Genomic DNA, 143375 nt, shown 5'->3' on the forward strand with positions numbered 1-143375 from the left:
TTGTCTACTTATTTCTCACTTAATAATTTGTAAATAAACTAATTTGCGCTGTTTTTAATCATACAATTTCTCATTAATACTTTTTTACTATTTTTTTACAGTTGCTGTCCTCCATACCACACCAGTAAAAACTTAATTGCAAAAATCATTACATAAACAGACACAAACTTTATAACTTTATATACATAAATATAAAAAAAACCACATTTAATTTATGGATTAATGTCTAAATTATTCTAAAATGTAATACAAAATATGGTAATTTTATCTTTTTAAAGCCTATTTCTATTGTACACTTGGTAATAAATTACTATTTCTGACACTTGTGATCCTGCATTTCATTTGTATTAATTTAAACATGTTAAATTAGGTTCCCTTCTCTATATTTCTATTCCATTATGTCTCAAATGAATTCCACTAAAACACATGAAAACACAATTTATTCATTTTATCATTTATACAGCTGGAAAACAATGTGGACTCATATAACAGACAGAAACTAATGACGCTGATCAACAGCAGGACAACACGCTGACATTTAAGCCTCTGTCTCGAACATCTTCTTCCTTCCGTCCATCCCGGCCTTGTCTTCAATGTTCTTCCTCCAGTCGCCCGTCTGCTTCTCCTGAGAGAAACAAAGGCAGCAGGGTCAGTCAGTTAAAATAAAAGCCTTTACATTAATATTACTGTGCTCTCAGCATCCTTCAGTCTCTAATGTAATATAACACCCACCTCGTCTTTCGCCTCCTTCTTGACCTGCTTCAGGTTGGCTCTCAGGTCCATGGACACTTTGTGTTTGGAGCCCAGCAGGGCGGCCAGCATGGCGTCGGCCGACATCCGCACCTTTTTCAGGGCTGGCTTCTTAAACTTCCCCTTCAGGTCCTGAACCTTCATCTTTAGGTCATCGATCTGACAGAGAAGACTGTTACTCAGATGCATGGATAGATGGAGCTGTAGTTTGTCTCTGAGCTGCTTTTGCTCTCACAATAAAAACAAAGAGAGAAGAATCGTGATAAAAGACGAACCTCCTTGTTGGACTTTGACACTTTCGCCTCCATGTCATATCGCTCCTCGTCCACCAAATCGATCTGCTTGTGAAGTTTCCGACACAGCTCCTGGTGATGAAACAGATGAGACAGAAAAGATGAGAATTCAACTTTTTACCCAAACACAACCGGTGTACCTAGCAGTGATACGTTCTCTGAATATTCTGTGGTACAAAGCCAGTTTTTCTCCAAACTGAGATCAGATCTCAAGTGATGGCTGGGGACGCATGTGGAGACACATTTTAATAGCAGGTGTGAACACAGATAATTGAAGCTGACCGTTTGAGATCAGATGTTGATGCAAGGTCTGAATGGAGCCAGTGATGAGACAAGACCAAAGCAACATAGTTAAGGTTTGTAAAAGCAAACAAGTGAGCCACAAGACACACGTAACACTTCATCTGGATTTCATTTCAACCGATACAGAGAAAAAAAAGCCTCTGCATCAACTGGATAATCCTAAAACCAATCAGAGCCATTATGTTGTGAACAAATTAAACTCCATGGTGCTCAGATGACATTGCTGTTACTCTTCTGTCCATCACCCCATTAAGCCCCGCCCAAACAATCTGATTGGCTCAGCAGATCTTTGCTGGAGCATAATCGGTTCCCAACAGAGAGAGACTCCAGACTGACTCGCCAACAAAACCTTTGTGGACAGAGAAAATATCCTAAACGCTCCATAGAGAAGTGAAGTTATCCATGATTGCATGTTTCACATTTTATTTATTTTTCTACTTTTATTCATTCGTTCATCTTCTGTAATCGCTTGTCCTGTAAAGGGTCACGGGGGGGTCATTGTGTGAGAATCACCAATGAACCTAACCAGCATGTCTTTGGATGGTGGGAGGAAGCTGGAGAACCTGGAGAGAACCCACGCAGACACAGGGAGAACATGCAACTCGAAATACACATTTAGATGTTTTAAAAACAGCCATGTGCTGTAGTTTTCATATGCAGCTGAGATAAAATGCCTTCCCTGTTGTTCAAAGTGTAATATTTGTGGTGTGAAAACATACTAATCCTTCTCAGCAGCGACAGCTGGACAGTAAGAGGACAAGAATGCAGAGTCTTATCCCAACTAAATTTAGAAGCAGAGAAAACAGTGAAAAGTGTCTCCAGTGGATTTCACTGGACTGTGGCTCCTAAAGCACAGCGGCATTTGTCGTAAACTGACCTTGCAACGAAAACAACAGCCATTTGTGTTGGTAATATTAATAATTAACGATGTGTTCGGACGTTACAGACATAAAAACCTGCTTGATGTTTGTGTAAACCGTGCAGGGAACTAATCCTCCAGGTGCAGATGGTGCAGACGGTGTAGATGGTGCCCGGTTTACCTGGAGCTCCTGCATGCAGCCCGGGATGGAGAGCGCAGGGCAGTTCTCGTTCATGAACTCCGTCTTCTCCCTCTCGGCCTCCTGCGCCTCCTCCTCCAGCATCGCCAGGCCGATCTGCAGCAGGAGGCTCTAAAGGGGGAAGATGAGGACGAGAGTCAGACCTTCACACCACCAGAAACACAGTCAGGACGATAACGTTGGATCATTTATACCGTACTCAGCTGCACCTTTAATTTCAGCAGGGTGTTAGATACCTGTTGTTTTCCCTCCTGCTTCTCTGTTTTAGGTCTGACTGGACTTAATTACCAAAGTGTGGATAAAAGAGCATGGCTGGAAATGCATGAGGAGACACCGCTCTTCAGCTGCAGAAGCTCACCAGACTTTATTTTTCACATCTCTGGGCAATGTAATTTAAAGAAATAAATAAAAGTCTTATGACGATCAATTTATTCTAGAGTCGTGATCGAGACCAGTGAATGAATTGTTGTTTTGGTGGTCTGATCTGGTTTTGTCATTTATTATTCATCAAGAACCATCTATTCATCTCATGTGAACAGATTTGACTCAAAAGTAAACACGGAGAACCAGAATCCAGTTTTTATCCGCCACACTAAACGTTTATTCACACAGCTTTGTCTTCCCTGCTGTTTATTTTTTACAGCAGATATTTTGCATGTCTTTTTTTATTTTGTGTACAAATGCCACAGGAGTTGCACACTTAATATATATTTATGAATATATACAGTGCTCATAAAACATATGCAGCCCTTTGGATGTTTTGCCTTTTTATTGCTCTTCTAAATTAAATTATGTTCAATATAATTTACTTTTTTGACAAGAATTACATAAAAAAAGTAAAAATATTTATTCAAACTATCATTATCACTATAAATACATTTCAAAAGCAAGAGCAGTTAGGTAATTCGGCTGTAGGAAAATAAGAAAATGCTCCAGTATAATAAAATATCTGCTGTGATTTGATTAGTTTTTTTAGGATGGGGGAGAGAAGATAAATAATAAGACAAAAATTATTCAAACACAATATTAAAGGCTTCAAGAAAAGAAACCAAAACAGTATGATAGATAGGCACATTTAAAGACTAAAAATTTAAAAATAAATCTAAGAATTATTAAGCTGCTTTTGCAGAAGGTGCATTTATAGTAGTTTTTAAACTAGTTTTTAAAATGACAACGCCTTACTCTACCTTGAGATGATTCCTCCGACTCAGTGACATCTTTTTTCTTTACAGGGAAACAAACAAAGAGGAAAATTTTATTATTTAAGTATTTCTTATTTTTTTGTAATTTCATTAAATTCCTGCTGAAGTCAGGACTTACTCTGCCATCCTGCCTGCCCCGCTGCCGTTAGACGAGTAGAGAGATGAATGGAAATGCCTCAGCCTCTCTGGTCTCTTTATAGATGCTGCTGCAGACACCAGTTGTCTTCAGAAGCCTTTGGTTCAAACGGAGGCGGCTGAGGTTGACGGCAGCAGCTGCAGCCGGGAGCAAACGCTTCAGGAATTTACTTCTGGAAGCATCTTTGGACAATGTGGAACCACAACGAGACCTGGGCGCCACTGTAGATCAGTTTTTAGTGTTCTAGGGTCAAAGAAAATCAGTTTCTATATTTTTATCATCGTCAACAAATCCCATGAAATAATTGGAGCCTAAAGGTTTTACACTAAAAAAACGTAGTTATTCCTCATCTTATGATTATGTAATGTTTTGTTAGTTTGTATTGATTTAATATTTGCCAGATGTAGCTCCCTTAACCTCGTTGATTCTTGTACATTGGCAACAAAGAGAGAGAAGATTATCGGGACTTCTGTTCCTTCCATCAAGGACATGAGTGTCAAACGCCGTCTGCCGCGAGCGAAAAAAACATCCTCAGTGTTGAACCTGTTTGAGCCAGCCGCTGCAACAGCTTCATACCTCAAGCCATGAGATTTCTGAACTGCAAATAGTCTGTAGTCAGGTTTGAGGATGATGCAATAAGTAAGTGCAGTATATCTATCTATCTATCTATCTATCTATCTATCTATCTATCTATCTATCTGTCCATCCGTCCGTCCGTCTATCCGTCTATCTATCTATCCATCCATCCATCCATCCATCCGTCCGTCCATCCGCCCATCCGCCTATCTATCTATCCCACTGCACTAGTTCACCAAATATGTTGTAATCCACAGATGAGAATAGTTCCCATCTCATTCAGAACAAATATCCTCCCGTCTTAGTTTCTCCAGATGTTTCACTAAATCATCAAACTACATTTTCATCATGAATCAGTGGGTTTGAAGGTGAGTGAGACATAAACAGTGTCACTTTACTGATGAACACACTTGTTTTGGTTATTTTCAAAAACTAGTTTGAATCAATTTAATAAATCCATCGGAGTGAACAATCTAGCATTTAACTAATGTGAAAAAGTCAAGTTGTTGTCCGGCCACCACAGAAGAAGGTAAGTCTACTGGCTCTGTTGTTGTTCTGTGAAGTCAATGAAAGCTGTTATCGTTTCCTCTGAGTCAGCTCAGCTGTGGAGTAACAGCTGACTGCTGCTGTCATCTGTCTGTTGTTGTGAATGGGGCCTCAGCAGAGATTAGACATATAAATATATATATATATACGTACTGTAGATTTAAATACTGTACGTAGGGCTGGATGGTGATTCAAGTAAAAGTCATAATAATGCAACAACTGTCATGCAGCTTAATAATAAATGATCACGTGTCTCAAAGCATAAAAATCACATTTAAAGAAAACAGATTCAGAGTTTGAGAGAACAGTTTGAACTTCAACTGAAGGTGTAAAAAGTTATTTTTTTTGCAAACGAAAACCGTCTAAAGATCTGCCTTTCTGATTAAATTTTTTATATTTTAATAATAATAATGATAATTTTATTTATAGGCGCCTTTCAGGACACTCAATGTCACTAAATAAAATGCAATTAAAATTACACACATACATATATATATAAAACATATATTTTGTGTCTAAAACTAAATTTCTGTCCACTTCAGAGCCACTGAATTGTTTTTTCCCTTTGGTCTTTTAATCTGAAGTGTGTCATCACTGCTGCTTCAAATTGCAGGGCTTAACGTGCTTTTGTAAAATTACATATTTTAGTAGTTACTTGCTGGTAGCTACAGTATTAGCAGTGGAAGAGGAAGCTAAGTGTTATTACAGGTATACTAAATGTTTTTTTTCTTTTTCAAGAAATTGTAGGGGACCCATAAATAATCCTAAACATGTGTGAATCTGTTTTTATTTGTATATCATGGGACACGTTGCATTTGTTGACACATCTCTCTTCCTAAGTTGGTATCAATGGCATCTTTCCAGCCATGACACAAAAGCCATGACATTTAGATCATAATCAACAGTTCATATAATCAACCTGACCATATTTAAATAATTACTTGATTACTAATGCTCACATAGCAAGCAGAATAGCAACACTAAAGACATTTCCTGTTTATTTTTATGTCATTTTTGCTAATGTTTTTAAGTAAACAATGTTTTTTCAATTAGTTTTTACCAATTTGATTACTTACTTTATAGTAATAGCATATTATCCATTAACTTGGAAAGCTTTGTTTTATTATAAATATGCTAAATGTTCGTTTTTAAAGGCTAAACTAAATCAAGTATGCCCTGACAGATAAAAGGAGCAAATTGAAAACATTTACTCAGAGTTACAAGATGGATTCATGTAATTCTGGAGATGTTGGAACTCATTAACATATTTTGGAACTCTCCGCTGTGATGTCACTGACATGGAGCTCTGAGAACATTGCATGTTCCACATCTTCACATCCACACACTGAGATGCTCACACTTGATTTACAGCCACACACATCAACGATTCACTTTAATACGCCGTGAACAAACTGCAAACGAGAGAATATGACTCGGAACTCTCCCGCCATGAGAAGAGATCGAGGTAAGTGAGAAATCCCGCCACAAATCCTCCAACTCTTGCCAACAATCTAAATATTACAATCTTAGTTTGCACCTTGAGACCCTTTTTCCCATCACTGTCTTGTTCTCATTTGTAGATGCCAGCACAGAGCAACAAAGTGCTGCCTCCTCAGATGATCTCGAGAGTGATAAAAGGAAGGCCACCAGAAAGAAAAGGACCAGGGTCGCCGAGCTGGCCGAACCCCGAACCAGCTCAGAGGACGGCAGCAGCCTGACAGGACAGAAAAGGAAAATCCAAGAGGACGGGGAGGGTCCTTCAAAAAAGACGAGAAAGACGAAACATCTCCTCCTCGAGGAGTCAACATCTTCTTCAGCAGACACTGGTGCAGGTAGGATGACTGGGTTAGATGAAGCAACGTTGGCAAAGCAACATCTATTTCTAAAACCAGCCTCCAGGTTTATCTGAACAGTCTGTCCAACAAAATCCAGACACTTTAATGTGGGAGTACTTCTTTGATAGAAGCTAGTTCCAACAAAAAACGACAGCGAGGCCGATGGATTACCCAACAGGGACAAAGTCAGATCAATTCACCTCCATAGTAATTTGTGTAGACACTAAAGTCTCAGAGAGAGACATCTGAAATGTTGATTAAACTAAGAAGTAGTCAGAAGAACCCCAAACGTACAAAAAAGCTAAGTTTGGTTCCTCTATTGGCCTCCTATATGAGATTACAGTGAGCCTTGTCGATATCGGTGTAAAGGGTGAAGTATGATTTGATTGTAAATAAAAGACATCTCTGTGACTGACCCCTGATCAAAATGTATAAGAATATAACAACAAACCAGGCTTGCTTCAGTGAATTGTGAATATGCAGCATCAACAATGTGTGGCACAGCAGACAAACCCAAGAGGGTTGAGCTAGCTTGCAAAAAAAACATTGGCTACTGCATTTATTTTTCTAATATATGATTTTCACTTTGTAACTTTTGTGTTGAAACATGCTATTCATACTCCAACATTTACTTAATTGCTAATGCTAGCATTGTTCGCTAGCATCACCAATGTCAGAATTTGACCAAACTGACAAAGACTAAAGACAAATGTTTTATTTAGTTTTTTTTTAATTATTTTGGTTAGTTTTGTAAGTAAACAATATTTAGTTTTCAATTTTTCTTTTGATGACATATTTGCTAGCTGCTAGCGTACTAGCAGCCAAAGAGGAAGCCATGTTTTACTTGAAGTATACTAAATGTTCATTATTAATGGCCAAACTAAATCAGCTATCCACCGACAGTTAAAAGGACCAAACTGTGAGAGCCCAAAATTACACCACATGAGCTCTTGTCTGGTTAATTAATTAGCTAAATTGCTAGCTAGCTGATTAGCTGGTTAGTGGTAAGTTAAAGTCTGGAAGTGGCACTGAATGGCAGGAGAAGAGAATAAGTTTTTCTTGCAATAGTCTTCCTTTCAATCAAATTTAACCAAAACCCAAAACTTGGTGCCCAACTAAATATATTGGGTCAAAATTACTAGACCCACCCTCTTGTCTGGTTAACTGGTTAGTGAATGTTAGGGAGTGGATATCACATTTAGAGTAAAAGGAAGACGAAGAGGACGGCACAAATGTCGATATAGGTCAGAAGGAAGTCTTTAATCTTTGGGTTTTGTGTTAAGGTGAAGTGTAAACTGAGGATTTATATCACATCGTGTCTCTCACAGTTGCAGCAAAACCAAGTATTTGTGTCATTTCAGCTGAATTTGAGGCCAAATACGAGCAGCAGGACCAGCTTGGCAAAGGAGGGTGTGGATCTGTGTTTGCCGGCTATCGCAGGGCAGACAATCTTCCTGTAAGTGTCGCATATCCCGCAAAGAAATACTTGATAAGCACTGTTTGTTTAGATGCTAGAATACACATGTGGCTTATTTTATGTTTAGAGGAAATCACTGCCAGTGTATTTCCTGCGTTTCAAGACTTTTGAAAATACACTAACTTAATTAGATGCAGATACCCGATAAGGTGCACTGTGTGATGTCGGCTAACCAAATCTCCGATTGTGTCTTCCAGGTTGCTATCAAACACATTGCAAAGGATAAAGTGTACTGCAAGCAAGTGGTGAGAATCAACAACCGCTGGTATCTGCTGTGTCGCATGTTTACCGGTGGAGCCTCCGTCTCACTTCCTCCCATTTGTTTCAGGACGGGAATGGGAGGCAGCTCTCCACTGAAGTGGCCATCATGTTGAAGCTTGCATCTGGAAGAAGAGGCTCCGTGGGGACGTCGGCTGCTGTGTCCATGCTGGACTGGTACGACCTGGACAATGAGTTGATCCTGGTGCTGGAGAGGCCGATTCCCTCCCATGACCTGTTCAGACACATCGAGGTCAACGGAGGCTCTCTGCAGGAGAAGGAGGCCAAGGTAGGACCTTCGTTTCTGATTTAGAGGCTTTGGGGAGGAAGTGGTGCTACAATAAATCCACATTAGCACTGAAGGGCTGGCCTTTCGAACTGACCTGCAGAGGTTAATGCACGTAATCATTGAAGTAAATGATTTTTGGGGGGAAATTTAGGTCATAGTTTAGGTCAACAAATACAGGCCTGTGTATTAACCAACAGGGACAAATGCAATTCAATTCACCTCCATCGTCTTGGCGTGGAGATTAAGCTGAGAGGGATTCATTTGAAAAGACTGGAGAAACTGTGTCAAAGAGGCAAAGCCATTTGTGTTCATTTCAGTCGCTTCCTGTATTACTTCATGATATGAGACCTTCAGGTTAGCTATTGCATGTAATTAAGGAAGAAACTCCTTGTTAGGAATCATGCTTTGTATTTGTTTTGGTCTTCTGGTGGACTTTATGTAGATCCAAAACGTTCTGGTTTTATGAAACACAATGGAAACCCAAGGCAGAGTGAATAACTGAAGCCTTTGAGGTTTTAAAAGATCAGGTTTTATAGGAATGGCAAGAGCTTTGTTAAATTGAGCTCGGCACAAAGTTTCTGTGGGCAATTTACGTTTTAGTTTCTTCGAAATACCACATTTGCCAATTTGTTCCAGTGAAAAACAACAGCAAAGCCCATGGGTTATCTAACAGAGATAAAGTCAGTTTAATTCACCTCCATTGTTTTGGTGTGGAGATCAAAGTCTCAGAGAAAGTTATTTAAAAGCCTGAATAAATAAAACCCGAACTGTCTGAAATGGTAGACTACAAGGCTGCCCCATAAGAGTCGGAAGAACCCCAGACGGACGAAGAAACAAAGTCTGTCTTTAGATTGACCCATTTTTTTTCCCATTTCAGTAACTTCCTATGTTCCTAAGTTTATGGTAAGAAATGTCAAACTTCCGCCTGTCTCATCGCCGCCTCTCTCCACCAACATCTCTCCCAGATCATACTCAGACAGTTGGCGATGGCTGCCAAAGAGCTTCAGGCTAAACACATCTTTCACCGGGACATCAAGGTCGAGAATATCCTGATCGAGACCGGCTCGGATGTCCCACGGGTTCGCATCATCGACTTTGGACTGAGCTGCTTCACGAAAGAGAGGTCGTTTTATCGCACGTTCTACGGTAAGACGTCTGGCTTCTGCTCCAATGAATGCATGAATACTTCAAAAAATACATCAAATCTGATATCAGTGGGATAAAGGAGGAGCTTCCCAGTTCTGGTACATCCCTCCATTAAATGTGATGAGTCTTTCCATTGAAGAAACAAGAAGCTGCCATCAGGGCCTGGTCTGGTGTTTTAGTCTATTTCTACCTCTGTCATCTGTACCTCTGTAAAGTAATGTGATTTTACGTTGTTGAACTTCAACCATTTGTTAATTATATCTTTAAATGTCTGATTTACCATCTGGGACACCAGCTGGACATGAGTGGTTTGACTAAACGTTGATTAATCTGAGAAATAAAATGTTTTTTTTATCTCAAATCTGCCAAAACGCTAACTGTTAACGTACTTTTAGAAGTAAATATGGTTACTGGTCTCATCAGTTCATTCTAACGGACTACGAACACATGCCCTTATTATTATATCTGTCTTTTCCAGGTACATCTGTTCACACCCCTCCGGAGTGGTTCAGTCACAGCAGCTACACCGCCGGGCCCACCACCGTCTGGCAGCTGGGTGTGGTGCTGTTTGAAATGCTTCACAGAAAGCAACCATTTGAGACCAGGCCGTTCCTGAAAAATAAAATAAGAATCAGGAAGACACTCTCCGAAGGTAAGAAAGACTCACCGGTTTGTCGATTGATTGGGATGGATGGCTTCATCATCCTTCATCCTTCTTCTTTCTCTCTCCAGATTGTCAGGACGTCCTGAGGATGTGTTTGAGCAAAGACCCCGACCATCGGCCGACTCTGGACCAGCTCCTGCGTCACCCGTGGCTGAGATAAACCAGCTCAGCACTCACTTCCTGCAACGCTGCACAATCCAAACCTGCTGCCGTACAACAACTAGCGCCTCTCTCTTGCTATGACAGGGACATTTATTTCTGAATAAAACAATAATATAAAAAAGAAACTACAGCACGTAGGTTAAATGTATTGACTTGTCTTGATTTGAACATGAGGTGGGGATACTGAGACAAGCTGAAGTGCAGGTGACTGGTGTTTTTTTGAGTGATGCACCAATCTGATAAGAGCAAGTTTCAGCACATTTCACCTCCGTCAATACCAACTAAAGCTCTGACTGTGTGTTTTAGGGTTACTAACTTGTTTGTTGATCAGATGTATGGGTGGATGGATCACCTTCACCATCCTTCATCCTTCTACTTTCTCTCTCCAGATTGTCAGGACATCCTGAGGATGTGTTTAAGCAAAGACCCCGGCGATCACCGGACTCTGGACTCACCCATGGCCGAGATAAACCAGCTCTACATACAACCCAAACCTGCCAACGTACGACAACTAACTCGTCTCTCTCTTTGACAGGAACAACTAAAGGACTTCACACTCCAGCTCCTGAAACCCACCTCCCCAGCCATCAGTGGAGAGGGGATCTCTTGCCTCTCCTGAGGTTTCCGGAGCTGGTGGAACACCCAATAAGGTATCAGTAAATCAATTAATCATGTCCCAGTCAGGTTAATCAGCTGATCCATCAACCAATTACCAATTAACCAACCATTTAACTAACCAAATGAACAAATTCACCAGTTGACCAATTAACCAAATTACGAAATTAACCAAATTTACCAATCAACCAATTAATCAATTAACAAATTCACCAAATTCACCTATTTAACGAGTTAACCATTTAATCAAATTAACCAATTCACCAAATATACTAATGAATCTATAACTTCATCAATAAATCAACCAATCTTAAAATAAAATAAATCCTAAATAATCTTCTCTGAGTCTTTTTTCCACCCTGTTTGTACTTGGAGTCCTGTAATTATGCAGTTAAATGTCACATCAAGTTGCAGCCTCCTTTAAATGGCAAGAAACTCAAGAATCAGAATCAATAGACGCGATAACGAAAGAAACTGATTGGTTGTCAAGAGGCACGAAGACCGGAGAAGGTATGGAGAAGTGAAACACAGTCCAGACTCAAAACGTTGATTTGATCGATTCCTTTAAAAGAAACTTTGCACATTCAGATTAATTCAGATCTATTATCAATAGCTTTTTTTTTTTTTAAATCTCTGCTGTAAAGATTCACAGCAGCATGTAAAGTACCTATAGATTAAAAATAGCTCCATCCTCGCACCAAGTGTTCTGAATTTATTGTATTTACGGACACATGAATGCATCATGATCCAGCTTTAAAAAGCACCATATTATTCTTTTATTCATATTTTCATGATATTACTTTTGTACCTAAACAGCATAAGACGAATAGAAACATGGCTTCTCAGTTAACGTATGAGTTTGTTTTGCTCAAAAGGTCAAACATGGCATTTGAAATTATGTCCTGATTACTCTTCTCAAACACATACTGTACTATAAAAAAAACAGTTCTGACAGATATCTCAGAGCAGGGTAGAGCTCTTTTCACATTTAGTAGATGTTGATCTGAGAGATTTTAGATCATTATAAAGTCACAACAAATTAAAATACACTTAGAACTATTTAAAGCTTTTATATAGATTTACTACTTGCAGCCTGTGTAGAAGGACCAACATCTACTGTTGAGAATTTCTGTCAAAAATGCAAATGCAGCTTAAAAATATTTGTTTTTTTAAACGACAATAGCTTCTAAATAAAAGTTGTAAGTGACACCGAGATCAGGATGAGTGTATGTGCGGCTGGTGGCGAACCATAAAAAGCCTCTCAGCAGCTGTCAGCTCTAAACTGGGAGGATTTATTGCTCTCTCTAGTCCCCGTCGTATTCAGCTGCTCAGACTCCCCTGGAGGGAAGAGGAAATATGCGCGCACACATACAGCGCTGTGGTTTCTCCTGTGGTTTCTCCTTATAGTCAAATATGTGTTTGAATATACCTGGACAGCAAGTCTGCTTTCCAGGTATATGCAAACAAATATCTGGACTTTTGATTATACTTACCAGGAACAAGCAAGATGGATGTTATTACATTTAGATAAAGTAGGGAAAATAGAAATTTGTAAGCTTTATACCCTTTTCCCTCTCTGTTGCATTCTCTAATTCATTTATTTTAATTGAAATAGCTGACCAAACATTTGTGTTTAGATTTGTCTTCATTGATGTAAGTTATATTAGAACATTTACTTGACAACACTAATGTTTTCAGTGAAACTAATGCTGAATAATACAATAATCTGTCAAGTGAGAGTATATTTATTGAATAAAACTCATTTGCAAATTGCAAATTCAACACATGGTGAGGCAGTTCAGTTTTTATTAGACCATTTCTACACCTGGCAGCTTGCTCCATCTACTGGAGGGGGAAAAAATGTAAGAAACCCCAAAAAGGCTGTAATATAAAAGATAATGTAGTCCACAATGTATATAAAGTATACATTATTCACTTAAGCCACACACCTTTGCTCAAAACAAATTGCAAGCGGGTAAGTTGGTCTAGAGTCTTTCTGTTGGGAACTGATTATGTTCTAGCAAACATCTGTTGGGCCAGTCAGATTGTTTAGATGGGGCTTTATGTGGTACATTTTATTTATTTTTTTTTTAAATATATATTTTCCTCCCACTGAGGTAATTTATGATTTGTGCTGTTCTCATTGGGATTATAGACTGTAAAATAAAGTGGACTCCACAAAAGCTTCTCTAAAAGTGAAGCCAAAGCGTGTCGAGCTCCCCCTGGTGGCTGGCTGCAGTGTAGGTCATAAGCTCCACCCCTTCCATAAGAGATAGGACTTAAACATTAAAGAACATGTCAAATACACTTTGTTTGTCAAAGATGACTTAAGCTAATATAATGCTGATGTATGTTCAAGTGTCCATTATTCTCAGAAGTTTAGTTTTAGTTATTTGACGGTGTAATAACAGGATGTGACATCATGATGATTGACAGTTGCCATTGGCAGCTGCTCAGTGAAGTGGTCCAGTAGGAAACTGAATCATTAAGTTCAGTATATAATCTAACATTTCTTTGTAACCGGTGGAAGTAGAGCAGAGCGCAGTATTAACCAAAAGCAAACGCCAGTGAGTCTAGAGGAAGTGTTTGCTTCAGTTTTCAGACAGCACTGATCAGACTCTAGCTCTAAACTCGCAAGATGGCGCCGCCTGTATCGCCGATGTTCTAGCATCAGTTTGACCAATGGGAGGAAGTGGAGACTCATTTTTTTCTAGTCTATTGTCGTGATGTTTTGTTCTATTTTTGTTATAATATAATAAATGCAGTTCAGAATGCCTTATACATGTATAATAAAATGGGAAGCTGTGCCCTAGTAAGGCTTTTATTTGTTGCTGTTGTTGTTTTTTTAAAAGAAAGTGACCGGAAGTTGTGACGGTTAAACTCTTATTGTGAACCTGCTGACCGGAAGTGATGCAGTCTCATTAGCTTGACAGTGGTGTGAAGATGGCGGCGTACAGTCGCTCTCGGCTGCTGCCGCTGCTGCTCTTATCCTCCGCGTATCTCTGCGGCTTCGGCTCCGTCCTCGGCTTGAAGGCGGCCAGCGGCCCGGTCGACCCGCCGAACCCGCCCGTCCACCGAGCCGCAGACACCTCGGCCAAGGATGCACCTGCTGCTCCCGCCGCCGTCGCCGCCGCTGGGGCCTCTCAGCCTCGAAGGGCGACGGGTTGGAAGCTGTCGGAGGAGGAGGCCTGCCGGGAGGACCTGACTCGCCTCTGTCCCAAACACACCTGGACCAACAACCTGGCCGTGCTGGAGTGCCTGCAGGACCGCAGAGAGGTGAGCGACCCCCGGCTGAGCGTGCAGGGATGCACTGAGGGGATGGGTATCCGCTGGGTGTGTCGCCCCGGTGGGCTACACCTCCATCAGCAGCAGCAGCCACTTAAAGACATTTAATTCAATGCAACAAAAAACTAAAAATTCCTTCTAATTTCACCTAATAACACTACAAAAAATGCACCAATTATCACAGCAAAACAGATTATTATTATTATTAAATGAGTCAATATTTCTGTGACTTCATTAATGCATGTTTTTAGGTCTTTAAAAGAATATTTTTCTGTATTAATGAGTTAAAATGTCTTTTAAATCTAAATCAGTGTCTTTCTTTGGACAGTAACATCCTCACTTTTGAATTTTTACCTGTTTTAATATGCAGAACTCACTTCTTCTACTTAACTGGTTATAAACACCGGCAAATTAAGAGAAAATGCCCCTCTCTGACTCTTTTTTTAATAATCCATTCATTGCTTTGGGTCGTACAAATTCACCAGTTAGTAATTTTTGACAAAAATATAAACTAAATGTCAGTAAAATCACGCTGGTATTCAAGAGTGTCAGGATTTATTCTTTGTTTAAAGAGTTGCTATTTAAAAAATAAAGGTATAGGTTATCTATTAGCTAGATAATTGTACTAAACTACTTGTCATATTTAAATTTTAGTCATTTAGAGCTGAAATTGAAGTTATCAATAGGCTTTATGATTAATTATTTACTCCAGTCTTTGTTTTAGACTGCTGGTAAAGCAACATGACCAAAAAAAAAACAATTTTTTGACATTATATGAACTAAATTATTAATTAGTTACTAAATTATTATTTGTTTTTCACACATCTGCTCCTGCTGATGCAACGGTTGCAATATTATTTCATTCAAAGGGATTTTTTGGTTGGTTTTGAGCTCAGTGAATTAATTATTAACCTGGTTAGAGGTGAATTAGATCCGTGTGGGTGTGAAATCATCCAGCTGTCAGGTGACTCGCAGGTTATAAAGATAAACCACAGACTCTGATTAACAGACTTATTTAGGACAGTTTATGTTATTTCAACAGCTCAGATTATCACATGGCTGCGACGTGTTGTCCATAAACAGTATACGTCTTTGGCCTTGTTTACGGGAGCAAAGAAGGAAGTCAGATAATGATGAAGAGGAGGAGGAGGATGAGGTGGATGGATGGGTCAACGTCTCCCGATTCCCCGCTTTGTTTCCTGTTTCTGACAAATCACCTCTAATCTCAAACAAATGCTTTATGACTTGCTTTTTTGTGGTATTTATATTTCTACATTTCATATCATTACATCACAAAAACAAAAATCTGTTCATATTCTAAATAAGGCTAGAATTAAAACAGGTAGTTAAAATGGAAAGAAGGTGGACATCAGCTGATGTCACAACATTGGCACAGGGAGGAGGATGGGGTGGATAGATGGGTCAATGAAACATTGGACGTTTCCTGTTTCTGACCTTTTATTTTTATTTTTTTCCATGATGACAAATGCTTTATTGTTATTTTGCATTTTTACACTATAAAGAAACAATAATGTATTAATAACCCACAGGGAAAGTTAGAATTCCTTACCAAAAGAGTACATGATAAATACTTAAAATCACATTATAGTTGCATACAGCTGTAGTATGTACTTAAATAATTGTCTTAAAACAAAGCTTTGCACGTGTAAACTAAAGAAAAGAGTCATATGTCAGAGAAAACCATTCTGTCCGTGAGAGTTTACGCTCAAGTGACAGCGCACTCTAGTGGTGAGGAAGTCAGATGACGCCGTGACGCTGGCACGGGGAGGAGGACGGGGCGGCTGGATGGGTCAAAAGAAAAGAAAAATGTATTAACAATCCAGGAGAGGTTAAGACAAGAGGAAGAAGTGGAGGAGAAGAGTGCATGATAAATACTTTATCATGCACTTACAAAAAGAGTGCATGATAAATACTTAAAATTATTTTATAGGTCTGTGCTGCTACAGTAGAACATGTTCAAATTGTTTACGTCTCCATATGCTTCTTATAAAAACTAAATAATTGCCTTAAAGCATTGTGAGTGTATACAAAATAAAAACAACTGTTGTTTGATTAGATGTCAGTGTTTGTGCTGTAGTGGCCACTGTAATTATGACGGGAGCGAAGGAGGAAGTCAGATGCTGTCATGATGTTGGCACAGGGAGGAGGATGGGGTGGATGGATGGGTCAAAAGTAAAAAAAAGAATCTAGGAAAAGCAAAAAGAGTACACAATGAATGCTTAAAATGTCTACAGCTACACTACGGTGTGTTCTTATTATTTACGTCTTTGTATACTGTTGATAAAAGAGTCGTCGTCAAAAAAAAAAAAAAGAGGAAGTTAGATGATGTTGACACGGAGGAGGATGGGGCGGATGGAGGGGTCAAAAGAATAAAAGTGAGAATTGCTCACATAAAAATGTGACTACAGCTACACTACAGCGTGTTTGTATTATTTACGTATCTGTACGCCGCTTCTCAAAGCTAAATGCTTGTCTAAATAACAGTAAAGCGTTGTCAGTGTAATCAAATGAAAGGAGTCCAACGTCAGTGTTTTCCCTGGTGTTGTTGTTTTGCCATGCTGACTTCGTCCCTCCTCCTCCACCGTGCTGACGTCAAACACAAACACATCAGCCATGAGTGATGCCCCCCCTCCCACGCCCATTACCCCCTCCCACCCCCATTACCCCCTTGCAGAGTTAATTACATCGCTTCGACTCTACAACAGCTGTGGCCTCCCGACGAGGTAAAGGCTCTTATAAATCTGCCTCTGCTCCAGAAAAGGACTCACAAACAGCCGAGCAGTGGCAGCTGAACAGCGTGGGGGTTTCTGCGCTTGAATTATTTGAGGATTCATTTGCGGCGGTCTGAATCCCTCAAATCCGACAGCCCAGAGACGTCTGAGGAGCAGCACCCCCGTTATAAAGGGACTGGTAGACGTTTCCAGCTGTGGCCATGGAGTCAGTTTGACACTCGGAGGCTGTGAGGACGATGTGTAGCCCGGAGAAGCGGCATGTTCTCTGTGATCGTCTGCAGCGGTGCTGATTGTTTATCCAGATTCAGCTACTTCTGACGAGAGAGTCACGTTGTCGTCTGGAGTTTTGTCTCAGCAACAGTTAGTCAAAGGCAGACTAGATGATTTCCAGGTTCACAACTGTCCTGATTCAATTTATTTAGAGATATTTCTGTTTGAAAACAAAGTGAGATTTGTGGCTTATCCTCCCTCTAGTTTCTCATCTTCCATGAGTCTTGTGCAGCTCTTCTGTGTCGTTGTACTTTTTAAATCCAATCAGCTTTCAGGCCTGATGCTGCTCTCAGAGTTGGAGCTCCTGTCATGTTTCCTCCACGTCTCCCTTCTTCTCCTCCTCTTCTTCCTCATCCTTCTCTTTGTCTGCCTCCAAACTTATTTTGTTTTATTCCATCTTCTTCAATCCATCTCCTTCTTCTTCTACTCTTTCTTTTTCTTTCTCCTTCACCTCATCCTCCTCCTCCTCTGTCTTCTTTTCTTCTCTGCCTCTTCCTCCTTCTTTTCATCCTCTTCTTTCTTCTTCTTCTCTTCCTCTTTCTCCTCCACTTTCTTCCTGTCTTTTTCTCCTTTTTCTTCTCTTCCTCTTTCTCCTTCACCTCATCCTCCATCAGCTCCTTCTTCTTCTGTACTCCATCTTGTTCTTCTTTTTCTTCTCTTCGCTCTCCTTCTTCTCCTCCTCCTTCTCTTCATCCAAACGTATTCTGTCTTTTCTGTCTTCTTCTTCAACTCTGTCTCCTTCTCCTTTTTTTTCTTCTTCTCATCAGCATCTTTCTTTCCTCCTTCTTCTCTTCCTCATCCTCCATCAGCTCATTCTCCTTCTTCTTCTTCTTGTACTCCGTCTTGTTGTTCTTTTTCTTCTATTTCTTCTCTTCCACGCTCTCCTCCTCCTTCTTCTTCCCTTCCTGTCATCCCATCATCATCTTCTCCTGCTCATCTTTCTTTCTTTCTTTCTTTCTTCTTCCACCTCCTCCTCCTCCAATCAGCTTTTAGTCCTGATGGTGCTCTCAGAGTTGGAGTCCGCTCCTTTTTCTTCTTCTCTCCCCATCTTCTCATCTTCTCCTTCCTCTTCTCCTTCCTCTCCTTCTTTTCTTCTCCTTCCTCCTCATCTTTCTTTTTGTCTTCTTCTTCTCTACTTTCTCCATGTTATGGATCTCCCTCACGTGTGGTCTCAGATTTCTAATGAGAGGTTGCAGGAAATGGATGGTATTTCAAAAAGGATTTTATGAATCGCTGTCAGATCATTCAAATGAAGATCGCTTTGAATCGGAAAGTCTTTAGTAACTACGCAGTCTAGTGGGTCAAGGGAGGAGGATTGGGTGGATGGATAGGTCAACAAAACAATGGAACATTTCCTGTTTCTAACCAGTGTTTTTGTTATTGTCACATCATAATAAAAGGTTTAACAGTTTATCTGTGGCATAGCAAAGCAAGTCATGTCACCAGACAGAGTTTGAGGCTACATTAGTTGCTCACGGCGCAGGTTTTTAAAGCTCAACGGGTTGTTTCTGGTTGCCTCCATCTTGGAAGTCTCTGACTGGCATCTAACTCCCATTAAAACAGGTTGCTACAGCGGCTATAAAAAGTATTAACACCATGGATGTTTACTCCTTTTACTGCTTTTACAGTTGGAGGCAGGCAAATATAAGTTATCTTTTTTTATACAAAAATTGATTTCTACTATATAATGTCAGTTAATTGGAAATATGTAATGTAAAATAATCTGTGTGTAATACAACATTATATTTAGCTATTTGAATGGCTTTTATTCCCAGATTAAAGGGAGTAAATGTACATTTGGTCTTGAGTGCAACGTATTGTCACTCCATCCCTTTAAACCAGACACAATTATCCTCTTTTACCACTTCGGTTTGATCGGTCTTGTTGATTAACTGAGTCTCGTTCCAGAAGCCTTTGATGTGAACAGAACAGCTTAATTAACAACTCATAGTTTTCCTAATTGGTCATTTTCATCTTGGATCCCACTGAGTGTCTGAATCCTAATTACACTCCTTCCTCTGTCTCTGAAACGTTTGGTGGAAATGAAAGTTTAAAGTCAGAAGAAGACTTTTTTGTTTTTGTTCTGTTCCCGTGGGCAGAGCAGAGATATCACAAAGAGCTTTCATGTTTTCATGCTGCTGAGTGATGCTGCTCTGTTTCCTCTGATAGTCGAGGATGTGGTGGGGGAGTCTGTGAGGAGCTTCTTGTTCAAATTAAACTGCTGCTGTTTGGAGAGAAACTCCACTTTGGTCAGTGCTTTGGTGTGGTGTTGGTGCAGTTTTCTTCATGCACTGGTGGATCACAGCTGATAGATATTATTCTTTTGTTGCGAACTAAAATGGCACTCTAGAAAAGTCCTTTCTTTCACAGCTGCACAAAAATATTGATATCCTTTTAACTTTCATGGAAGGACATTGGTTTGGCTTAAATATTAAAAAGGGACCAATCACTGTGATGTTAACCATAGGTTTCCTGAAAAGTGGTTTTGAAGCTCAGTGTGTTGTCTCCGGCCGTCGCCATCTTGGCTTATCCTGACATCCTGTCAGTCTGCTGTCCTTTAGATTTCCCTATGAGGCGTATTTCAACTGATACGGAGGAAAAATACCTCTGCACGGAGTTGGATAGTCCTCCAACCAATCAGAAGCAGTTTGTTGTAAACAAATTCAACTCCACAGTGTTAAGAAGACGCCTGACATCATTCTGTCCATCACTGCATAAAGCCTAAGCGATTTGAATGGCCTGGCAGATCTTTGACAGAGTATAATCAGTTCCCAATGGAGAGACTCCAGATCAACTTAATATTTGTTCCAGTCTAGTGTGCACTATGTTGTTGCCACTGAAATCCACCTAAAAACACATATTTGTTTGTACTTCTGGTTGGAGGAAATTAACTGTTTGAAATTAACCCGAGAATTCTCCTGTTTTGTCTTTTTTTTGTGCAGGAGACCGATATTGCCCCTGACTGCAACCACGTGAGTATTTCCTCCAAAACACCCATGCTGTGAGAGCTTCCTGAAACTCGTCTCAATTACTTCTGGGCGATAAACCTTAAGCGTTAAGAGTTCAGGGCTGCCAGCAGCTGACATCTTTACAAGACGCCAAGAGGCAAATCGACCGATTGGACTATCTTTATTACAGCGCTGGAAAACACCGGCTGCAATTAGCACGTCCCACACACACGAAAACACACAGACTCTTGCTGTTTGGTTTTTTTCCTGGGCGGCCTGACTGTCAGTAGCTGTTATCTGAGGCTGCTGCAGCTGGAGCTTCTCTGACAGGAAAACAATAGATGCAAGTAATGTTCTCCTGCTGCTTAACATTCGTCCATGAAAGTGGGGGTCTCATCTGAGAAACCGATTTTAACCACTTTCTTTCTGCGTTTTACATGAGAAACAAGCTGCTTAGAAACCAAATCGAAAGTCTATATTGCACATTTGACATCTCGTAAGTTATCTTTAAAACATGCATTTTGAAATTATGAGCTACAAGTGTGTTTAATTAGAAAATTAAAAGTGCTACGGTTGTTATTTCAAAGTATCTTGTAACCCATCTAATAACCAATGTATTTTACAGTACAAGTGTCACTTTAAGCCGTTACTCATGGTTGACCTTAGAAGTAAATATAATAGAGGCGGAAAATGGTTTATAAATGAAAATTAAAGCAGCAGATGTCAAGATGTTCTGACCGAGAGTTCCCAGTATGGATCAAACTCTAAAAAATGTGAAATCTGTGGCCCACGTTCAGACCTTACATTAACATCCATCCTTTTAATGCAAGTGTCCAGGTGTGAACATACCCAGATCTCAGTCCACACCTGGAGGTGGTATGGGCCACATTTGACATCATTCCTTTGGTAGTGTGAACACACAATGAGTCCTGGGTCACATTAAAGACAACCTACTCAACAGGGCTGACCGGTGGGAGAGGAGCTTAACTCATTCATTCAATCACTATTAGAAATGATCACATGAGAAAAGGAAAAAGCACCGTAAGTGATGTCTGTTCAATGAGAGCAATGAGAGCCTTTTAAAATATTCTGTCCTTGGAGCTGTTAACTGAGAAATAAATATGTTACTGATTAAATTATGTAGTGAGTTCACTGTGGTTAATTATTGATGGGGCGACGTTGATGCGTAAGGAGCCACAGGGAGTTAAGTTACGTGTTTCCTTACCTTTATTACCGGAGATTTGTGCTTGTTTCCTGTTATAACTAACGTCAGGATGGAGATCAATTCGTAATAATTTAACTTGTATACTCACAGTGAGAGAGGAAGACTTTATAGTCCACACTCAGAAAAAAAAAAAACAAGCTGTAGAGATCCATTAGAGACAGCTACTGTTAAAATTGTGCACTGTGCCATAAATGATGCTGGTGTTAGTTTGCATACAGAGCATGAACCTGAGATCGGATCTGGCTGGGCACCCATTTTAATGCCTGGTGTGATCAAACCTGTGATCAAATTGCCCATGTTGGATGTTGGGATGATGTGGGAACTACTGTTTTTTACAACCTGGACCTTATTTCTGGCATAAAATACGATCGTTTACTCACCAATATAACTTCTGTGTAATTTGTATTCCTTCGGGAGATAATTAGATCTGCGTATATCCATATAGTGGGAGTGACTGGGGCACCGAAACGCAGCCTCTAAATAACGCATTATCTGCCACGAAGCTCGTTCATTTCACCAGTATTTTGTTATTGTACGCTAGTACTATTCCCCATTGAGTCCGGAGTTACCTGTTATCATGTCTTCTGACCTGGATGATGTCATCTCTGAGCGCTGTGCGCCCTGCCAACGGTCGGCTTGTTTACCTGTAATTTGCTACTGCTAGTTTTTTGCAACATGGCTGAATATTTTTCCGATTCTGAGGTTGTGGACGAACCATAGCAGTAGCAAATTACAGGTAAACAAGCCGACCGTCGCAGGTGTGCTCAGAGCGTACGATAACAAAATATTGGTGAAATGAATGAGTTTCTTGGCAGAAAATGTGTTATTTGGAGGCTGCATTTCGGTGCCCCATTCACTCCTGATATATCGATATACGCTGATCTAATTATTTCCCGAACGACTACAAATGACACAAAAGTTATATGGGCGAGTAAACGATTGTATTTTATGCCAGAAATAAGGTCCAAGTTGTAAAAAACAGTAGTTCCCCTTTAATGCTTGGTCTGAACAGGGCCTGTAATTTCCATTCAGAATTTTTTTTTATTAAGGCCTGCCACCTTTATATCAGTCCTCAGCTTGTCTCCCAGATTTTCTTTTAAGTGTTTAACTTCCTTTTACTGGGATTTGATTATGTTTCAGGACAGATATTTACAGAGGACTCACTTTTTCGTCAAGTTTTAAATGGAAAAATATTAGTTTGGTGACTCTAAATTCTGCCTCATTGAAATTTAGAATATTGTTAAGCATCGGTCCTCATTATGGGAGTGTAAAGGTGTGATATATATCTATATTTAATCCTGAGTTAATTTAATTTATAATTAATACATCAACTGGAAGTATGCATGTGTGAATTCTTAGCGTTTCCCTTTCTCCCATCAGCTCCTGTGGAACTACAAACTCAACCTGACCACAGATCCAAAGTTCGAGTCTGTGGCCATGGAGGTCTGCAAGAGCACCATCGCTGAGGTCAGTGTGCCCGCCCTTCGTCTTTCCTGCAGAGCAGCAGTCGTACGCTTTTTGTGTTCTCCTTGGACTCGTCACTCGTTCCCTACCTGCAGATAAAGGAGTGTAATGAGGAGGAGCGGGGGCGGGGCTACCTGGTGTCCTGTCTGGTGGATCACCGCGGCAACGTCAGCGAGTACCAGTGCAACCAGTACATCACCAAGATGACCAGCATCGTCTTCAGCGACTACCGGCTGATCTGCGGCTTCATGGACAAATGTAAGGAGGACATCAACAACCTGCACTGCGGCAGCATCAATGTAGGACACAAGGTGAGACGTGTCTGTGTTGGTCTGACTTATGCTACCTTTAGGGGACGCATACTAGACTCGGGACCTGTTAAGTCGGGACGGCTGGTACAAAAGAGGACTTATATTTATAAGAGTTGTGAGTACCTGATTCTTAGCTGTCATAAATGTCTTCACAGGATGTCCACTCTCAGGGTGAAGTGATCGCCTGTCTGGAGAAGGCCCTGGTGAGCGAGGCGGAGCACCAGGATCGAGCTCGTCCAATCAAAGAGGAGTGTCAGAAAGCCATCCTGCGGGTGGCGGAGCTGTCGTCGGACGACTTTCATCTCGACCGCCACCTTTACTTCTCCTGCCGGGACGACCGGGAGAGATTCTGCCAGAATGTACGGGAGGCTCTACCACCATCTGCAGGATTTTACACATTCAGCAAATGCTTAATACATTCAGATCATTTTGAAATTATAAATTATTTAGTGGCATATCAGTTTCCATTTTTGTTTGTGAGAAGATTAGGTTTTATCAGATCATGCAAACTGAGTGGAAATTTACTTTTCTTAACCAAATCTTACTAAACTCTGTGTTTCACGATTAATTTTTCAGAGGCTGCATGCTATACAGTGCTATTTATTATTAATTATCAGAAAATAGCAACATATTAAATTAATTTGCTCATTTGTCGATGGGCAAACATTCACCAACATTTCAAAAGCTAACTATTGCTAATTATTTAGCAGGTGCCCTTTGCTCGTTTTCAAATGGTGTCGCCAACACACAACGGTGTCACAGTAGCCTTCGTGCAACAACAAGTCAAATAAGCAATAAGCACAATTTCTGACCAACCAGCTGAAAAGATCTTAACAATAACTTTTGCAAATGAAGCTAACGTGTTAGCAGTGTGTTAAATGGAGAGCTAAAAGTGAGGAATAGTGCGTCAAACTTATGTGAGGACAAATAGTAATAGTACAAAATGACTGAACCTGCAGAAAAAAATTAATACAGACAGTTCCACGAGTCACTATGTTCTAGATGATTTTCTTTCAAAGCAAAAAATCAAAGCAAACTACTTCTTGTCATTGCATGCATTGGAAAACCTCTTTCTCTTTCATTCTTCTTCTCCACAGACTCAGGCAGGAGAAGGGAAAGTCTACAAGTGTCTGTTCAATCACAAGTTTGAAGAGACCATGTCAGAAAAGGTACAAACGGCCGAACATCTCACCACTCCAGCATTGGAAGTTTAGGCTTCTTACCGACTCCTGAAACCTGACGTGTTCTGCTTCTCCATTTTTTTTCCCTTCCAATCCAAAGTGTCGTGACGCTCTCACCACCCGTCAGAAGCTGATCTCTCAGGACTACAGAGTCAGTTACTCTCTGGCTAAAGCCTGCAAGCTGGACCTGAGGAAGCAGCGCTGCAGCCTGGACACCAACCTGCCGCGGGCCCGCGAGGCCCGACTGTCGTACCTGCTGCTGTGTCTGGAGGCTGCAGTGCACCGGGGTGAGTATTTCTGTGAAACGTGCTAATTATTACGTCAGGGTTGCTAATCGTTGAATGCAACACAGTCAGTGGATTTTCAAAACGTGCGAGTGGGCCCTTGAAACTGTTGGAGTACCATTAATTTGGGAAGGAAAACAGAATCAAAACAGATTCCTGCAATCACAGATAAATATCTGGTCATTAAGAGACTGAAATTATGTGAGTTTCAGGTGGACAACACCCAGATATGTTCATATATAAACCCCAACCTTCCACCAGTCTCTTAAAACTGAAGACTTGGATGGAACGTCTTCAAAAAATCTAGTGAAGTTCAGTTGCCTTTGTTTCAGCGTTGTTTATTGGGATACACCAAAAACTCCCATCTCCCATATGATGCTGTGATCTTCTGACTCGAATAGATCTTGATTTTATAAAGATCCAATATTAGTTCATGAAATCCTTGCATCAACTGGGTCTCACGTGACTTTGCTTCTTCATGTATTATCATCACCAACCGTCAGCCAGAGTGGCATCAACCTGTGGCAAGAATGGATCCAATGCTCTTAAAAACATTGCTCCATAGCACTACTAGTGGCCATAAACTACAAAACGCACCTTTAATTGAAAAGTATAAGGCACTAGGGTTGGATTTAAGAATCTATTTTAATTTATTAACGGTTGTTACTATGGGAGACTTGCAAAGTAAAGCTTTCATTGCATGGTCTAAACTGCTGGTTTACTGTGCATAGGACAGTAAAACATATTGAATCTTGAAATCGTGCAACGAGATTAGTCCACGTGTGTGAGGGAGATCCAAAACATGAAAGAAGCTCCAACTCCGAAAGATGATTAGATTTATAAAACATGACGACAGAGAAGACCTGCACAAAAGTAAAGAAAGAAAGAAAGAAAGTGAAATATTGTGGAAATATCCCAAATCTCTGGAACCAACAGAGCTAAAGGTAGAGAGCATATTGAACTATAGGCTTCACTGTGTCTGTAATGGTTACCTTGTTCCGTGCAGGTCGTCCCGTCAGTGGCGAGTGTCAGGGGGAGATGCTGGACTACAGGCGGATGCTGATGGAGGATTTCTCTCTGAGTCCGGAGATCGTGCTTCACTGCCGGACGGAGATCGAGACCCACTGCTCCGGTCTCCACCGCAAAGGCCGCACGCTGCACTGCCTGATGAGGATCGGCCGCGGCGACCGCAGCGCCGCCGTCGACAGCGTCTGCCAGAGCGCCGTGAGTTAAAGCTTTAGGATCTTTTCCTATTTTCTGCAGTTTCTTCATTGTTGAACAGATTTTTCATCCTGTCGACACTAAAAAGAAAACTGGACCTGCTCCTTTTCAGCCAAATGTTTTATTTGATTTGTAGACTAATGCTGAACACCAGAGCCTTCATGAAGAGAAGATTTAGTGCTGGACCGTGTAAATAAAGTGTAAATATAAATAAATATAAATATAGTTATTGCAACCTAACGTTTTTTTCTAAATGTTGTGCAGCTACAAACTCTGATTCAGTCTGCCGACCCGGGAGCCGACTACCGGATCGATCGGGCGCTCAACGAGGCCTGCGAGTCCGTCATCCAGACCGCCTGCAAACACATCCGCAACGGAGACCCAATGTGAGCTGCTTACACAAACCTCTGCTTCTATCTATTATATTATTCCAATTTAAGCATTTTTTTCTATCCAGAATAGAATATAACTAGTGATGCACGATATATCGGCCGCCGATATAATATCGGCCGATATGGTCATTTTTTTACACATCGGTATCGGTCAGGTGTAAAAATAGAGCCGATGTGAACAGGCCGATAATTATTCCTGTGTATTTGATGTGTGTGCAGAGCTAGTGAGCGGAGCTGAGCGGTGCGAATGTCCTGCTCCTCGCTCAGGTGGCTGTTCAGTCGGCCGCTCCTCCGCTCAAATTCACGTCAGGCCGCTCCGCTCAATTTCGCTCCCCGCTCCACCTAAAAGTCCTCCCCCGCTGCAGTGAAATCGCTCCACGCTCGCTCCAATTTAAAAGAGGGAGAAATAACCCTATCAGTTTCCTTTCTAAAATATTTCACGAACTCCATCTTGCCATGGCAATTTTTTTGAAAATGAACGGTTTTGGTTTTATTAGGAAGAAATGAATTCTGGGTGGATTTGGGCACGCGTCAGGCTGGTGGTGTGAGCGGTATCGGAGCGGAACAGAGCGCCCGCTCCGGCCTCTAAATTAACAAGCGCTCCGCGCTCCACCAAAATTCCATCCGCTCCGCCCCTCGCTCGCTCGCGCTCCGCTCACTAGCTCTGATAGCAGTAGCTTTCTTCCGCTGCTTAGCATTAGCTAGTTTTTCATATTCTTTGTAGGCTTCGGGATGCTTGTTTTTTAAGTGGGTGATCAAATTGGTTGTGTTGAACGATTTGACACGAGCTCCCCCTCGCATCACCCGGCCTTCACAGTCATTACATACAGCATAGCGAGGAGTCATTACATACAGCATAGGATCCTCTTCAAAGACTTTGAAAAATGACCAAACAGACGACATCTCTGCTCAACTAAAGATTTTTCAGTGTTTACAGAAAACAGTATCAGTCATTTTATTTTGCTAAGTGGCTTTGGCCCTTTTTTAGGCCTACTACTGTACCTTAAATATTTTTCAATGTTATCAGAATACAGTATCAGTCATTTCTGAAAATAAAATGCAAAAGTAAAAGAAAAAAATGATTTATTGATGATTAATGATTTTGATTATCATAAAAATGTGTTTCATATATATATATCGACATCGGTAAATATCGGTTTCGGCCATAACAGCAATATTAAAATCGGTTATCGGTATCGGCCAGAATTTTTACATCGGTGCATCACTAAATATAACCATACATACATACAAGACCCTTAAAGGCCGAGCTCTGTCTTATCTCAAAGACCTCACATCTCCCCAACAGATCACTTTGATCTCAAGGCTCAGGATTACTTGTGGTTTCTAGAGTTTCATAAAGTAGAATGGGCTACCAGGCTCCTCTCCTGTGGAACCAGCTCCCAGTTCGGGTTCAGGTGACAGACACCCTCTCTACTTAGAACCATTTAAATAAATAAATAACATTGACCATCTATTGACCTGGCCTCCAAATTCACTAGATCCCAAACTGATCAAGTATCTGTGGGATGATCCACAGAGGCCCCCTCCCCTCAAAGCCCCCCCCCCCCCCACTAACAACATTCTGTTGCCAGACACCACTGGACACCCTCAAAAGGCACCTTGTCCATTCTCTGATGAGACACAACTGTTTTGGAGGCACAAGGGAGACCTGGACAATATTTGGAAGGTGGTCATAATGTTATGCCTGGTTATGTTATGATCGGTGTATATATATATGTGTGTTTGTGTGTAGGATCCTGTCATGTCTGATGGAGCACCTGTACACAGAGAAGATGGTGGAGGACTGTGAACATCGGCTGTTGGAGCTGCAGTATTTCATATCCAGAGACTGGAAGTGAGTCTTTTCTCTGCAGCTGACAGGAAGACAAGTTTTTTTTGTTTTGTTTTTTTGGCCCCAGTCTGATCCTGATCATTTAATAGTGTCGGTCAAACTGGATCCAGATTCCATCTTAAATTATTTTGGTTTATGGTAAACTTAAAAATGCCTGGATCAGCCCTGACAACGATCGGGACATCCCTAGTTCTGCTTTAGAGTATTCACTTGAAAACTTCTAATCACTATGGCAAATTTTCCAAACTTTCATTCATTAATCTCAGTCTTTTTAGGATTTATGATTTAGGAAGTGTAAGAGAAGGTTAAAAAGACGAAGAAGCTGCTTGTTAAACAGAAAGTCTGTTTAGTGGCTGTGGTATAAAAGTCCTTCTGCTCCTCACCCCAATCCAGACTGGACCCCGTCCTGTATAAGAAGTGTCAGGGCGACGCCGCCCGGCTCTGCCACACCCACGGCTGGAACGAAACGAGCGAGCTGATGCCGCCGGGCGCCGTCTTCTCCTGCCTCTATCGCCACGCCTACCGCACCGAGGAGCAGGGACGGCGGGTATGACAACACGTCATGTAGATGTAACACCAGGGGCTTAGAGGGTCTCTTTGTGGTGTTGGGGTTATACTTGTTGATGTGTTCTCGCTCTCTCAGGTGTAACGTTGATGTTTTTAAATTTAACAGGTGAACAAAGGCGAGAAGGTAAGAGGTTGTTCGCCTAAATCAATCCGTACTGATGTTGGTTAAACTGATGATACTGATGATGGTAATAATTCTGGGAGAAATCTAATTTTAATCTAAACTGATTTACACAACGAAGTAAAAAATACAAAATTACATTTTTAATTTTGTTGGAAATATGACATACAATAAAAAATATTCTTCAGGTTAAAGCCAGTGAACCCTCAGACATGCTAATAGCTTTAACCTACATGCTAACATCAGCATGCTAACATACCAATGTTAAATCACCATAATTGCTCTGTTATGACTGATGTAAGTTACGTGACATAAGAAGTCGCGTACACAAAATGTTTGACCGTTCAAGTGCTAACATTAGCTATAAGTCATGAGAACACTGCGACCAGTGAGGCCAGTTTGCCTTGGGAGACCCTACCATTGGCTTTGGCCTCAGACAACACAGCTCCCAGGTTAATAGGAACGTTTGAACCCCTCCATCACGTTAAGGTGGTGATTCTTGAGGAAGAACTGTGATGTGTTGCTGCAGAGAGGAGACGTCTAGAAGTCCCTAATTTCAGAAAAGTGTAGAAAAATGTATGTAAGAACGAACTTTATCTCAAAAAGCCAAAATATGTGTATTTCAGTTAAAATGTTTGAGTTATACAGAAGTACTTGACAGTAGCCAGAAAGTGGCCGTGCATGCTGTACTTTTGACTATACCACATGAATTGATGGTTCAAATCACTATGAACTGATGAAATGAAACGCATTAATTTAAAACCTGTGATTCCCATTCACCGTGGCTTGTGATCTTTTACAAACCTGTTAATTAAATTGTTAGAAGTTCCAACAAAGAGACTTTTTTTTCCATCTTAACTCCTAAAAGGTTTCATTAAATTACCAAACATCCACATCTGTAGGCAGGTATAGTAACGTATGTTGTTAATAATCTGATTGCATGTCATTTAAATATACCAATAATCACTAACAGCTATAATAATACAATGAGAGCAGCCACATACAGAAAAGAACCACTGATTGTGTCATCAATGCTAATAATGAGTCAGAAATCGCTTGTCCTACAGATCAGGACACAACTGATGGCCATGTGATGTGTCTGAGATGTTTTTAATGTCCGTGTGATTGTAGTTATCTCGGGACTGTAAAATGGAGGTTCAGAGGATTCTCCACCAGAGGGCGCTGGACGTGAAGTTGGACCCGGAGCTGCAGAAACGCTGCATGACCGACCTCGGCAAGTGGTGCAGCGAGAAGACGGACACCGGACAGGTGAGGCGGTCCAGGAACCAATTAGATTATACACTTTTAATTTCATACACATGTATTTTTCAAGTGTACTTTAGTGTTTTAGTTTGGCTCAAGTCCCGCCTACTAACATGGAGGGGGTGGAGCTTATGACCTATACTGCAGCCAGCCACCAGGAGGAGCTCTACTTGCTGTGGCTTCATTTTAAGAGAAGCTGTCATGACATCCACTTTTTATACAGTCTATGGCGTGAAAGAATCCTTAAATGCTAGCTGTTGTTGACTCGTACTTTCTTGTGTCCAGGAGCTGGAGTGTCTCCAGGATCACCTGGAGGACTTGGTGCCCAGCTGCAGGGAGGTCGTCGGCAACCTGACAGAGCTGGAGTCAGAGGTCGGATTCGCTATCTCGCTGTTAATATTCAGTGAAAACATCAGAACAAATAATCTCGTCTGAGATTGTAGATTGTCACCATAATCTGAATTTGGTGCTTCTGTCTCGTTGTTTAGGACATCCAGATAGACGCTCTGCTCATCAGAGCCTGTGATCCCGTCATCCAGGCCCACTGTCACGTAAGCACATACTCTTTTTTCTATGTTTGAAGGGACGTGGCCAAAATATCAGGAACATACCAGAAACAAGTGATGGTGCTAATGGGCCGTCATGCACTCAAAATACTTGACGTTCAACAACGGCCATAACCCAACCATGGCTAACAGTTTAGCAAGCTAACGAGCGCTAAATGCTAACTAGCCTAGTTTAGCAGATTGACGTTAGCTGTTACTGCTGACTGTACTGAACCTCTTATGATTTTGATTGATAAAAATACCTTTAAATATTAATTATTTAATTTAAATCAAAGCTTAAAAAATATTTTGAAACATATTTTTAACTCAAATTATTTAACGTTTCCAAAAAAAACAGCAAAAAACATGATTCAGAAAATGAGATAAAGTACAATTTAACACCTTCAAAAGTACTTAATTGGAAATAAATGGTAAAACTGGATCATCTCATTATCCACTGACTGGATTATTGGTTATATTTGTGTGAAAGTGGCACAATTTTATTTTATTGACGGTATATTTTCCCCCTAGTTTCACCTACAGGAGAAAACAAATCCTTTTTTTTCCTCCAAACATTGATATTGTGATATTGCATGTCATGTAAATAGGGATGTAATGAATCATTATTATGAATTTGTGTTGTGTGTTTGTGTGCAGGATGTAGCCGACAACCAGATCGATACGGGTGATCTGATGGAGTGCTTGGTTCAGAACAAACACCAGAAGGAGATGAACGACAAGTGTGCAGTCGGAGTTACGCACTTCCAGCTGGTCAGTTAGCTAATTATAACATTAACGTATTTATTTTTGTTTTAATTCATGAATTTACTAAAACAAAATAAGAACCACGTGTATATTTAAATGTATTTTAATTATTTAGAAGTTCTGCAGTCCTTGAGTCTGTGGCCAATAAATGGCCGTTAGATTGCCATTCATTACAGGTAAATAGCTGGTGGTTACAATGTTATGGCTGATCGGTGTAGATTAACTAAATGAGCGCCATGTATCACAAGTAAACAAAGTCTGATTGCTGCAGAGAATGACTGATATCAATAACTGATCCCTGTCACCTCACCTTCCAGGTCCAGATGAAGGATTTCCGGTTCTCCTATAAGTTCAAGATGGCCTGTAAGGAGGACGTCCTGCACTTGTGTCCAAACATCAAGAAAAAGTGAGTTTAGAGTCTGTGAAAGATAAATAATAATAATATTAATAACGATAATAAAAATGGAAACTGAATCGTTTGTCAGATTGATCTGATGGACATTGTTGACAACTCTCCGTCTCCGTCGCTCTGCAGGGTGGACGTGGTGATTTGCCTCAGCACCACGGTGAGGAACGACACGCTGCAGGAGGCCAGGGAGCAGCGGGTTTCTCTGAAGTGTCGCAAACAGCTGCGGGTGGAGGAGCTGGAGATGGTAAAACACAAACACACACCACCCTCCCACACACAAAGCCGTAGCATCACTTATCTAAACTCCCAGTAAAACTGTTTTCACCCAGCGTATGGATGTTTAAAGTCGAGGTACTAAGGATGGGTCAGTTGTGTGTGACATGTTACCATGGTGACACCATGTTTTTTACCAAACGCACACAAATCAATGAAAGCCAGACTCGCCTGAAACTGAAGATATCACCGTGTCTGCAAATATACTTAGAAATCACAGTGACAAATCCAGAACTTCAGTGAGAAATAACGTATTTTAAGTTTTCTCATTGTGTAAAAGCTTTCCAGTGATGGTTGTCTATACGTCCATGGCTGTACAGCAATCATAAACTGCTATTAGACAATTCGGCTCTACTCTCACACAATTTTTTGGTCTTTTTAGGCGAGGCTAAACTATTAATTGGCGTGCAAACACACTGAACTAAGGTGAAAACCTGCTAAACGTAAGCATGTGCTAACGTTAGCATGCTCAGCTTCATAGCTTGGCTAGAAGTCTTTTAGTCGTGTTATGATATTAGGGAATATTCTGGTTGTCTCAGACTCAAACATTTATAGCCTCAACAAATTTGCAGCATTGGTCCCTAAATGAGGTTTTAAGATAAATTTAACTTAACAGCAAATAACTACAGTGAAGTCCTGCAGAATTTTCTACATTTCTGCATAAAAATGACTCAAAACATCAGCAGATCTTCACACAAGTCCTGAAAGTAGACAAAGATAGAGCCCAATAAAACAAATTAAACTGACATATTATACTTTATACAGGAAAGTGAGCCAATATTACATATCTGTGAGTTGTACAAGTTAATTTCAAGACCAAATTGAAGGTTAATCGGTTCAGAAGTGTTTCCAGATCCACAGTCGGATTAATCAAGAACAAGTGGAGGAGATTTAAGACGACTGTAATTTACTCTCTTCGTTCTCTATTCTCAGTCTGAGGATATTCGGTTGGAACCAGAGTTGTATGATCCCTGTAAGTCCGACATCAGTCGTCTGTGTCCCAACGTGGCCTTTGGTAACGCTCAGGTAAGGTACAAGTCCAACTATGTAAGAAAATTGGGTTAATTAGTCTTAAATGAGTTAATTCCTCTTGTTGTCAGATGATCGAGTGTCTGAAGGAGCAGAAGAAGCAGCTGAGTCAGCGCTGCCACCAGCGCATCTTCAGGCTGCAGGAGGTGGAGATGAGTGACCCCGAGCTGGACTACCAGCTGATGAGGGTTTGCAAGCAGATGATCAAGGTGAACCAGAGAACGTTTTCTCCCCCTCGTTCTCGGCAGCCGGTGATAAACAGAAACAGTTTACTTTTTAAGTGATTTTGGTTGTTGACGGAAACACAAACTCTGTCCTGCAGCGGTTCTGTACTGAAGCGGACGCCAGGAACGTCCTCCAGTGTCTGAAGCAGAACAAGAACAGCGAGCTGATGGATCCCAAGTGTAAACAGATGATCACCAAGAGGCAGATCACACAGAACACAGGTACGGAAACCAAACACACACACACACACACACACACACACACACACACACACACACACACACAGGTGTGAAATTTCAGACCTCCCAGTTTTCTCGAACGCAGCATTAAAGCTGGACAGTGGCGATCGATTACAGGATGATTAACATGCATGTAGATACCTTTTTTTTTTATTCATGCAATAATTGAATTTGATCATTCTTGTTTAGTCGTATTCATTATTTAGTTAGTTGACAGCTACAAGGATGGAATATTTTAAAAACGTCTCTCAGTACTAATGAACAATTATTTAATGATTGTGTAAGAGGATGTTAGTTGTGTAGGCGGTCCTTGACGCCACCTCCCAATGTGGACCCGACTTCTAATGGGTCCTCACCGTGTTTACTCCTGTACTTTAAGCGGGTCACCTGTAATCGGACCACTCACCTCTTCTCCTCCCTCCTCCTCCAGACTACAGACTGAACCCGGTGTTGAGGAAGGCTTGTCGAGCCGACATCCCGAAGTTCTGCCAGTCCATCCTGAACAAGCCGAACGAGGACAGCGAGCTGGAGGGTCAAGTCATCGCCTGCCTCAAACTCAAATACACCGACCAGGTTAGACCACAACTAACTGCCCCGTAAGGCTGTGTTGGCCGTAAAAGTACAGATAACAGCGTCTCTACTTAAAGACATAGGTTCTGAAAATCCTTGTGTTAAATTGTACGTTTTCTGGCTGGGGTTTGGTTCAGAGGCTGTCTCCAGACTGTGAAGACCAGATCAGAGTGATTCTCCAGGAGTCGGCGCTGGACTACAGACTGGACCCACAGCTGCAGATACACTGCTCAGGCGAGGTACACTTTGAAATTACTTCAATAAACCCTCACGACTTCTCACGGAAATCTCTGTTTCAAGTTTCTTTTGCTTTCATATTTGCATATTTTACATCTTCCTCCTCCTCCTCGTCTTCTCCTGCAGATCTCCAGATTGTGTGCGGAGGAGGCGGCAGCTCAGGAGCAGACGGGTCAGGTGGAAGAGTGTCTGAAAGTCAACTTGTTGAAAATCAAACAGGACGCCTGTAAAAAGGTACATGTCTGATTAGGATCATGTAATCAGCCAAATCCAGTCAGACAGACTGAGAACTAACGGAGGAGATTAAAGGCGACTGTTACCGTTTACTTAATCTAAACGTTGGTCTCATCATCTTTGCAGGAAGTCCTGAACATGCTGAAGGAGAGCAAGGCGGACATCTTTGTGGACCCCGTCCTCCACACGGCCTGCGCTCTCGACCTTAAGCACCACTGCGCCGCCATCACCCCCGGCAGAGGACGACGTGGGTGCTTTCACACAATACACTTAGAACCATGCAGAGCTCCTCCAGCCTCATGTAGACGGGTCTATTTTTAGGACAGATAAGAGGCAACTCACCAGCCTGTGAATGTTGTAACCGCTTATATTCTGTGTCGTCCTGCAGAGATGTCGTGTCTGATGGAGGCGTTGCAGGACAAGAGAGTTCGTCTGCAGCCTGAGTGTAAGAAAAGACTTCAAGACCGCATCGACATGTGGAGCTACGCTGCTAAGGTAAACGTTAAGAGGAGGAGAATACAATCTGTAATCCAGACTAGGGAATTATGGTCCCAATCATCCAATCCAATCTTAAATAAACTAAAGCTCCTCCCTGTAGATTCCTAAAGTCTTTCCTTGTCTTCTCCTAGAGTGGACTGGATTCAGTCCAATAAATCTTTCTGTCAAAGTTAATGTAGTGTGGAGAGGGTAGCTGGTACCTTGTGTTCTCTACTCCAGAAATGTTCTGGTCATCCAACGCTGCCATAAACTCCCTAATCCTCTCTGGAAGATTTTTCTCCTTGACGCTGTCTCCAGGAAACTTTTCTTTTAAACGCAGCGTTCAGTGTTTTTTTTTTTTTTTGCAGGTGGTGAATCAAGTTGGTAGTATTGAATGATGATCTACTGCTACTACTTCATCTTGGTCTTCTTCTGCTTCTTCTTGGTCTTCTGCTTCTTCTAGGTCTTCTTGGTCTTCTTCTTCTTCATGATCCATTCTACTTCTTCATGGCATTCTTCTTTGTCTTCTTCTTCTTCTTGGTCTTTTTCTTCTTCTTCTTGGCCTGCTTCTTCTGCTTCTCACTGGTCTTCTACTTGGTCTTCTTCTGCTTCTCATTGGTGTTCTTCTGCTTCTCGTTGGTCTTCTTCTGCTTCTCGTTGGTCTTCTACTTGGTCTTCTTCTGCTTCTTCTTCTGCTTTTGGTCTTCTGCTTCTCATTGGTCTTCTTCTGCGTCTTCTTGGTCCTCTGCTTCTTCTTTTTCCTTTTCTTGTACTTCTACCTCTTCTTCTTTCGGCAGCCATGATCCATTAAAACAGGTTTTGAGGCTACAGGGACGTGGTTTTGGTTTATGTCAGACCTAAAAACAATGACAGAACAGAGTGGATGTTCACGGCTCATATTTCTTTGAGCGGTGGATGATATTTCTTTCATGTAAATGTTGTGGGAACTCTGCGTTTGCGTCATATGTCAATCAGCTGTACCTCTCTCTGTCCTGTAGGTGGCGCCGGCAGAGGGCTTCTCAGACCTGGCTGTCCAGGTGATGACGTCCCCCTCCAAGAACTACATCCTGCTGATGATTGCGCTGAGCGTGTGCGTCCTCTTCCTGGTGGGGCTGCTGTGCGGTCGCATCACCAAGCGAGTGACCAGAGAGCTGAAGGACCGGTAGAGGACGAGCACCCCGCACCCTGCCCCCCCATCCCGGCCCCAACGCTTCAGAAAGGACTGACTCCTTGCTCCTCCCTCTACCTTCCTCCTCCTCTTCCTCCTCCTGGATCTGTAACCAGCCGACCTGCACAGTGCCAACGCCACATCTGGATCTCCTCCTCTATTTAAATCCTGCGTCTCCAGACTGGGGGGGCACTGATTGGAGGGTTTTTCCTCGCTCGTACTTTCCCCGCCCCGCTACCCCCACAACCCCACAAAGGAATCTGCTTCTGCTGACGATGTTGTTTGGGGTCGGATGCGAGGTCGTCCAGCATCTTTTAAGTTTCTAAATAAGCGCTGTTCATGATGTGACTGAGGGCTGCTGCTTCTGAGGGTAGGATTGCTTTCAGCTCTGATGCTTTTCTTTTTCTTTTCTGGTGATATTTAACAGAGACTGAAGCACGAAGAGCAACAGGAAGCCGTTTTCTTTTTAATTTTTATTTATTTTTTTAACGTGACTGCAGCGGCCTGAAATGCACACGTGGAATCTATGAGGCGAAACTTTTTTGCCGTTGAATTATGAGCGTTCGTGTTTTAAAGCATCTAGTCCCGTCCTCTCCACAGATACGGGACCAGCTCCGGCCCACTTCGCTTTGCTACAGACTGAGAACGAAGGTCAAGCTGGTCTCACCGTGGTCATCATCAGGAATGTCGTGTGCACTTTCATAATTTAAATGCTAATTTCTTTGCACTTATTATTTTTTTTTTTTTTACGTTTATGCCTTATTTATTGTTGATTAATAACGGATTCTGATCTCTGATGAGGTTCTCAATTGTTTTAAGCATATTTGGACACTGTTTGAAGTCGACAGTGAGCAGTGCAGCTGGTGGACAAAGAGTAGGCCAGTATCATTCACATCCTTGCTTCATTTTCCACATAGCTGAAGAATTTCATGTAAAAACATCTGGTTTTAGATTCACAGGAAGTTCCTTTTTAAGCTAAACTATGCTAAGCTAAGCTAAGTCACAGAAAGTAACATGGTGTAGCTCAGTGAGCACGGCCTGATGCAACAAATACCGTGAATGCATTTTGAAAATCCAGAACCGATTGTCGCCGTCTCAGTGGCTAACGGACGTTTATGCGACTTTAACTAAGGAGGTACAAGCGTTATTTAACATTTTTTAATTTTGCACTTTAATTAATCATATCTGCAGAGCCTCATGTAATTATTTGTTGTGAATTAATTTCTGTGAATGATTAAGAACCATAAAAGTGAATTAAAGCTCATCCGCTAATTAACTGGTTGCTAAAGGTTTTGGTACGGATTAAAAAAACAACATTTAGTGGGATTTTACCTGGTTGATACCTGTTTCTGTGCTAAGCTAAGTTAAGATAAGCTAAGCTAAGCGCCGTCCGGTTCCACCTGCCCAGAACCAAACAGACAAATAAGTGGCCGTACAAAATCACAGAAAGTAGCCTTTAGATGCAACAAATACCATGAATGCATTTTGAAAATCCAGAACCGATTATGGTTAACGGACGTTTATGCGACTTTAACTGCGGCTAAGGAGGTACAAGCATTACTTAACATTTTTAATTTTGCACTTTGATTGATCACATCTGCAGAGCCTCGTTTATTTGTAAATTTTACATCTTGTTTTTTTTGTTGTGAATTAACTTCTGTGAATGATTAAGAGGACGCAGTATATTGTGCTCATCTAATAAACGTGAATTAAAGCTCATCCTCTAATTAACCGGTGATGTAAACCAGCTACTGCTTTACAACAACATGCAACACGTCAAATAGTGAGATTTTATCCTGTTGTTACCTGTTTTTGTGCTATGCTAAGCTAAGCTAAGCTAAACAGCATCTGGTTCCACCTCCCCAGAAACAAGTGGCTCAACAAAATCCCTGAAAGCAGCTTTAAGTAGCTCAGTGGAGTCCAGGGAAGCTCTTGTTTTTATCGCAGCAGACTGGAAATATTCTGATCCGGATGTTTTAATGTTAAAAACTCAACAACTGATGAACATTGTGCAGGAGTTTTAGTTTATGGTTTTGCAGGGAAATGACATGCAACTTGATCTGTAGCTAAAGAGGTACAAACATTATTTAACATTTTTAATTTTGCACTTTAATTTAATTCACATCTGCGAAGCCTCGGCAGCTTTTTGTTGTAGGTTATTTCTGCTCCTCCTCTAACCGAGAACCCAGTGTTCAGAAATACTCCCAACAGTCCGCTGCTGCGTTTTTTCTGAACCACCGTTTATTTTCTGAATGAGACGAATAAAGACGGCTATCAGTTTTGTATGCAAGTCTGTGCGTGTACAAACTTTATCGATGTGCAGTTTGGTTCTTTTTAGAATATGCCCATGTAATATGAAGATGTAACAGATTTATCATCGTGACATTTGATTTTGCTGTACAGATGAAATTTGTCAATTTAATAAAAAAAATGTCTGCAGTTTTTCCTATTTTCGCTTCGACCTCAGTCTCCTTTTAATAATAAAGAACTGAGCCTAGAAAGCCAGAGCCACATTGACCTGGTTGGTTTTTGGAGATCTACAGTTTCACGTTTATACTTCTACTTTAAAGTGATGAGTCTTATTTCTCTTTCAGGACTTTTAGAGGGGTGAAAGTACTTAAAGCAGCGCTGGTCATACCCGTTTAGTCTACATGGTTTAACTTTAACAACAGTTCAAAGCTAGTTTTAATGTTTTTTAAGTTGGGAGTGTCCTATATATCAGATGCTACGAGGGAAATCTCGATAAAACAAATCAGTTTTTAATATTTTATGATTGAATTTCTCCCAAAATTTAGCAGCTAATAAACAAAATGCATCGACTCCATAAAACTACAGAATCACCTTCTCTCCACCAGAGGGCAGAGAATCCCTGTGGATAAATACTCGTCGAATGCCACCTCATCATAACAGATCATCACCTGACCAAAGTCAAAAATAATCACAAATCATCATCATCATCAGAAATTTTATTTAATAGGATAAACCCCTTGAGAGGAATCCTCTCGTTTTCGAGGGGGTCCTAAAATACATTACAACCAAAAAATAAAGAGACAAAACACAATCAACAATCTACAGACATATAACGACAAAGACAACGGACATCAACACAAACATAAAAAAATAAGTAAAAGAATAAGAATAAGCACAACCTCTCGATGGCCACAAATGGCCATAGCAGTAGCCTAGTAAAATAAAAAGTATAATAATAACATAATGTTGCGAATTAAAGTTACAGTGTGTTACAAATAATATTGATATAACATCATCGGAAACATGTGCAATTTAACTCAAAATAAGAAGACAAGGAAAATTTGAACCTATGAAAAGAAGTCAATGAGCGTATGTTTAACGGAAGATTATTCCAGTCTGATGGCGCTTTAAACATAAATGCTCTTTTACCAATTGTTTTGTTCACTGTAGGAATAAGGAAAAAGTACTGGGATGAGTGCCGTAATTGATATGTTGTGGAATATGGAATCAAAAATTGTTTTAAATAAGCAGGATAATTGCAATGTATACATTTAAAAATAAAGTGTAACCAGTGATTATGTCTTCTTATACTGAGTGAGGGCCATTTGAGTGTATTATACATGGTACAGTGATGAGTGTAAAAAGAACAACCAAGAGCAAATCTACAAAGACTGTTATATGCTGTGTTGAGGGGTAGAAGATTGGTTTTGGATGCATTTAGATATATTACGTCAGCATAATCAAAAAAAGGTAAAATAAGTTGTGAGGCAAGTTTCTTTCGAACATTAAGCGTAAAACAGTTCTTGGATCGAAATAAAACACTGATACCAAAGTTGATTTTACGAAGAATATAGTCTATATGAGGTTTGAAAGTAAGTTCTGAGTCAAGCCATAATCCTAGATATTTGAATTGTTCAACTCTATGCAGATTCATACCATCATTACATGTTATGATTAAGTTATTAGGTTTCATTTTTAGGTTATGTTTTGTACCAAAGACCATGGAGTAAGTTTTAGTTTTATTAAGCAGCAATCTGTTAGATGACAGCCAGTTTTGCACAGCATCAAAGTCTGATTGAAGGGCATTCTGTATCTGTAAAATATTAGATTTAGAGATATAGATGACAGTATCATCTGCATATAGCTGAGCTGAAGTATTAGAACAAATTAAAGGAAGATCATTGATGAAAACAGAGAAAAGAAGAGGACCAAGTGTCGAACCTTGGGGTACACCTCTCTGTTGAACAAATAAATCAGACTTAGATCCTTGAAGAACAACACATTGCTTTCTATTATGCAAATAGGAATTAAACCAAAGAAGTACACTTTGTGAAAAACCAATTGCATGAAGCTTGTCTAAGAGTAAATAATGGTCAACCAAATCGAAGGCCTTCTTCAAGTCAATAAAAATAGCTCCTGTGAGATTACCAAAGTCAGATGCTGAAAATATATCATTAGTCAATTTTACCAGTGCAGTGGTTGTTGAGTGGTTAGGTCTGAACCCAGACTGAAAAGGTGACAGGATATTATTTGTTTTGAGATAGTGGGATATTTGATTAAAAATTAATTTTTCAAATACTTTTGCGACAGTACAAATTATTGATATTGGTCTATAATTGTTTGGATCAAGGATATCACCACCTTTATGTATTGGCGTGATTCGTGAATGTTTCCACATAGTTGGTATCTCACAGGTAGCAAAAGACAGATTGAACAAATCGGCAAGAGGAAACATAAGGATATGGGAAGCCAATTTAATATACCTTGATTCCATCCCATCAAGGCCAGCACCACTACTCAGACTAAGTTGTTTAATAGCATTCTGAACTTCTTGAGGTGTGATTTTAGTAAATGAGAAGGTGCTATGACAGACAGAGATATTATTAGAACAATAATTGTAAGAAAAATCAGATATTAAGTCAGAACAGACTGTGGAAAAATGCTGACTGAACACTTTAGCAATTAAAAAGGGATCATGAATTATCGTATTACCATCACGTATTTTATTAATAGGGCTTTTATCAGAAGTATTTATTATGGTTTTTATACTGTTCCAAAATTGCTTGGGATTTTTAAAATTATTGGAAAGACATTCCTTATAATAATCAGATTTTGCGTTGCGGGTCATTGTCTTGGAGATATTTCTTAGTTTCCTGTATGTTTCCCAGTCAGCATTTTCCCTTGTCCGCCGGAATTTAGCCCAAGCCTTGTCCCTCTGTCTGAAAATACACAGTCTCCAGTCCAGTAGGTCTGTGACACCTAATGTTTTCTAGCCACGTTACGCGCTCGCCGTTAGGATTAAAACTATAAAACAAAGCACATAATCGGTCAAACTTTCCACAAACCACGGCCCGTTCATATCCTCGTCTCATCCTTTAAGGATCAATGAACACCTGAGTTCACTGAAGGCCTGTTCAAAGTCCCAAAGACTAAAAATGGTTCAAGACAAACATCACTTTGACCCTCTGCTCTGACCAATCTGCCATTATTTAAACTTTACTTTCAGTTTTTACTGCAACGACGACTCAGGTTTAGTCTCGTTTATTTTATATCTTTAACAGAAAGGTGTTTCTAAACAATTAAAAACTTTTGTAAAATTATGCTTTTTATAAATTTCTTGGAGTTACAAAACTTATCTTGCACCTCTTGATAAATGAACAAGTCAGTTATCAATATTAACCATAGACTGTATAAAGACAGGCGGCGGAACAGCTCCTCTAAAGTGAAGCCAAATCAAGTAGAGCTCCCCCTGGTGGCTGGCTGTAGTATAGCTCATAAGCTCCGCCCCCTCAATGTTAGTGGATGGGACTTGGGCCAAACTAAAACACTAAAATACACATCAAATAATTTTTTTAAAGGATGGTTTCTGTCATTTTAGGTAGTTAATATAATGCTGACGCATGTTTAAGTGTAAATTTTTTCGGATAAATTACGTTTTATTTGGCGCTATAGAAACAGGATGTGACATAATGGCGACTACCAGTTGCCACACCAACCGCTCCGTAAAGCGATCCTGTGGGACCATGAGAACTGTAAAAAAAACAAGTACAGTGTATAATCCATCATTTCTTTGTAACTGGTGGAGGTAAAGCAGAGTGTAGTATTAATTAAATGAAAACAAGAGTGAGTCTGGAGGAAGTGTGGGCGTGGCTTCACTCTCAGACCGTACTGATCAGGCTCTGGCTCCAAACTCGCAAGATGGCGCCGCCCGTATCCCCGGGAAAATAGCATCAGTTTGGCCAATGTAAGGAAGTGGAGACGTGTTGTCCATATTTATATACAGTCTATGATATTAACAGGTTGTTAAAATGTTGCTCATATCAACTTACGTACTGACATACTGACTCAACAGTTGCAATAGTTGCTGATACTCTTCTGTCCATTCTAACGTAAAGCCCCGCCCCCAAATGATTTGATTGGCCCAGCAGATCTTAGCTGGAGCGTAATCAGTTACCAACGGAGAGACTCCAGACCAACTTCATGTGGTCCAACAATATTTTTCTGTTAAAACTGAGACTACAGACATTTAAGGCTTTATGTTTACATGAGACGCTTATAGTTTCGCATTCAACTGTAGCTAAAGAGGTCCAAACATTAACTACAACCAATCATTTAGTCATTTTGTTGTAACAAATTCAACTCCACAGCGCTATGAAGACGTTACGACTACGTTGCTGTTACTCACCATCTGAAGCCCCGCCCCCAAAACGATTTGATTTGATTGGCAGATCTTTGCGGGAGCACAATCAGTTCCCAACGGAGAGACTCTGGCTTCCAGGCTATCACATAACATCAAAATAAACAACAAATACTGTATATCTAACGGCATTATCATCAAGACTAACTAGAAAATATCAATTAACTCACCTGAGTGATCAATATCAGCTTCCAGGTCCCTCACCTGCAAATGTTTTTTGAGGCTCAAAGTTGGTCTGAAGTCCTGCAAAGATCTGTTCTGGCCGGATTCCAGACTCTGAAGCTCGAGTTCGGATTGTTTTACCAGATGAGGAACATTATAGGTTCACATCAGGCTTAAACATGAATTTCCACAAAAAGGAGCAACTGAAAACCTTTAACGAGAATATTAAGTTGCGTTCATCAAGACTGAAAACCAATATTCAATTCTATTACTTTTATTTTTATCTGCCACCATATTTCAGCTCTTCAGTGAAGTTATTTGTTAACCCCCGTTTCTTGCATTTCTCACTTCTCAGAAATATGCACATAATGTTATTCTCTAAATAATTTTACAGCAATAAGAAACCAACAACACGAGGACAAAAGGAAAAGTCTGTAAAACATCCAGCTGCAGAAAGCTTTTTCTTTTTTATTGTCGCCGCCCACTTTCCTGTACATGATACAGATTTGGAAAGAAAAAGCAAAGAATCATTGCAGGAGCGTTAATTTCTCTAATATAAATCTCTTATAATTTTGAAAGTCTATCTGGGTTAGCTGCAGCGACAGCGACAGAGGAGGATCCCTCACTAACAAACCACAAACTTAAACATGAAAAACCCCAAAACCCGACATCTTCAGACAAAACATTGAGACTTACTTAACGAGACTGAGGCGCCGTGATCCCAGCACATCGAAATAAACTAGAAACAAGCCACCTTCCGCGGGTTAAATGAGCTGAAGCTAACTTTACTTCCCCTTGCTTTAGTCCGTCTAGATCAAAATGAATGGTTACTAAATTAAAAGAGGAAAATAAATTAGAAAGGAATTAAATTGACACTGTAAAAATGCTATCATTAAAAAAAAAGAAACAGGTAGCAACTGTTTACACGGTGTCCATATTCAGAATCAGTTGACCTAATAGAAACAAACAGCTATCGCATTAAAAAATAAAATTAAGATAAAAAAAAAGGGGAAGATAATGGATACAGTGTCACGTCTAAAAAAAATAAAAAATCTAAAGAAAAGCAATAACACAAGATGTTGAGGAGGAGACAAGGAAGAAAATCAAGCACCGCCCTGGCCATCAGATTAATTTTAAAGTCCAGGTGATGATCAGCTGGTTGTAGTTCCTCAGTCAGACAGCAGGGCGGCGCTGCACACTTCCTGCCTCACAGACTAAGGCACTGATAGTTTACATTGGATTTATTCATTTATTTTTTTATTTAAGTTCACGCAGCAGCCACCACAGCAGAAAGTTGCAGTTCTTCCGGCAACCACTAGGGGCTCCAAGATCCAAGAAAACTGCACTGAAAAACTTTTTTTAGTAAAATTCAAATCTATCACTTTGAGTGATAAATTATGATGGTGCTAAGAAATGTGTTCAACATTTTGGGGACTGTGGAATCTCATACAAGACTCCTGCCAGTGGCTGTTAGCTTAGCTTAGCTTAGCATAAAGTCTGGAATAAGAATAAAAAAGCTTGCTTATCTCTAACTGAAATTGCAGAAACTAACTGAAACTCCAGATGTGTTAATCAATGATCTTTGAAGATTTTTGACAATAACAAGCTAGCTGTTTTCAGTCTTTATGCTAAGCTAATCAGCTGGTGGCATCAGTTTTATACGAGATCAAATGTGGTGAGATATTACCCAACATGTCCAACTACCTCTTAAAAAAAAACAGGTTTTATCGTGATATTTGACAGATGTTTCCGCTGTGGTGGTTGCTGCTCATCGATGTCCGTCCAGCTCCGCCCAATCTTTGTCTCTACTTATTAAATGTTGATTTTTTCGAAAACGATGGTTAAAAAAAAACTAAATCCAGGGTTTGATGAAGCGTCCCGTCACTAATCAACAGGTGACGTGACAGAATATACGTCCTTGATTTTCTACAGTCCGTTGTCCGTCTGTGTTGGCGGTTAAAGTCCGTCTGTCTTTGCCTGTTAAAGCTCCTTTCAGTCAGGTCAACAGTGTTGCTGACGTCAAACTGAGTAAACAAGCTGGTTTCCAAAGATGCAGCTCAAGCTACAGACAAAAAAAAAAAACAAACAAACCCAAAACTCCACGGGGAGCTTTACAGTCAGTTACCAAAAACCGTCTGGTTTCACAGGTCAGCACTAAGAGCGTTCTTTCGATTGGTCCTGGCGTCTTAAGTGAAGTTTTACCATTGGCTGGTTGAGCAGAGAGGGGGCGGGCGCCATCAGGAATCGAGGACCTGGACGTAGTTGGCGGGGTAGAGGCCGACCTGGCCGCTGGTCAGCTGACCTTTACACCAGCCCTGCTCGTCTTCCTCTCCGAGCTTCAGCAGCTCCTCCCCTGGAAGAAAGACGATGGGAAATGAGTCGCAGGTAAAATAAACTAAACGCTAAATACTGACAGGATGTGACTGGACTTCCTCCACGTAAACGCATGTTAAACAACTTTAAGTGCATTTGTCTGTTTTAGAGTCGCGACACACCAAGTTGATGGTCGGCCATTGACTTTTCAACAAAATCAGCAGTGAGAAAGATCGCTCTGATTGGCTGATCAGCTCAAAGAACCAGGAAGTAAAACACAAGTAACAAGAGGAGACAAAAAGAAGACTCTTTTGATTATTCTTCCAAGGAAACGAGGAAGGAAGGGAGCGAGGCAGGGAGGAGGGTAGGAAGAAAGGAAGGGATGAAGGAAGGAAGGAAGGATGGAATAAAAGAAGGGAAGAAGGAAGGGAAGAAGGAAGGGAGGAAGGAACGGAGCGAGGCAGGAAGGAGGGTGGGAAGAAAGGAAGGGATAACGGAAGGAAGGGAGGAACAAGGAAGGAAAGAAGAAAGGAAGGAAGGAAGGCAGGGAGTGAGGCAAGGAGGAAAGTGGAAAGAACGAAAGAACGAAGGAAGAAAGGAAGGACGGAAGGAAGGAAGAAGAAAAGAAGGAGAAAAGAAGGAAGGAAAATAGGAAGGAATTAAGGCAGAAAGGAAGGAGGGTATGGATGGAAGGCAGGCAGGCAGGAAGGTAGGAAGAAAGAAGGAAGGAAGGAAGGAAGAGAGGAAGGAATGAAGGAGAAAGACAGGACAGAAGGAATAAAGGAATAGAGGAAGGAAGGATGGAAGTGAGGAAGAAATGAAGGCAGGAAGATGGACGGATGGAAGGAATAAAGGAAGGAATAAAGGAAGGAAGGAAGGAAGAGAGGAAGAGAGGAAGGAATGAAGGAGGAAGAGAGGAAGGAAGGAGGATGGAAGGATGGAAGGCTGGAAGGATGGATGACAAACAGACAGAAAAGAGAAAGGAAATAATAAACGAAGGATGGTATGAAGGAAAGGAGGATCAGGAAGGAGGAAGGGAGGAAGGAAGGAAGGAAGGAAAGAAGGAAGGAAGGAAGGTCATTTCCTCTAGGGGTGCCGACCATATGTACCACCTGGTCAGTGGCTGTAGTCTTTGTGGTGTGTTCAAGTGCAACTATTTGGTCCAGACACAGTAGATCATCACCAGAGTAGGTCTTCATTCTTCTTCTTCTCTTATTCATTGCTGGTAGTTCTCTGAGGTCTGACTTGACTCTGTCTTGGAGTTTAAGACTCAGATGAACTCATTAACCCTTTCATTTCCAGCAGGGTGTAGTACTTTAAAAGGACGACAAACGGGGAAGAATTCACCACAATTCACCACATGAGGCCAGCTGTCTCGGTTCATCAAGGATCTGGTCCTGGTTCAGTCTAAGCCGAGCTGAGCCGAGCTAAGCTTTTCCAAACTAAGGTCTCCCCCCTCTGTGGTTCCATCAGCTCCCATTAACTCACAGTTTAACAAATGAGCGGTGGCAGAGGACGAACCAAAGCACTGAATCACATCAGAGTGTTACAACCACAACACAGACGACCAGGATCACCGTCCTGAGCACAGAGTACAGACTGAGACCAGTGTTTGGTGGTTTTATGGTGTATTTTTACATAATTTATAATATTTGGATTTCATTATACAGCTTTTTTTCTACCAATACAGAGATAAAAAAAAGCAACTCTGCATGTAACTGGGTAGTCCTCCAACCAATCAGAGCCATTTTGTTGTAAACAAACTCAACTCCATGGCGCTCAGATGACTTGTATGACTACTGTTACTCTTCTGTCCATCACCACATAACGCCACACCCCCAAATGATTTGATTGGCCTGGCAGATCTTTGTAGGAGCTTATTCAGTCCCCAACGTAGAGAATCCAGACCAATCCTCAACTAAACAACAAATACTGAATATATCTAACTGCATTAATTCACCAAAGGTAGTTTTCACGTCACAGTTAATCCCATATTTTTATTTTAATCATCATTGTTACATCCGTTTCTGCCTTACCATGCAAAGATTTTAATGTTGGGTCATGCTAACTTATGCTATCTTAAAAGTGACTGTGCGTTCAGCTAACTTTCATCCCGTCTCCTTATATTTGTCTTGTTCAAAGGACCAGAAAGTGGGAAACTGAATCACATGGAGGTTTATTTCTAATCAGTATCAGATTATTCTGTTATAATCATCCAAAATTAGTCTGCTTCCTCACCTACATTTGTTTCGTGGTAGAAAGCTGCTCTGAAATCTCTCCGTTGGGAATCGATTATGCTCCTGCAAATATCTGACGAGCCAATCAAATTGTGTGAGCGGGGCTTGGAGTGTGAGCGCCGTGGAGTTGAATTTGTTTACAACAAAATGTCTCTGATTGGTTGTGGGATTATCCAATTTAATCCACAGGTATTTCTTTTTCTTCGTATCAGTTGACCACAAAATGAAATCCACATGTGGAGTTACCAGACTCATATTCTGTTAATATTTGAGTCTATTAACGCTGGGCTAACGAAGCTTTTAGACGTCAAAACTCAAGAGATAAATAAAACCACTCAGGATGGGTTTTATTTACAGGTTAGGTATTTAAGAGAGAACTGGAAACTGTTCCATCAAATTAAAAACCTCAGGTGCATCTGATTTAAAAGAAAACATCAGACCTGTTATTATCCAAACAGCAGCCAGAGACGATGTGAAGCTTCTGTCGCTTCACATCTACATCGTGTTACAAGCAATTATGAAACTTTTCTGACGATGACCCGAGGGAAGTCACAGAAGCTTAAGAGTTTCAAACATTAAAAAAACATGAGTAATCTCATAACATGCGTCATTTCATCATCAGTACTCATGTTTGAAAGTTGTCTGACATGAGTGTGAACGCGTTAAGACGAGGCATCACAGGCGAAAAATTTATTTTAAACATTTTAAGGTCATGATATACAAACTGTTTTTCTACGTTACACTTTTAGTCTGCGAGTTTTATATTCAAAAGAAATTTAGAAATCAGCTGCAAAGTTGACATAAAGGATTATATTAAATGTTGCTCATCTTTTTAATTATAACTTTTTAGTTTTTTTTTTAATATGATAGATGTAGTTTTTACGTGACATGATTAATTCTAGCAAAACAATTGGTTTTTGACAGTTGTTCATAAAGACGTTTGTCGAAAGCAGAAGCTCAGACTGAATTTTCATCTCGTCATCATCACATAACGTGTTTCTAAATGATGAAATTATTAAATTTTTGTACTTAAAACACTTATTTACCTCATTATCTCACATCTTAAAGTGTTATTGGATGACTCTGATTTGATCATCTTGAGATAAATGCCGTTTTTAATTCTTTTTAATGGTAAAGTAAAGATTGCTAGACATCAGATTGTTAACATGAGATTTCTTCATCGTGATTATGAGAAAATAACTAAGCCTGGTCTGCTATGTTTTCATGAAAAAAAAAGAGACTCGAAGCTAGAAATCTATCTGTAAATGTGTATAAATTAATTTATTTTTTTTTATGCTCCATGTTCGATATTGTTTATCTACATGTTTACCACGTTGAATGCAGCCGATATAGTTGTTTTTATTAATATTTACTTTACAGTTTCTGAAGTTTGTTAAAGGTCAAAAACAGGTAATTAGATTACACACGTATGCAGACGATGCAGTATTATTTGTGTCTGCAAAAACACCAACAAAGGTTGACACTTCCTAACTCTCATGTGTATCATTAAAAACTAACATCTGTATGTGCATGTTGAGTAGACAAGCTACCAATTTTTAATACTTTTGAAGAATGAACTAGATACATGACAGAGGTATGAATATCTTGGAAGTGTTGTCAAACTTTTAGGTAAATCAGATATTGTTATGAAAGCTGCAAATTTCTCTTCTTGGTCTCAAACATTAGACTTAAAGCCCTTTATAATCAAGCCATGTGAAATTTAAAAATAATATTTTAATTTACTCTGTTGACCCTTGTGATGCCCCGCCGGCACTAAAAGCGTTAGTAAGGGTTAATACCTGCTTTAAAGCTGAGCTCGTCGGCCTCCTGGCCCGTGTAATCATAGAGCGCTCGGACTCGCACCGCCTCTACCTGCTCCTCCTCGTCCTCCGCCTCCCCCACGCCGTTCTGGGCCAGCACCTTCTTAGGACTCTCCTCGTCTGACCAGTCTGAGGAGTAATCTTTCACCCTGAGAGAGGGGAGAGAGGGGAGAGAGGGGGGAGGTGAACGTCCGACAAAAACAGAGTCTGAGAGTTTTCTTACAACAGTGGAAAATCTACTTCTCAAAACCTCAGAGGTCACTGCTTCCTTAAGGTTGTGAAACTTCAAGTGTTTGGTGTCGGGTCGTCGGTGAGAGAATGTGGAGAGAAGTTTTTGCAGTGTTTGCAGAACAAGTCTGTTGTCACAACAACAACATGAAGGACAGGAGGAAGGAAGGAGGAAGGGAGCAAGGGAAGGAGGAGGAAGAAGGAAGGAAGGAAGGAAGGAAGGACGGAAGGAAGGAAGGAAGGAAGGATGGAAGAAAGCAGGGAGGGAGGAAGAACGTAGGGAGAAAGGGAAGAAGGAAGGGAGGAGGGAAGGGAGGAATGAAGGAAGGAAAGCCACCTGCTGGTATTTATTTCCTTCAACTCAAGACACATGTACCAGCTGGCTGTGGCTGTGATCTTTGCTGTGTCTGGACCAAAAAGTTGCACTTGAACGCACCACAGTCGCCTTTCGTTGATGGTAACTCTTTAATGTTTGTTTGTTCCTGTGTACCGTCAGTTTTAGTTTTTCCCATCTCTCCTCGTTACTGTTCAGCACTGTGCCCTGACCTAAAATGTTGTAAATAAAGTAAAGGAGACAGCTACGACCTACAAACCTCCTGGAAACCACAAGAGAGCCAGGGAGGGTAAATGTCAGAGTGGTGGAGGAGCTCATGAACCAGCATGGAGCTAAAAATAACTCTGGGTTTATACGGATCACAGACTAAAGCACTGGAAGTCACTGGAATCATGAGCCACATCTAGTCTGTGAAACAATCTCATGCAGCACATCAACAATTTTAGAAGTTATTGTCACATCTGATCTGTGATTTTTAAAATTTTCTTCAATGTTTAGCATAATGAGAATTAGATTTTCTTGCACTGCTGCAAAGCTGGAGCATACAAACCTGAGTGTTATTTCACATTTGATATTATCTGGAGGTAGGAAGCAGCAGCCTTCCAGGAATATAATCATGTATGCAGCATTACATAATATGCAAAGCGGCCTCATTTACATTGCTTTTGAGAAAACGAACGCCGAGCCTACTAGAATATGAGTCTGGTCTATTTGGATTTCATTATGGGCCGTGTTTCAACTGTTACCGAGTACAAACAATCAGACTGTTGCAGGAGCATGATCACTTCCAAACGGAGAGACTCCAGACCAACTTTCCACTGCAAAAAGTGTGTGGGTGGAGGAAGCTGGTGTAGTTTCTAGGCTCAGGACCTTACACTAACTTACATACATTTCCTGGAGAATGACTTCAACCTTAAACACAGACTTCCACATTAAATTTGGTGTTTTACATGATGAGGTTTTTTTCTTTTTGTCCCCAGAGAGAGACAACATGAGTAAATACATATATACACACACACACTGCTTTCTAGGTACTAATTAGAGTGTGTTGTGTTCAGGACGTTAACTCCTGAGGGTGACTGCTAGGTTACAACATCTGTTAACGACATGCTGTCTCCAAAAAGTGTTTAACTGGACTTGTAGAGTTTTCTTGAGAAGACGTTTAATCCGAGTAGCTTCTTCAGTTCTAAGGGACTGGTGGGAAGTTTGAGGATTATATAGGAAACTCTGTGGGTAACGCATGTACCAACACAGGAGAGCCAGCTCATCAGGAAGTGATTCAGCGGTCCGCCTACAACCGAAGGACAAAGGACACTCCTTTGAAGATAACAACATCCAAATCTTAGCCAGAGAAGAGCAATGGTTTGAAAGAAGAGTAAAGGAAGACATCCATGTCAGATTGGGAAATACCTTCTCTAAACAGAGGAGATGGACTGAGATTTAATCTGCCATCACTTTGCAATACAGTTTTAACTTCTGTCTCCAAGAAGTTTCAACCACATTCACACCTTGAGACTGGAGACTCTGACTTATAATGGGTCGTTAAAGCACCATCCATAGGGTGAGAGGACTGGGACAAACAGTCCCCCCTCAACGAGGGGTGAGTATCTAGCCGTTAATAAAAATTAGCTGCACCAGTTTCTGGTTGTTAAAAGAAACAAGCAAGTTTTCTGATTGGTCACGAACAGAGTTTCCTAATCCTCAAACTTCCCACCAGTCCGTTGGAACTGAAGAAGCTACTTGGATGAGTGGTGAAACGTCTTCTCAAAAAAACTCTACAAGTCCAATAGCCTTTTTTATAAATGCTTTTTATATATAAGTATCTTATGGTTAATGGAAATTAGCTGCACTAGTTTCTGGTCGTTAACGTAAACAAGTCAGGCAAGTTTTCTGATGGGTTATACCCACAGAGTTTCCTATTTAAACCTCAAACTTCCCACCAGTCCCTTAGAACTGAAGAAGCTACTTGGCGTGGTTAAACATCTACAAGTCCAGTTGCCTTTTTTAAACACTTTTTAAGGTTCCTATAGAACCTTCACAGACACATGCTATCTCTATTTCTGTCTGACACACACAAACAGGAGGCTCAGAGAAACATAATTGTACTTTTGTGTTTAGTCTGGACAACAGGTGCTCCTCCCACTCTTTTAAAGTAAACAGCATGTGTGTTTGTCTGTTGTGTATACGGTGTGTCTAGATAAAGTCTAGTCCTGGAAGCAAGACAAACTTCCCCCACCCACATATATTTTTTTCCAGTGGAAAGTTGGTCTGGAGTCTTTCCATTGGGAAGTAATTCTGCTCCTGCAAAGATCTGCCCAGTCAATCAAATCGTTTGGGCGTCATGTGGTGATTGACAGAAGAGTAAGGTTTGTTACATAGTCTGTGAGAAGAGAGGTTTTTGTTCTTGCTCCTAGGGCTGTGAGAACAAGAAAAAAGTTCGTTTTGGCCAAGTAACTATACTACTATACTTCACAAACAAACTATAGTGCTGGACTCCAGGGAAGTCCTCATAGGGCCCTCCCACTGTAGCATGTGTCACACGCGCCAAGCATTGTGGGAGATGAAACGGACGTTGGACATGTCCTCCTACCTGCCGGTGTCCACCGTGATGGGACTCGGCGGGACATCGCCTCCACCGGAGGAGATGATGTTGGTGAGGGTGACCACGTTCTCCTCAGAGTGTTGACTTCGATCCTTCCGGCTGATGGAGCGACTCGTCTCCGGAGACCACTCCTGCACAGAGATAGAGGGAGAGACGTGTGTCCATCAACTCAGAGGACAAAGACTCAGAAGAGCCAGGACAACAGATTACAAACCGACGTCAAAGAACTCCTGGCAAGGACAAAAGTCAACAACAAACTAGTTCATATCTTCTGCTTCTGTGTGACAGGAAATAACACTTCATACCAGGAAACAGGAAGAGCTACTATTAGCTGCGAGGAGGAGGAGGAGGAGGAAGGCAAGAATGAGGAGGAGATGGACAAGAAGAAGGAGGAAAAGGGCAAGAAGGACAATAAGAAGAAGGAGGAGGAGGAGGAGGAGGACAAGATCCTTCTTATTCTTGGAGGAGAAGGAGGAGGAAAGAAGGAGGAAGAGAAGAAATAGAAGAAAAAGAAGAAGAAGAATGAGGAAAGGAGGGCGAGAAAGAGGACAAGAAGAAGGAAGAGGAGGCAAGGAGAAGGAGAATAAGAAGGAAGAGGGGAATGAAGGAAGAGGAGGAGGAGGAGAAGAATGAGAAGGAGGGCGAGAAGGAGAAGAAGAAGAAGAAGAAGAAGGAGGAGGAGAAGGAAGAGGAGACCAAGAACAAGACAAAGACACCAAAAAGAAGAAAAAGGAAAGCAAGAAGAACTAACGAGTAGAAGTAGTAGAAGAAATTAGTCTTTTTAACGACAAGTTCATCTTCAGACTGGTTCAGACGTTTCTCTTGACCAGACCAAAGTGAGCTGAGATGTTAAACTTACAAACTTTAAAAATATCCCATACATTTAAAAGCAGATATTACAATCACAATTAAATATTTTTTTATGATAATGCTAAAAACAAACGTTTGCTCACACCCAGAAAATAACACTCCATCTAACAGGAGCTCCCTGCTGTGGATACAGCCGTTGGTATTTAGAGTCTCAGAGGAACAACCTGTGCTACAGGTGGCGTGTCGGGAACTAAATGTCCTCAAAAGTGTAGAAGTAACTTCACGTTTAAAGAGACAGATTTCCTCCAAAGTGAGGACATTCAGCTGCTCCTCTCTCTAGAAAGTCCTCAATTTCTACTCAGCAGGCGAGTTATGAATGAATGTAATGGACATAAAGTGTGTGTTAGTGTGTAGAAGAGGAGTGTGCGCTGGGACAATGGCTCTCTGTTTGCGTGCCGGCAGCACTGTGGGAATGCCAGGAGATTCCTCGGAGGACAGAAGAGACGCTTTCCTCTCTGCCAACCACTTTCTGTCTCTCTCTGTGCAATTTAGGAAAAACCGGGAGAAACTCAATAAGTGTTTGTCTTCACAGCAGGAATCCCGAAAAAATATTTGCACACTTCCTCGTGCAACAATCTGCTTAAATGTGAAGTGATTCATTCCGTCTTCCCGGTAGTTGACAAAGGAATTAGCGCCTAAACTTCGGACCACGCCTGCTATTTTAACATAATGAAATCCAAATTGGGGATTATATCCTGATAAGAATCTGCCTCTTTATGCACTTTAAAAACGGTGTATTTGAGTCTTTTCATGCAGATGATTCACCTCAAAGATCAACATCATACATCTGAAGGAGCATAAAACACATTCTTTCTCCAAATCAGATTAAAGATAAAAATAAAAATATTCCCAAAACCCAAATTGAATAAACTGAACACTCTATCCTCCAACGTTAGCAATATCATATATAAGAATAGAGACGTTTCTACAGAATCAGTAAACGCTGTGAACGCACATTTAGCCTCAGATGAGATTTCAAAAACAGAAAAATCTTCAGTCAAAGTTTCTGTGGTGCAAACCCCTCTGAAGTATTACCTATCAGCTCTTTTGTGTGATCTGAAACTCAATGATCACTCACACACAGCCAAAAATAAAAGCGGAAGGTGGAGGCAGGAATGCCGATGATTGTATCTCTATTGTAGTGCAACAATTGGGCCTGCAGATCTTTTCACAGACAGAAAACGGGACAATACGGCGTTCACAATGACTCCATCTGTGTGCAGCGGGTGTGGAAAAACTCAGTATCATTGGGATAAGAGGAAGTAACGATGACACAAACAAAAAATTAGATAGAATGGAAACTCAAAGGTTGGCTGTTTTTCTGTTTTTTTGGCATCTCAGTGTGAAAATCAGACACCTTAAAAAGGTATGGACACTAATGTAACGTCAAAGAAACAGCGGAAACGAAGGCCGACTGTGTCTGGACCAAAAAAAATGCACCTGAACGCGTCACAAAAACTACATCCAGCAGGGGACGATAGTTTAGCATTCAAAACAGGAGGGGACACTGTTAGCTGGGAGGCTAGGAGGCTAAAAAGAGCTACTATTAGCTGGGAGGCTAGGACGGTAGGAGGAGTTACTATTAGCTGGGAGGCTAGGACGGTAGGAGGAGTAACTATTAGCTGGGAGGCCAGGGAGAACTACTATTGGCTGTGAGGCTGGGATGCTAGGAGGAGTAACTATTAGCTGGGAAGCTAGGGAGAACCACCATTAGCTGGGAGGGTAGGAAGAAATACCGTTAGATGGGAGGCTAGGAAGCTAGGGGGAGTTACTATTAGCTGGGAGGCTAGGAAGCTAGGGAGAACTACTATTAGCTGAGAGGCTGGGATGCTAGGAGGAGTTACTATTAACTAGGAGGCTAGGGAGAGCTACCATTAGCTGGGAAGCTAGGAGGAGCCATCATTAGCTGGGAGGCTGGGATGGTAGGAGGAGTTACTATTACCTGAGAGGCTAGGGAGAGCTACTATTGGCTGGGAAGCTAGGACGCTAGGAGGAGGTACTATTAGCTGGGAGGCTAGGGAGAACTACTATTGGCTGGGAGGCTGGGATGCTAGGAGGAGTAACTATTAGCTGGGAGGGTAGGGAGAGCTACCATTAGCTGGGAAGCTAGGAAGAGTCACCATTAGCTGGGAGACTAGGACGCTAGGAGGACTTACAATTAGCTGGGAAGCTAGGAAGCTAGGAGGAGTTACTATTAGCTGGGAGGGCAGGGAGAGCTACTATTAGCTGGGAGGGTAGGGAGAGCTACCATTAGCTGGGAAGCTAGGAAGAGTCACCATTAGCTGGGAGACTAGGACGCTAGGAGGACTTACAATTAGCTGGGAAGCTAGGAAGCTAGGAAGAGTCACCATTAGCTGGGAGACTAGGACGCTAGAAAGAGCTACTATTAGCTTAGAGGCTGGGATGCTAGGGGGAGTAACTATTAGCTGGGAGGCTAGGACGCAAGAAGGAGTTACTATTAGCTGGGAGGCTAGGACGCTAGAAAGAGGTACTATTAGCTGAGAGGCTGGGATGCTAGGAGGAGTAACTATTAGCTGGGAGGCTAGGCAGAGCTTCCATTAGCTGGGTTTTGTCCACTAATCCACTGCAAAAAGACCAGCTGTCGTTATGGTCGGATAATTAACACCTTTAATTAAAAAACAAAAAGAAAAGAATCACATAATAAATATTGATAGAAAGTCTTGACCATGACGAAGCAACAGACACACTCCTCTGTACCATCCGGTTTGGTACTAGTTTGTGTTGCGACATCTTTGCAAATATTTGTATGTCCTCAGTGACTCAGTCTGCAGAGCTGATGGGACGTCTGTAGATTTCCATTTTGTGTGGGGGGCCAGTTTTTCATGGAATAACATCGTAGGGCCATTTTGTTGTTTTGTGCCAACAACTTTTTGAGGATTACAACTTGGCTTTATGGTACAGTTATATTATAATTAGAGTTAATTAGGTGGGATGGTCGGAGTTGAGGGGCTAGGGAATGCATAATGTCAATGAAATGTCCTCACAAAGATAACAACACAAGCTTGTGTGTGTTGGACATTCCTGACCCCACTCAGTGCTCTCGGTCAACAACAAGTCTTTCACTGGAAAACTGTTTAATATTCATTCGCTCTTAAACACACACACAGAGAGTCATGTTTCACTTCAGAGGACATTTCACCAACTCACATTTATTTCCTGGAGACTCATCTAAACATGACGAACTAATTTCTCTGATTTTAAACCGAGTTTCATGCAACCTTTGAGGCAACGACCAATGTGAGCAATTATACTGTTGTTGACATATGATACAAATATAGAGTCCCGTCAAACATTAGCCCCAAGGAAACGCCATCCACCAGTTTGGTTCCTACCACTAAATGCAGTGGTGACGTCTTTTCAAACAGAAGAAGAGCTAGCAATATTTTTATGTTCTGCTTATTTTCACTCTGAAAAATCTGGGGGGTAACCACGGCAACCAGAGCCTGTAATATTTACTAGCAAACATCTGTCAGCTACAAGGAGACGGACAACCAGAGAATCACTGTATATGTGGACGAGGCTTTATGAAATAATTATATGAAGAGACATATAAAGAGTGAGGATGAGAAGTAAAAGGAGACAAGAAGACTTTACGATGACAATAAGAAGATGTTAGAAGATGAGAAGACGACATAAGACAGACGTTAAGGAGGAAAAAAAGATGATGTTAGGAGGACAAGAAGAAGATAAAGAGAAGGTGGTAAGAATACATCAAGAAGAGGAAGGGGTTAAGGAGACAAGAAGACATTAGGATGACAATAAAAAGACGTTAGAAGACGATGTAAGAAAGACATTAAGGAGGCAAAAAGAAGACATGAGATAGACAAGAAGAAGACGTGAGGAAATTAAGAAGACAAGAATAAGACAAGAAGAAAACTTAAAGAATTGGGGAAGTGAAGAAGACAAGAAGAAGACGTGAGGAAGACGTGAGAAAGTGAAGAAGACGAGAGGAAGACAAGAGGAAAACAAGAATAAGTGAAGATGTGAAGAAGACGTGACTAGTTCCTCTTCAGAGTTTCTTTAAAGTTTATTTTGTTCAACATTTGGAAAACAGCGTCTTGTTTAATAAAACCAGAGGTCGTTAGTTAATGGACAACAGGACTAGTTTATTATTATTTTAAGTGAGTACAAGAACAGTGGCCAGGACGGATGTGTTTGTGTGGTGTATGTATGTTATGTATGTGTGAGGTTTCCACACCTCAAACTGAGGCCAGTTCATGCTCATTCCCGGTCCGTGGGTGTTCCTCCACCATCGGAGATCTTCGGCGTCGTTGGCCGCTCGGATCGTCTGACCCAGGTCCCGGTACAGGTCTTTGAAGCTGGAGAATAAATCGGAACACAAAGAAAATTATTACCATTGTATCTGAAAAATACAAGAGCGTTACCTAGGCAACGGAACATGAAGGAACCACTTATGTGTTAATGAAGCTTTATGAAATATTATGAGTCAATAAAGTCCTAGATGACAAGATAATCTGAGGAAGACGTGAGGTAGACAAAATAAGTGAGGATGTGAAGACATGAAGACATAAAGAAGATATGAGGAAGACGTGCAGAAGACGTAAAGAAGACATGCGGAAGATGTGAAGAAAACATGAAGACGCGAAGAAGACGTGAAGAATAGCTGAATCTTTATTTAAAATAAAACGTCGTCATGGTGCTCTGAACACAGCAGTTCTTTACTTGCAGCAGCTTCCTGGTTTCATTTGTTTATTCTGGGAGCTGAGCCTTAAAAACCCGGAGGCTTCGGTTTAAAACTTCAAGATAAGACTTTTGTATTTCCTACTCGACTTTATCGGTTTGTTTACACTCAGGAATGTCTTAAAGCACCTTTATTTAACTATGGTGATACTGAACAAACAGTGTGTAAAAGTTAAACAGTTAAATATGAAGCTCACGTCTAAAAACCTGGAACCTGTATATGAGATTAACATCAGCTCATTGGATGAGATAAGGAGATGATCTCTTCACACCATAATTTTATCAGCACTATAATCATCATCAACCTCATCATGATACGGGCTCATGAATAAGCCTACAGTGTATACACAGCTTTTTACAAGAATAAGTGAAGATGTGAAGTGAAGACGACGTGAAGGAGAAATGACGTAAAGAAAAGAAGAAAACGTGATGAAGACGTAAAGAAGAGAAGACGTAAAGAGAACGCGTGAAGAAGAGAAGACGACGTGAAGAAGAGATGAGGCGTTGAAGAAGAGAAGTCAACGTGAAGAAGACGTAAAGAGAAGACGTAAAGAATAGAAGAAGGCGTGAAGAAGAGAAGACAAAGAAAAGAAGAAAAGACGTAAAGAGAGGAGAAGACAACGTTAAGAGTAGACGACGTGGAGAAAAGAAGAAGATGTAAAGAAGACAAGAGAAGAAGGCATGGAGAAGAGAAGACAAAGAAATCATGAGAAGACAAAGAAGAAAAAGAAAAAACATGAAGAAGAAGAAGGTGTGAAGAGAAGACATGAAGATGTAAAGAAGACATAAAGAAAACATGAAGAGAAGAAGACGTGAAAAAGGGAAGACGTAAACAAGAGAAGAAGGTGTGAAGAAGAGAAGAAGATGTAAGGAAGATGTGAGGAGAATACCTGAAGATGTAAAGAAGATGCGAGGAAGTGAAGAAGACAAGAAGAAGATGTGAAGATGAAAAGAAAATGAGGAAGAGAAGAAGTCAAGAAGACGTACGACATAAATAAAGAAGTGAAGATGAGAAAAAGAAGACGTGAAGATGATGAGAATAAGTGAAGACCAGAAGAAGTAGTGAAGAGTTTCTCTTCAGATTCCCTTGAAGGTTTTGTTTTGTTCAACATTTGGGCTTAGGTCTGTCCGTCACCACGGTAACAGCTGCTTGTTTAAATAAAACCAGAGGTCATTAGTTAATGGACAACAAAACAGGAGTTCACTATTATTTGAGCTGCCTCTAGGACATTAGTCAGAAGAAGATTACTAGGACAAAAACGGATCTACTTAAATTGAATATTTGTACATTTGTGTCTTCTTCCAGTGAGACGTTGGTTAGTTTGAACTCCTGGACAGCCTCTCTCTCTCTCTCTCTCTCTCTCTCTCTCTCTCTCTCTCTCTCTCTCTCTCTTTCTGTGGTAATTAACTTGAGGTAAATGACAGACGACTTAAGGCTGAGATTGTTCAGTCTGAGAGTCTGGACCAGGCAGACGGTCTGTCATTAGACGGGCTGGATGAGGAACCACCGACTTTAAAGAGGAGACGAGGGAGGAAAGAAGATGCACAGACAACAGGAAGAAGAGGACAAGATGAAGTGAAAAAGACAGGAAGAAGACAGGAATATGGGAGGACAAGAAAATAAAGTGAAGAGGACAAGAAGAAGGTGGAAAAAAAATGTCAAGTACAAATAAAGAAGAGTTGAAGACAAAAATAAATGAAGGTGTGAAGGAGACAAAGAAGTGGTGAAGAAGACGAGTAGAGGAAGACACGAAGAGCAGATCAGAAGAAGACAAGAAAAGGTGAAGATGTGAAAAAGAAGTAATGGTAGAGAAGACGAACTGAAGGTGTGAAGATGACGAAGAGAAGAAGAAGACATGAAGAAGAAACGAGGACGAGAAGGAAAACAAGAAGATGTGAAGAAGAAAACGTGGAGAATTTTATGGAACATTTGGACATATATATGGGTCCCCGTTACCATGGCAACAGCGGCTCGTTTAAATAGAAGCAGAGGTCATTAGTTAATGGACAACAGGACGAGTTTACTATTAACCCCTGAGTACACACACACACATGGTCCCACATCTGAGCCGGGACAGCTCTGCATGCCTCCGCTCTGAGTCATGAATCCTCTAATCACAGTGTATGAGAGTGTGTGTGTGTGTGCGTGTGTGTGCGTGTGTCGTACCTCTCCTTGGAGGACAGGTCCAGGTGTGTGTGGATCTCCAGCAGGACGTCTTTGAAGAAGCGCAGCCTCTTGCGCTCGGCCTCCTGGGTGAGGTCGAACACCTGCTCCATGTCCTCCATGTAGCGAGGGTTACAGCGGTTCAGCTCCTCCAGGGCCTTCGTGTAGCGCTCCTTCACCTGACGCACACAAAACAACACACACACAAAACACACAAAGGAATGATGAAGAGGAGCAAACGTACGTCTGTCTGCTGCGTTTACATGGACACTATGTAAATCATGTAGACTCTTGATGTCCTGGTTTCTCTCTGGTTACATCAGGTGAGGGACAGAAACATGGAGGTAGCAAAATAAGATGAACCAAGATGGAATCTATGTGGACAGAGATGATGGAGACGTGGAGACATCTTGGTTCGTCTTCTTCTTCTACTGAATCTATTCAGGAAGTTAAGGGAAAAAAACCTTCTCTACTCCTTCTCCTTTTACTCCATCATTGTCTTTTCCTCCTCCTTCTACTCCGTCTTCATCTCCTTCGTCTCCCAGCTCCTTTGTCGGCATCTTCTTCTCCTCCTTCTTCTACTCCATCATTGTTTCCTCATCCTTCTTCTTCTACTCTGTTGTCTCCATCTCCTGCACCTCCTTCTTGTCATCATCTCCTCCTGCACCTTCAATGCCGTCTCCTCTTCCTTCAACTCCATCATCATCTTTTCCTCCTCCTACTTCTTCTTCAACTCTGTCTTCGTCATCTTCATCTCCTCCTTCTTCTACACCATCATCGTTTCCTCCTCCTTCTTCTTCCACTCCCGTCTTCATCTCCTCCACCTCCTTCTTTGTCATGTTCTCCTCCTCGTCCTTCAACATTGTCTCCTCATTCTTCTTCTACACAATCATTACCTCCTCATCCTTCTTCTTCTCCTTCTCCTCCTTCGACTGTCTTCGTCTCCTCCTTCTTCTCCTCCTCCTCCGTCATTGTCTTCCCCTCCTCTTCTACACTGTCGTCGTCGTCTTCTTCTCCTCCCCCTCCTACTCCGTCATAGTCTTCTCTTTCTTCTACACGTTGTCTTCTTCTTCTCCTCCATCTTTGTCTCCTCCTTCTTCTTCTACTCCATAATAGTCTTGTTCTCCTAATCCTTCTATTTTGTCATCTTCTTCTTCTATTCCGTCATTGTCTTCTCCTTCTACTTTGTCGTCTCCTCCTCCTCCTCCATCTTCTTCTATTGAATCATTTCTGCATTGTCAATAAAGTTGGGAACAAAACTTCTTCTTCTTCTGTTTTATTTGCAGCAGATTCTACTCTCCACAGCAGCAGAGCCGCTTTGACAATAACGTTTTATACTGCGTCTTCCAGTTTTATCTCTGATCAGAGCGATTTAAGAAATATTGGTCATGTAAACGCAGCAACAGAGAGAAGCAAACGTCATGTAAGCCAGAAAGCAGGGAGCGAGAAAAAAAAATCCAGGTTTACCAGATACTACATATACTTTTCGCTAAATGGATCGAAACGTGAAAATCAAATATCAAACAGCGACATAAAGACGGTTCCTATGAATCACATTAAAGGTTTTAAATGATGCCAAACCGCCCACAGACTGATCTCTGACGTGAGCAGGTTTAACCTTTATGTACCTTATTGGAAGGTGTGGTGGTTTCTACCAACTCAACTTTTCATATCAGAACCTGCTACAGTATACACCAATCAGCCACAACATTATGACCACTGACAGGAGAAGTGAATAACATTTAAACCATCTTGTAACAGTTCAATGTTCTGCTGGAAAACTTCTGGACCTGGCATTCATTCACGTGGATGTTACTTAGACATGTAGCACCCACCTAGACCAGACCAGGCACCCCCACCCCATAGCAATGACACTCCTTGATGGCAGCAGCCATCCCCAGCAGGATGCAGCCTGACACAGACACACACACAAAAACACTTTAGGAACAACTAAAAAAAAACATGAAGAACAGCACAAGGTGTTGACCTGGCCTCCAAATTCACTAGATCCCAAACTGATCAAGTATCTGTGGGACGATCCACAGAGGCCCCTCCCCTCAAAGGCCCCCACTAACAACATTCTGTTACCAGACACCACAGGACACCCTCAGGAGGCCCATGTTCATTCGATGGTGAGTCACAACAGTTTTGGAGGCACAAGGGAGACCTACACAATATTAGAAAGGTAATAATAATGTTATGCCTGATCGGTATAGCTGCTCGATCAAACGGATGCTCCACTTTTGATTTGACTATTTCCTTAAATCCAGTTTTCCTCGCTAAAATTATGAGCAATCACAAAAGTGTTTGCAGTAACGTAGCGTTGAGGACAAGTCTGAACTTTTCTCTGTGAACATGAACCAAACCAAGGTTAAATATGACGTTATAACAATATTTCATGAATTAGTCAGTGAATCCCAGATAAATATAGGTGTGCAACAGCTCCTAAAACAGCTGCAGGGTGTTCAGGCTGGTTGAGACAGGAGAGCGAAGTGTTTTCTTCTCCACACTGTGACAGTGAGTCATGATACCGGATTTCATTTCCTCGTTTAAGTCAACCGCCTGGCATCGCTCTACGTTGAAGACTGATCCTGAATCGCTGTCAGGATTTTTCAGCTCAAGCTTCTCCTCCAAACTCTGCTGTTGGGTTTGTGCAGAGTAGAAGGAGGAGGAGGAGGAGGAGGAGGAGGAGGAGACAAGCCCGGTCATGTTTCCAAGGTAAGAACACACACAGGTATGTTTTTCTGGACTCACCGACACACCCAGGTCTTGGTACAAGTGCAGTTACACATGGGACTCTGTGAGAGAGAGAGTGTGTTTGTCAATGTGTGTGTGTTCAAGCTTCGTACTTTCTCTGACTCCTGGTTGCAGCGCTCCACCCGGGTCGTGTATTTGCGGACTTCCTCCTGCGACTTGGTCGGGTCGGCCTTGGCATGCGTCTCCCTGTTGGCTGCCGTCCACTCCTCCTTCCTGGCCTGGTGGTAGCTCTTCTTACTAATCTCCACCTTGGCACAAAATTCACAATTATATACAGAAACAATACAGCATGAATTCCCCCCCACACACACATTTAAAATGTGTTTCATCACAGCGATCAAGAAAATGGCGCTCAAACTAACTATGCTATTAAAAATGTCCCAGAAACAGTTCATCAACTAGTAAATCAGCAACAGAAGCACTGTTTCTGGAAACCGGTTATTAATTCAGTTCAAATTTCAAGCATACACTAAATATTTGCAGACTGCAGTGAGAAGAACGAACATTTTTTAGCCTGTTTTGACGTTTTATAGACTAACCAATTGATCGAGAGATTCAGTGGTTTAGTACTATAAATCCTAAAAGTGCAGCTCTTATTTCATTTACTTCCTGGTTATGAAACAAAAAAAGTCTCCACCCGGATTTAACTGAGCAAATAGGTAGGAGCCTCCTATTGGATAATTACTGCATGGGTGATTATCTTTCAGCTGGCAGCAAGTTATTTAACCCCAACTGATGCAATGAGTAGCTTCTCATTTCTTAAACAACCATGTCTAAAGACACATCCTGTGGTCGTGGAAAAGATGTTAGTCTGTTTGAGTAGGGTCAAATCATTGTCATGCATCAAGCAGAGAAAACATCTAAGGAGATTGTAGAAACTACTAAAACTGGGTTAAGAACTGTCCAACGCATTATTAAAAAAACTGGAAGGATAGTGGAGAACCATCGTGAAAGTGAAAGTAAGAGCATTTCCACACGTACAATGTGAAGGGAACTCAAGGGATTGGGACTGAACAGCTTTGTAGCCTTAAGAAAACCACTAATCAGTGAGGCTAACTGGAAAAAAAGGCTTCAATTTGCTAGGGAGCATAAAGATTGGACTCTGGAGCAATAGAAGAAGGTCATGTGGTCTGATGAGTCCAGATTTACCCTGTTCCACAGTGATGGGGGCATCAGGGTAAGAAGAGAGGCAGATGAAGTGATGCACCCATCATGCCTAGTGTCTACTGTACAAGCCTGTGGGGGCAGTGCTATGATCTGGGGTTGCTGCAGTTGCTCAGGTCTAGGTTCAGCAACATTATGTGTCCAAAGAATGAGGTCAGCTGACTACCTGAATATACTGAATGACCAGGTTATTCCATCAATGGATCATATTCCAAGTTGACAATGTCAGGATTCATGGGGCTCAGATTGTGAAAGAGTGGTTCAGGGAGCATGAGACATCATGTTCACACATGGATTGGCCACCACAGAGTCCAGACCTTAACCCCATTGAGAATCTTTGGGATGTGCTGGAGAAGGCTTTGTGCAGTGGTCAGACTCTCCCATCATCAATACAAGATCTTGGTGAAACATGAATGCAACACTGGATGGAAATAAATCTGGTCACATTGCGGCCACTTCAGTGCATGGCGCTCTGACGCCTATTCATTCCTGCCTTAGGAGGTTTTTAGTTTGGCCTAAACACAGAAACAAACAGCGACATATTGACCTCATTACTCCTCTCACCACATTTTTTTTGTTCTCTTTTATTTTTCAGGAAACTAAACAACCCTGTGGTGAAGTGAAGCCGCTGAGTTTAATTCCCATCTCTCTTTAAAGCTCCGATTCCCTCACACGTCGTCTGTGATTTTTGTTTTCTGTAATTATCAGCAGCTCGTTGTGGCAAGGTCTTAAAAGAAGAACAAGGAGAATTAAAAAGACCTCTTCAGTGCTTGTTCAGTGCAGAGGCGCTCACCTCCTTCAGTTTGCGGACCCAGGGTTTCTGGGCTTTGCGGAAGCCGTCGTCGGCGTCCTTGGTCTCCTTGAAGCCTCCCATCATCTGCTTGTGGAAGGCGTCTTTCTGCCAGCCGCGCACCTTCTCGCTGTCCTCGGCCGCCAGACGCTCCCGGAGCTCCAGGTGCAGCTCGCTGAGGCGGTCGGCCGCCTGCATGAAGGCGTGCCACGCCTTCTCCAGAGTACCGTACTGAGGCCCTGAGGCGCGAGCATGGGACAGAAGGCATATTAGGTAAAGGTATGTAAACACCTGTTCAAACTTGCAACCAAAAATAGATTTTATTTCCATAAATGCAAAATAAAAAGCTTAAATGAAATGAACTTGTCTGCAGATCAACGTGTGTAGAGCTGCAATGATTAATCGATTAAATCCATGCACAGGAAACGAAGCTGCAGCCGTTTGCTTTAATCAGTTTTCACTAAATAAATCTGAAATATTTGATGCTTTGCTTGAAAAAAATAAAGTAAACATAACATAGACAAAACAAGTCATGTAAAGGAGTCATCAAAGACTAATGAGATAAGATAATCCTTTAATTTATCCATCAGTCCGTAATATCTTGAAACGGGACAAGATCTGAGCCGACCTTTCTCCACGACGCCCCTCCACCTCTTGGACCAGTCGCTCAGCTGAAGCGCGTAGCTCTTCTCGATCCTGGCCCTCTCCTGGAAGCAGGTGACGAGCTCGTTGCAGAGCCGGTGGCCGTCATCGATCCGCTTCACCGTCCTCTTGTAGTTCCCCGGCTGCAGAGAAACGGAGTTAGCAACTCGTTTGGTGGACGCAGAGAAGAAGAAGAAGGGAATCAGATGACTGACTGAGCAGAGCTGCAGCTAAAGTTGACAGTCGGTGGAGCCGGCAGTCAGTCATCAGGGACTCATTACTGTCTCCGTCTCTATCTAAACAGACCGACACGCTGCCTCAACAAGAGGAGCCAGGATCCAGGCTGATAACTATGCTCAGGGTTTGGATTTAATAGTTCAGGGATAAAACCTCCCTGCATGTAAGTTATGATGGTAAAACTGTTTAGAGAGGTGTTGGATCTTTCTGGATCTGATCAGCTGTGTGACAATAGACTGACAGTTATTTATCATTTACAATGATGCTCGTCTAAATCACAGAAACACCTCCCTGAACAAATTAAAACAACCAAACGACGCTACGTACTGCAAAATAAAATCTATGTATCTATCTATATATAAATCTATGAAAGGAGCATTTCTTGCAGGATGGTTGGTACAGACAAACCACAGCGATATCAGAAAACCATTGTTTCTCTTTTTTGTACACTAGTTCGCAGCCAATCAGAGAGATTTCTCTCAGCGACTTGTCCGGCAGCAGATTCAACATGATGAATCCGCAAAACAACACAGTCACTGAGATTGCATTAAAGGGGAACTACTGCTTTTTTTACAACCTGGACCTTATTTCTGACATAAAATATGATCGTTTACTCACCCATATAACTTTTGTGTCATTTGTATTCCTTTGGGAGATATTTAGATCCGCGTATATCCATATAGTGGGAGTGACTGGGGCACCGAAACGCAGCCTCTAAATAACGCATTATCTGCCGTGAAACTCGTTCATTTCACCAATATTTTGTTATCATATGCTAATGCTATTCCCCGCTGAGTCTGGAGTTACCTGTTATCATCATCTTTTGACCTGGATGATGTCATCCCTGAGCACCACGCGCACCCGTGATGGTCGGCTTGTTTACCTGTAATTTGCTACTGCTATGGTTCGTCCACAACCTCAGAGTCGGAAAAATATTCAGCCATGTTGCAAAAAACTAGCAGTAGCAAATAACAAAATATTGGTGAAATGAATCAGTTTCGCGGCAGATAATGTGTTATTTAGAGGCTGCGTTTCGGTGCCCCAGTCACTCCCACTATATAGATATACGCAGATCGAAATATCTCCCGAAGGACTACAAATGACACCAATGTTATATGGGTGAGTAAACGATCGTATTTTATGCCAGAAATAAGGTCCAGGTTGTAAAAAAACAGTAGTTCCCCTTTAAATTTAGCTGGGTCTACCTATAAATTGTCAAATGGGGGATGAATAGGATTAAACAGATCCATACCAGATACGGGAGTACATATTTACAGGTATGACTTCATGTGTGCAGCAATCATTGGCCCTGGTCAGACCGTGCATTAACATCCATCCTGGTAAATTCAACCACATATGGTCAGGTTTAAGTACCTGTGTTCACACCTGGCATTAAAATGTGTCTCCAACTATCACTTCAGATTAGGGGTTGTTGACTTTACTGCTGTAACGTGACGCTGTATGCAGGAAGTCGACCAGTCGCCTACGACACGGATGCTTCCAAGAAGACATGTGAGCCCGTCATCACAGCAAACTAGCAGTGGTATAATATAACAAATTTGGACATTTTAACATGAAGGTCGGGGCGGTACAGTGGTCTGGTGGTTAGCACTGATGCCTCACAGCAAGAAGGTTCTGGGTTCTAATCCATCATGGCCGACTGGTTCCTTTCTGTGTGTAGTTTGCATGTTCTCCCTGTGTCTGTGTGGGTTCTCTCCAGGTTCTCCAGCTTCCTCCCACCGTCCAAAGACATGCTGGTTAGGTTCATTGGTAATTCTAAATTGGCCGTAGGTGTGAGTGTGAATGGTTGTCTGTCTCTCTGTATTAGCCCTGAGATAGACTGGAGACCTGTCCAGGGTGTACCCCGCCTCTCGCCCTAATGACAGCTGGGATAGGCTCCAGCAGACCCCCACCCTGACCCTCCAGAGGACAAGCGGTTTCAGAAGATGAATGAATAAATGAATGAATACGGAGGTCTGTGGGGATTGACTTGATTTTTGGAGCCATTAGAGGAATTGCATATTTTGGTATTTCTAGTTCCTGAACATGTTTAAAGTACTTCCTCAAGTTCAAAGACTCATGAGACCCCAGACTATGAGTAAAAAGTATTGCCGCTGTGTTTTGTGGAGAGCGGTGATGATAGTACGTTACCTCCCAGAAGCTGTTCGAGCTCCCCAGGTCGCTGAGGTCTCCATTGGAAGACATGTTGGGGTCAGCCTTGCAGCACGGAATGATGGCGGCTGCAGAAAAGACTGTGAGAGAGAGAAAGAGAGAGGAAACGATTTATTAATTAACTGTCAGTCACTAGATCACCAGATCAGCAGAAACATTTTCAGAGAATCAGCTCCGATAAATACCTCAGAGACTGAAGGAGGGAGAGGACACAACCAGAGAAGGAGCTCAGCACGTTTCAAAGTAATTCACTCAGACACTTCAGGATGATTTTGAATTACTCAAATACTTTATTTGAGTATATGCATTATGCATATTTTACTGCTTTTATTTGACATTACTCAGTGTCCAGTTACCCTTTAGAGTAAGTTAGAAACACAAACTGGAAGGTGTTTAAAAATCAGTGCGCACAAGACACTAAAAAAAAAATATTTAGATTTTAATATCAAACTAAAAGCAGGACAAACTACATCATGCAGCATCATGAGTGACTGCTCCTCAAAATGTTCCAGATATTTTCTTTTAAATAACTTTTGAGCGCGATACCATCTCCAACAACATCCTCCTTGCCTCACATTTGTATCTCCGGCACCTGTTATGTCAGGAATGTACGTTAGGCCTCTTTCATCCCTTAAACGCCTGTGCATGAAAGCCTTCATGCAAAAGTGAAGAAAAAAATTTAAAAACATGGAGCCAGAGCTGCACAGCGGTCACAAACCCCGCATAGGAAGCATGAAGTCCAGCTGAAATCCTTCTCAAAAGAGAAAATGTTGTTTCCAGAGCAGCAGAATAAACACATAATTTAAACTCGGCTCACTCTAACTTGACTTTTTTTTTAAGCTGGGATGAACTCTGCCAACAGTTCACTGTGCCCTGACTTCTCCCTTACTTCCTCTGTGCCGTCGTCCCATTGGACAAAAACGCTGCATCAAGGCCAAACAACTTCCTGTGGCAGACACAACGACGTGGGAGAAAAAAAAAAGAACTGCCACGACGGCTGCACAACCTTATCAAAGTTAAAACTTCATGTGTTTCTCAGTTAGGACTGTGTCTTTAACAAAAAAACAAACAAAAAGGAAACTATAATAAAACATTTCCTGCAGATAATCTGTCACATTAGGTGCTTTTATTGTGAAACACATGGATGAATGTTGGGTTTTAGGTTAATAATTAAGACATGAAGTGGCATCAGATACAAAAAAAGAAGTAAGTTTTCTTTTTTTTATATAAAGATATGATAAAATACACTGAAATTAAACCATTAGAAATCTTCTTATAACTTCCTATTTCAAAATAAAAGAATAGTTATTCAGGTGAAGTAAATAAAAACTTAAATACTATATCTGATATATGTGCAAATAATGTAATGTTTTTTAAAAAATAATGTTTATTTTATAGGTTTTTATGTAAAAATCCATCCAAAAGTGAATAAAAGCGCTGAATATAGGATTACACCCATCAGGCATAACATTATGACCACCTCATAATATTGTGTAGGTCTCCCTTGTGCCTCCAAAACAGTTGCGACTCATCGGAGAATGAACATGGGCCTTCTGAGGGTGTTGTTAGTGGGGGGGGCTTTTGAGGGGAGGGGCCTCTGTGGATCATCCCACAGATACTTGATCAGTTTGGGATCTAGTGAATTTGGAGGCCAGGCGATATATATCGTCTGCGATAATATCGTGATTGTTGTGTTAACGATGTGCAAATTCACATTATCGAAAAAAATATGTCCGAAAAAAACACTCCAAAACACGCATTAAAACTCCACACATTCAGAGGTGCGTGCAGCAGAAGCCCTTGGCTGCAGCAGGGCGTCACGTGATTGCTGTAGTGGGCCTACACGTCATCATCTCTCTCACAGGCATGGTTACCGCATGGCCGCAAGTTCAACACCGGTTAACGAATGTGGTTAGGCTAAACATCTGACAGAAGGAGACAACATGCAGACACCCACAGCCTCGCAATCGAGCGACAGGACAGTGTTGAAATAAAAACCCCTCGTACCACCTCCCATTACAGACATGTTTACCCCTACATGAAAACCAGCGCAGTCAATTCAGCGACCAGAGGAGGAAACAGACGAGCAGCAACAGCTAGCGATGGGAACCGCAGTACGGCAGCTCGGCAGGGACAATCAAAACGACTGATGGGCACGTAAACCGCACATCATTATCTACTGTGTAAAGACTAACGCTTGTCTTCAGTGCTATATGTATTAAAGTGACAAAAAAAATAATATAATCAAGTATCATATTTGAACACTTTCCAAGTTTAAGTTACTTTAGCATCACCGTATGCGTTTTTGTTGCGCAGGATTTTAGCCGTTGAACAGCACGCACAACGTCACCAAACGTGACCGGAAGTGTCCAGAGACAGTCAGCTGATAAAGCAATAGCAGCGTCTTCGGTTGCGGCGGTCAAAGGTTTGTCAATTAAGTTGCCCGTTCCTTCATTTTTACGATTTCATTTTAGGCACACATCTTTTATATTCTGCCCATTATTATTATCAGTGATTAAGTAACTCAGACTTTTAAAAACACATTTTTAATGGATATCGTCTAATTATCGTTATCGTTAAAATCGCCAAAAATATCGAGATATTATTTTTTGTCCATATCGCCCACCCCTAGTCAACACCTTGTGCTGTTCTTCATGTTTTTGTTTTTAGTTGTTCCTAAAGTGTTTTTGTGTGTGTGTCTGTGTCAGGCTGCATCCTGCTGGGGATGGCTGCTGCCATCAAGGAGTGTCATTGCTATGGGGTGGGGGTGCCTGGTCTGGTCTAGGTGGGTGCTACATGTCTAAGTAACATCCACACCAATGAATGCCATGTCCAGAAGTTTCCCAGCAGAACACTGAATTGTCACAAGATGGTTTAAATGTTATTTACTACTCGTGTAGTAAAATGTTGTGGCTGATCGGTGTATATATCAATTTTAACACAAAATAATTAATTAATCTTTCATTTGAAATCTCTGTAAACATCTAAACGTTGTGCTGTGTGACTACAACCTGGCTTCTTCCAGAGGTTTTATGTTCAACTTGACGACACTGTGAGAAGTTCCTGGTTATTGTTCCTCCTCTCTGACTGTGAATTACTCAGCGCTGGGAGCAGACTGGTGCTAAATCAGCTGCAGAGCAGGACAGTAGCCTTGGTGAAGATCTGCAGGGAACAACGCGGGAGTGGAAATAAACTCAACACAGCAGCGGCGGCGGCGGAGGAGGAGGAGGATTAGCTGTAGGTGTGTCTGGGTGTGTTGTTGTGTCTGAGGAGATGAGTGACGATCGAGATTAGACGAATGCCAACGTTCAGCGCCCCGGCAACATCGCACTTCTCTAAAAAAAACTAATCCACGTCAGACAGCTGAGCTCTAATTTCTGTGCAGCACAGGTGGAGGAACAGGAGGGCGGTCGAGCATGTGTGTGTGTGTCACAGGTGAGTGGTAAGTATGCTAACGGCAGCAGAGGCATCTGGCACCGGCATGCTGGAACACGAGAGAGTATGAGAAAAAAAACTGACTTAGACTCGTGGTTAAACGTCTGCTAAAAGCCTGAAGCAGAAATATTTGTCGATCTGTGCCGCAGGCAACACTGATTAAAAAAGCGCTAAGAGAATTATAGTTTGCATTAAAACAAAAACTTCCGTAGATCACAATTTGAATACAAAAGCACAGGAAAATCCAGTAAATCAATCTTAAGCATCTTAAAGATAGCTATTTTTCCAAAGTTTATCTCAGCCTGGACAGAACCTCAACCAATAAATTGCATCTCATGGATTTGCTTCTCAGTTTATGGGGATATAATGTGTTCACACGCCCCCAAAACCTCAATCCCTGTAGACATGTTTGGAGAAAGTAGTTCTGTTGCAACTAATCTGCAGGAAATATAACAGAAGAAGAAGAAGCTTCTCCAAAAGGCCCAGATCCACTTAAGACCGCTGTCAAAACACGATCAAACTTCTTCCAGTTACATATGGTTGGTTCCTCTGGGCTCTAAAATGAAGGCGGGTAACTTGATCTTGTTTTAAATCCTCTAAAGTCTGAATGGATTTAACCTGAGAGATTATAATCCGTATATCCGACTGAAAACTTTCTGCTGACGTTGAGTTACAGCATCAAAGATAAATCTAGCGTGGTGCTCGTCGCTGCTGAGACAAACCCTCTTCTCTAGCCACGTACTTCAAGAAACACTCTTATCACCAGAGGTAGAAAGTTTGTTTTGATTTTGTTCAGTAAGTATTCTTCAGTAAACAAGGAAGTAGATGTATCTTTCGTCTTCTATATATATGGAAGACAGAGGTTATGCGTGTGAGTATCTGGGTGTGGCTCCTGCTGAAGGTGTGCAGGAGACGATTATGAAAGTCAACAGAGACGCTGGTGTAACACGTTTCCTCTTTACAAACGACAAGAAAAACACTGTTCATCTGTTGATATGACTGAGTAGAAGAAGATAGAAGAAGAAGAAGACTGAGTAGAAGAAGTACAAGAAGAAGATTGAGTAAAAGAAGAAGAAGAAGGGGTAGAAGAAGTCAGAGAAGAAGAAGATGATGAAGAAGACTGAGTAGAAGAAGAAAAAGAGGAAGAAGACGACGAAGGAGAAGAAGACGAGGTAAAAGAACACAGAGTGGAAGAAGACAGAGAAGAAGATGAAGACTGAGTAGAAGAAGCTGAAGAAGAAAACAGAGTAGAAGAAAAAAGAAGACTGAGTGGAAGAAGTAGAAGAAGAAGATGGAGTAGAAGAACAACAACAACAAGACATTTCCTTTCTACAAATGTCTGAGAATCACAAACAACAAGAGGCAGAAGATAGAAGTAGATAGAAGAAGACTGAGTACAAGTAAAAGAAGAAGAAGAAGGGATAAAGGAAGGCCGAGAAGAAGATGATGATGAAGACTGAGTAGAAGAAGAAAAACATGGTAGAAGAAGAGGGAGTAGAAGAAGAAGCAGAAGACCGAGTAGAAGAAGCGGAAGAAGGCAAAGTAGAAGAAGATTATGAAGATGGAGTAGAAGAATAAGGAGAATAAGAAAATGGAGGAGAAAAAGAAGAAGACAGGGTAAAAGAAGACAGAGTGGAAGAAGACATAGAAGAAGAAGAAGACCGAGTATAAGAAGAAGAAATGGAAGAAGAAAAAGAAGTAGATGAGGAAGAAGACTGAGCAGAAAAATTGGAAAAGGACAGGTTTTCCGTCTTAATTCTGACTGGGAAAGGTCAAAACCACCATAAATCCAAGAAGAGGCAACAACCTCCATTATTCTTCTGTAAACCAGGATGTAGACATATCTTATGGAAGACAGAGGTTATGTGTGGAGTGTGTGTGAGTATCTGGGTGTGGCTGAAAACAATGATGTCTTTAGCTTTTACCGTTACTCCTGCTGAAGGTGTGCAGGAGGCGATTATGAAAGTCAACAGAGACGCTGGTGTAACACGTTTCCTCTTTACAAACGACAAGAAAAACACTGTTGACCCTCCCCGGTCTTGAGCTTGGGTTCAGTCTCAGTTTAATCACATACTCCATTCAAGGACAGAGACGTCTTTCCAGGTAGAGACAGAGGCTCAATGAGACAATCTAAAGGCTGTGACACAACAAACCCACATCAAAACACCACTTATCAACCAAGGCCGACTCTGACGTCTCCTGTGTCTGGACCAAAGATCTGCACTCTAACACACATCTAGTCTCTTCTTCTTCTAACATTAGTTCATTTGTGTTTTTTTATTTTGGATTGACTACAGGAGATGTAACAGGCAAACTTTAAACATGCTGCACGCAGATATAATTATTTTAAAACAGATCCTGGCTGCTTCCAGTTCTTACGCTAAGCTAAGCTAACCGGCTGCTGGTGGTGACAAGGGAGGTGGAGGAAGACAAGCGAAAGGAGGAAGAGGAGAAGAAAGAGGAAAAGAAGAAAAAGGAGAAGGAGAAGAAAGAGGAAGGGATGGGTGGATGATGAGGAAGAGAAGTGACAGTTCGAAGAGGAGGAGAAATTGAAGAAGAGGAAGAAGACAGAGTAAAAGAGGGAGAAGAAGTAGTAGAAGAAGACGGAGTAAAAAAGAAGTAGAAGAAGATGGAGGAGAAGAAGCGGACAGGGGGAAAAGAAAACAGAGTGCAAGAAGAGTAGAAGAAGAAGGGGAAGATGGACTAAAAGGAGAAGACGGCGTAAAAGAAGACAGATTTGTAGAAGAAGAAGAAGATGGAGAAGAGGAAGAAGGTGGAGGAGAAGCAGAATAGAAGAAGAAGATGAAGACAGAGTAGGAGAAGAAAAAGAAGAAGACGTAGAAGAAGCAGACCGAGTAAAAGAGGAAGAAGTAGAAGATGATGGAGTAGAAGAAGAGAAAGGGGTAAAAGAAGACAAAGTGGAAGAAGACTGAGCAGAAGAATAAGAAAAGGATGGAGTAGAATATGAAGATGGGGGAGAAGAAGAAGAAGCCGCATCTAATAACAGGCCTGCTGAAGAGAGGGATGATGGGAGGAGAGCGACATGGAGGGACAGAAGGAGATTCTGGTTTACAGAGAAGTGGGTCAGGCCAGTGAGGAGGAGGAGGAGGAGGAGGAGGAGGAGGAGGGAGAGAGCAGCTGAGGGAGGGATGAGAGGCAGGTCCAGACCTCGTAAGCTCCACTGGAAAACTCACGGTCATTAATCTGATTAATGTAAACCAACAGTTTCCCTGCAGCCAGGCACGGCTACATGCTTCAACACATGAGGGAGGCCCACATGAGTCCATAAGCTGGCCTGCATTCCAGCAAAGCTTCAGTTTGAGAAGTTACGGCGCACACGGAGGTTTTCTAAAAACAGCGGCCCGGTGGTTCGACCGTGCTGCAGCAGCCGCCGCCGCCGCCGCCGCCAACAGCTGGATGGGTATCAGAGCCTGAGAAGCAGCTGTGTCGCTACCAAATGAGAGAGTCGCTGTTTAAAGAAAGAAGACGACAAGTATGCTCACAATGATTACAAAAATAAACTGCAGCACGGGATCATGTAGGAGCTTTGGAAACATCAGGAAGATATAAAATAAAAAACTAGTTTGTAAATTAAATTAAATTGTTCTTTGAGGACGGAAAAAAATAAATATTCCAAGACGAAAGAGACGCCATCATCACGCCGACTAAAATTAATCTCTGAAGAACAAGCAAACAACGAAAGATGCAAAACTGATGCATCGTTCCGACCACATAAAAAGCCGGAGGTTTGACATAAAAATTCATCTGCCAACATCTCACTGCCTGCTCACAAACTTTGAGTCAATAAAAAATATCCTTCTGCAGAGTCTGAGTGAATGTTTAAAGGAATGGTTTGACATTTCGTGAAACAGACTTGTCTATTTTCACGCAGAGTCATATGAGAATATTGTATGATGCTATGCTAACAGTTAGCTTAGCAAAAAGCTAACTGCATTCCTTGAAAATTACTCCTCTGTGCCCAACTTAAAAAGTTTGAAGAATGTATTTCATTGTACGTGTTGCTTTGTACGTCTATACCAATCAGCCACAACATTATGACCACTGACAGGGGAAGTAAATAACATTTAAACCATCTTGTGACAGTTCAGTGTTCTGCTGGGAAACTTTTGGACCTGGCATTCATTGGTGTGGATGTTACTTAGACATGTAGCACCCACCTAGAACAGACCAGGCACCCCCACCCCATAGCAATGACACTCCTTGATGGCAGCAGCCATCCCCACAAAAACACTTTAGGAACAACTCAAAAAAACATGAAGAACAGCACAAGGTGTTGACCTGGCCTCCAAATTCACTAGATCCCAAACTGATCAAGTATCTGTGGGATGATCCACAGAGGCCCCTCTCCCTCAAAGGCCCCCCAACCAACTACATTTTGTTGCCAGACACCACAGGACACCCTCAGAAGGCCCATGTCCATTCTCTGATGAGTCACCACAAGGGAGACGTACACAATATTAGGAAGGTGGTCGTAATGTTATGCCTGATGGGTATATGTGTTTACATGGTGCAAAAAAAACGATCACTAGAGGACTTCTTTGACTTTACATGAGACATTCTTATATTCTGATTATTTCTAACCTGGAAGCCAGATAAAACTTTCCCAACTACAAGTTTTTTGTGGTGAAACGTTGGTCTGGAGTCGCTCCATTAGGAACCGATTATGCCGACCCTATCAAATTGTTTTGGTGGGGGGGGGGGGGGCACGCCCCATTAACAAAATCCAAACGTTCATACTCATCCTCATAAGTGAGTCCCCTAACTTTTAGAAGAACACTAGTGCCCATGTAAACTTAGCCAGTGTTTTGGAGCTGTGATTATTTCAGTAAAGTGAGACATCGTCAGCATCGGCCATCAGAAAAGAACAGATTGACTTTGCTCACTGTGACGCTGAAGAGGCTGGACTTTATTCACTCAGATAATATCCTCCAGCAGAATCGGTTTAAACGTGAGGCAAGGCGTACTTGAAGGAGGATTATTTTACTCTGATGCTTTCAGACTTAGGAGATATCATGAGGCTTTTGGCATCAACAAACAGAGCAAATCGAGATCCTGAGAGGATTATATGTAGCAGCTAAACTGGGAGTCACTGCAAACCGCAGAAAAACACAGAAAGCAACTCCAAGAATCACAAACACCGAGCACAGGGCTGAAACTGTAGCAGAGCGTCAGCAGGACTTACCTTAACAGAGACGAAAACAGACACGGACAGATGTCCCAACAGAAGACAGCCTTTGTCTCCACCGGCCTGAGAGACGAGGAGACAGAGGGAGGGTAGGACGCAGAGGCAGAGAGAAAACACAGAGAGCTTTGTTAGACAGCGGAGCGGCAAGCGGTTAGATCAGATCCCCCTGCAGAGCTGGACGGGCCGTTATAAGGCCGGCGGACGGAGGGTGGCACATTCTGGGAGTCCCGGTGAAATGCCTCAGGTCGAGAACGGCAGGGGAAGGTTAATTAAAAGGACCAGCCGAACTCTATTAGAGGAGGAGGAGGTCAGAGCTGTTAGTTAACCCTCTGAAATAAACTGACTGAGCTCTGAGCTACAAGAGGAAGAAGTGTCAGCGTTTTAAAACATGAATTTACTTCCAATTTAAAAAGTCTAAAGGTTTTCAGTCACTCAGGTCCTGGTTTATCCAAAAAAAAAAATAAAAAACCTGAAATAGCCCTGTTTTCAAATGTTCAATAACTTGTTCCTGCTGGTTTTTGTTTTCACTAAACCTTCAATAAAACCTTTAAAATATAAGATGAAAGGTAAAATACTATGAAATACATTTAATTTCTTTTCTCTCTTCTGAATAACTGACACAATGACGAGAGTTTGACGAGCCAGAGTGACGCGCCCTCTTTACTCAAAAGACAAACAATGAAGTGGTTAGTGATGAACACATGTGAGCTGCTTCGTGACATGAGGGTTGGATGTTAGTGAGAAGACAGATGAAGCGAAACCAAAAGAAGGAGTGTTGAATGAACACGGCCCTAGCAGACACGTTAGAAGACATACGAGCCGTTCCCGAACTTCAAAGGATCATTTTATTTCAGCCTTTAATTCGTCTAATGTGGCTCTAGATGTCACATAACATTCCTGAAGAGGAGTTTTGGGTCTCAGTGTGGTGTCTAAGGTCATTGCCATCTTGGCAGTGTTATAATCTTTCTGTCCATCACCACATAAAGTCACCAAAAATGATTTGAGAGGTCTAGCAGATTAGACTTTTTTTTTTTTTTTTTTTTAAATCAGTTCCCAAGAGAGACTAAAGACTCCAATTTTCCATTTAAGGTATGGTGGGACATAGATGCCGTAACTTACGTACGTACGTAAGTTACGGCATCTATGTCCCACTGTAGATAATAGAAGCTGTAACTTACGTACCCAACTTACGTACCTAACTTGTACGCACGTAAGTTATGGCATCTATGTCCTGCAGTAGATGATAGCTGCTGTACGTAACTTAATTACGAACGTAACTTATGTACTTAACTTAGATACTTACGTAAGTTACGGCATCTATGTCCCACTGTAGATAATAGATGCCATAATGTACGTACCTAACTTGTACATATGTAAGTTGCGGCATCAATGTCCCACACTAGATGGTAGCTGCTGTACGTAACTTACGTACCTAACTTACATAAGTTACAGCATCTATGTCCCGCTGTCGATAATAGATGCTGTAACTTACGTACCTAGCTTACGTACCTAACTTACGTATCTAAGTTACGTATGTAAGTTACGGCATCTATGTCCCGCTGTAGATAATAGATGCTGTAACTTACGTACCTACCTTACGTACCTAACTTACGTACGGAAATTATGGCATCTATGTCCTGCAGTAGATGGTAGCTACTGTACGTAACTTACTTACGAACGTAACTTATGTACTTAACGTAGATACTTACGTAAGTTATGGCATCTATGTCCCGCTGTAGATAACAGGTGCTGTAACTTACGTACCTAGCTTACGTACTTAGGTAAGTTAGGTACATATCCTACACTGGGGCACTCATCAGTCTGGCTCGCTCTGTAAAAATGGCACCCAAACACCAGTCAGCGCTGTGTCTTTTTTGACAGTCGAGTTAATCAGAAATAAATATGTTTCTACTTCTTGCTTCACTTTCAACAACTGAAGACAAGTCATACAAATGTTTGTATCTCCAAACCTCCTCAGTTAACCTTTCCTCGATGTGTTTCATCTTTATTGATCCAAAACAATCAATTTGAAAATTGAGGAGGTGGAGAAGCAGCCGGAAATCATCAAGCGAACCAATCACAGCTCTTGTGCTCTGCATCGCGCTACAGCGTTAGGATGTAGGCTGTTGCTGTAGCTAAGGCGTCAAATTGACGCAGAAACCCCCCCTTAAACCGCCAATAAAACTTCAGCTCGCTGTTGGCAAAAGAGCGGTAAGAACGTCAGCATCCTTCAAACATCAACTCTTGACCCTAACGTGCTAATTACCAGTTGTGGCATGTATCAAAATTCACCCCTGTATAGTTGTACTAGGTTGTAAACTTGTTTGTTTCTACATTTTAACATGGAGATCTTCGTGAGTCACTTCCCTTCGAGGTTGCAGCGTTAGCTCCATGCAGGGATACTTGTTGTTTGACCTTCTATCATTAGGAGCTGTTGGCATAGTCATCTGATGTAAAAATGAAATGTCAAAGCTATAAAGCTACTGTTGATGATAGTTGTGGATTCACTTATCTCCACAAGATCAGCAGCTATTCTTCATCCAGAGTTTCTCATCAACCACTAAACACACATATAACTGCTTCTACGGTATCGTATTATTAGAAACAGCCGCAGATCTCAGTCCTGTAGCGTCTGACAGCCGCCTGCAGCCCGAGGCCGTGTGTCTAACTGATAAAACAAAACAACATGTGACGCCTCTGTGACTGAGCCGAGGACAGAAAACTAAACCGGAGCCTCACAGAAGCCAGAGAGTCGGTCAAAGTAGAGAAGAAAAAAAAAAGGGGCAAGTCAGCCTTGTTCCCACAATCACAGCTGTTCCCTCTGCTCATTTCTAACCAGGACCACATCACTGAAGGAGCCATGTTGGGTCGGCACCGCCTCCGACCTCCAGCTGGAGCTCAACACTGGAGCTCGACTGAACCTGAAACATTTGTCTTTAACAAAACTCAAACTTGGCGCTATGTTTTCTGACCAAACACAGCTTCTGACTAAAGGTTTTCTTAAAAATGGAACAGATATCATTAATTAAATGAACTGTTCCCTTAAATGACTAATGGTTTAAGTAATTTTCTTTCATATTATAGTCTCTAAATTTCATATTTTGACATTTTATTGATCAATTGATAAATTAAGAAAACAATCGGCTGTTTTTTTCAACTTTCTTTACTCGATTTTGAGACTTTTAATAACATTTATTACATTTTCTTCTTTTTGATTTAGTTAATGTGTTCAAAAAATTAATTTGCAGGGTTTTTTTTCGAGTAGTAATTTAGGAAAATGTGTCATGTTTCACGTTATTTTAGGTCAGTGTTTGCAGGAAACGTCACCAAATCTGCCTTTCTTTCATATTACAGTTTCTAGATTTTCTCTTAACACGTCTGAAGTAAATCCTCTAACATTTTATTGACCATTTGATTAATCAAGAAAACAATCAGCTGTTCGTTTTCCAGTTTCTTTACTCGATTTTAAAACTTTTAATACGGCCCATTACCTTTATACATTTTAACTTGGTTAATGAATTCAAATAAGGTACTTCTTTAGAGTGGTATTTTAAGAGTATTTTGTACTTTACAGATTTATTAGGTCAACGTTCATCAGAAAACGTCAGTAAAGCCGACTGAACTACTTTTACTTTCCTGCTGCTCTTGATTTTAAACTGAACTGGGTGTGGTGATCCTCAGTTACTTTCTTAAGTTTAACGTTTAAAAAGCATGCAAAGATAAGCATCCAATCAGAGGAGAGCTGACAGGCGTGCGTGGGAGTTATGTGTTGGCATATTTAATGTTTCCATGACATTCCTCCTGCTTGGCAGCGGTTGGAGCCTAAAGCAGGGAGAGGTTTGTGCCTTTTGTATTCTAATGAAAACAAGCAAACTAATCTCACTCCCTTTCAAGTAATTAAAGATCAATCATTTCTTATCACCTTTATGAAGAAAAGTGACAAATTGCATGTCAATATTGCAGAAGCGATTCACTTCAAACCATAATTCAACAACAGGTGACTTTATGCTGCAACTCTGAGGAGCTTTTTAGCCTCTTTTAGCTCATGGTTTCTACTCCATATATTAAAAACTGTGCACCAGATGAATTATCTTCATTTGCCGAGACCCAAATTTCCAGCGGTTCAACGTAAAGTGAAACAACGATAGTGTTTCTTAGAGTTGTGACAATAATAAGAAACCGGTTTGACAGTAGCTCTTTCAGTTTCCTTCCGTGTTTGTTCTGACGAGTCGACTGCTGATGTTCCTGTTAAAATTTGCTCCACATCTGGATGAAAGGCCTCTGCAGGTTTATGTTTCTTCAGCCTGATCAATCGTTCTAATCAGAGATAAATTGATGCTGAATAAAATGATCTGGTCAGATATATATATATGTGTTTACATCACTATCTATCACTTTAGAACTTTATTGACAAAGTGGTTCTGCTGCTGTGGAGCATTGAATATGCTGGAAATAAAACAGTAGAAGAAGATGAAGAAGTTCTATTTTCCTCCCAACTTTCTCTCCAAGCCTGAATTGATTCAGTCGAAGAAGATGGAGGAGAAAGATGCAGAAGAAGAAGATGATGGAGTAGAAGGAGGAGGAGAAGATGGTGGAAGTGAAGAAGATAGAGGAAGTGGTGGAGGTGAAGAAGGCGAGCATAAGAATGTCTCTTGAACAACTTTCTCTCCAATGCCGCTGAATTAAATCAATAGAAGAAGATGACAGAAAAGAATGACGATGTGGAGGAGGAGATGAAGATTGAGGAGGAGAAAATGAAGTAGAAGAGAAGAAGTAATTCCCCCCAACATTATTTTTAGTCCTGAACGTCTAGAGTAGAAGAAGATGAACCAAGATGTCTCTACGTCTCCAACGTCTCTGTCCACATGGATTCCATCTTGGTTCATCTTGTTTTTCTACCTCCATGTTTCTGTCCCTCCTGGAAACTCCTCACCTGATATTTACCCCACGTGGAGCAGGCACTCTCAGAGAGAATGGATTTATTCCAGTAACCAGAGAGAAACCAGCAACATCAAGAGTCTACATGTGAAGGTTTACACCACCAGCTCTACATCTGATTGACGGAAAACTGATTATTAACGAACTTAACTCAGACTTGTAAACATCTAACTGATCAATAATGTCCTAGTCTGGTGAATAAGTGAAGGAAGGAGTTAATTCAATTGGTCAAAGTCGGTTTGGGAGTTTTTCTGCCCCCTGTTGGTCAAAAATCACTTGTCACAGCTTTAAAGTGTTTTAGTCTTATAATAATATCCAGTTTTGGAGTAGTTTAATAATAGTACAAGCCCTTAAGATTACATTTATATACTCTATAGAAAAAATATTGTTCACTAACTAACAGAAGAATTACGTGACATTTTAGCAGTCCTCGGGGTGTCAACATGTGCGGCCAGGTGAGCTCTCTTACCTGTTCGGCTCCGACCAGGAGGAACAAACCGAACTGCTCCGGCAGCAGCTGCACCAGAAAATAAAACCAAACTCCAATATCTACGCCTCCACAAACTGCGACATGTCGCTTAGTTGTCCCGTCGTCGGCACCCCTCGGCCATTTATACGATGAGAAAGATCCAGACGCTCCAAATAAATGTCGCTTCAGGTTTTTTTTTTAGTTCAGCAGTGTCTTGTTTCTTCTGCTGCCTCCGTTAAAAGTGAAGTTTTACTTCCTGGATGGGAGGAAGAAATAAAGAGCGAAGTGTTTGTTCTTCCTCGGAGGGGAATGAGAAGCTGTTTCTGCTGGTTGGTACCGAGTGTCCTCCCCCTCCGATGCCTCCTGGCGTCTCCGTGTAATCAGATGCTGCTCAACCACAATATCCATTCATCCTATTACAGAGTTTAACCCTTCACTGTCTGCAGCACGGCTTTATGCTGCCTTCACAGGCTGTCGGAGAAACCAATGCTACACCACAGAAGCAACAGATCATCTGAGTTGATAATTTTATTATTTCATGAACGCAAAACTGCCCTGTTAATCCTAATTACAAGGTCTGTGAGATAATTTAACTTCTTGTAAAAATTAAAGTAAATTAAATTACATTTTTCAAATTTAATATTGTTGATATTATGATTAAAATATTTTTAAAACGTGATTTCTTTTTACAATATTCCGAGTTAATACATTTAAATTAATAAATATGTGTATTTTTTAAGTGAAACTATTTATAGTCATTTATATTTCATATAATTTATGTTTAATTTAACGTAATACAATTACAATACAATGTATTGTACACTTGCAGAAAAAAAAATGGTTTGTAAATTAGAAAACAATCTAACAAAAATGATTAATAATCTTCCCCCTTCTATAAAATTATCAAGAAAATGTTAAAAACATTCAAAACTCACCTCGTACCTGTAATATAAATTGAAACTGTAAACTAAATATTAAACTATTTAATTATATCTTTAAACCAAATGAGGTTAGAAAAAAACATGTGTATTAATAATTCATATTTATTGATTATTATTATTATTATTATTATTATTATTAAAAAGGTGGATATTTAAGTGCAAGTTTATTAATTTCAAAGGATCAATAGTGTAAAAAATAAAATAAAATGACATAATCAGCCTTTTCTTCCAAACCATACATATAATAAAAATAAATTCATTTTACAAGCAGATGTGATCAGTGCTGACAGATTACTAAAATATTACCTCCAGCACACAGACAGGTTACTTTATAATTGTAGGTTAAAATAAATTCTAAAATAAAGAAGCTATGGAGGGAAGAAGTTTGAATTCTCGAGGTGTACCTGAAGGCATCATTAAACCAGAACATGGAAAGAAAAAAACATAATCAGTATGAAACATAACATAAAAACTTATTTTAATTTATTTTTTAACGCAGTGCCCTTACAGTCAAGTTTTTCCTCAAGATAAAAGAAATGTTTTCTTTACAAACAGCGCCATCTTCAGGTGTTATCACAAAAACACATGATTGAAGGGCATCATCTGAAGTGATTCCATTTATAGAAAGAATTATGCTTGAATTAATGCTTCTGGAGCTGATTACACTTTTACACTCTGTTACAGTTACAGCTTCAGTCAAGACACTACAAGACAGCAAGAGGTAATCTGAAATACTAGATTTTATTTTGCAGTCCAGGAGACATTTCAGCAAGAAAGACAGTTAAACAGATGACCGTCAATGCCTCAGGGTCACAAACATCCAGGTTTGAATTCAGACCTCATAAGAAGATGGTTGAAAGGTTCTGGACATCCTCACTGCTCTTCCATTAGCAATGATATGAAGTTCTTTAGCTCTCTGACGCTGGTAGAAATCATGCGGGGCATCACAGAAACATAAGTCTGGCTCCAGTACGCTCTAATTAAAGTCTGTTTATTTATGAACATTTGCAGTTTTCATGTAATTCCTGCGTCATTTAAGTTGTCTTCAGTCCAGTTTTAAAGATAAAAGTTAATAATTAATATAAATGAGTGTGTTTCAGCCCCTGGTATTTCTTGAGCTTCTAATGCTCCTTCTTCCCGATGTTGCTTTCACTTGGGATTGCTGCCACTATACACACACCAATCAGGCATAACATTATAACCACCCCCCTAATATTGTGTAGGTCTCCCTTGTGCCTCCAAAACAGTAGTGACTCATCAGAGAATGGATATGGGCCTTCTGAGGGTGTCCTGTGGTGTCTGGCTACAGGATGTTGTTAGTGCGGGGCCTTTGAGGGGAGGGGGCCTCTGTGGATCATCCCACAGATACTTGATCAGTTTGGGATCTAGTGAATTTGGAGGCCAGGTCAACACCTTGTGCTGTTCTTCATGTTTTTTTTTTTTTAGTTGTTCCTAAAGTGTTTTTGTGTGTGTGTCTGTGTCAGGTTGCATCCTGCTGGGGATGGCTGCTTAATTTATCATCTGCGCATCTCCTTTATTGTAAATTATACTATGTTATAGTTCCTGTTTATAGTCTACTCACATTTAAGAAATAAAAAATCCATCTGTATAATATGTTCATAGTACCTCATTCAGTCAGTATGTATATCCTGCTCATTTACCTGTATATATGGCCTCACCTGTACATAGGTTTTGATCTGTAAATATTGTCCATATGCTGTAAAAAATCTAATCTAATCTAATCTAATCAAGGAGTGTCATTGCTATGGGGTGGGGGTGCCTGGTCTGGTCTAGGTGGGTGCTACATGTCTGAGTAACATCCACACCAATGAATGCCAGGTCCAGAAGTTTCCCAGCAGAACACTGAACTGTCACAAGATGGTCGAATTTATTTACTTCTACTGTCAGTGGTCTTAATGTTGTGGCTGATCTGTGTATGTGTGTATTTATTTATTTATTTAATTTAAATACAACATGAAAAATAAAACATGAGTTTGGTGTAGTTGTTCAGTATCCCACATAAGGCTGAGTCATGCACATAAAAAAGAACTTTGTCCCCGTCCTTCTTGCCAGGGAGTCTCTCAGCTGGACGGACTGACAGCCATTACGTCATCACAGCGTCACACGTCGTCACTGTGCGCCACACCGCGAACCGGAAGTAGCCCCAGAGAGAGGAGCCTCTTCTGTGGTCTAGTCTCTCCTCCAGCGCCACTAGGAGGATCCTTCCCCTTACTGAGCCTCGATTTGGCACAAACCACCCTCCATAGTTTCCACAGCGTTTGTTTGGATCTGGCTCGCTGCTTCACGAGAAGCTCCACGAGAAGAAACGACACCTCTCTCTCTCTCTCTCTCTGTAACTGACAGCAGCTAATGTTTTATTTATTTATCGGACGGTTGCTAAGCTAGTCGGTTAGCGGAGACGTTAGAGCTAACAATAACGTCAGTGCAGAATAAGAGATCATCGGTGGATTTTTTTTTTATTTTATATTATTTTTTTATTTTTATTTTTTTATTTTTGTGATTAAAGGAGCTCCAATTAACAAAAACATCGGCGCGTACACACACGGGATCAATTATCCAGAGAGCTAAAATTAGCCGTATGCTAACAGAATGTAGCTAGCTGTGTGGTTGTTGTTGCCTAGCGCTCCTCGCTGCCACGGCGCCGTGTCCACGTCTCGGTCTCGTCTGCCGTGTGTGTGTATGTGAGTGTGTGTGTGTGTGTGTGTGTAACGTCGCCAGCTGAGCTAGGCCACGTCCCTGCGGGCGTAATTTCACCCACGAACATTGGACGAATTGCAGAGAGGATGCCTGGTGTGCGGAAGGAGGAAGGAGAGGGAAGCTCGGCGGAGATGTGAGAGCAGCTTTACGCGTTCATGACCGTCTGTGGAGAATTTGATTTTTTATATTTTATTTTTTTATTTCTCCAACGGTTGCCGCATTCACACGGCATGTCACGTAGACGGATGCGTTTCTCACCGGGAGGACAGTCACACTGAGCTCACCAGGTTGCGGTAACAACCAGAAGTAAACGCTACACTTTTTTTATTATTATTATTTTATTTTATTTTTATTTTTTTTGTTGTTGTTGTGCGGAAATGGTCGGGTTTGGTGCAAACAGACGCGGGGGCCGCCTCCCGTCCTTCATCCTCATCTTCCTGATGGTGGTCATCGCCGTGCTGTCGTTCAACTACTGGACGGTGTCCAACAAGCACGGCCGCCTGCTCGACGAGCTGGCCGAGGTGCAGACGCAGGTGAAGCGCACGGACGCGGCGCGGAGCCGGCTCGAGAAGCGGAACTCGGAGCTGATGGTGCAGGTGGACACGCACAGGAAGCAGATCGACCAGAAGGACGGGGACTACAGCGTCCTGGAGGGCAAGCTCCAGGCCAAAGAGGCGCTCATCAAGAAGTGCTCCGATGAAAAGGTATGGTCCGCCTTGAACCCGGGTCCTGATGGGGCTTTTTTTTGGGGTCGTTTCACTGGAGCAGAGGCGGTTCTAGCCCGCTTAGCGCCCTGGGCGAACTGTGGTCGTGCCCCACACCCTGACCAGTGCTAATAATGTTGTAATAAACGAAAATAGAAGTATAAATATAATATACAAGTCTCTTTGCTCAATTAAATACACATGTCATTGTGCACAGTTTACCAAACTTTCTGAAACAATCAGATCTATTTCCTGTTATCTATCTTGGCATGACGTGGAGTTTTGTCCCGGTTTGTCTGGATCCAGATCCAGTATATAACAGGGGTGTAACGATACACCAACCCCAACGGATCCGGTCGGTTCGACTCCCTTTAGGGATGGGGGATCGTGTCACTGGAGCAGAGGCGGTTCTAGCATGTTTGCCGCCCCGGGGCGAACTTCCATAGCGCCCCTCATCCTGAGCAGAGAGGGGTGCTCCAAAAGCCTTTTCAGAAGTGCCCTTAATGTTGTATTAAAAAGAAAATACAACTATAAACATAATATACAAGTCTTTTCACATAATTAAATACACGCCAGTCATTGTGCATTGTTTATCAAACCTGCTGAAACAGAATCAGATCTATTTCGACATACACGCAAGAGTTTGTGTTGGCATAAGGTGTAGTTTTATAGTCAAATACAGTACATCATAGGGGTGTAACGATACACCAACCTCACCAATCGTTTCGGTTCGGTTCCCTATGGGGATGTGGGATCATGGCAAAACAAAAAAAAAAAACAAAAATTAGCCTGTTACAAACCTCCTATTGGAGAATTATTATTATTATAAGATAAGGTAATCCTTTAATTTATCCCACAGTGGGATCTTTCTTTAGTGTTTTTGGATAAACCACGACCTGGATGACTGAGAACCTTCACACACTTTAGCCACAGGACCACGTTTAGTTTTGTCACGATATGTTGGTGTAATCTCCCCAGTCTAAACCAAAATGGACCATTAATATGATCTTTTGGGGGGGGGCACCTAACCCCCAAAATTGCTCCCCGAGTGCTACACAAGTGCCAGCCCACTGCTCCAAGCATAGACACCACTGTGTGAACGAATGGATGGGTCAAATGCGCAGAAAGAATTTGCCCATGTGGGATCAAGAAGGGAATTCTTCTTCTTCTTCTGCTTTTTCTTTTTCTTCTTTAAAGATGGCAATGGTTTGTCAAGAGTAGCCTAGTCCTACACTGGGAATTCATTCATCTAAACACTTTCATATCCAAAAACAGAAGGAAACTGGACTTGTAGAGTTTCTTGAAGACGTCTCATCCAAGTTGTAAAGCATTGGTGAGGTTGTGGTTTAAATAGGAGCGTCTATAGGTGTTATCCATCAGAAACTACCATGACTAGTGTCTGTTAACGACTAGATACTTACCTTTCATTGGTGGAGACTGTTTGACCCTGTCCTCTTTCTCCAATGAATGGTACTATAGTCCTTTAGAACTGAAGAAGCTACTTGGATGAAACGTCTTTAAGAAACTCTACAAATCTAGTTGCCGTTCTTCTCTAAAACCACATCTGATAGCTTGTTGAAGTGCTTTAATATGCGTTATTAGAAGGACGTGGTGTACTAGTGTTATCTCTGCCTATAAGCCATTTCAAATATATTTAGGTGTGGTGACATAATCTGGGGGTTGCATTAATCATTGCTGGAGTTGGAGCATAAATTGGTACGTTGGAAATAAACACGCCATGGGTTAATCCTCTTTTCATAATTAAAAAATGAGCTCCGGTAAGCTGTGTTCATTCCACACAGAGCAAATTATTGGTTCATCTAATAATGCAAAGAAATTACATGTGTCGAAACGCCCCCTCAAGAAAAATCAAACACTAGTTAGTCCTAATTTAATTGCTGAAAATCCACTTTCTCTACATTACGCCCAACTACGTCTCAGTATGCGTCTGGTTAAGTATCTGCCCGGACCATTTTAACTCCAGTTCACTTCCAGCTGCACCACGAGAAGTTCAAACAACAGACACGGGTGAGATTTCCATACCGTTTGCATCCAGCCTGACTTATTTATTTCTGATGGAAAGTTATACATTTGCCTAACTTGTTTTGATCGACTCGTGGTTTAGTATCCTGGTCAAAAAAAAAAAAAAAGCTGCTGGCATGCTCTGTTGATATAAACCCAGACACATCGTCTTAAGTGTGTGCAGAACATTTATCCTTGACAGCTTAATTGTTGGAGGAGGTTAGATTCTGAATTGGCAAACATATCGCATGTCCCCGTTGATAATGAATGGCTCTGTACGCTAATAAAACAACAAAGTATGTACAATATCTGGCTACCAGGGAAAAAAATGTCCAATTTTTTAAATTCCCCAGTCTTTGTAAGGTACTTATCACATTCACATTTGGTATCGTGGGTTGAAAAACCCAAGATGTCCTCTGTAGATAGCCAAAGGAGTTCATTCAGTAGTTTGCAGTGGGTGGGAAACAAATTTGAACTACTGGTCGTCAGGAGGATATATAGAAATGTCCCGATCAAGTTTTTTTTGCCCCCCGATCGGCCGATCCAAGTCCCAATCTGATCTTTCTGAGCTTTTCTAATCTTGTACAGGGCTGTCAAAGTTCTTGTGCTTTAGCTCTGGGAAGCCTGTGTTCTCCACTCCAGAAACGTTCTGGTCTAACTCTCTTAATATTTTTCTCTTTGATGCCGTCTCAAAGAAACCTTTCTCATTTTTTAAACATAGCGTTCAATGGTTGCCGTTGGTAGGACTGAATAACAAGCATCTACTACTACATCCATATTGCATAGTTTTCAAATTCAATTCAGTGCATTACTTCCACAAATTGGACATGTTTAGTCATGGGAGTCTTCTTCTTCTTCTTCTTCCTGGCAGCTTTGATGCTAGGTCACCAAGAGGAATAAGACGTTTTCACGCTACCCGCTTTGCTTTATGGCAAACCTAAAATAAATACCTACAAAAGATCCTCATATAGATCTGATCATCTTAAAAGCTTCAGTCTCCTTCCTCCCTAATAGACAGAAGAATAACAAGGATGCTGGATACACATGTGCAGCAAACTAAGAAATTAAAAGCAGCAAGGTTTGATTTAAGGAAACCTTGCATAGATTATTTTTTTAACAAGTGAGAATGTCTCTTCTTCTGACTGCCAGCTACTGTCAGCTTGTCGATTTCCTTTTCTTTCCAACTAGCTGATAATAGCAGAACAAGTTTGACCCCTGGTAAATTCATTTCCTCTCAGGCATGCCGTGTTTCATCTTCTACAAGCGAAACCAGTTTAGGTTTTAATTACACATTCATTTTTGACAGTGGAATACCTCTTGGCAGCTAAAGGGACACCGTCAGTAAATCAACTTTTAAAAGAAAGCTACTAGAGCTTAGATGATTTTTATTTCCGCCAGGCTGGTTAGGTGAGTACAGGCGATCATTTGTGGAATAAGGATGAGGCTCACGGCCGTATCCGGCTCTGTTCCGTGATCGAGCCACTGTTCCACTCCCTTCTTTTGTCAACAGCCCAGCCCTGTTTCAACAAGGATGCATGCCATTTACACCTAGAGAGAGGCCCACGCCGCAGAGAATAGTCTTGTTCCTGTACACGTATGGTTAAGTCCTTACAGGCTTATCATGTTTCGTATGGTACGTAATCAGTCCGGCCACGTTTGTCTTCTGAGGAGACAATTTGAGTGCTGCTCTTGACACTGTGGCTGCACTTCCTGGTTGTTCTTACCATAAATCCTCCACCTTCAGTCACTTACAACCGTTTTACTGCCCTACATTGGTGTGCACTGATTAACCACAGCTGCTGCTTTTTGCGTGGGATGAAACGACAACTTTTTAACCGATTTAAATTTAGATTTATTTTTTTTAGGTGTGACATTATAATCCAAAAGTTCCCATCTCCTCCCTCCCTCCTTCCCTCTTTCCAGGGTGTAGGCATGGTTTAAAGATAATTAAAAGCCCTACCCGCGTGGGACTAGTTTTACCTGGGATCCTCTGGTAATTTGTAATAATTGCTGAGGTCGTGTGTGTGATTTTAATCCCGTGTGAATCGGCCATGTCTGTAATTTGTAAAATAAAAATCGCACAGGAAAAGTACTCACCCGGTTTCTTCTATCACATAGGTCCTGTGATAAAACTAATCCAGCGCTTTGTGATTTGGGAGTTTTGTTTGATTCGTGGCTTTGTTGCTTTTTAAAAATATTCATTCATCTTCTGTAACCGCTTATTCCTGTTAAGGGTCGCGGGGTCTGCTGGAGCCTATCCCAGCTGTCATTGGGCGAGAGGCGGGGGTACACCCTGGACAGGTCGCCAGTCTATCTCAGGGCTAACACAGAGAGACAGAAATTGCCAATTAATTAAAGCTGTCAAAACATTTAGAGGTATAAAATGAAGCGGAAAGTAGCAGAGATGTCATAACCATGGATAGTATATTTGGATAAAACACATAGGTAAAACTAATCCTGTGCGAAACGGGCTTATAGGCGGTTTAGACTTCTGCGTCAAATTGACACCATAGCCACGGCGATAGCCCAGACCCTACGTAGATACCCTAACGCCGTAGCCTGACGTGCACCTCCCCAAAAATGTAACTACGCACCGCAGCGACGCAGACCACAAGAGCTGTGATCGGTCCACTTGGTAGTAGCGTGTTTCCGCTTTAGTATTTCCGGCTGTTTCTCCATCTCAGCAGTTTTCAAAGTGATTGCTTTGGATCAATAAAGTTGGAACACATCGAGCAAAGGTTAACTGAGGAGGATCGGAGATACAAACATTTGTACGACTCGTCTTGGGCAAAGGATCCGGTCGCCACTGTTGAAAGTGACAACCAGTGTTTGGGCGGCGTTGTTACAGGGCGAGCCAGACTGAGGAGCGCACAAGTATAAATGACGTAGGCGCCTATGTCCTGCAATACTCTAAAAGAGCCTTTATAGGAACAGGGAAAGTTTATCGCCAGCACTATTTATTACGTGTTGGGGTTTGGTATTCCTGCATGAGACATCATTGACCAGCTTAGAATGAGTCCTCACAGTCTGTGCTGGTGTCCTCTGAATGTCACAAAGGGCACCTCTGTTGCAGTGAAACTATAATTTTAATTCACGGATATTTCTCAACTTCACAAACCGAGCATTGGTTTCACCCAAATGATTATGACGACGTAAAATGTTGCACTGAATGAAACACTGAGTGTATTCTTTTGAGCACTGAACAAACTTGTTTCCCCTGCGTTTCCTGTTCTTATACGGGAATTTATTCAGGCAAAAAAAAATAATTTGGTTGCGACATCCCTAGTTAAGAGTGACGGAACAAGAGAACGAGCTGTCTCTGAATCATCCCAGCAGAAAACCTGAACAGATGACGCGCTAATTCACGACACTGTTAAAGCAGTAAGCCCAGAAAAGCAATAAGCTCATGCACTATTTGAAGTCCGTCTGCAAGGGATTCACGCCGCCACTCGTCTGAAACATGAAATATGCGCTGGCGTCCGTTTTAACAGCGCGACATTGGTCCTACATCGCTGGAGAAAGTTCCCATTTACACTGGCATTGTCGTTTACTAGTCAGAGAGCTTGTCACGCAGTTTTCCTTCACTCATTTTCTGAGTTTGTGTTTGTCTCTTCACAGATAAAGCTGCAGGATGACGTGTCCGCCCAAATGACAGAAATACAGAGGCTGCAAGGTAAGACTTCACCCTGGCTCGGCCAACAGAGGGCCCGCCGGCGCACACTGCATCCTTCAATAGATAGAACGACATTCAGCGCTAAGAATTCTCCTGAGAAAGTGTGGAAGTTAACCTCTTGGGTGCACGTTGGTGTCGTTGCAAACAGAGCAACTAAAGGAGCTGAAGCAAGAGTTAATGAAGCAGGAGGAGCAGCTCAGAGAAGTGAAGAAGAACAGCACTACCTTGGAAAGAAAACTGGAGTATGAAAGGTATGTAAACTCATTTTCTGTCAGTCTTGATGAGCCGTGACATGATGACTAAACGCTTCTGGATTGCTTTTGAGATTATAATTACACTTGGTTGTTTTTCCAGTTGCATGTCCCGTTACATTAGGTCATCTTCATCTCCTAGTTTGTTGTCTGTGCTGTAATATTTCGCTGATATTGTGCGTATGAACATTTGTTCACAAGTTTACAGTGTGGACGTCAAATTGCACAACTGAAAGAGGAGTATGAAGAAACAAGGAAGAACCTGGAGGTAGAAGCATCGAAGCTAAGACAGGTCAGTAAATCGTGTCCTGATCCAGGCATTTCTAAAATGATGGCATCAGGCTTTAGACAAGTCCGATCTTTTGTAGTTATTTATTTTACGTCTGCCATAAACCAAAAACCACGTCCCTGTAGCTTCAAATTTTCTTCTTCTGTTTTAATAGAGGCTGGCTGACGTCAAAGTTGCCAAAAAAATAAATAAAACAAAGAAGAATACAGCTTCTTCTTCTTCTTCTTGTAGTTTAAAACACATGTCTTATCATACCTGCTGCGTGGAAGAACTTTACCCTGGACATTAAAGTCAGTCAGACTTAAATTTGTAAATCATGCCAGGTGGTAAAGGTTGTAGTAGGAGGCTGTCATCTAGTACAACCAACTCGATTCAACACCTACAAATAATAATAAAAAAATGGAATACATTGACTTTAACAGTCCTGTTTATTGGACTTAATCCAGTTGTAATAATCACGTGTGATCTAGGAGAATACAAGGAAGATTAGAAAAACATTTACGAATCTCTAAGGCAGGACATGTTGTTTAATTAATACTCAGATCGGGACTCTGATTGGTCGGCACTGAATTTGCCGGGTGCAAAAAAATAACAAAAACTTTGTATTGGGACATCCCTAGAAACGGGATAGTGATTCTTCTGGTGACAGTTTGGTAAAAATGGTGAAACGTTGTATCTGCCCTCTGGTATACATCACATTTTTAGTCACTGTTGCATTATTCTTCAATTGTTAAAGAAAAAAAAAAAAGATTTAAAGTTTATTTAATGGAAGCAGCCAAGCTCTGTTGTCTTCTTCATTTTACAGTCTCTCTTCTTCTTCTTTTTCCCCAGAATGTAAATGACGGCCCGAGGGGCGTCGCGTCCGTCAGACGTGCAGAAGGAGCGGCCGGTGTGGAGATGGCTGGAGAGCGCCATACAGTGGCCACACACGGGCATGACGGACAGCCAGATCTAAAAGGTACAGCTGCAAGTTTTACATGGAAGATGTTTCTTCAACCCCAATTAAATAGTTCTGATCAGAGGTTCCAACCGTTAACTGTTTACACTGACATTAAATAAAATGATCCAAAAACATCGGCCTTCTCTGGAGCGTAACATCTTACACTATAACACAACTATATAACGGAGGTAGAAGAAGAAGTTCTCCTTTTATTGACAATACAGAATTTATTTAGTAGAAGAAGATAACTAAGACATTGGCATGGTAACGCGCTTTTTGTGGGGCAAACATCAATTTATTTATTCCATCCAGAGAGAAATGATCGGTTTAAGTGTTTACATCACCCCCCTCTCTCAGTCTGCATGAAAGTCAGACCAGTCTGTTCTGACTGAAGTTGTTAAATGGAGCCTTATTATTCAGATTATTGGTGGAATTCTAGTGTCCGTGTAAACCAGCGATGTGCGGTGAGGTTTGTGGGTGGGTAGCTTCAATTCCACATTCGATTGTCTGCTTCCTAAAACCTATAACGGTTCAGAGAGAGAGAAAACGCAAAACAGACAGAGAGCATGAGCCGTTGGAATTCCACAATTCATTCAACACAAATGGGAGTAGCCAGTGTGTAAAATAATAAAATGTATTTTACTTTGGATGTAAAAGGAATGAGACTACACAAGAACAGATATTTAAGTTTAAAACCAAATCTGGACCTTAATTCAAATCTTGAGCTGTTAAAGCTTTAAACTCTGATGATTTGATCCATTTTTAATACAGACTGTTCAACAAAAGCTTTGCCATTATTTGCCACTTCCTGTTTTGACTGAAAATCTAGTTTTAAATCCCAGCTTAGATGTACAATCTTTGCATTTGTGGCATTCAGTCACAGGATAAGTAAACGTGCAGTTGACTCAGCGCAGAAGAAGAGTGGGAGGCATGAGGCAGAAGTAGTGGCTGCCTCATCTGCTGCTTTTTCAGTGCAGTTTAATGTCAGATCAGCAAGACTAAATATATCACACACACATGAAATACATTACCGTACATTACCTAGTCTCTGGAGAGTCAGGACATATCATAAAAGTGTGTACAAACGTTATATTTGTGAGAGTTTGTGAGAGATTAAAGCTCAGAGGACTTGTCAGCTCGTCGCTGCCTCTGCTCTCGTCTCTCCGACGATAAAAATGATCAAAATGACTGGAATTTTACAGAAATTACATTTATAACACAAACCAATGGACAAAGATTCAAGGTTCAAGATCTAAGATTCTTTATTGTCAAATACTCAGTAACAATCCAGCATCATTACCAGTACTGAAATTCTTGGAGCATGGGGCTCGACTTTGCAGAAGCAAAATACAGTAAATAAAATAAGATAAAGCAGAATAAAAAATGATGATAAAGATAAAAGAGATGTGCTGCAACGTTAGATAAATATATAGAAACGGAATAAAGTGTCAGCTGTTCAGTAGCCTGATGGCTTGTGGGTAAAAACTGTCCCTGAACCTGCTGGTTCGTGTGCGGCTGCTCCGAAACCACCTGCCAGACGGTAGGAGTGTAAATAGTCTATAGCTGGGGTGGCTGGGGTCAGAGGGCATCCGTTGTACCTTCCTCCTGCAGTGCTGGATGTAAATGTCCTGGACAGCTGGCAGCTTATATTTATTAATTTCACCCGGACCACACACGTCCCTGATGTAAACACAGCAACCCACACATGCATCGCCTTGACTTTTCTATGTTTAGATGCTGAATATTGCAGACATTTAATTAAAATCACAGTTCTGTACATGAGCAGGTGTGTCAGTGGTGTCGTCAGACGGCTTCAATGACTGAATCCCGTTCTTGTGCTCTGTTACAGACGAGATGGGGAAACCCGGCAGTGACGCTGGCATGCCTGGTATTGAAGACAGCGAGGTGGGAAAGGTCGATGAAGTGCAGTTCGGTGAGCAACGGACCTCGTCTCTCAAGAGCAATATTTTAGTTGAATTATTAAGAGAAAGTCAAGCGGTGGTAAAGATGATTCTTTTGCTGGCGCGTAGACCACTTTGGGTCCGATACCGATCTTTTAATACTGAGTATCGACCAGTCTGAGTCTCGATTCTCTCCAAGGGATTCATACATTTTCATAGATTTTCTTCATCTCTGTCTCCTTGACTCTGTCTCCAGGAAACTTTTTTTGTGGTGAATCAAGTTGGTAGTATTGAGGAAAAAGATGTTTTGATGCTACAGGGACATGGTTCTGGTTTATGGCAGACCTAGAATAAATACAAAAGATCCGACCACTTAAAAAAAGTGCTTGGATTGACCTCGATACCGATCAAGACAACCCTAGTTTTAAATGTGATCTCAAACACCAAAGTTATCCAAAACTGTCCGAGCTTAATCACTTTTTAACATTTCACCTGCAGCCTTGAAGAAACCAGCCATCACTCAGAAGCACGACGAAGCCCCCGACACGGTCGTTGGAGCCGGTGCCGGACCTGGACACGGGACGGCCGATGCCGCTGGGGGTCAGGACCTGTTGCTGGACCAGCCCGGACTCCAGCAGGACCGAGTGGAAGGCCGAGCAGCAGCAGCAGCAGTGATCGCGGCCCCGGGCTCCATGAAACAGGCCGACAAACCGATAGTGTTTGAGGAAGACAACAAGGCCGGCATCAAGGCGGACGAGATGGGAGAACATCAGAGACAGCTCCGAGGTACAGTACGTGCTAGGGGTCGTACGGACTAGTTGACTAGTTACTGATCACATGACGATAACAACATGGGCACCTAATAGAAGGCAGGTGAGGAGCACAGTGAGTCGTTGCAGAAAACTAGCAGCGGTTCGTCAAGTGTGTGGAAAAGATGAAGCCCATACTACCGTGACATGTCAGTCCTGAAATACAACTAAAGTACTACTGCTATACATCTGAAAAGGCTAATGCTAACGCTAGCAGAGGAACGGTCCAAATCCTCTGGACAGCAGTCAGTTAACAACTTCACCAAACGTCCTGTGGTAACAGAGAGAAGGAGGTACTGTGGAGTACTATTAAATGCTACTGATGGTGCTGATGTGCTGCCTGTTTTTATACAGCCTATACATATCTGCAGCTCACAGTGTGTAGCACATGAGCTGTCTGTTCTCAGCATATGTATTCAGGTCAAGAATATAGATTTCATTATTTTCTACTGGGTTTTAATTAGTGACGTCATCAGAGACGAGTCCATGTCGACTTTCATCACGTAACAGTCGACTTTAAAAAAATAAATAAATAAAAAATCGGAACTTGTGCAACCCCTAGTGACTAGCAGATCCATATTACTGGTATTAGTTATAATAGTCGTCTCTTTTTTAGCCTTTAGCTATGTGATAATTAATTGTCAGGATTCACTGGTTTAATGCTTCAAGTTATGTTTTTTTTCCTCCACTGAATCTGAATTTAAGTGTAGGCGAGAGCCGCCAACAGGATCAGTCTGCACCGTCTTTATTTTTAATGAGATTTCGTAACATCTTTCAAATCTTAAGGCCCTGCAGTGAAGAAGTAACATTTTTCTTTTGCTTAAGAACCACGGGACATAATTAAAGTTTAAAAAGCCGTCGTTTGCCCTTAATCACAAACTAACAGAGTCTCTTTCTTGTTCCAGATAGCGTCAAGGGTGACGGCGAACACTTGAAGAGGATTCCTTTGCCCCCGAACCCTGCCCAGGTCCCCAACCCCATCGAGCCTCTCCGCGCCAAAGACCAAGCAGAGCCGGTACACCACCGCCAAAGTAAGTTTGCCTGAAGTTCGCTTGAACCCGGTGAATGAACGCGGAGGCCGTGGTTGGGGTCTGCTCTGTGTTTACTGAGAGAAATAACGTCACACGTGAAAAAGGACACTTGTCTTCCCTTGTGTTTCTGCTTACCTGCTGCCTCACAGCTCTGTAACGCAGAGAGTAGGATGCAGTTGGCTGTGGAGCCATCGCCTCGACATAACACCTCTTCCTTTTAAGTTAGTTCTAGGTATATGAGTGCAAGGGCCCTGTTCAGACCTCGCTTTAAGACCCGATCGTAAGTGTTTTCAGACCTGGCATTAACACGCATCTCCAGATCTAATCTTCTCTTCATGCAAATAAACACCAACATCTGCCCGTAGTGGATTTCTACCGCTGCTCCAGAACCGAGAACAGAGGTGTTTATGACTTTGGCGTCAAGTTAGAGCTGCACAAAACTTAGATTATACCTCCAGCCCTGGAAGTTTCCATACGCACCGTGATCTCCGGTGATAAATTTAAATAAATACACCGGTGATTATTGAGAAAATGAACCCCACACGGCTCCTTGTGCATCAACATGACTGCATCAGTAATTGACCTCATGCTGCTACGTTATTTAATCACCGAATCACACTGGTTTGTCAGTTCTTAATTATATTTATTCATTATTTAGTTAGTTAACAGCTACAAGGACAGAATATTTTAAAAGGCTCTCATTTCTAATAGCGGTTGTGCGTTGTTTTTTTTAATGAATGAGGTAAAACTGTTGAGTAGGTGGTCTTCAGTGTGACTCAGGAAACGCTTCCACAGGAATGAGGACAAACGAGACCAAGACCACCTCCAAATGTGGTCTGAGGTCAGATCTCTCAATGCGTCCTGGGGTTGTTCACACTTGTCTTTTCCGCTGCCCAGATCGGATCTCAATGCAAGGTCTGATCAGGCCCTAAGTCATGTCTGAATATGGGTGCGTAAGAGAACTATCAGGAGGTAGAAGGAGGACTCAACGAATGACACACGCCTGGCTCCCAGATGATCCTCTCCTGCCGCCTGGCTTCTGCTCTGCTGCCTCTTCTCCCTCTTTCTCCTCTGTTTTTTTTTTATTTGTTCTGTCCTTTCATCGGCCCTCACGCATCCACCTCACCGTCTGCAGCCCTCACTCTACTCGATTCTTTGTCTTTCCTTCTCATCGCTCCCGCCTCTCATCTCTCAAATTAACACCCACCAGACGTCTCATCTTTCGCCGGCGTCAGGTGCTTCAGTACAGACTCTTATCAGTCCAACGACACCGCCTGGTTCAGTGCGTCTCAGATCCGGTCCCCACACAGTCAGCGGCGCCGCGCGTGGCTCTGTAGAGAGGAACATAAACAACCAGAGACACACAAAGAGATTGTGGCAATAAAAACAGATTTTTACTTAGAAACACACACTGAAAGCATTGATTTATAGCACGGAGATAAGATTTAAGATTGTGATTCCAAACAGGCATCTTGTTATCTGAAAGAACAGAGGATCGGGTGTTTGTAGTGGGGATGTCCTGATCAAGTTCTTAAATAAGAAAAAGTGCTACCCTGTGGGTTCCTGAAGTCTTTTCTAGTCTTCCTCGTCTTCTCCTAGATGTCAGTGGATTCAGTCCAATAAATCTTTCTGTCAGAGTTAATGTAGTGTGGAGAGGGTAACTCTTACCTTGTGTTTTCTACTCCAGAAATGTTCTGGTCTAACCCTATAACCCTCTGAGTAATCTTTTTCGCTTGACGCTGTCTTGAGGAAGTGTTCTGACTTCGTAGTATTGAATAACAGTCTCCTACTACCACCTCATCACACATCAACATTACATAATTTACAAATTTCTCTCTGACTGACTTCATTTTCCAGAGTAAAGTATTTCCACACAGCAGACATTTTGGTTCCTCTTCTTCTTCTTCTTCTTCCTCTTCTTGTTCTATTTTTGTCAGATCTGACACTAGCCCTCCACCACTGAACGAGAAGAAGAAGATGTCATGACGCTGCAGGGAAGTGGTTTTGGTTTATGCCAGACCTAAAATGCTAAAAAACTAAAAAAAAAAAAAAAAGATCAGGCTTGGTTGAATCCTGATAAGCGATCGGGGCGTCCCCAGTTTATAATAGTCTGTCCTCCTGAAATATGTTAATGGAGGCAGCGAGCTGTAAACGCTGATGATGCAACTACATGAAATATCACCATCTATATTAGATGCATGTGTGGCCTTTTAATACTCACAGCACCTACAGATAAATGAACATAAGATAAGTTGTTTTTTTATTATTCGGTTGTTTGAACTTTAAGAGATGATGATGAAGCAGTAACTCCGTTAGCTCTCAGTGCTTATTACAAGGGAACCCAATTTATTTGCTTCCAACAATGGACTTGAAAGCAGAGCGCAAATAAATCAGGTTCCCTTGTAATGTCTTCACATTCATTGGCCTCATCCTCCTCACCTTTCGCCATCCTCTTCATGCAAAACACTTTACTCCCTCCACGCATTCAGTGTGCAGTTTTTCCCACCCTTGTTTCCCCCCCACCCCCTACGACTGTCTCCGCTTCCCTCCCTTCCTGATGAGGCCCTTCTCTGCCTCCTGCAGGCCGGTTCTTTGATGAGAACGAATCCCCAGTAGATCCGCAGCACGGCTCTAAGCTGGCGGACTACAATGGGGACGACGGCAACGTGGGTGAGTATGAGGCCGACAAGCAGGCCGAGCTGGCCTACAATGAGGAGGAGGATGGTGATGGTGGGGAGGAAGACGTTCAAGGTGAGCCAGGCTGGGGGAAAACTGGGCCGCCTGTCCGGATGTGTATCCACCATTCCTCCCTTGCTCCCTCCCTCCCTCCACCCCTCTCCTGCCGTTGCCCCGCTGCATTTGTCCCGAGTCGCTCACAGCACCCTGAGTTTGGTCCTTGAAGGCTTTGTAAAATATTTCAAGAATTTGTGAAAAAAATAAAATAAATAAACACGCCTTCAGGGTCAAAGCAGGACTGCAATGTATGCAGTCTACGATAAATCACTATTACTGTTAAACATTTTCCTGCAAGGCACCCGTTTCTAAAACCTGACCCAGGAACTTACGGTTCTGTGAGAGTAATTCAGTCGCCATCTAGTGTTTTCTGTCCTGCCTGTGCTTCTGTTTTAGCCAAACCACCTGTCTGTGCCCACCAAACATCTGACCCACATCTAGACCAGTAGATAAATATAGCTCACTGTGTTCCCTGAATGTGTCTGTGTTCTCCTTGAAACACCAAAGTGCATGCCCATGTCTGTTTTATTTTGTTTTAATTTTCATTTTTGCTGTCGTTTGTGGTTGTTCTCTGCCATCGAACTTTAATACTTGGGCAACAAAACTGTTATTTGGCGAAAACTGATTTGAGCGTGGCTGTTATTGTCAGATGTTACATCCATCGTGTAAACGCTGTATGTGATAGCAGTTTGTCTTTTTAGATTATGTTATTTACAGTGACTTGATAGATAAAACTTCTAGATTTTAATGCATTATAGCTGAATACAGTTTAAAGTCAACACTTTATTCTGGTCTGCTGTAAACCTCAGCACTTTATGTGACCAGTTGCATATGTGCACTAGGGGTTGTCGACTAGTCAGTTTGTCGCTTTAATCATCACGTCAACTAGTCACTGATCATGTGACAATAACAACATGGCCGCCTCCTAGTAGACAGGTGAGGAGTCCAGTGGGTTGTTGAAGCAAACTAGCAGCGGTGCATCAAGTGTGTGTGACACTTCATGTCAGTCCTAAAATACGACAAAAGTACTACTGCAGTGCATCTGAAAAGGCTAATGCTAACGCTAGCAGAAGAACGGTCCAAATCCTCTGGACAGCAGTCGGTTAACAACTTCATACTTCAGACCTTTAGTTGCAGTACACGGAGAAGGATTCAGAGACACTATCCCATCTAACAACATGCTGTGGAGTACTATTAAATGCTACTGATGGTGCTGAGGTGCTGCCTGTTCTTTTACAGTCTATAAATATCTTCAGCTCACAGTATCTAGCACATGGGCTGTCTGTTCTCAGCATATGTATTCAGGTCTATAATATAGATTTCATTACTTTCTACTGTGGTTTTTATCAGAGACTAGTCGGCGTCGACTCGACTTTCATCACGTAACAGTCGACTTTAAATAATCTGAAGTCGTGCAACCCCTACTGTACACTGTAGTAGATTGTAGTATGGTTACAACTCTTCATTAAGTATTTTATTCAGTCTCTAACGTCTTCGTTGCTTTGTTTTTGTTTCCTCCCCACCTCCCAGATGATGAAGACCGGGACATGCAGGGAGATCGCGCTGTGGATTATGGGAAAAGACATCAAGCCAATGACATTCTCTGAGTGCAATCTCATACATCAAAAAAAAACACAAAACAACAATAACGTTCAGACCGGCCTCTACAATCCAGGTCTCTTTTGACAGCAAACTTTGAACAGCATTAGCGTTTAGGAGTTTATGGGATGCATCTCCAATGTCAAGGACTGTTTTTAAAGACAGACATTGCAACTAATGAAGTCTGAATAATGTAACATAATACAAAGGGGGAAAAAAAAAATCATGGCATTATCCTGAGCTGCAGTTGATTTGCTAATGGTTGTTAAGTTATGACGGTAGGGGGGTGATGTACTGTACATTGACTGTTGAGTTTTTGTTATATGATAACTGCCTCGGTCACGACGGAGCGGTCTAAGAGATCCCTCGCCTCTAAACTTCAAGGTCGAACCCCGTTTTGCTACTCTCGTCTTTGCTGTTGTTTGGTACGAACTGTCTCTTCACCTGAGATGTTCATGAAGGGAAATAATTCGGCATTCTGCCTTTCTGACGTAGTTTTGGGACTTTTACGCGGAAGACATTTTTTTTGTTTTCGTCTTTTTGTTTACAGGAGTGGGAATACGCTACGAATGCCAAGGACTTTGCTTATGGCCTAAAAAAAATCCGTCTCTCTTTATTTTGTGACAAGACACTTAAAAAGAAGTGCTCCTCATTCAGTTTTTTGTTTTTTTTCTTTTTAATGATGCCAGTGCATGCATTTGAAACTTTTTATGAATAATCAAATTGAGCAAACTACTTAAGCTTAAGCAATACTTAGAGCAACGTTAGTGTCCTCCACAGTGTGCAGAGATTAACCCAAGCACATCTGGAACTGACATACTGTACACATGCTTCCATTAAATGAGGTTTCTTGTACATAACGTAGTCGAGCTGTTAACATTTGTACCGAGGACGCCTAATCCTTCACCCTTTAGGGAAATCTGTGAACATGAATTCAGTTCTGTTTGTGCAAACCGGGAAAGTTTTGATTTCTCATGGAAAGGCACATTGAATGTAATTTTAATTTTATTAAAGGTGATGCTTCATGTCATTCGTCAGTTGTTAACGGTGATTTAGAGTCGATGTGGCTGTGTAGTTTTCAATGGAGTTAACCCCTCTCCAAATGATTGCAGTACACATTTAGGTCATAATTGTAATGTTTGTTTGTGATGTTCAAAAAGATCTATTGAGTGTCTACAGCAGGGGTGTCAAACATGTGTCCCACAGGGTCTAATCTGGGCAAAGCATGAATTTGCAATGTGTGAAAATTACAAAGACATTACGTGCAATTTTTCCCCATAAGAGTGACAACTATTCCTAATTTGTCCACTGTTTTACTAAAAGTAGCAGACAAAACACATCACCTGAAGTTATTCATAAAACGTTTTGTGAAATGACAGAAAATAAGTCTGTTTTTATTCTGCTTTTATGAGATAAAGTCCTGTTGTTTATTTTGATTTCGGCCGAAGACACACAGATTCAGTCTTTAGGTTAAATACTTGGTATTTACGCAACTTTACGCTGACACCGAAGACTTATGGGATCAATAATTCGCAAAAAAAAAAAAAAAACTACGTTACTGCAGCATCCTTATGCCGTGCAGGGGAGGGTACAGGGTGGAGGTATTGCTAGATTATCAGAAAAACAACTTTATCCAATAAAAATAGGGTCCTTTTTCCTTTTAAGAACAGGAATTTTTAGTTCTTATAAAATTTGAACTTAATCTTGAAAAAAAATATAATTTTTTTTTATAAATAAGAACTTTATCTCACAAAGTAAATTTATTCATTCTCAGAAAAAAAATAATATATATAAAGGGTATTTATTTATTTCTGAGAAAAATTACATTATCTCAGAAAATTGGATTTTTTTTCAAAACCGAATTTTATTTCAGAGAAAATACTTTTTTTCTTAATAAATTAAAAAAAAATAATAATTCACAGAAAACAGAACTTTATCTCATAATACATCTTTTTTTTTTTGTTCTGAGAAAAAGACATCTCAGAAAAATAGGATTTTTTTTTCTTATAAAAACAAAACCGAATTTATATCTCAGAAAAAAATGTTTTTTTCTTATTAAATAAAAACAAAAAAAATCAGAGAAAACACAAGTTTATCTCATAATACATTTTTCTTTGTTGAGAAACAAAAACAGGTTTTCATTTATTTATTTTTCTCAAGTGAATGCAATACACTTCCGTAATAAAATGATAAATATTTTCAATATGCACTTATTTTTTTTATTTATTATTTATATATATTTTTTTTTTGCACTAAAACGGAGGGAAATATTCTGAGTTGTTATGTTACTGGTCTGGTTAAAATTAAATTGGGGTGCATGTGGCCCCCCTGAATTAATATGTGTTTGACGCCCCTGGTTTACAGCCTGTACCGCTGACCCTTTGTGTTTTTATCCAGTTGTTTTTACCAGTTGCTTATAAAAGAGGAAGCCCCCTTCACCTTCATCAACGCTGGCAGCGGAGGAAGAGTCAGCGGCAGAGCTCGCTGCAGACTGGCTGGTGTTTGTGAGAGGTAGAGGGGGGTGTGTCTGTGTCCCATACGGGTTATCTGCCTCGGAGAGACCGAGCAGAGGCGGGAAATGGCGCCTGGTAACACAACGGTGTGTCATTTCGAAGACGGCCCTTGAGTAGATCCACGGAGAAAAAAAAAAACGGGGGAAAAAGTGTCGGAGCGGATCACGAAAACAACCGGCGCCGCCGCCGCCGCTGTGATGGTAAATCGGCCCTGAGTCATTATCTCCAGATACTGCGGATCACCGTAAAGTAAGTAATGAAAACCAACCCCCCCTCCTCCTCCCCCCTGTACGTGCCGCCTGTCTTTGGCTTGCGTTTATGTAATGTTGGCTAACGACGGGGTAAATATTTCCCCTTCCCCGCCTTTGCACATCTGTTAGCCCGAAGCAGTTTTTCAAGAATGCTAGGTAGGGTTAGCCTTAAGCTAGCTGTGCTAATATAGCATACGTAGCTAAGGGCAGCTAAAACACGGCCTACTCGGGGACATGGCTAATTCCTGGTAGGTCCGACAGTTGATTTAACATTTGCCGCCTTCTACTCTTAATATTAGTCAGCATAATGTGTTCTTGACGGGGTGTTAATCGTGTAAATTATAACCGTTTCACCTTGTTTAAACAATTAACGGCTAAACGAGAACCACCGCAGGGTTAGGTCTGCTAGTTAGCATCGAAGCTAACGTCGTCCAAATCGGCATTCCACAACTGAACTTTGCTAGCTTTTACATTAGCTCGCTAGCGCCGTGTTTTTTTTTTTTTTTTCTTTCCCCATTTAATGTCACTGTAAAGGGGTTATTTTAGCCTGACATTTTCTATATGTTTAAATGACACCCGTCAGAGTGCATTGTTTAGGTAAAGATAACGTTGACGGGATTAGCAGATGATTGGGACAGGCGCTACTGTGTTCGGTGTTTTGATTAACGATGCCTTGACGAGTTTCACTGTCAATTAGCAGAGAGTGATGTTCACGATTAGGACAGTCGAGTCAGCCCTCTCAAAAAACTTCACACCAGTCAATTAACTTATATTCATTATTTGTTCTCTTTGTTTAATCATTTTTTTGCGTGTTTTTAATTTTTTTTCGCCGCACTTAACGATGCCGCACTAGGCTTGCTAATGGCATGTTAGCATATTTGGGTTTGGCTTGTTGAAAATGCTAACGCTACCTTTTTTTTTTTTTTTTTTTTTAGCAAACTCTTAACTGTGAATGTCAAATTGTGTTAGCAGTGCAACGTTAACGCTCCTAGACACTTATACAATTAGACAGGAATAAAAAAATAAATAATAATAAACTGCACCCGAGCGAAATTAGCTCGCATTCCTTCACAACGACCTCTCTTTTGCTCGGGTTAGCTAGCTAGCTAGCTAGCTACCCGCACATTTAGCTGCAAAGCTCGGTAACCCTGTTTATTTGGTGCAACTTTTACGAACGTGTATTTTGCACACGGGGTCAGGCAACAGGAGCGTGTTACTCATATATTATTTTTTTTGCAGACTATAAGCTGCGCTTTATCCCCTTATTAAGGGACTTAGCTAGCCTTAGCCTCGGGGTAAATGCTGCAGAGTGGACGGGCTGTGGGGAAGGGCCTCGCTTGTTTCTCCACCGTTTGCTAGCTCTGCCCCCATACAGTCTCGGTTGCATGCATGTTCTTATTTCCCGCTCACTTGCCTCGTACCTTGCTGTGTGCACGGTCCTTGGTTAGTTAGCTCACCGCACGGAAATAAGGATGTTTAGCGGCACTCGTGTTGCTGTCATTGCCACATTTAGCAGCGTTTGGTAGTGCAGTATAAACACTTATTTCATTTTAAGTTTAATTTAGCAGAAAATGGAAAGATCGGATGTGTTGAGCATACTAATATGTGAAGAAGAGCAAAAAGGCAGGGGAGGAAAGACATAATTGAAAGAGTAGTATAATTACTTGGCATATCATAAGAGCATCTCCAGGAAAATGCAAAATGTGCACTTTTTGGTTTATTAGATTACTTGAAAAAATCATGTTCAGACATGTCATGTAAAATGGCACTTCCTTATATTAGTAGAGTGGAGCAGCAGTGCTGATTTAGGGCAGCCCTTAATATTGTTAAACCAGGAATAGCACCTTTAATTAATCATTACTGTAAGCGCTTGCACCTATTTTTACTTTTTTTTTTTTAATTCCGGATTAGCCAAATAAACATCTGTCACAAATATAAGCGCTATCATCCTGTATTGTGTAATCACGATGGAAACGAGAGTCACTGGGTTGTGGAGAAAGTAGGTTTTGAATCAGTTCAGGTTTGGACAAGAGAGTCAAACCAGTCCCGTGTTATTTTTACATTAAGTGATAACAATCACACAAGACTTAGTTTATACAAACATAAATTGCAGAGCTAATTTACGAAAGAGTGCTTCAGTATTGTGTTATTGCTTTTGATTTGTGTTAAGGGAAAAGTCGTTTCCAAAGTCGGTCATTGAGAGATCTGGTTTTAAAGATCAGAATACACTATATTATCAATAACAAGTTGTTTTGAAGGGTATTTAAGAACATTAAAAAATAAAAAACGTGCCAATTAATTCATTAAATATACACTTACTCACCAAAACATTAGGAATTAGTGAATGAAAGCATTCCAGTACCACAGCAAACCACAGCACTAATGCAGAAAACCTTCTTGAAGCTTTTTGTTTTCACTAGTGTACCTAATGAACTGGCAACAAGTGAGATAAAGGTTATCATTTTGAACCGTGTGGATTTGTAGGGTCACTTTTCAACTTGTGTTATAAAATCTCTTCTCCTCGATGTTCTGTACACTGATTTAAATTCACTCTCTATACATCTGCTTAAGTTATTTGATTCTCGTTCCAGTTTTCCCTCTTTTTGCCTCTAACCTTAAGGTTGCCGTGTTCCCCGATGCCGTTTTCTGTGCGTGGGGATTGGGCAACGGAGCACATTGCACTTCTGGTGTGTGTGTGTTCGCTCGCTCGCTCCTGTGTTTTAATATAAAGCAGATGTAGTGAAGGACATGTTACAGTAGATATGTACAGTATGTAGTTGAGAAAAGGCGCTGTTGTGCTCCCGACAGGTCGTGGATATGTCCGGACATATTTTTTTCCGTTATGTAAACGCGGGAGAGAAAGCCAGGCATGCTTGACAGACGACTTGCACTCACTGGTGATTGTCTTCAGTTTCCGCTGTGTGTTCTAGACAACAATGTTAACCGGTTAAATTGCTCAGCTTTAGAGAATGAATGCGTTTCCTACAGAAAAGTTTAGGTTCGGTGCCTCCAGTTATTTATTCGATGTAAACTTTGGTCGTACATGCACGTATCTAGTAAGATCAGGGGCTGATGCTTTTTTTTTTTACTGTACAAAATGGAAGTAAAGCCAGCTGTGGCTGCTGTGATCCACTGATGTAAGTGAAATGGGATCTTGAATGCATCCAGATGTTGGCAGAAAGTGCACCAGTGTTACTCCTCTGCTCATAGATGCACCCCACAGACTTGTTCATTTTAAAAGTGAAAGGAGTCGAGGCCGTTTTTTAAAATGACTGGTTCGTCAACCTTTAACGGTTTCGCTTAAATTTATTTCTGTGATGGTTTAGTCATAATGATTTCCTGTATCTGCCGCCGTCTTTTACATTATGTCTTGTCTGTCTTGTCTTTTTTTAAAACAGCCTTACATGTGACTGCTAAAACAATGAGGCTGAGAATGCGTAAGGCGTCTCAGCAACCGATCCCCACTCTGGCAAGCCGCCCGTCCCGAACCAAGCGGAGGCATTCAGAAGTAGAAGAGGACACTCCTTCTAGCGGAGGGAGAGGGTTGTTCTCGACCATCAAGAAGTTCATCAGAGGAAATGCTGTGAAGGTAAACTACCTGCCCCCTTTTTTTTATTATGTAAGTTCAAACACGACTGCAGTGCATGTTCTAGGAAAGTTAAAAGAAGCTGTCTGCCTCCTGTAAAACCAAAGCTTTTTATTTATTTGTTTATTTTTTTTGCCACTTCTGTTTTAAAGCTGTATTTAACAATGTGCTGTTCAGGTCTCGGGAGTTAAATACCCGTGTTTTCTTGCTGCGGAGTGTCATGTTTCCCAAGAAATGTCTGGTGGAATGCAGCAGCTTGTCTGAGAACTCGGACTCTGGTCTAAATTTAGCTCCTGGCTCACAGAGTCGGTGTGCAGGGACAGGAGGTAGTAACAAGTGGAAAAGTCAACTCGGGCTGAGAGAAGTTTGTCCCGAGGAAGAACACGGAACACGGGGGGGTGGGGGGGATGTTTTTACACAATATTGTTAATTTTCTCATTAAACCCCAATATTCTCAGCCTTTTTATATATTTATATGGGTTTGATTTTATAATGGAGTGCTGCAACTGATGGCAAACTACACAGCATCAACTGTGAGTCTGGGGGCAGATTGTGGATTATCATACTGTCTCATTAACGGGAAAACAAAGCAGCAGCAGGTTTTTGAAGACGCAGAAAAAGCTAAAATCAAGTCGACTTACTTTTATGGCTTGTTCCTATTATCTGCTATATAGGCATGTGTTCTATTAGCTTGTTTTTGGGCCCTTTTAGCATTTCGTGGATGTGTCTCACAGTGTGATCTATTATTGCCACGACTTCACAACGTTTCTTTTTGTTCGAGAGAGTCAAAATGTAGGCAGCAATTTAGCCGTTTTAGTCATTAATTAATAGGGATATCCCCGTTGCGTCAGAACATCTTCTTCCTCTTCTGCTTTAACGTTGGGTGGCTAGCGTCAAAGAAAACTGTCTATGTTGTCTTGTCAGGTGCAGCCGGAAAGCCCCGCCAAGAAGACGCGGCTCCACTGTGACGTGGACAACAACCTGATCACCTCGACGACCCCAAACACCAACACCCCCCGGAGGACTATAAGCAGAGTTGGCAGGAGAGGCTCCGTCAATGGACGTGAGTAGACGCTCAAATAAAAACATATATTAATCTTTATTCCCCCCCCCCCCCCCCCCCCCCGCCTCCGTTAATGCTTTTAAACTTGACAATGTTTCCTCTACAGAGGCAACCAATCATGACAGGAGTAAGGAAAAGCCCAACGGGAGCCTGGAGGAGACGACGACGGCGGTTGAGGTGCCCACCAGTCCGCCCAGAACGACCCTTCTTGGGACCATCTTCTCGCCCGTTTTCAATTTCTTCTCACCAGCTAAAAATGGTAAGCAGACATGCTTTCTATAATGCCTATAAGCTCAAGTACGGCATGTATTAGTGAAAGTAGGGCTGTCCCGATCAACTTATTTTGCCCCCGTGATCCGAGACCGATCTTTTAAATATTTAGTATTGGCTGATCCGATCTTACATAAACAAAACGTCCTCCCCTAGAGATTCATAAAAGCTTTTCTTCTCTTCCTTGTCTTCTCCTAGAGTCGACTGGATTCAGTCCAATAAATATTTCTGGCAAAGTTAACGTAGTGTGGAGAGGGTAGCTCGTACCTTGGCTCCAAAATGTTTTGGTCATCCAGCGCCTTAAGCTCCCCGACCCTCTCTGGGAAACTCTTTTAAATGCAGCGTTCAGTGTTTGTTGTTGTTTCAGTGCCGTGCTCCTACAACCAACTATAAAACATCCTCATTGCTCAGGTTTTGGCAGCTTTGACGCTAACCAACAGCAGAAGAAGAAGATGTTTTTGACGATACAGGGACTTTGTTTTGGTTAATGGCTAGAGCTAAAATAAATATCTACAAAAGATCAGACTTGGCTCATTCAAGTCTGGTCTGGTTTACCACCAAATAAAGTAAATTTATCATACAACAATAATGTGGTGAGAAGCAAACAATGTTATTTCTTCTTCCTAATAATACATGGACATTACTCCAACAAACTCCCGTCTTAAAAGCCTCTTCACTGTGTTGATTCTTCAGCCTCTTCTGGCTCAGACTCTCCAGACCAGGCGCTGGAGGCCGAGGAAATCGTCAAGCAGCTGGACATCGAGCAAGCCGTGGAGACGCCCACCAGCACAGCCACGTCCACGCAGGAAATGTGTGCCCCCGCTAACTTCTACGCCAGCGTGACACAGCTGCCGCCTCTGCGACCTCCCCACATCCTCGAGGCGTGTCCCACGACGGAGGAGGGCGAGCTCGATGCCGCTGCTGACCTTCCCCCTCTCACAGGTGAGCTGCTAGGAAAGCGTTAGCCTGGATAATGAATTTGGTGAAAGCTGCTAGTATTTTGCCCGGTTCTTAAAATGTTCTCGTTGCGTTTAAAGCTCCAGGCTCCAGTCCGGACATGACGTATGTGGACGCTCCTCCCACCGCAGTACCACCGGACGCATCCTATGAGGAAGACTGGGAAGTCTTTGACCCGTGAGTAAATCAGTGACGTTGAAATGCTCAAGTCTTTTTCCTTGTCTTCTCCTAGAGTTGGTCTCCTGTAGCTTCCTAAAGTCTGTCCTTGTCTTCCTTGTCTTCTCCTAGAGTTGGTCTCCTGTAGCTTCCTAAAGTCTGTCCTTGTCTTCCTTGTCTTCTCCTAGAGTTGGTCTCCTGTGTCTTCCTAAAGTCTGTCCTTGTCTTCCTTGTCTTCTCCTAGAGTTGGTCTCCTGTGTCTTCCTAAAGTCTGTCCTTGTCTTCCTTGTCTTCTCCTAGAGTTGGTCTCCTGTAGCTTCCTAAAGTCTTTCCTTGTCTTCCTTGTCTTCTCCTGGAGTTGGTCTCCTGTAGCTTCCTAAAGTCTTTCCTTGTCTTCCTTGTCTTCTCCTGGAGTTGGTCTCCTGTAGCTTCCTTAAGTCTGTCCTTGTCTTCCTTGTCTTCTCCTAGAGTTGGTCTCCTGTAGCTTCCTAAAGTCTGTCCTTGTCTTCCTTGTCTTCTCATAGAGTTGGTCTCCTGTGTCTTCCTAAAGTCTGCCCTTGTCTTCCTTGTCTTCTCCTAGAGTTGGTCTCCTGTAGCTTCCTAAAGTCTGTCCTTGTCTTCCTTGTCTTCTCCTAGAGTTGGTCTCCTGTAGCTTCCTAAAGTCTTTCCTTGTCTTCCTTGTCTTCTCCTAGAGTTGGTCTCCTGTAGCTTCCTAAAGTCTGTCCTTGTCTTCCTTGTCTTCTCATAGAGTTGGTCTCCTGTGTCTTCCTAAAGTCTGCCCTTGTCTTCCTTGTCTTCTCCTAGAGTTGGTCTCCTGTAGCTTCCTAAAGTCTGTCCTTGTCTTCCTTGTCTTCTCCTAGAGTTGGTCTCCTGTAGCTTCCTAAAGTCTGTCCTTGTCTTCCTTGTCTTCTCCTAGAGTTGGTCTCCTGTAGCTTCCTAAAGTCTGTCCTTGTCTTCCTTGTCTTCCTTGTCTTCTCCTAGAGTTGGTCTCCTGTAGCTTCCTAAAGTCTGTCCTTGTCTTCCGTGTCTTCTCCTAGAGTTGGTCTCCTGTAGCTTCCTAAAGTCTGTCCTTGTCTTCCTTGTCTTCTCCTAGAGTTGGTCTCCTGTGTCTTCCTAAAGTCTGTCCTTGTCTTCCTTGTCTTCTCCTAGAGTTGGTCTCCTGTAGCTTCCTAAAGTCCGTCCTTGTCTTCCTTGTCTTCTCCTAGAGTTGGTCTCCTGTGTCTTCCTAAAGTCTGTCCCTGTCTTCCTTGTCTTCTCCTAGAGTTGGTCTCCTGTAGCTTCCTAAAGTCTGTCCTTGTCTTCCTTGTCTTCTCCTAGAGTTGGTCTCCTGTAGCTTCCTAAAGTCTTTCCTTGTCTTCCTTGTCTTCTCCTAGAGTTGGTCTCCTGTAGCTTCCTAAAGTCTGTCCTTGTCTTCCTTGTCTTCTCCTAGAGTTGGTCTCCTGTAGCTTCCTAAAGTCTGTCCTTGTCTTCTCCTAGAGTTGGTCTCCTGTAGCTTCCTAAAGTCTGTCCTTGTCTTCCTTGTCTTCTCCTAGAGTTGGTCTCCTGTAGCTTTCTAAAGTCTGTCCTTGTCTTCCTTGTCTTCTCCTAGAGTTGGTCTCCTGTAGCTTCCTAAAGTCTGTCCTTGTCTTCCTTGTCTTCTCCTAGAGTTGGTCTCCTGTAGCTTCCTAAAGTCTTTCCTTGTCTTCCTTGTCTTCTCCTAGAGTTGGTCTCCTGTAGCTTCCTAAAGTCTGTCCTTGTCTTCCTTGTCTTCTCCTAGAGTTGGTCTCCTGTAGCTTCCTAAAGTCTGTCCTTGTCTTCCTTGTCTTCTCCTAGAGTTGGTCTCCTGTAGCTTCCTAAAGTCTGTCCTTGTCTTCCTTGTCTTCTCCTAGAGTTGGTCTCCTGTAGCTTCCTAAAGTCTGTCCTTGTCTTCCTTGTCTTCTCCTAGAGTTGGTCTCCTGTAGCTTCCTAAAGTCTGTCCTTGTCTTCCTTGTCTTCTCCTAGAGTTGGTCTCCTGTAGCTTCCTAAAGTCTGTCCTTGTCTTCCTTGTCTTCTCCTAGAGTTGGTCTCCTGTAGCTTCCTAAAGTCTGCCCTTGTCTTCCTTGTCTTCTCCTAGAGTTGGTCTCCTGTAGCTTCCTAAAGTCTGTCCTTGTCTTCCTTGTCTTCTCCTAGAGTTGGTCTCCTGTAGCTTCCTAAAGTCTGCCCTTGTCTTCCTTGTCTTCTCCTAGAGTTGGTCTCCTGTAGCTTTCTAAAGTCTGTCCTTGTCTTCCTTGTCTTCTCCTAGAGTTGGTCTCCTGTAGCTTCCTAAAGTCTGTCCTTGTCTTCCTTGTCTTCTCCTAGAGTTGGTCTCCTGTAGCTTCCTAAAGTCTGTCCTTGTCTTCCTTGTCTTCTCCTAGAGTTGGTCTCCTGTAGCTTCCTAAAGTCTTTCCTTGTCTTCCTTGTCTTCTCCTAGAGTTGGTCTCCTGTAGCTTCCTAAAGTCTGTCCTTGTCTTCCTTGTCTTCTCCTAGAGTTGGTCTCCTGTAGCTTCCTAAAGTCTGTCCTTGTCTTCCTTGTCTTCTCCTAGAGTTGGTCTCCTGTAGCTTCCTAAAGTCTGTCCTTGTCTTCCTTGTCTTCTCCTAGAGTTGGTCTCCTGTGTCTTCCTAAAGTCTGTCCTTGTCTTCCTTGTCTTCTCCTAGAGTTGGTCTCCTGTAGCTTCCTAAAGTCTGTCCTTGTCTTCCTTGTCTTCTCCTAGAGTTGGTCTCCTGTAGCGTCCTAAAGTCTGCCCTTGTCTTCCTTGTCTTCTCCTAGAGTTGGTCTCCTGTGTCTTCCTAAAGTCTGTCCTTGTCTTCCTTGTCTTCTCCTAGAGTTGGTCTCCTGTAGCTTCCTAAAGTCTGTCCTTGTCTTCCTTGTCTTCTCCTAGAGTTGGTCTCCTGTAGCTTCCTAAAGTCTGTCCTTGTCTTCCTTGTCTTCTCCTAGAGTTGGTCTCCTGTGTCTTCCTAAAGTCCGTCCTTGTCTTCCTTGTCTTCCCCTAGAGTTGGTCTCCTGTAGCTTCCTAAAGTCTGCCCTTGTCTTCCTTGTCTTCTCCTAGAGTTGGTCTCCTGTGTCTTCCTAAAGTCTGCCCTTGTCTTCCTTGTCTTCTCCTAGAGTTGGTCTCCTGTGTCTTCCTAAAGTCCGTCCTTGTCTTCCTTGTCTTCCCCTAGAGTTGGTCTCCTGTAGCTTCCTAAAGTCTGTCCTTGTCTTCCTTGTCTTCTCCTAGAGTTGGTCTCCTGTGTCTTCCTAAAGTCTGTCCTTGTCTTCCTTGTCTTCTCCTAGAGTTGGTCTCCTGTGTCTTCCTAAAGTCTGTCCTTGTCTTCCTTGTCTTCTCCTAGAGTTGGTCTCCTGTAGCTTCCTAAAGTCCGTCCTTGTCTTCCTTGTCTTCTCCTAGAGTTGGTCTCCTGTAGCTTCCTAAAGTCCGTCCTTGTCTTCCTTGTCTTCTCCTAGAGTTGGTCTCCTGTGTCTTCCTAAAGTCTGTCCTTGTCTTCCTTGTCTTCTCCTAGAGTTGGTCTCCTGTAGCTTCCTAAAGTCTGTCCTTGTCTTCCTTGTCTTCTCCTAGAGTTGGTCTCCTGTAGCTTCCTAAAGTCTGTCCTTGTCTTCCTTGTCTTCTCCTAGAGTTGGTCTCCTGTAGCTTCCTAAAGTCTGTCCTTGTCTTCCTTGTCTTCTCCTAGAGTTGGTCTCCTGTGTCTTCCTAAAGTCTGTCCTTGTCTTCCTTGTCTTCTCCTAGAGTTGGTCTCCTGTAGCTTCCTAAAGTCTGTCCTTGTCTTCCTTGTCTTCTCCTAGAGTTGGTCTCCTGTAGCGTCCTAAAGTCTGCCCTTGTCTTCCTTGTCTTCTCCTAGAGTTGGTCTCCTGTGTCTTCCTAAAGTCTGTCCTTGTCTTCCTTGTCTTCTCCTAGAGTTGGTCTCCTGTAGCTTCCTAAAGTCTGTCCTTGTCTTCCTTGTCTTCTCCTAGAGTTGGTCTCCTGTAGCTTCCTAAAGTCTGTCCTTGTCTTCCTTGTCTTCTCCTAGAGTTGGTCTCCTGTGTCTTCCTAAAGTCCGTCCTTGTCTTCCTTGTCTTCCCCTAGAGTTGGTCTCCTGTAGCTTCCTAAAGTCTGCCCTTGTCTTCCTTGTCTTCTCCTAGAGTTGGTCTCCTGTGTCTTCCTAAAGTCTGCCCTTGTCTTCCTTGTCTTCTCCTAGAGTTGGTCTCCTGTGTCTTCCTAAAGTCCGTCCTTGTCTTCCTTGTCTTCCCCTAGAGTTGGTCTCCTGTGTCTTCCTAAAGTCTGTCCTTGTCTTCCTTGTCTTCTCCTAGAGTTGGTCTCCTGTGTCTTCCTAAAGTCTGCCCTTGTCTTCCTTGTCTTCTCCTAGAGTTGGTCTCCTGTGTCTTCCTAAAGTCCGTCCTTGTCTTCCTTGTCTTCCCCTAGAGTTGGTCTCCTGTGTCTTCCTAAAGTCTGTCCTTGTCTTCCTTGTCTTCCCCTAGAGTTGGTCTCCTGTGTCTTCCTAAAGTCTGTCCTTGTCTTCCTTGTCTTCTCCTAGAGTTGGTCTCCTGTAGCTTCCTAAAGTCTGTCCTTGTCTTCCTTGTCTTCTCCTAGAGTTGGTCTCCTGTGTCTTCCTAAAGTCTGTCCTTGTCTTCCTTGTCTTCTCCTAGAGTTGGTCTCCTGTGTCTTCCTAAAGTCTGTCCTTGTCTTCCTTGTCTTCTCCTAGAGTTGGTCTCCTGTGTCTTCCTAAAGTCCGTCCTTGTCTTCCTTGTCTTCTCCTAGAGTTGGTCTCCTGTAGCTTCCTAAAGTCCGTCCTTGTCTTCCTTGTCTTCTCCTAGAGTTGGTCTCCTGTGTCTTCCTAAAGTCTGTCCTTGTCTTCCTTGTCTTCTCCTAGAGTTGGTCTCCTGTAGCTTCCTAAAGTCTGTCCTTGTCTTCCTTGTCTTCTCCTAGAGTTGGTCTCCTGTAGCTTCCTAAAGTCTTTCCTTGTCTTCCTTGTCTTCTCCTAGAGTTGGTCTCCTGTAGCTTCCTAAAGTCTGTCCTTGTCTTCCTTGTCTTCTCCTAGAGTTGGTCTCCTGTAGCTTTCTAAAGTCTGTCCTTGTCTTCCTTGTCTTCTCCTAGAGTTGGTCTCCTGTAGCTTCCTAAAGTCTGTCCTTGTCTTCCTTGTCTTCTCCTAGAGTTGGTCTCCTGTAGCTTCCTAAAGTCTTTCCTTGTCTTCCTTGTCTTCTCCTAGAGTTGGTCTCCTGTAGCTTTCTAAAGTCTGTCCTTGTCTTCCTTGTCTTCTCCTAGAGTTGGTCTCCTGTAGCTTCCTAAAGTCTGTCCTTGTCTTCCTTGTCTTCTCCTAGCGTCGACTGGATTCAGTCCAATAAATCTTTCTGTCAAAGTTAACGTAGTGAGGAGAGGGTAGCTGGTACCTTGTGTTCTCTACTCCAGAAATGTTCTGGATAAACTCCCTAACCCTCTCTGGAAGAATTTTCTCGCAGCGTTCAGTGTTTATTGTTGTTTCGATGCAGCCTTCATCAGAGTGTTGCTGATTAATTAAGTTAGTATTGAATGACCATCTCCTACTACCACCTCACTAAACGTCCACGTTGTAAAATTTTAAAATTTCTGTCTGGCTGACTTCATTTTCCAGAGTAGAGTTCTTCCACACAGCAGACATGTTTAGAAGTCGTCATCATCTTTGTTTTTTAGGCAATGAAGAAGAAGATATTTAGATACTGCTGGGATATAGTATAACCACAAAAGATTAGGCTTTGTTGAAGTCCGATACTGAGTCAATCCAATAATTAAATAAAAAATAAATGCCTGGGACATCCCCAATGCCGATCGGGACATCCCCATTGATAACCTACAACACAATAGGCTGTTTGTCTCGCCTGCTAATGTTTCCAGCTGTACAAATTATAGATAGATAGTGTTTTCAACGTGTTGACTCAGCAGTGTGTGTGTTGTTTCTATTTGAAGGTATTTCTTCATCAAACACGTCCCTCCACTGACCGAGGAGCAGCTCACTCGTAAGCCAGCCTTACCGTTGAAGACACGCAGCACGCCTGAATTCTCTCTGGTCCTAGACCTGGTCAGTCGTAGCTTTATTATTATTTATGTCATTTTTTTTTTCTCATTGTTGAAACTTTTATATTTTAAGATTCAGAAGCATGTCTTGTCTTTGTTCAGGATGAAACGTTGGTCCACTGCAGTTTAAACGAGCTGGAGGACGCAGCACTTACCTTCCCTGTCCTCTTTCAGGATGTCATCTACCAGGTGAGCGCTGTCGCACACAAACACTTCCCTCTCTTTTTCCCCTACGATGCCACTAGAGGGTGGCAAAGTCAAATGTGGTAAAGCCGGCATGTTAGACTTGGAGTTGTACACCAGCAGCTATACACAGATTGGAAAAAAACAAATAAAAACTAAGAATAAAAAACAATAAATAAATTAAAATCAAAAGAAAAAAGCAGTACTGACTCCATCATTCGTCATATGTGATTTATTAATGTTTGCTTACCGCTGGTCTGTTGTCATGTTCAGGTGTACGTGCGCCTGAGGCCGTTCTTTAGAGAGTTTCTGGAGCGCATGTCTCAAATATACGAGGTAAATATAACCCGACCACTCCTGTCCCTTTATTTTAATCCTACGTGCATCAGATTTGAAAAGTTTAACCTTTTTATTTTCATCTTCTTCTCCCGTTCCCCAGATCATCCTCTTTACAGCCTCTAAAAAGGTGTATGCAGACAAACTGCTCAACATCTTGGATCCTAAGAAGCAGCTAGTCAGGTAAGGCTGGTTTTGTGTCTGCGCCTTATTTCACCACAACGTCCATGCGAGTCAAGAGTAGAGCTCAGAAAATGACCCGTGTTGGCGTGAGCTGCTGTTCAGGTGTCAGTGTTGTGGTTTTTGTGAATTATTGATGGTGCTGACCTTGTCACTGATTGATTATTTCTTTTTTTTTTTCCCCTCCCTCTTTCCTTTCGTTCCCGGCTGTAACCGTAGACACAGGTTGTTTCGTGAGCATTGTGTGTGTGTCCAGGGAAACTACATCAAGGACCTCAACATCTTGGGCAGAGATCTGTCAAAGACCATCATCATCGACAATTCACCGCAAGCCTTTGCATATCAGGTGAACACACACACATGCACAATAAAAGCCCTGGAAATGCAGACTTTTCCTCCACCTTTACCAGAAGCTTCTGTGATTAAACACCGCCAGACAAACACAGGACGTGTTCACACATACAAGGAAGTAGTTTAGGCCGTTTGCTTCAGTAAACATTAGTAAGAAATAAAAGTCTGCTTCACCTCAGACGCTCTACTTCTACTATTATAGTGTTGCTACTAGGGATGCACGATAACTCTTTTAAAAAAAACCCGATACCGATAACTTTCCGCTTCCGATAACATAGTGATTAATGAGACGAGAAAAGCCCCTGTCTTCAACGAGGGTGAAGGGCTGATCGTCCAGCGCCATCATTTCCATGATTAAATCTCCAATAGCTTTAGCCCCTTGTGTCATTTTTTGAAAGCCTCACCAGTGGGTACAAGTCCAGGTGTCTTCTTTCCGGCTAGCTTGCTACCTTCTTTAGCCGTGCTGGCGTCTTCATACGCCTTCAAAACCCCATCGAATCGATGGCTATGTTTCAAATGACTTTTTCATGTTGGAGGTATTAAAGCTGGTGCTGATTTTTCCACCTCGTGGCGCTTTCTTTAAACATTTATTACAAACAGCCAGAGTAATGTCATCCTCGGAAACTTTGGAAAAGTCCCGCACCACCACCACCACCGCTGCCACAAACGTATGCACGTTGTGCTGCATTCAAGTGTTGACGGAAGTTCCCCGTTCCCGGTTTGAGAGTCGTTTTTCCGACTTTTTTTTTTATGTTTCTGTGGTTTATATGTGACAACCTGGGTAATGGCAGCTACTACCAAAATCATGACCGAGTTGACGAGTTTTCCGACATGAGGGAGTATTTTAATGATTTATTTATTTTTTTTCAGTCAGAATGTTGTTTTTCCCGATTATACCGATGCCACTTGAACGCAGCATTCACTTCAGGCCGGTCAGGTCTCATGTGGGAGTTGGAGCGATGATTGATTAAAACAACCACTCACGCCGCAGTACTGACAAAAATATATATTATCATCATCAGAAATTTTATTTAATAGGATAAACCCCTTGAGAGGAATCCTCTCGTTTTCGAGGGGGTCCTAAAATACATTACAACCAAAAAATAAAGAGACAAAACACAATCAACAATCTACAGACATATAACGACAAAGACAACGGACATCAACACAAACAAAGAAATGAGTAAAAGAATAAGAATAAGCACAACCTCTCGATGGCCACAAATGGCCATAGCAGTAGCCTAGTAAAATAAAAAGTATAATAATAACATAATGTTGCCAATTAAGGTTACAATGTGTTACAAATAATATTGATATAACATCATCGGAAACATGTGCAATTTAACTCAAAATAAGACGACAATTATCAGGGCCATTCGTTATGATATCGGACTTATCTGGAAATTATGACGTCGTTCTGATATCGGGCCGATAATTATCGTGCACCCTTAGCTGCTGCTGTATATTTTCATACAGAATGACTCATTTAATAACTTGTATATCTTACATAACATATCTCCAATATTTAAGAACAGTATTTATATATATCTTGTATAGTTTACTGTCTTTCTTTAGAAATATTTATACATTTTATATTACCTCATGTCTTTGTATCATACTTATAGCATTACATATATACATATAAAGGCATATATATATGTGTCTTTATACATTCTATCTCACTATACTTTTATTTTTTATCATTTATGTTGACTGTTATTCTTCCTCTCTCTGTGTAATGATGCTACTGGATACTGAATTTCCCACAGGATTAAAGTAGAGAGATAATTTATCTATCTCTAATTAGATATTAGGTGTTTTCTTTGGCTTTTTCCCTCTTTATTATTCTTATAACTCATTTCTTAACACTTCCTTTAAACATTAGTGGAGCTGTTCTTCTTCTGTACGCCCTAAAGACATTACTCCTGCAGTCTCATTAAACATTATTATTTATTCATGTCTTATTTGTCTCAACAGTTGTCCAATGGGATTCCCATAGAGAGCTGGTTCATGGACAAGAATGACAACGAGCTGCTGAAGCTGGTGCCCTTCCTGGAGAAGTTGGTTGAGATGGTAAGAGACGTCCTGCTGTTTCATCCAGACTGTCACCTGTCTCTCTCTGAGCAGATTAAATCTTAACGTTTCTATTTCTTTTTTTTTTTTTTTAATCTCGTCAGAATGAGGATGTGCGGCCACACGTCCGGGAGAGGTTCCGCCTTCACGACCTGTTACCTCCCGACTGATCCACCGCGGACTCAGAGGACGGGGGACAACGTGAAAAAGACTGACAACAACACGCTTGTTATGGGGGGAAAAAAGGAAAAATGACAAACTACAACATTGCCATTACTTTAAAAAGAAAAATTCGCCTTTTTTTTGTTTTGTTTTTAAAAGGAAGAAAAAAAGAAAATTCAACTAAGAAGAACATTTTTAAAGACGTGGGTGAAATTTTCTAAATAATCCAAAATAATGGAGGTCGAAGCCCACGACGGACACGCTCCTCCTCCTCCTCCTCCTCCTCCTCCTCTTTATTCTTATTTTTAATGAGCTGTGGAGCCCAGATAACACGCCGGCTCTGCACTAACTCTCCTGAAGTCTTTTTGGTGCTGGTTTAGTGGATGTAAAGAGGAACTCCACCCCGATAAATACCCAGCGACCCCCCCTGAACCACAACAAACACCCACGCACACACCCACCCACCACGCTGGTGCTCACACCGTTGACACTGGAGAATAACGACACTCGGTGGCTACAGATCTTTTTATTTTTAGTTTATTTCCCCCTCCAGCAGGAACGACTGACCTGTAAATCAATCTGTGCATGTGTGTTTGTTTACTCCTAAACACACACACACACACACACACACACACACAGAATTGTTGAAGAATGTGTAGCCTTTAAAAAAAATAATCATATGCATTCCTCTGTAGCTCTGTCAAGTTTATATTGTTGGTTGCAGTTTGTTTTCTTTTTTTTCTGGTAAAACTGGTGTTTTATTGTTTTGTTTTTTTAAAAAAGATAGCGTTTCAGAAATGTTTTAATCGGTTTGTAAGATATGATATTTTAAAGGACGGGGAGGGAGGGTGGGAGGGTTGTGTAAGTTTCATTGTAAGCCTTTTTATTTTCTTGTTAGGACAACATGGGTGCGTATTAACAAATTATCCGAAACAAGAACGGATCCAGGACTCTTTATTTTTTTCGTTGTGATTAATAGAGGTTTTAAAAATCGATGCTCCTTGGCTAAATGTTTAAGACTTTTACCTGTAAATCTGTCAACGGTTTTCGAGGGCATTTCATCGACGACATCAATCACCGTAGTATTTTGATTATTTTCGCCTGTAAATCAGTATTGTCTGACTTCTTCCTCCTCCTCCTCCTCCTCCTGATCAAGTGTTTCTGGCTGAATCTGAGCTCTGGTTCTTGTTTTGTTTTTAGCCGTAGCATTATGACTGATGTAGCACATCCCTGCCAGTGTACCATGAAGTCTACACCTCCATGTACCAGCCCCACCTGGCACCAGCAAACACACCGTTACTGTCGGCTTCACCGCTCTCTTTTTATACGTTTTAGTTCTCTCGAGCGTTTCCGTTTACTTTGACGCAGTGTTGTGGTTTTAAGAATGGTAACTCAATGAATGTGTAGTATTTTTTTTTTTATTATTTTGCCCAACTTCTTGCCTGGAGTCTCATTTTTGAGTTTATTTTAATAGCAGGAAGCAGAAATGTAGACGTTGCAGCCTTTCAAGAAAGAGGGAGAGAGAGAGAGAGCAAACTTGAATCAGTTTGGCGTCTTTTGTAATTTCAAGTGCATTTTTTCTTTTTATGTTCCTGTACAGTGCCATACATCACACACAGTTTCCTCCTGAGCTGTCGCCCATAAAGTATAAACGGAGAAAGAGACAATCAGACCTCAAAGCTCTTTAAATAACATAGAAGCCCCCCCGTACCCCCTTACCCCACTACTTTAACCGTTTTGTGTTTCTCTACGATGTGCAGTATGTGTTGTGTACTGTTGAGTTGTATATTTGACCAGCTGAACCCCTTCTTCCTCCTCCTCCTCCTCCTCCTCGTCTTCCTGCCTCTCACTCGGCGCAGGTTCTGTCCATCTTTGCCTTTTCCCACCAGAAGTTCGTTAGTAGCTCTCCGAGAATAAATTTAGTATTTTTTATTATTATTGTTCTTATTATTCAAGTGAAAAGGGCACAAATGTCCAGACTATGAATGTAGAATCATACATGGAGGCGAAGGGCTCAAGCGTCTCTCCAAATTCCATGTTTTGTTTTTTTAAAAACTCGTCAGCCGAAAACAAATACGGCAACGACGACGAGGGACGGCGGCTGTTTTTTTTTTTTAAATGTCAGAATAAAAAAAAATTTAAAAAAAACTATACTCAGAGCAGAATAGGAATCCTAGCGCCCCGCCCCGCCCCCCTTCTTCTCTGTCCCAAGACCTCTCACCATCCTACAGTACGCCAGCCTCACCCTGAGCGTCTCCTTCTCAGTGAGCTGCAGCGGTTATGTAAAATAAATCGGCTTTTATTTAATTTTTTTTTTCCTTGAAGGATCAGTGGGAGGCATTATTTGATACTTTACATCCAGCTAATTATTTTATTTTAAAATTTTTTTTTTTTAATGTGCATTACCAGTTTATTGTACACTTGAGCGTTTGTACAATACTTGCAGCTTCATGTTTTAAACAAAAAAAAAAAGAAAAGTAAAAAAAAAAACAACAAATCCTTAAAGTAAGGAGAAATCTTTTTGTATTTTTGATTTCAAAAGGCATGTCATATCTACTTTTTAAATGTATTAATGAAGATTTAACTTTACATCAGATGGAGTGTTTTTGTTTTTATTTTATTTTATTTTTTCTTACAAATATCTGTATGTTTAGTTTAGCGCTAATGTCACTGAACTGTTAAAACTTAGCATGTAGAGAATACGGCTTGCTCCGCGGGGGAAACAAAAAAAAAGTCCTGAATTAAACTTTAATCATGGCACTTTTTCTGCAGGAGGAAAAAAAAAAACAAAAACAAGAAAACAGCAGTTGTGTTAATGATTTTTTTAATTTTTTTTTTAATTTTTTTTTCTTCTTCACAATATCCGTTAAAGCCATTTAAATGCAAGAGTTGCTGAATTTGTGCTGAAGATGTATTTAAAAAAAAAAAAAATGAAAAAAACGTTTTAAGACATCTTTGTTATCTGTCAGGCTGTATGCTATTGTAAAGTGTATATACAGTTACATTGAATTTCTGAAACAAAGTTTTAAAGTTAAAAACATCTCGCACGCTCTTTGGGTTTTTATTTTACACACACGTTACACTAAAATAATAGAGTAGTGTTTTTATTAATTAGAATAATTAATGTCACATGGGTCTTAGTTGTGTCAGTATTGTAAACATTTATCCTTAGTCTTATTATTAATGATTTAATTGACTTTCTAAAATTTTGGTTGTACTCTAAAGATGAGAAAACCTCAAATTTAAACTAAATTATTTTGTTAAAGGTGTTATTTGAAACAGTTTTATGGCTATTCTCCATTAAAACTCCTTAATTGACATCTCCCCTGTCTAAATACCTAATAACAGTCATCAATATAGGTAGTAGCTGTGTTCTTTTATTAGTTCAAGATAGTTTTAAAGACCCTGTTTTCCTTTTTCTTTATTAATAATGGTTTAATTGACCATTTAAAATTATTTTTATTTAATTTGACCCGAAAACTTAAACTATCCGTGAAGTTCTAACTTAAATGGGTATTTTATTTATTTTTTATTAAAACCCTTAACAAGGAACTGTTATAGGTCCAACATATAGTTATATAAATCTTCTTTCCCCTGATAAACAATACACTGCCTGGTCAAAATTAAAAAAGAAGTCACAACCTGGATTTAACTAAGCAAATAGGTAGGAGCCTCCTATTGGGTAATTACTGCATGGGTGATTATCTTTCAGCTGACAACAAGTTATTTAACCCCAACTGATGCAATGAGTAGCTTCTCATTTCTTCAACAACCATGTCTAAAGACACATCCTGTGGTCGTGGAAAAGATGTTAGTCTGTTTGAGAAGGGTCAAATCATTGGCATGCATCAAGCAGAGAAAACATCTAAGGAGATTGTAGAAACTACTAAAACTGGGTTAAGAACTGTCCAACGCATTATTAAAAACTGGAAGGATAGTGGAGAACCATCGTTTAAGTGAAAGTAAGAACATTTCTACATGTACAATGTGAAGGGAACTCAAGGGATTGGGACTGAACAGCTGTGTAGCCTTAAGAAAACCACTAATCAGTGAGGCTAACTGGAAATAAAGGCTTCAATTTGCTAGGGAGCATAAAGATTGGACTCTGGAGCAATAGAAGAAGGTCATGTGGTCTGATGAGTCCAGGTTTACCCTGTTCCAGAGTGATGGGGGCATCAGGGTAAGAAGAGAGGCAGATGAAGTGATGCACCCATCATGCCTAGTGTCTACTGTACAAGCCTGTGGGGGCAGTGCTATGATCTGGGGTTGCTGCAGTTGCTCAGGTCTAGGTTCAGCAACATTATGTGTCCAAAGAATGAGGTCGGCTGACTACCTGAATATACTGAATGACCAGGTTATTCCATCAATGGATCGTATTCCAAGATGACAATGCCAGGATTCATGGGGCTCAGATTGTGAAAGAGTGGTTCAGGGAGCATGAGACATCATTTTCACACATGGATTGGCCACCACAGAGTCCAGACCTTAACCCCATTGAGAATCTTTGGGATGTGCTGGAGAAGGCTTTGTGCAGTGGTCAGACTCTCCCATCATCAATACAAGATCTTGGTGAAAAATGAATGAAACACTGGATGGAGATAAATCTGGTGACATTGGAGAAGCCATATCTGTACAGTAGTCACATTGATTTATATGTTTAAGATGCTTCTTTAAGACCACGTTGGGTTAATTAATTTAGTGTGTACTCTGTAGTTTAAGTGGTGAAATGAAACCCCAAAATATGCCAGAAAACTTTAAATCCACCCCTTATTTTCAACATAAAGGGCTGTTTATGTTTAAATTCTTTAATTAAAGGTGATATTTGTAGAGTTTTCTCCATTAAAACCCTTTAATTGACCCAATGTCATAATTTCCTATATGAATACGTCTTAGAACTGTGTAAAATCAATTCCTAGTATTTTGTCATTTGCATATTAATATTATTTTATCACTTTTCAAGATGGTTTTGAAACACCCTGTTATCCGTTTTCTTATTAGTAACGTTTTATTTGACTTTCTAAAATTAGTTTTATTTAATTTAGCCAAAAAAAACAACATAAAGGGGTCTTTTAATTTTATTATTCTTTTATTAGACTCGTTTCTCATCTAAATACGTGCTAAACCTGCGTAAATTTGACTAACAACTGTAATCAGTATAGTTTTGTAATTAATTAATAGTAGTTTATTTAATTTTGTGTGTACTCCGTAGGTTAAAGAAAAGAAAACCTAAAAGATGACAAAAACTTAAAAACTATCCCTCAATTTCCAACATTAAGGAGTCTTTATTTTTATTCTTCTTCTATTAAAGGTGTTATTTGTAAAGTTTGTTTGACTTTTCTCCATTAAAACTTCCCTTCCCTGTATGAATACGTCCTAAACATCAGGTTATAGTATTCGCGGCAGACGTCCTGCAGCTCCTCCAGCGTCAGTCCGGTGTCTTCTGTCTCCTCTGACAGGACTCGGGTTTCAGACGGAGGAGTTAATCAACACACTCCATTAATAATGCAGCGCCGGGGGCCGTGCTTGTTGCTGAAATCCCTTCTGCTTTTCACAGCCCTCGTTTCGCACCTACTTTTCTCCTTTTACCCGTGTCCTTAATTACGCTGCTTCCAGACCAGGTGTAGGGTTACAGGTAGGCTCCCGGGGCCAGGAGCACCTGTGAGTCGGATCAGGAGGAGTCTGGATGTGTTCGTCTGTGAAGACTGACTCGGTCCTGACGACAAGTATGAAGCCCGTCCTGCCTCAGCTGAATATTTCCTCTGCGTCGAAGGGATAAAGTGTATTTTTTTATTATTATTTCTTTTTATTTGGCGTCTGAGGATGTTTAAAATGATGTGGTCGTCACCAGCCGTCTGCATGATCCTACTAGGTGAGTACAGAATGAGATTTCAGAAACTTTTAAGGCTTGTTGTTATAAAAAAAAAGTTTTCCACTGAGGTGAGAATGTCCTAAGATCAATATTTGATGATGATAAACTATTAATTGAGCACAAAGTGTTCAGTTATGTTCCTCAAATTTGCAAAAGAAGCTTTGAATCATAGGAAATACTGTGCTGCTTCAAAGTGTTTGCATCCGACAGAATTTTCTATATTTCTGCATAAAAATGACTCAAAACATCAGAGGATTTTCACACAAGTCTTCAAAGTAGACAAAAAGAAACCAAGCAAACAAATGAACCAGAAACATAATGTGTTGGTATCTGTTTATTTAGGAAAAACGACCCAATATTACATATCTGTGAGGTGCAAAAGTTAATTTTAAGGCCAAATTAGAGTCAGTCTGTTCAGAAGTGTTTCCAGTCGATGTGATGTGAGACTCAGGTGTCGTTCAGTGTTTAGTTTAAATTAATCGTAGAAGTGTATGATGGCCATGGGCAAAGGAGCTTTCTGAGGAGCTCAGATAAAGAGTTGTTGTTGCTCATCAGGCTGGAAAAGGTTCCAAAACCATCTCTAAAGAGTTTGGAACCCACAAATAATCCACAGTCAGACAGATTGAAAACGACTGTTCCCCTCCACAGGAGTGGTCCACCAACAAAGATCACTCCATAATAGTCTGAGAGGTCCCAAAGGAACCCAGGGGAACTTCTAAGCAGCTAAAGGCCTCTCTCACATTGGTTAATGTTAATGTTGATGAATCCACTGAACAACCATTATGTAATGGACAAAGACACTGATCTCCAAAACAGAACATTTCTAAACATCATGTGGACAAGACAGAAGACTACTGGGACAATGTTTAGTGAACAGATGAGACCAAAGTAGAATAGTTTGAACGACATCCAGCATCAGAACCTCATCCCTCCATCAAACATGGGGGTGCTAATGTCCTGGTTTGGGTCTGTTTTTGCTGCATCTGGACCAGGACGGCTTGTCATCATTGATGGACCAATGAATTCTGAATTCTACCAGTGAACTCTAAAAGAAAATGTCAGGACATCTGTCCATGAGCTGAATGTGAAGAGAAACTGGGTCATGCAGCAAGACAACGAGAGCCAAGAACACAAGTGGTTCTACAAAAGAACGGTTGAAGAAGAACAAGATGAATGTTTAGGAACGGCCAAGTCAAAGTCCTGACCTTAATCCAATAGAAATGTTGTGGAAGGACCTGAAGCAAGCAGCTGATGTGAGGAAACCCACCAACATCTCAGAACTGAAGTGGTTCTGTTCTGAGGAATGGGCTAAAATTCCTCCAAGCTGCTGTAGACCACTGATCAGCAGTTACCAGAAACATTTAGTTACAAGGAGGTCACAGCAGATACTGGAGACAAGGAGGCACTTACTTTTTACACCTCACAGATATGAACAAATGATTAATAAAGGTGTAATATTTGTGTTAAACTTAGGGTTAGGATGAAGATTTAAAAAGAAATGTTGTAAACTGTTTGATTTCCTTTTTTCTGATTATCTACAGGGATCCTCTGTGACGTCAAGCAAGTTCATTCACAGCCCAAATTAATTCAAAGACAGACTACCCAGAGTCCCGATGAGGCAGAAAAGCTGGAAGCAGACATCCAGAGGGTCATCGATCAAATCCACTCTTTGTCCGGCGTGAAAGCTCGCAGCTTCGGCGCCTCCGACACAGACGAGGGTGGAGGCAGCTCAAACACATACTACGACGTCTTGAGTAACCTGTACGGCCTCTTCCCGCCGCTGTTGAGAGAGAGGTTCATGGACGACCTTCCCAGAATATTGGTTTGCATTCTGTCTGGGAGGCAGGACTGTGGACTGGAGGCGGAGCTGACGAAGACGGTGTCCCTGGAGCTGGGGCAGCCGCTGTTGACCTTCCTGTCGTCTCTGAGATCCCAGACGTGCGCCCCACCGTCCACCGACGGAGGGTCGAGCAGCTTCTTCGGGGCCTACCTCAGGATGGGGGACCTGACCTCGACGCTGGGCGGTTTTCAGCAGGCGGCTATAAATATGCTGTCGAGTCTCTCCCTTTCTGAGACGTCCAGAGCGACTGTGAGCGCCATCATGGACGCCGCCGTCACCTACGTCTTAAAGTTCATGGCAACGTTTCTGCAGGCGCCGATGGACTACATCAGAATAGCTTTACAGTTTGGAATCAGGGTCCCGTTTTTAGACCAAACGGACACCTGTGAACAAGGTGCAGCAAACATTTTTCACAAGAATAAACCTGCTGATATATTACTTAATACGTTGTGGTTACTTTATAATCCATCGCTGATAATGCTTCATTTTCCTCCTTTGTTCTGCAGGAGATCTCAAGCAGCTCATTATGTGGTGAGTAGAAGTTAAAGTTGCCCTGTGGGGTGTTAGGACTCAGCTGGAGGGCTGTAACATAAAAGTGGAAACACATGACAGAGTTACAAAAATAAGGGTTAATTTCATTAAAGAGAAAAAAAGACAACAGCTGAGACGTGCAGCTAAATAGTGGTTGTCTTCAAGAAGGACAAGGCCCTTTATTCTCATCTTCTCAGGTGTGGCTGGTTAAGGACTCCTACCTCCCCCCTCAAAAAGTGATCCTCCAGGAGCCTTAAAAATGAACAAAGCCCCTCTCAAGCTAGATCTTCCATTACCGTTAAAGGTTAGCAACAAGTAATCTCAACAAACTGAACCGTTGTGACCATAGACTGTATATAAATATGGATGACGCATCCCCACTTCCTTGCATTCGCCAAACTAATGCTATTTTCTCTTGGATACGGGCGGCGCCATCTTACAAATTTGGAGCCAGAGTCTGATCAGTAAGGTCCAAGAGGGGAGCCATGGTTGGCATGGCAACTAGTAGTCATCATGATGTCACATCCTGTTTCTATAGCGTCAAATAATTAACTAAAACGAAACTTGTCAGTAAAGTAGACACTTGAGTATGCGTCAGTATTATATTAACTACCTAAAATGAAAAAAAGGATTAGTGGGCGGGATTTAGTTTGGCCCAAGTCCCGCCCACTAACACGGAGGGGGTGGAGCTTATGACCTATACTGCAGCCAGACACCAGGGGGAGCTCTACTTGCTTTGGCTTCACTTTAGAGGAGCTGTTCAGCCGTAAATCTGTAAACAGTCAATGTTAACAAGCGAGATAAAGAAAGAACTTCAGCATTCAGCGTCCACAAGAAAGAAACCCAAAAGAGATCACGGACAAGCCCCCATTTATGTTAGGATCCTGTTTGGTGGGGAGGGGGCGCAACATAATGTGGAGACGCACGACAGCTACAAAATTTAATTCACATCTTGTCAGGCGTGGCTGTTAAAAGAAATTAAGAACAAGCCAAAGACTCCTGCACTGCCAGAGGAGGTGCAGAGGGGCATAACATGGAGCACATGGCTAACCTTCATGTTCCCCCCATAGACGATGTTACAGAAGCAACAGAACTTCAAGACGAACAATTAATAAAGATGCTGGAAAATCTCTGGTTCTTCAATAGAATAGATTAGAAGAATAAAAAAACTCCAGGGGAGAGGCAAAATACAAATTTTGAAAGTGCATTTCTGCAGAAAACAATCACAACACTGAGAAAACTGATTTTACAGCAGCTTAAATAATAATCACCAGCACCGGCCAGCGTCTACGACACAGTGACACTCCATGTTTTGTTTAGGCCTGAAGCCATATGCTAATCTAAGACAGTCTGGCCTGGGTTATGTTTGCTCTCCTCTTCAGCTCTGGTGACGGGAATCGTTGCAAATGCAGGAATGTTGCCAGAGACCTTAATATTTCCATGCACAGCTGCTGGAGCAGGTGTAAACGAAACTAGATCTGCTTTTTTATAAATGTCATATTCTCATGATATAATCTGTGATTATTATCAAACGTCTCTTTCGTTTAGGGGTATGAAGCACAACGTGAGCTGGTCTCTCAGCGCCTCGCTCATTGACATCCTCCTGGACATCTTCCTGCCTCCAGAGGAGTCTCCGTACTCATACCCGGGTCCAGAGTGCGCCCTGTCCTCCGGCCTCCAGCGCAGCGCCACCAAAAACGACACCGACGTCAACTACGAGAGCCTGTGCGACCGCCGCAACCTGGCGACGCTCAACGACACGCTGTGCGCCGACATCCTGGCGGGTTCCGGCGCGGGATCCTCTGCGTCCGTGCTCACGTTTTGCCAGGCGCTCAGCTCCCTCGGCCCCGAGCAGACAGAGAGGGCCTGGAGCAACATGTGTTATGTCGTTCAAGCCGTGGTGTCTCCGCTCGTGGGCCGGTCGTCCGACTGCGGCGCCGTGACCCCTCTCTCCGAGCCTCGCCCTGCGCCTCGCCGAGAAGCCAGGGAGGCCTCCAACCTCAAACTGCTCGCCTGTAACTTCAACGGCTGGCTGGAAGACAACGCGGTGGATGCCGTCCTCGTCTCGCTGTGCAGCGACAACGAACGCCTGGAGTTTGTGAGGCAAGTGTGTGGCAACGCTTCGCTGATGAGGAAGCTGCTCTCAGACTCGGTGAACAGCTGGATCTACGGGTACTGTGCTAACTCTTCTGCAGACCTGGTGTACCTGGTCGATCAGTTCTGCGCGTACGACCAGTGGATGGACCAGCCCAGGTTCCTGGTGGACTCCTCGCTGCTGGAGTTCTGCATGACCCTGGACAGGCCAAGAATAAGCGCTCTCATCTGTGACCACACTGGGTTCTTAATGCTCATAATGTCCAACCCTGACAACTGGCAGATTATGCCTGACTGTACAAACATGCCCCCTCCACCACCGTTCCCCGGCCCGGACTCCTTACAGCTAGACTCCTGTCTTTACTCGGAGTGGCGTGACCCGATGCAGATTACCACGGATCTCTTGTCGAAGTGCATCCTCTTCGATCAGAGCGGTTTTAACAAACAGGTTTGCTCCAACAAAACGTTTCTGAACAGGCTCCTGGTTAATAAAGAAATATCCTGGCTTGATGAACACTGCAACACCTCTCTGAACTTTCGGACCCCTGAGCCGACTCCTGAGCCGACTCCTGAGCCGACTCCTGAGCCGACCCCTGAGCCGACCCCTGAGCCGATCCCTGAGCCGACCCCTGAGCAGACCCAGGCCTTCAACATCGCAGGCTGGTGTGACTACCACACGTGGGGTCAACGGCAGGTGGACGATTCGGTCGTTGGTCTCTGCTGGCAGCACGATCAGCTCGCCTTTCAGAAGAATGTCTGCTGCAATGCGACTGTGTTCGAAAAGCTGCTGGAAAACCCTCTGAACCAGTGGCTGGCGTCAGTCTGCACGGACATGGAGGAAATAACCGTGTCACCCCAGGTCGGTGTTTAACCCAGATGACTTTAATCTGTCAAGACTAAATCTAATTAACTGGCACACAAAAAGGATAACAGTTATTTTGCTGAGGGAGGAGCGCTATTTGTTTCTATCCATTAAAGTATTAAAAAATGAAAAGTAGTGTAATCGATTCGAATCAAATCTAGTCTAGTTTAGTGCAATCTAATCTAGTCTAATCTGATCTAATCTGGTATAGTCTTGTCTAATCCAGTCTAATCGAATCTATTCTAATCTAATTAATCTAATCTAATCTAGTCTAGTGTAATCTAATCTAATCTGGTCTAGTCTTGTCCAATCTAATCTAATCTAATCTAATCTAGTTTAGTTTAGTGTAATCTAATCTAATCTAATCTAATCTAGTCTTGTCTAGTCTAGTCTAGTCTAGTCTAATCATATCTAATCTGGTATAGTTTTGTCTAATCCAATCTAATCTAGTTTAGTCTAGTTTAGTGTAATCTAATCTAATCTAATCTAATCTAATCTAGCATAATCTAATCTAACCTGGTCTAGTCTTGTCTAATCTAATCTAATCTAGTTTAGTCTAGTTTAGTGTAATCTACTATAATCTAATCTAATCTAATCAAGTCTAGTCTAGTCTAGTCTACTTTAGTCCAATCAAATCTAATCTAAATATAGTCTAGTCTAGTTTACTGCAATCTAATCTAGTCTTGTCTAGTCTAGTCTAATCTCATCAAATCAAATCTAATCTACTCTAATCTAATCTAATCTAATCTAGTCTCGTCTAGTGTAGTCTAGTCTAGTCTAGTTTAGTCTAATCTAATCTAATCTAATCTAATCTAATCTAGTTTAATCTAATCTACAATATCTCTGCATAGAGCCAAATGTATGTTTACTGGACTGTTAAACTCCACACAACAGATGACTGAATCACATGAAGTTCCAGAAAACAAGTTGAAATCTTATTGATGTGATTTTACTGCAGCGCTATCTGTGGTGTAGGTTTTGTTTTCTGACGTCACCATCATCTGTCCTTCAGGTGTGCAGATACTCTGACTGGACGCGTCCCATCGTCGTGGACATGACTGAGCTCGCCCTCTGCGCTGAGCTCGACCCCCTGAACTTCACCTCCAAAGTCTGCGCCAACGAGTCAGTCCTCCAGAATCTGTTGGTCAACCAGGACAACGTGTGGTTAATACAGCACTGTGCCAACCACTCAACCCCATCGGTGTCTCCAGGTGATACCGGCGGGGGACAAGGAGGAGGAGACCCGACCGGATTTAAAGTCGCTGATCAGTGCCGCTACTCCAGCTGGAGCGTAACTCCTCCAGATGCAGCTCTCCTGACTCATTGCTGGGAGCACGACCAGATCAACTTTGTGTCTTCTGTCTGCCCTAATGCCGGCCTTCTCTTTTTTCTGTCCCGGGAGCCGTCCAGCATGTGGGTGAGCAAAATGTGTTCCACCTACACCAACTACACCACCACCACCACCAACACCAACACGAGCACCAATCACCCGAACTTCTGCTCGGAAAGAAACCTGGTGCAACAGTTCAACTGGAGCTGCTCCAGCTTCTACGCCACGGCCTGTCAGCCTTGTGCCACTCAGAATATGGTCCTGCAGTCGATAGTGCGCTGCTGGGTGGAGAACGTGAGGTCCAGGGTGAGGGATCTGCTCACTCCACAGGTGGCTACAGTGTTGGACCACGCTGTTAGCACCACGGTGGTTATCCTGCTGAGCCTGGAGGACGTCCAGGGCTCCACGTGGCACATCACTGAGATCATCAGAGCAAGTGTCCTGAAGTCTTTGGTTGAGTTCTTCAAAAGGGAAAACAACTCAAATGAGAAGAGGGTCCTGCTGCAGTGCTTTGGGGTAGGTGGATTAATTGTGCATAAAACTCTTCCAATCAGTGACAGACGTAATAAAAAACTATTATTAGAAAGTAGTTTATAATCTCTGGTAGAAGAACCAAACCTCATGGTAGCTGTAAGTATTCATCATTTCAGAATAATTATAATCAATGATGCATTTATGTCTGTGTGCTACTTTTGGGGAAACTTAAATCAGATCATTGGATTAGCAGGACACAAATCGTTTGAAACTGAATGGTCACTTTGCATAGAAGGAAAAATAAATATAAAGATACACCGATCAGCCACAACATAATGACCACTGACAGGAGAAGTAAATAACATTGACCATCTTGTGACAGTTCAGTGTTCTGCTGGGAAACTTCTGGACCTGGCATTCATTCATGTGGATGTTACTTAGACATGTAGCACCCACCTAGACCAGACCAGGCACCCCCACCCCATAGCAATAACACTCCTTGATGGCAGCAGCTATCCCCAGCAGGATGCAGCCTGACACAGACACACACACAAAAACACTTTAGGAACAACCAAAAAACAAACATGAAGAACAGCACAAGGTGTTGACCTGGCCTCCAAATTCACTAGATCCCAAACTGATCAAGTATCTGTGGGATGATCCACAGAGGACCCTCCCCTCAAAAGCTCCCCCACTGACAACACTGTGGTGCCAGACACCTCAGGACACCCTCAGAAGGCCCATGTCCATTCTCTGATGAGTCACCACAAGGGAGACCTACACAATATTAGGACATAGGTCATAATGTTATGCCAGATTGGCAGAACATATTGTGATGAAATAATGTTCCTCCAGGACCATGGAGTCCTATGAAGGACTGAGTACAATACAAGGCACTGAGCAGAGTGTGCAAGCTCATTCATTCATTCATTCATTGGGGTTGGAGTTTATCCCAGCTGTTTTTGGGGCGAGAGGTGGGGTCCACCCTGGACAGGTCTCCAGTCTATCACAGGGCTAACACAGAGAGACACTCACATCTACGGCCAATTTAGAATCACCAGTGAACCTAACCAGCATGTCTTTGGACGGTGGGAGGAAGCTGGAGAACCTGGAGAGAACCCACGCAGACACAGGGAGAACATGCAAACTCCACACAGGAAGGAACCAGAGTGTGAGTCAGGGTGGTTCAGTCAAGTTTCCGGGAGTTCAAGAGTCTTATGGCGTGACGAGAACGAACAAGGAGAGTGTTTTATTACCATAGCACGGTGTGAACACAGATTCTCCCTCATCTTTTATTCACGTCGACTCACCTCTGTTTCTGTGTAGTACACTTCATCGACTTTTATAATTCATCTAATTATTCCTCATATCATTTACCGTCAGCGTCACGGTTTAGCCGGTGACCTCCGGCGTGCTGCCAGCGTACAGCCGGTGTCGGGTTCCACTCCGACTCTCTGATTAATCTCTTCCTCCTCCTGTAATCTCGACGTGCTCTCACCCTGATTTGACAATTGCAATAAAGAGGCGTTCAGGGTTTACGTTTCTGTTAATTCCTCTGCTACGAGGGCCGTCACACTCATTTTAGCTCAGGGGGCCACACACAGCACAGTTTGATCTCAACGGGGCCGGATCAGTAACTTAATAGAATAATAGGTTATAAACAACAACGAATCCAAATGGTTCCCTTTGTTTTAATGCAAAGAAAACAAGTAGATTATGAAATTTAATCCTTTTACAAAACATTTTATGAACAACCTGAAATTTCTTAAGAGAAAAAGTGCAATTTCAGTTTAGTTCAGGGTCTCAGTGTCAAGTTTTATCCACAACTCTGACTGAAACTGTGGAAAAATTAGGAATAGCATTTACTTTTATTGAAAAATTGCAGTTAATCATCAGTTTGTAATGTTTGCACTTTGCACATTAACCCCAAGGGCCAGATTAGATCCTCTGATGGGCCAAAACCAACACACCAGAGGGTCTAATCTGGCCCTCGGGCCGTATGTTTGACAGCCCTGCTCTCTTAACTCCGTGTGCTTTTGTTTCCGTTCTGCAGACCGTACTAACCAACTTGTTGCAGACTCAGAGAGAAGTGTCGAGTAACGAGCTGCTTCTCATTAAGGTGATGATACCTCGTTTCCTGAATGCTTATTGATTAAAAGTCAGGGTTAATTAAAATGCATGCAAAAGATGTTTGCCTTGGTGTTTATTTGGCGTTTGTCGTCTCGTGTGCAGGAGTACTTCAGAATCCCGCTGAGCAGCCTGAGGCCGGTGCTCAGTGCAGCTCACATCAGCACCGTCAGGATGATCCTTCAGTACTACAACAGCAACAAGAACACGCTGACGGTGAATAAGCACTCAGAGCTGATGGCCCAGCTCACGGTACGCTTGCTGACTGCATCTTGCTTCTTGTTCCCCAGGTGTCTAATAAGTACCTGTCCACCATGGTGTCAGTGCTCTTCCAGACCCACCTGCCGATAGACGGCAAACTCTTCGCTGACCTGGCTCCCCTGCTGGCTGCAGCCAGCCTGCTGGACATCCAAGCGCTGCCCTCCCTGCAGAACAACGTCAATGTGTGAGTCCTCATATCAGTTAGTCATTTCTACTGATAACGTGTCTCAATGAAAGCTGTTTGGTAAAGTTTCCCCTTTTTATTTTGTTAATTTTCTAAGTTTGTGCTGCAGAATATCTGCGAAGGAACACATAAGCATAAGTCTAGGCCAATGGATGAATTCCCATGATGCAATGAGCAGCCATCCTCTAATTTCTTCTCTCTTACTTCTCATGCATTGGGTGCTGATACTGTTTAGCATGTTATTAGCTGTGTAGGTCTCCTCACCCGTCTTCCTGTGTGTGTTTCTGACCTACAGAGCATCAACCTGCCCTAACCTCTTACACTGATCAGGCGTAACATTATGACCAACTTCCTAATATGGTGTAGGTCTTCCATGTGTCTCCAAAACAGTTGTGGTGACACAGAGAATGGACATGGGCCTTCTGAGGGTGTCCTGTGGTGTCTGGCACCACAGTGTTGTTAGTGGGGGGCCTTTGAGGGGAGGGGCATCTGTGGATCATCCCACAGATACTTGATCAGTTTGGGATCTAGTGAATTTGGAGGCGTTTTTGTGTGTGTGTCTGTGTCAGGCTGCATCCTGCTGCCATCAAGGAGTGTCATTGCTATGGGGTGGGGGTGCCTGGTCTGGTCTAGGTGGGTGCTACATGTCTAAGTAACAATCACATGAATGAATGCCAGGTCCAGAAGTTTCCCAGCAGAACACTGAATCACTTCTCCTGTCAGTGGTCATAATGTTGTGGCCGATTGGTGTATCTTGTTCTTGTATATTAGTTTTTAGCCAGACGTATGTTTGTCTCGTTCCTCCTGCTGCTCTCTTCTTTCTCGTTTCCTGTCTCTACCCGGCCGGCCTCAAGCAGATGCTTCCCTCCATATGAACTTAAGGTTCTGCTCAAGGTTTCTTTCTGTTAAATGTCTCCTCTGTGCTTGCTCTAGGTGTCTCAGGCTGTGTTCTGTAAAGTATCTTGAGACAATCTGAATTGAATTGAGTTTAATTAAATATAACTGAATAGAAATTAATAGTTTTTCTGTATTTTTTTTTATCCACCAGACAGAAAGACATCATTAGATTCAGCCTCTGTGCACATCTCTACATCTGTACAGTAAACTCACAGCTATTAGTCAGTAGGAGACGTTGTACCAGAATCATCTGTTAGACGCATGTTTTCATTAATCCAAGTAGGAAGTCTTCAAATGTGCTCAGTCATTGTCATTTGCGTTTGCATTTTTAAATCCACCAGTCTAGTTAGATAACACTTAGTGCCATGCACCGTTCTGGACAGCAACTGTGGTTTTGCTCTGATACCTGCCTCACATCCAAGATTAATAAGGGTAACTTTAGGATGAGACAGTTTTATTTACTCGGTTAATTAGCTTTCTGGGTTTATTTTTATCTGCCAGGAGTTTGCAGAGAGTTAGCGTCATGATTTATTTCTGCGGGGTTCGGTCGTGTGGTCTCACTCTCCTACGTCCAATCTCACCTCTGGTGTCGATGCGAGAAGTGAGAAGTGATGTGTCACTGAACCAACGACTGCCAGGAACATGCATTATACAGAGAAAGTAAACTAGTTCACAGACAGATAGACAGACAGACAGACAGACAGACAGACAGATAGATAGATTTAAAGAAGATTTAATTTGCAGACTAGAAATGTCCCCTAACTCCACACTATGCTTTAATTTTGCAAACATTCATAAAAACTGTCTCACATGAGCTTAAATAATACTTATTTATTATAGTATATATTTATTATTTTTCCAGGCTGGAGACCATCAACAGAAACTTGGACAGAATGACTCTGGCCCAGCGGCAGGCCTTCGGCGTGTGGTACAGCAAGGTCATGACCCCCGGCAACATCACCGGAGGTCATCAGTCGCTCATCAGAGACACTGGAAACCTGATCGCTTACCTGCCCTTCCAGAACTTCCAACACCTCTCGGCTGCTCAGGTAACAGCCCTCTCTGAGCTCTGACACCTGGCTGGGAAACCCGAGACCGGCTCCGATTAGCCCCCGGGGCCCCGGCGGTGGAGGAGGGAGGGAGGGGGGTTACTACTCGACGCATACTGGTCAAAAGAAAGCACAGACTCCTCTTTCTCTCTGTCTTATGCTTGTGGCTGATGTTCAATAAGTAAAGATGGAGGAAGGCATGAATTAAGAATGACCAGGAGACACATGGTTCCTGACCTGTCAGCACTCAGCTATGAGGATCAAACAAGCTTCTGAAAGAAAAGTTTATTTGGGAAATACGGCAGAAAAATACACTTAATTACTTTTTTACTGAGATCTGTCAAGATAGCTTAGCACATATGTAAATATTAATAGAATAGGATATGTTTATTGTCATTGTTACATCAAGTGCAGAATAGACAACAGAAATAGAAATATAATAAAAGGTAATAAAATATAATATAAAATATATGCAAAAGACAAACACAGACATAGAGGTCTATTAAGGAATATGAACTAATTATGCTCTAGCAGCTTTTAATAAATTAAAAGCTGTCTGAAAGAAACTATTTTTATTTTTCAAAGCATGTTTTTACCTCATGTGATCTTTGTAATTTATGAAAACAAAGTCAGTATAGTATTATACTCCTAATGTTGTATTATTATTGATTTAAATTCAGACAAATAGATAGAAAAGAAATTCACAAGATTGAAAATTGAATAAAAAATAAAAATAAAAATAAAAAATATATTTAAAAGATATATACATATATTAAATATATATTTTTATTTTTATTTTAAAATATATTATATATTGTTTATTTAGTTTTTTTTATTTATTATATATTTTTTTATTTTATGAATTTCTTTTCTATCTGTCTGAATTTAAATTAATAATAATACAATTACAACTACTACACAATTAGGAGTATTATACTATACTGACTTAGTTGTTGAAATTGTACACTTGCCAGAGCATATTTAAGATATGTAATTTGTAAGATATATATACACCTTATAAAGCTTACATATCTCAGATAATTTAATTAGATCATGATCCAGTCTGCAGGGCGTGAAAATAAGTGATTTATTAATTTATTCCTGTATTCAGTTGATGGACAGCGACTAGTTTTCTGAGAAATATTCCACACATTAAAATAAATTTCTAGATATTTAAACCCCTGCGCTTTTCTCCTGCAGCTGTTGGACGGGTTGGACGTGCTGCAGAGAAACACCCTGACGCCTCTGAAGCAGGAGTTCATCGCTCGGAAGCTCATCGGCTCCTACAGGAACCTGACGGCTCAGGACTTCATCAGGTTGTGGAGGCAACTCCAACTTTTCTGTCCATGTGAACTGTTTATTTTTTTTAGATATTAGGTCAGTAGGAACTTGATAAAAAACTGTTTAACTAAATCTAAGGTGTGTTGCAGGTGTGTGTGTTGTTAAGGTAGTCTTTGTGATTTTAGGCTGGGTGACATCTTGTGCCTGGCTGACCCAGAGGACCTCCTCATATACAAGAACACCCCGGCCTTCGGCGTCATCCGGGACGGCATCATGAACTGCACCCGCAAAGGAATCGCTGTGCCCAGCCACCTGGTAGGAAGACAAAACATCACCATGTGGCGTCTTTACTGACTGATTTCACTGAGGAGTCTCCAAACCCATCTCCATGTCTCTTCTGGACCTTGTCTCCAGGTTTCCAGTTTGCTGCTGAACTACACAGAGCTGCAGGTTCCGTCGGCGCTCACCACGGAGAGGCTGACCGAGCTGGCCCCCCTCCTGCCCTCCCTCGGGGTGACGTTCCTGCAGGGTCTCACGGCGCGCCAGCTGCTCGACGTCTTCCCCGCCATCGACTCCGTCTCTTTCAGTCCTGCTCAGGTAAAGGAGTGGGCCGCACGTAAGCGGTTGCAGTAAATTTTGACTCACAAGTCAAGATCTTTTCGCTGCCGTCCTAACTTTTAGATTTAGATTTATGACTTTTCTCTTTTCATACCAGTGGACTGTTTCTGTGACAGGACGTAGAGGTTTAGGTATCAGTGAGTGGGGGGTTACTCCGTCCCCTTCACTGCTCTGTCTGTTGGAGATGGTTGGTTGGGTTTGGTAGCAGCTGGTGGAGCTGCTGTATCTTCATCTGAAATGGAGCCTTTTTTACTTTTACCTCAGCCTCACAGCTGTCGTCCTGGTTTTAGATGTCGTGAGGAGTCTTTGTCAACATCTTCAAACCTTCAAGTCTACAGTGGATTCAAGTTAAAAACAGAATCCTTTGATTTGTCTTTTTCAGGCTTCCATCATTGTGGACAAGCTGTCCTCCAGTAACCGGGTGAGTTATTTAAAAAAAAAAAAACACCTCACGGATTGAATTAGGTAAAGAAATGTTCTGACTTCACACCTCTTTCCTCCCTCCCTCCCTCCCTCCATTGGGGGCCCAGCTGGACCGGGACCAGCTGCAGGAGCTCGGCTCCCTCATCGTCGGATTGACGACTGAGACCCTCCTGACCCTCACCTCCGACAGTCTGCTGTCGTCCCTGGCGGCCCTTTCCCAACACACGCAAAACCTCTGTCCTCCGCACGTACAGGGCTTCAGCGCGCCACAGGCCAACGCTATAGCCAGCAAGCTATGGGTAGGACACACACTGAGGGCAGGGGGACGTCCTCACACTGGAATGAAGCTGTAGTAGTACCTGCTCTGATGCTCTTTATAACACTAATAAAACAGTTTTCACCTGCTGAACACCTTGTCATTCCTGTGTTGGGACCAGGGCTTCTCAGAAGTGGTCAGCTGGTTGAACAACGTGGAGCCTCTGCTCGGCTGCACGCCCCTCCTCAGCGTCCTGCCCAGGACTCGTCTGCTGGTCAACACACTCCCCAGCACGTCCACTAAGTCCTGGAACACACAGCAGGTATCCCACGGCAGGTCTGGGGACAGAACTCGTCCCAGACTGATACAGAGATCAGCTTCTCTGAGGACGGATGAAAGATGTTCAGAAAAAAATATAATCAGCATTTATGAATAGAAATATATACTTTATTATTAGACAGGTATAAAACAAGTTAGCAGTAGTAGAAATAAAGTACTTTGTAGTTTTAGCAGTAGTAGAAATAAAGTACTTTGTAGTATTAGGAGTAGTGTAAATAAAGTATTAGCAGTAATGCAGATTAAGTACAAATAAAGTATTCTGTAGTATTAGTATCAGTAGTCTGTAGTATCTGTAGTATTTAACAGTAGTGTAAATGAAGTACTGTGTAGTATTAGCAGTAGTGTAAATAAAGTACTTTGTAGTATTAGTAATAGTCCAAATAAAGTACTTTATAGTATTAACAGTAGTGCAAATAAAGTACTTTGTAGTATTAACAGTCGTAGAAGTAAAGTACTTTGTAGCTTTAGCAGTAGTACAAATAAAATATTAGCAGTAATGCAGATTAAGTACTCCGTTGTATCAGCAGTTGTGCAACTAAAGTACTGTGTAGTATCTGTAGTATTTAGCGGTACTGAATGAAGTACTGTGTAGTATTTAGCAGTGTAAATGAAGTACTGAATGATAATACTAATATTTCTATCTTGTTTCAGTCTCAGGCGATTTTCAAAGAGCTTCTCAACACGAACCCAAATCTGATCAAACAGGATTTTCTGTGAGTATCATCTATGTCTGAGATGAATGAGTCAGTAATACTACTACTACTACTACTACTACTACTACCACTACTACTACTACTAATAATAATAATCTTCTACTGACTCTCACCTCTTTGCTCCATGCAGGAGTCTGGGGACGCTGGGTCAGGGTACAAGCTGCAAGGTTTTACAGGAGCGTTTAAGAGCAGATCCGTCGCCTCCTTCAGTCAGAAACATCCTGGGCCTCCTCCGACAGCAGCCCGGTCTGCTGCACCCCTCACTGGTACGGGACCGACGTCTGACCTCCCTTCAACTTTTTATTTCAAACTAAACAACCCCGGTTTGTTGATGTCAGTGCTCTGGCTGTATGTGACGATGTAGGAGCTCAGACTAGTGAGACGGTGGCCCGGCCATTGAGACCCTTAAAAACCAGTGATAACATTTTAAGCAGGATCCTAAACTAGTCTTTTAGAATCAATTTTAAGATCTCACTGAGCTTTATCACTGACCTTTTAGCACCATACCGACCGGCACGTACCTTTAGATCCCCGGGCCCACTTTAGGTCCACTGTCAAATGTTCTAAGGGCCTGACTGAAAAAACAAAACAGATCGTTCGCAGTCAGGGGCCCTGTGGATTTAACTTACTGAGAAAATCAGGTCGACTGATTCTGTGATCTCTTTTAAATAGCTGCTTAAAACTAAAATAAAAGACAGTCTTTCCTGTTTTTTTACTTGAGTTCTAAGAGAGTTTTAATTAAGATTTTAATTGTATTTTTGTGTTTTTATTTTAATTTTATTAACTAATTTTAGTAAATTGTGTTTATTATTTTGTATTATTTTGTAATTTTGTATTATTGTGGTTGTTCTTATGGTTGTTTTTGTTATTAATAATTATTATTAATATTATTAATTATTAATATGTATTAATAATTATTAATTATTATGTTTCTTCCGTGTTCTCCTGCAGAAAACGTGCCTGATTGATGAGCTCTATCAGTTCGAGTTCTTCTCTGATCTGCTTGGAGATCTTGGAGCTGAGATTGCTGTGTCTTTGCCGTAAGTTCGCAACGATCACACGTCAAAAAACCTTTAGTGAGAAATATAAATTTAATTAAAAATAAATAGTGAAGTTAAAGCTTTCTTGGTTAAAGCTATGAGATCGGTCAGACGTGAACCTAGAAGACTGATCTGCTCGTTGTCCCGTTCATGTTGAGCTTGTCGTTGCCTGCAGGGTGAGCACCGTTAAGAAGTTTTCTGGAGACATGATGGACACTCTGAGGGAAATGATCGTCCAGGAGCCTCTTCACTTTCTCCTGCTGTCCAGGTCGAAGCAGCTGCTGCTGGTGGATAAGATCGTCCAGAGGATGGTAAGTTTACCAGAAACAAGACAGACCTTTAAAACGGAGGAAGCTGCTCGGATGAAACGTCCTCAAGAAAGTCCTGCTGCCTTTCTTTCTTATGACCTGGAGGACTGAGGACCTTCACAGGTAACCGTGGAGCAGTGGGCAGCCATGCAAGGTGGGCAGTTAGTTGCTTGCCTCTCAGCCGCAGACATAGGAGTGGATTTGCCCCAGTGACCTCAGGGTCCCATATCTGCTCCCTAACCATCCACGGTCCTTTTCCAGCCTGGACCACATCGGATCATGAGCTACGACAAAAGGAGGATCCACTAGTAATTAAATCCCAGTGTTCACTTACTCCATCCACCAACACTCTGAATGTTTAATGCATGCATTCAGCACAGACACAACGGACCATATAGTTGTTGTTGGCGTGTTATTGTGTTCGGCTGTAACTGAGACTGAAGATCAGATCAAATTCATCATCGGTTGCTGCTGAAAACAGGGTAATTCTGAACGGTTTAACTGTCATATCTGCAGTATAGATGACACCTTTCTCTCTCGCTCTCTTTCTCTCTCAGGTGGGGATTTACACGGGCCCGTTCACCGAGGAGGAGTTTCGTTCGCTGGGCGTCATGGCGACGTTTGTG

At 41.8% G+C, this 143375-nt stretch overlaps 6 protein-coding genes across 9 annotated transcripts; 4 read left to right on the top strand and 2 right to left on the bottom strand.

The window, feature by feature from the left end:
• Positions 1–538: 538 nt before the first annotated feature.
• Positions 539–3732, bottom strand: LOC311486112 (troponin I, fast skeletal muscle-like; the record flags this gene model as incomplete). Its single annotated transcript, XM_084541874.1, has 6 exons — positions 539–625; positions 733–909; positions 1026–1115; positions 2387–2515; positions 3592–3628; positions 3725–3732. 6 exons carry the CDS (start codon positions 3730–3732, stop codon positions 539–541), a joined length of 528 nt encoding a protein of 175 aa, XP_084398000.1.
• Positions 3733–6292: 2560 nt separating this feature from the next.
• LOC311510076 (serine/threonine-protein kinase pim-2-like) lies at positions 6293–10742 on the top strand (the record flags this gene model as incomplete). The annotated part of the gene is made up of 8 exons (XM_084575008.1): positions 6293–6329; positions 6445–6696; positions 8061–8155; positions 8374–8421; positions 8505–8723; positions 9689–9869; positions 10348–10521; positions 10602–10742. The coding sequence occupies 8 exons, from the start codon at positions 6293–6295 to the stop codon at positions 10691–10693; spliced, it is 1098 nt and encodes a 365-aa protein (XP_084431134.1). The 3' UTR covers positions 10694–10742.
• A 3383-nt stretch (positions 10743–14125) lies between these two features.
• On the top strand, positions 14126–36616 carry LOC311485368 (Golgi apparatus protein 1-like; the record flags this gene model as incomplete). Of its 2 annotated transcripts, XM_084540728.1 has the most annotated exons (26): positions 14126–14586; positions 20561–20590; positions 23172–23258; positions 23351–23566; positions 23722–23925; positions 24664–24735; positions 24848–25034; positions 26038–26255; positions 26517–26638; positions 28398–28499; positions 28890–29043; positions 30316–30453; positions 30733–30819; positions 30936–30998; positions 31650–31763; positions 32075–32163; positions 32293–32410; positions 33373–33465; positions 33540–33677; positions 33791–33914; positions 34363–34505; positions 34640–34741; positions 34866–34973; positions 35100–35220; positions 35362–35468; positions 36449–36616. In XM_084540728.1, the coding sequence occupies exons 1-26, from the start codon at positions 14254–14256 to the stop codon at positions 36614–36616; spliced, it is 3438 nt and encodes a 1145-aa protein (XP_084396854.1). In that variant the 5' UTR covers positions 14126–14253. The 2 variants fall into 2 exon arrangements, with proteins under 2 accessions (XP_084396854.1, XP_084396855.1); XM_084540729.1 differs by lacking the exon at positions 20561–20590.
• Positions 36617–43895: 7279 nt separating this feature from the next.
• pacsin3 (protein kinase C and casein kinase substrate in neurons 3) lies at positions 43896–82909 on the bottom strand. 2 transcript variants are annotated; one of them, XM_084541773.1, is made up of 11 exons: positions 82548–82909; positions 77138–77203; positions 68479–68579; positions 66077–66233; positions 65452–65687; positions 63587–63742; positions 60741–60916; positions 58071–58191; positions 52970–53112; positions 49797–49966; positions 43896–45800 (listed from the first exon to the last, which is right to left on the bottom strand). In XM_084541773.1, exons 3-11 carry the CDS (start codon positions 68530–68532, stop codon positions 45685–45687), a joined length of 1329 nt encoding a protein of 442 aa, XP_084397899.1. In that variant the 5' UTR covers positions 68533–68579; positions 77138–77203; positions 82548–82909; the 3' UTR covers positions 43896–45684. The 2 variants fall into 2 exon arrangements, with proteins under 2 accessions (XP_084397899.1, XP_084397898.1); XM_084541772.1 differs by lacking the exon at positions 77138–77203.
• Positions 82910–85665: 2756 nt separating this feature from the next.
• Positions 85666–103656, top strand: golm2 (golgi membrane protein 2). 2 transcript variants are annotated; one of them, XM_084541780.1, is made up of 10 exons: positions 85666–86910; positions 92551–92605; positions 92754–92856; positions 93058–93148; positions 93977–94103; positions 95935–96018; positions 96485–96772; positions 97701–97826; positions 100410–100577; positions 102090–103656. In XM_084541780.1, exons 1-10 carry the CDS (start codon positions 86584–86586, stop codon positions 102164–102166), a joined length of 1446 nt encoding a protein of 481 aa, XP_084397906.1. In that variant the 5' UTR covers positions 85666–86583; the 3' UTR covers positions 102167–103656. The 2 variants fall into 2 exon arrangements, with proteins under 2 accessions (XP_084397906.1, XP_084397907.1); XM_084541781.1 differs by lacking the exon at positions 100410–100577 and having other exon boundaries at positions 85668–86910; positions 102090–103651.
• A 972-nt stretch (positions 103657–104628) lies between these two features.
• Positions 104629–121086, top strand: ctdspl2b (CTD (carboxy-terminal domain, RNA polymerase II, polypeptide A) small phosphatase like 2b). The gene is made up of 13 exons (XM_084574947.1): positions 104629–104920; positions 108321–108511; positions 109433–109571; positions 109678–109830; positions 110535–110783; positions 110879–110975; positions 116861–116972; positions 117071–117157; positions 117425–117487; positions 117591–117670; positions 117887–118013; positions 119996–120091; positions 120196–121086. Exons 2-13 carry the CDS (start codon positions 108344–108346, stop codon positions 120259–120261), a joined length of 1437 nt encoding a protein of 478 aa, XP_084431073.1. The 5' UTR covers positions 104629–104920; positions 108321–108343; the 3' UTR covers positions 120262–121086.
• The last annotated feature ends 22289 nt before the right edge of the window (positions 121087–143375 follow it).

The sequence above is a fragment of the Chelon labrosus genome, assembly GCF_963514085.1.
Source record: "Chelon labrosus genome assembly, chromosome: 3".
NCBI lineage: Eukaryota > Metazoa > Chordata > Actinopteri > Mugiliformes > Mugilidae > Chelon > Chelon labrosus.

Excerpts from the sequence above, each read along its gene's own strand:
- pacsin3 (XM_084541772.1), bottom strand. The coding sequence starts at position 68,532 with ATGTCTTCCAATGGAGACCTCAGCGACCTGGGGAGCTCGAACAGCTTC. Across the intron at positions 49,967-52,969 it reads ATCACGGTGGACACCGGCAG|GGTGAAAGATTACTCCTCAG; the intron begins GTAGGAGGACAT and ends CCCCTCTCTCAG. Across the intron at positions 45,801-49,796 it reads CGAGCTCAGCTTTAAAGCAG|GGGAGGAGCTGCTGAAGCTC; the intron begins GTATTAACCCTT and ends TCTTTCTTCCAG.
- golm2 (XM_084541780.1), top strand. The coding sequence starts at position 86,584 with ATGGTCGGGTTTGGTGCAAACAGACGCGGGGGCCGCCTCCCGTCCTTC. Across the intron at positions 92,857-93,057 it reads AGAAAACTGGAGTATGAAAG|TTTACAGTGTGGACGTCAAA; the intron begins GTATGTAAACTC and ends TTTGTTCACAAG. Across the intron at positions 93,149-93,976 it reads AAGCATCGAAGCTAAGACAG|AATGTAAATGACGGCCCGAG; the intron begins GTCAGTAAATCG and ends CTTTTTCCCCAG.
- ctdspl2b (XM_084574947.1), top strand. The coding sequence starts at position 108,344 with ATGAGGCTGAGAATGCGTAAGGCGTCTCAGCAACCGATCCCCACTCTG. Across the intron at positions 109,831-110,534 it reads CTTCTCACCAGCTAAAAATG|CCTCTTCTGGCTCAGACTCT; the intron begins GTAAGCAGACAT and ends TTGATTCTTCAG. Across the intron at positions 120,092-120,195 it reads TGGAGAAGTTGGTTGAGATG|AATGAGGATGTGCGGCCACA; the intron begins GTAAGAGACGTC and ends TAATCTCGTCAG.